The sequence below is a fragment of the Tiliqua scincoides genome, chromosome 7 (genome assembly GCF_035046505.1).
Source record: "Tiliqua scincoides isolate rTilSci1 chromosome 7, rTilSci1.hap2, whole genome shotgun sequence".
NCBI lineage: Eukaryota > Metazoa > Chordata > Lepidosauria > Squamata > Scincidae > Tiliqua > Tiliqua scincoides.
In genome coordinates this window covers 49502247-49646425 of record NC_089827.1, presented here as the reverse complement: position 1 = coordinate 49646425, position 144179 = coordinate 49502247, and the positions used below count along the sequence as shown (strand labels likewise).

Sequence of the window (144179 nt, the reverse complement as noted above, 5' to 3'; positions counted from 1 at the left end):
CACACATAGTTTAGCTTGCTTTCTTCAGCCAGGTCTCATTTTGTTCACCACCCAGAGGCACAAAGTGGTTTGTGTTGCAAGAACCAGAAATGGAGATATAATAAAATGCAAACAATTCACACAGAAAAATAATTGCAAACAGCAGTAAAAAGCCAAACCCCCAATAACTGATGGGTAATAATTAGACCACCCATCAACCAGTCAAATGGGACTTTAGCAAGCACAAAAGATCTGCCAATCTGAATATTTTATAAAATAGCCAGGTCTTCACACAGTGCCTAAAGGTGGGACCGTATGTGCTTCCAGTGGAAAGGAGTTCCAAAGTGTTGGGGCCATTAACAAAAAGGCCTTGTTTCTGCTAAATTACCTTCATTTAACAAGGTATCAATGCCTGGAGCAGGTGTTCAGTAGTATGTTACCAGTCTTTTGATTCTTCTGCATTCTAAAATTTTCTACTGTATCTAATTAACTTCCAAAGCAATCTCTTCATCTTTCTCATGGTATACAATATTGTCGTCCCCACCTTGCTTTGAGAAACTATTGCAATCCAATGATGTATTTTTATACCAGGAGGAGTGGATCCATTGCCAATGGAATGTCAAAATGGTCAGGCAATGGGGAGCATATTATTTCCATGAAAGGCTATTAAATATTTCTGCAGAAAGGAAACTTTCCCAGGGATGACCCTGATTCAGTTTCAGGGCTGGGCTTTTTGTTAACATTTCTGCTTTGGTAAAGAAAATAAGGAATTCTGCCTGAGCTGTTTTGACTGGGTCGTGACCTAAGAAGGAGTGTGGGTCAAATAGCCTTTTGGGAAGAAGGAGCTAAGCCGTTTCGCATATATAGAAACCTTCCTGCATCTTGCCTTGAGATTTGTGGAACAATCATATATGATCTTCATTAGAATGCCAGGTTCAACATTTTGGTAAATACCAACATTTAAAACGTTGTTTTAAAACGTCTTTAAAACAAGTATCAGGGGTTTCCATACAATAAAAAAGAGAACTGGATGTCCTGAAACTGACCACATGGTTGAAACTTAAAAGTGCAAGTTTACTGGAAATGGCTGTAACTTTCTAGTAGAGCTGCAGTGCTTTTGTATAATGGTAAATTTCCAACATTTTTCAAGATCCATTTGGAAATGATTAAGCTCATATTACTTCTCTCTGAGCTATTATTTAAGAAAGTGCTTTGAGGCTGAAACATTTCCAGGCATTTTCAGAACCTTCCCTGGGAAAACAAAATGGCTTCTTTTGCAATGCAGACGTGGTCTTGTTCCATTCTATATGCAGTTAGTTTGGATTCAGCAAAGGAGGATGTTAAAAAAGAGTATTCCATGTGCTGGCAGAAGGCTGTAATCCTGCATTTGAAAGAGCCTTATGTATCTTCTCAAAGTGGTAAATCAGTCTCCCTTTCAGGCTAGAATAATAGAATCAAAAAGAGTCAGAGTTCAAAGTGGCCTTAGAGGTCATCTAGTCCAACTCCCTGCTCAGTGCCGGTAACATACCTGACAAATGGTCATCCAGACTGCCTGAAAACCTCCAGTAAGGGAGATCCCACACCTGCCTGAGGCAAATTGTTCCAGTGCTGAACAGCTCTTATTCCTTGTGTATAGCCTAAATCTATTTCCCTGTAGTTTTTAACATGCTTTACACAACGTGTAAGTATTCTGTGGAACTCCTTGCCATAGGATGTGGTGATCGCATATGGCTAGATGACTTTAAAAGGGCATTGGACAAAGCTGTGGAGGGCAAATATATTCATGTCTACCGGTCATGACGGCTATCTGCTACTTTTAGTAGCATGCCTCTTGAGCAAGGGTGTCCAAACCCCGGCCCTGGGGCCACTTGCAGCCCTTGAGGCCTCTCAATGCAGCCCTCTGGGAGCTCCCAGTCTCCAATGAGCCTCTAGCCCTCCAGAGATGTGTTGGAGCCTGCACTGGACCGATGCAACTGCTCTCAACCTGAGGCCGACTGTTTGACCTCTTGCATGAGCTGTGGGATTAGAGCTCCCTCCAATGCTTGCTGTTTCACGTCTGTGATGCAGTAGCAGCAGCAAAGGAAAGGCCAGCCTTGCTTTGTGCAAAGCCTTTTATAGGCCTTGAGCTATTGCAAGACCATTCATTCATTCATATAAGTTCATCTTTATTATATTCATTTATGTAAACTTATGTAAATTTATTCAAATTTGAAATGCAAATTAATTCTTTTTTTCCCAGCCCCCAACACAGAGAAATGATGTGACCCTCCTGCCAAAAACTTTGGACACCCCTGCTCTTGAGTATCGCAAAAGAACAATGGGGCAAAAGAAGTATGCCTTTTTCTCCTGCTTGTGAGCTTCCTAGAAGCCACTGTGAGAAACAAGTCCCAAACTAGATGATAACCCAGAAGAGCTTTCTTCTTCTTTTCTCAGAGTTAAACATATGAAGCACTTTTAACCATTCCTCATAGGACTTGGTTTCAGACCCTTCCCCATTTTAGTTGCCTTCCAGTGAACCCACTCCAGCTTATCAACGTTCTCTCTTAAAACATGGTGCCCAAAACTGGACACAGTATTCCAAGCGAAGTCTAACTAGCACAATATAGAACAGAATGATTACTTCTCATGATCTTGACTCAACGCCTCTTCTAATGCCGCCCCGCAATACATTTGCCTTTTTCTACAGCCACATCACATTGCTGGCTCATTTTCAGCTTGTGGTTCAGTAAGAGCCCAATCCTGTCCTCCACCATCAAATGCCCTGCAGCCATGCTGCCAGAGTGTGCGCTGCATGCTATGGTGGGGGGGGGGGGTCAGAAGGCCAGAAATAGTTAAGGAAAACACTTTTGTACTTACCTCCTGGTCGGCTGCCTGATCACCAAAGGGTCTCCTTGGACCCACACCAGCTGCTTTGCTGGCATATTCTGAGGAGAGGAAGAGAGTGGGACAAGTTAGAAAACTGGGGATAGGATCCGGCATGCACATTTGCACGCTCCAGCCTGCTCCCTGCCCCCTGCCCTCCCCAAACCACCTCCGAACCACCCCCACCACCACCACCTTACGTGGGCCAGTACAATGTCCAGGCAAGCATGGTGCACAATAGCAGCAAGATGTTTGTGCCATTTCAGGGACATTTACAACAATGAATTGATAGATCCACTGTCATAAATGGCCCAGAGGATGGGGGGGGGGATCTAGATTTTTTTGACACATGCCAAGCTGGGTTTTCCCCATCATGTATTTATGCCTCTGATTTTTTGTTCCTACGTTTTGCATTTACATCAATTGTATTTTCTTCTCTGAGGAATAACTTTTTGTTTTTAAATGTTCAGTTGGATGGATTATTAAGCAACTGCTGTATTCATAAATGTCCCCGTGGCACTATGACTAAAGCAAAGAACTCAAAGCTTGATCTTCCCTTTGTCTTGGGGATGAAATCGGGCTAAGCTTTTAAACACTCACCAGTTGCCACTGATAATGCCACCCAGAATGGTTTTAATCTCCTGGTATTTTTTCCCTGCATACAGAGGCTACTACAGTAGGCCAATCTCTTCAGTATCTCTGTGTCATTGCACTGTGCTATGTAACAAAAACTGTGACTCTTGCTGCATCCTCTTTTTTAAAAAAGGAAAAACTTCATATTAACCATTTTTAAAGTTATACATTTGCACGTTCTTCACAAATTCACAGCTTTTTATTTTATTCACAGCCACCTTGGATGCTCTTTGGGGAGAAAGGCATAGTGTAAATCTAATAAATAAATGAAATAAATTTTATTTGATCTTGCTAACAGATGATATGAACATAAATGTTTCTCATCATCTGTAAACAATAATGCCTATATAAAACACTGCTGAATTCTCATATTGTATCATAATAATTAGCTGTCCACCTTAAGTTCCTTACTGAAAATTTGTGATTATCTGTATGCTGTTTTAAAGACAAAAATCTATAAAAATCTAGTCATGGTGGGGAAAAGGCCCCTCGCTGATACAAAATATAACTGTAAGGACAACAGGGATCTAATAGTACAACTAATGAACTAAATTCACACTGCCCAATCCAAATACAATCATGAGAACACTAAAAGTTCTCTATGGTGTCCAATTTCATATTTGTTTTGTCTATGGTTGGATTTTTACCAGTTTTAATGGAACTTGCATTACGGCTCTGATCCAATACATATGACCATAATCCTTTGGCTGCTTTTCTTTGCTGATGTATATGTGATTTTATGTGTGGCTGACTTGCATGAATTCAAATTTGAGAGCTCCTTGCCCCCTGCAAAAAAGACAGGGAGAAACTACAGTTTAAATAGTGTAGGCAACTCTGCCAGCAACTTCATCTATTGTGATTATGCCCCAGAGCAAGCCTAAAATGGGAGAATGAAGCTGCTGTTCCCTCCATTCCCACATCTCTTGTAATGTGCTTTTAACACATGGTAGCCCTTGTCCCCAAACTGTAGCCCATATATGAAAGCCTGCACTGCTAAAGTATAGCAACACACAATGTAAAAGCTGCTTGGCTTTAATAAAGAATCCTTTTTACTAGTCTGACTAAAGCTGCTTGAGCTTCAAAGGATGTAGCTCAAGAGATAGCAGGTATCCGTTTTGGGCAGCTACTGGAGGGATGGGCCTCACATCCTTGGCAGAGATACACACGCCTTGGCAAAAACATTCACTCACTGATTTAGAGCAAAAGCACATATATGCAATATAGGGAAAAAGTAACCTGTAACCCACATATAAGGGGACATAATAATTATATAATAATCATAGAAGAAGGCCATAGGGAACCAAAACAGCTTGATTTTAGTAAAACTGTTAAAAGAAGTTTAAAGTTTGCTTCGCAGAGGGCCCCACAGTGCTTTACTAACACATAGAAAAGGAATGCAGGGGAGATAAGATAGGCTGCGCGAAACAGGCCACCCTAATGAGGGATGAGTAAGTTCTGCCAAGAAATTATCTTAGGAAGTCATATGAAGTCATGTCGGCCTTCACACCTGTCTTTAAATATTTGTGTTATACTGCTCTCTTTTAATGATGTTACCTGTCAAACAATCTGTATAATTGGCCTGATTTATGTGAATGAAGTCAACCACTGGAAAATGATATTATAGTGCACCCTGCCGGCTTCTAGAAACTTTTGTACTTTTCTAGGTTTTAAGGTGAAACCCCACCTGTATGTAAATCAGAGCCAATCAATTGTTTTGCCCACTTATTGCCCACCTATTTCCCATCTTTTATGTAAACGGTACCTTATCTGTATCCTATTAGGAGTTAGCCCCATCTCTGATGTCAAATTTCAGCCAATGGGAAGTCTAGGTTTTGAGACAAAAGGGCCAAAAATTGTATACAAAGTTGGAATCCATATTAGAAATTGCTCTCATGCTTTGGACACTAGTCCCGTGAGATGTCCATTGCTTGCAATGAAATAAAAAGCCTGCAAACCTTCACTCTTGAGTACCGAATTATTCTTGAGTTGCCTTATCAACCTTGCAACACTTTTAGATCTTCTAGAGACAATATGTTTTAACTAAATGCAATTTTGGCTTTACACTCAAACCTAGAAACATAAATCTCACATAAGATGCCAGCTGATTGTATTTGAACAGGGCCTAGGAGAGGGGGGTTAAGGGGGTAATTTGTACCCAGGCCCAGGGTCAGAAAGGGAGCCCAGCTGCCAAAGGAGGGGGCCCAGAAAGTTCCTGGAACCTGACATTTTCCTATCTCACCTGAACTCACTGCCAGGGCATAATCTGGGAGCGTCAGATCTGGGAGGAAACTGGCCTGCGACAGTAGCTCTTTGGTTTGTGGACCCCATAACCATGAAGGAGTGTATAGAAGCTCAGGGACCTAGCTGTGGGGCTACAGCTGCTGCAGAAGTTCATTTTAATCCATTCTAGTGTGAGCAGAAACACAATGATGTTAATTTTCTGCAATCAATTTTCTATATTTCAAAAATTTCAGAGAGAGTTAGGAGTGTGTTTGGTTTTCTATATTACTTTATTTAGCTGCCAAAGCCGCATGGTTGGGTAGACCTGGGCTCTCCATCAAGAAGCCTAGTAGACTTGAGCTCCAAAAACTATTGTAGCTGTCAGCACCCTCCCCTGCCCTATTTTGCACCCTGTTCTGCCTGCCCCCATTGCCCCCCTTCCCCTTTGGGAAGGGGCCCAGAAGAAACTGTACCCCCTGCTAAAATTCCTCTCATAGGCCCAGTATTTGAAACTACCTTCCAAGCCTTCTTTGAGTGGTATTTGGTCTGTCCCTTGGCATCTATTTTGTCCCCTTGCTACTTTTTACAGGAGGCACTGCAAATGTTCAAAGAGCAGAACAGGATCCCACGAGGGACAATTCATATGGCAAGGAATGCATAAAACAAGAGTGACAGGATCGGAAGGGCTCCGGTGCAGGTGTATCCTCAAAGAAAAGAGTTCTTAGAAATCTGGTCACATACTGCAACAATCTAAATGTAAGTGGCACAAGTAAACAAGCTATTACAAGCTACATAATTGTTATTGCTTAAAGCCTGAATAGGTTGTTGTTGGCATCCTTCAGTCTCGAAAGACTATGGTGTCATGCTCTGAATGGTGGTTCTGGAACAGTGTCCTCTCCAGAGCGCGAAGCCTGGGTAAAGTAGATAAGGAGGATAGGCTGTTACCCATGCAGCAAATCCCCCCTCTCCACATCGCTGAAATGGTCCAATGGAAAGGCAGAGGCCAATACGGTTGGTTCCAGCGGCGTCGCAGGAGTTGCCAGAACATGACTGTGTTCAGCCATGAACTGCCTCAGGGACTCCGGCTCCGGATTTTGCCTCGAGGTTGACTCCTGAAGCCTTTTCTGTAACTAGATGTAGCCACAAGGCACTGGAGGTTTGGGATCAGAGTTTTCCTTCTCTCAGATGAGCTGCCTTCCCAGGCTAACCGAGTCCCATCTACCTGGTGGCTGTTTAGTCGCCTCTTACGACAAATACAGCCAAACTGAGGGCCTATTCTTATCCCCAGCCCCCAGGGGTAAATGGTGAATTCACCTGAATGGGTGAAGTCACCATATTGAAAGGATCCTTCCTCCTCTCACTTTTCCTGTCACAAACCTCTTCCCCCATCTGATCTTCTCACAGCTAAGCTTATTCTGATTCTTGTAGTCAGGTTAGGAGAAAAGCAGCTGGAGGGAGGAGTTTCGGTGGAGGAAGTGAGGGACTGACGAAACATTCAGCATAAGCATTCAGCACTTTGTTCCAGACTAGAAATTACCTTCCTCCACCAGTTTACAGTTAACTTGGGAAGCACATTTGAAGACACAGGTCATTTTGCCACCACATCACATCTAGTCCCACCTTAGTTACACTTATTACAAATTACCATGAAAGGCACTTTCTATTATTACCACTGTACAGAAAAGTTCATCTATCAGTTCTTGAATGTTCTGAAAGGCCTGAGCTCAGACAGAGGAACTGATATGCAGTCTGAGCTCAGGCCTTCTGGATAACATGATCAAAACTTATCAAGGGAGCACAATGTTCAAGCATGACATTTCTCTGTGCTTTAGTTGAGCAAAGTCATATTTGTTGAACAAGGTGATATGGATTCTCACTACCCCAAGTCTGTGTTGAAACATCTGCTCTTAAAAAAAGAAGAAGAAGAAATTACCTGAAATGCTTCTCAATTTCTTGATCCCATTACAAAGCCACACCATAGTGTCATTGCCACTAAGTGACAAGTATCATCACATGACATTGCTACAAAACATGTGCTGAATTTAAGTCTGTTTAGAACAGCATTTCTCAAACTTTGGGTTAGGACCCTCTTAGTGGATTGTAACCCAATTTCTGGTGGGTCCCACAGAATATCTAATTTAAACATATGTGATAGAAAGATCAAATAACTAATTGCCTCAAGACCTGAGGCTATTCAAAAATCAGATAGCTGCTAACTGCCCTGCAAAGAGCTGAGCTCCCGCAGTGGGTAAGATAACTTCTAACTGCGTGCAAACAGATTAGCTCCTGTAGTTTGCAAGCTTGTGTAAATATAGGGAAAGAAATGTTTGAGTGTCTTTTTCTGGTGTGTTTTTTTTTTCTAAGTCCATCAATGACAGGCAGTGGCAGCAGGTGAATGTTGGGTCACACAACAGAGACTACAATCCTATCCACACTTTCCTGGGAGTAAGCCCCATTGACTCTAATGGGACTTACTTCTGAGTAGACAAGCATAGGCTGGGGCTCTAAGTCCCTCATGTTTTGAGGCTATTCATTAGGGCTGCCTCATTATGAGAAATGGATTGATTTTTTGCAAATAAATAAATACTTTCTAGATTATCTTTTTTTAAAGCCTCATAAAGCTGGATGGGTTCCGATAAAGTGTCATTCTAAAAAATGGGTCCCAGTGATAAAATGTTTCAGTACTATTGCACTACAAAAATCCCTTCTACCCTTTATCTCTTTTCATCAGGGCTGTTGGTTCATTAATCACCTGCCTTCTAACAGACTAATCAATTCATCAAGTATTTTTACAACCACTACCTATCATCAGAACCTCAATATAAATGCTTTTCTACAATGTTGATGGTAATGTGAGAAGACTTACTATTTGAGAAACATTTGTTTCCTTTCATTGCTGAGCTTAAGTTCTTTAAAAGTCACTTCAAGATAGTTTTAAAATACACCCTTAATTCACTGCTCCATCAATTTTCTCATCTTCCATTTAAAACTCTGATGGATAGGATGCAATCAATGTTAAGTTCTTTGAAGTTCCATCAGTTTTGATGGCCAAAAGTTATGCATGTACTTAATAGTAACTCTTCCACTGAAATCAATAGAACATCATGTCAGGATTATTTGACCCAATAAGCCAGGAAAATTTGCTGTCTGAATAGGGCAAGGCCTTAATGTCTGGGCCTGTGTTTGAAGCCCATGTAAAAATGTATGAACCTGAATGTAACTCACCGTGACCAATCATGTATATGGAAATGTGCTGAGTCATGACGACTCTGCAAGCTCAATGTAAGTCAATGTAAACGTGGAACAGGTGCATCCTGGGAGGCTGATGCAATCAGTCTCCTGTGGATGAGGCAATGGGATGAGGTCATCCTCAACCTGATTGGTGGTCAGAATTATAAAAGGAAGGCAGGCACAACCCTTGTGGGTCTTTGTATCGAGCTGGAAGGAACGAGAATCTGTGTTGGAGAGTGGGAGAACTTTGCTGTACTTGTACATATGCTAGCTGTTTTGCTGCTGGAGAGACAGCTTATCTGTACATTTTGCAAATACAGCTTGGTGGTGGATATCTGCCTTGTCTGTGTTATTTCTTCCTGGGAATTTCTTGAAGCACTGTTGGTGCCAGCAGTTTGCACTGGCAGTGCTAGTCTGTCTGTTTGCACTTGTCTGTGCTATTTCTTCCTGGGAATTTCTTGGAGCACTATTGGTGCCAGCAGTTTGCACATATGTACCTGTACATATGCTAGCTGTTTTGCTGCTGGAGAGACAGCTTATCTGTACATTTTGCAAATACAGCTTGGTGGTGGATATCTGCCTTGTCTGTGCTATTTCTTCCTGGGAATTTCTTGAAGCACTGTTGGTGCCAGCAGTTTGCACTACTTTTTCTTCTACGGGTTGTGCATGCAACATAGCCCCAACACATCAAAGTGCTGAGTTAAGCCTGAATTGTCCCCCCACATATTTGGTTGATTGATCTACCAGCTGAATGGATCTAAGGTGGCAAACTATTTTTCCACTACCTCTTTAACACAACAGCTATCACAGGAGAAGGAGAAGGAGGCCATGAGATGCAAGAGATCAGTCAGGTCCATTAAGAGGTTCTACTCCTCATCCTCCAGCTGTTGTTGCATTCTTATTAGTGAGTAAATTGTGTCTCCTTAGGAGCTGATGTTTCCTTTTGTTGGCTGTTGGAACCATTGGCTTTGTCTTAATTAAGAACAGCTGCAAACATTTCTATTGAAATTCACTGTGAACCTGACCAAGCAGTACTTGCAGACAGATGTACAGCAAGAAGTTGGCAGGTTGTTTGGAGCCGTTTGGGCCAGCTGAATTAAAGGAAGTTGTCAGTCATGCCATTGGAAATTCCCATGAAAATCAATTACACACCAAAGTGATGAACAACTTTTTTTTTTTGCAAGATTTGCTTAGCAATTACTGAGCTTTCTCTCGAGGTGACTTTGGACAGATGGCCTAAGCAACTAAAGACATGCCGCAATCTACCCAGGGTCAGTTACTAATGGCTGTTGTGCAATGATGAAATATTACTGAAAATCCATCTCCAAACTAAGCAAACCTGTATTGACTCTCTTGCAATCTTTCTCAGGAGCTGCAGACTAAAAGTCAAAAGTTAACAAACATCAACTGTAGCAAACCATGCTGCCAGTTGACAGGCTGACTCAGCTGACATTTCTCATTTCAGTTCAGTCCCACATGATGATGGCATGCACACAACCTGGCTTCCCAGTGTGTTCTCTTACAGCACAGTCCAAATAAGCCACTCGGAGTTAAATGGAACTTAAAGTTAAATGGATACATGCCCCCCTCCGGTAAGTATGTATAAGACTGAAGCCTTAAGGCAGAGTTTCTCAAACAGGGCAGTTGCGATGCCCCAGGCTGAGAAGCTCTGCCTCTGTCCCCTTAAGGGGTGAGGAAAGGGAAAGGCAGCAGAATGACCCCAGGATTGTGCAGCTGCCAGGGCTGATTTTCACTTACCTGAGCCAGCTCCTGTTTCTTGGGGGTGTGAGGAGCTCTGAAGAAGCCTCTACAGGGCCCCCACGTATCTAAAAAAGAAAAGAAAAATCAGAACCTACTTCCTGTTATCAGATCAAAAACAGGAAGTGGGGTCCAACTTTTTACTTTTTTTAGAGGCTTCATGAGCTGGCTCAGATAAGTGAAAATGACCTCTAATCAGCCCTGGCAGCGGCAGGATCCTGCGGATCATGCTGCAGCCTTTGCCCTGCCCCTGCACACACTTACCTCAGGTCTCAAACTCCTGAAGATTTTGAGAACCAAGGCCTTAAGTTGTGCATACTGTCCAATCTACCCTAGAGGTAGATTTAGTAGTGCATATAGAAGGGTTGTTTGGATACCCCCTTCACATACAATTCAGAGAAATAACCAGGAGGCAAGGCAAGGGGCCAGAGAGTGTGTTTGTTCTGATAGTGAATGTTCATAATCATGTGGAGCCAGTTCAGAATAAGAACTACAATTATTGTCCAAACCAGGCTCAGGGCAGCTTAGCATCCATTCCCCATACCATGTTTCAAATCTGACCTACACATGCAGTAGAATGAGGTGGGGATGGGAAGGTAGAATGGACTCTTCTACTTCAGAGCACAGGTATAGAATCATATTTTGGAATCCTCCCTTGCCTTGAAAAACAAACCCTCCCTGTAAAGTAGAAGACTAGGTGGCAAGGTGGAGGCTGGGCTAAGAACCTTTCAGAATTTCACTTCATAGCACTGTAAACTGTCTCTTTTTACTCAGTACAGCTGAATATCCCTTTCCTTCCACATCTTACCCTTATATAACATAGGGCCCAATCTTAACTAAATTCTCCCACCGCCAATACATACACACCAAAGGAACACATGCTATGTCCCATAGAGCAGGCAGTCGCAGAGGTCTCCAGAAGGTAAGATAACTCTATTGCACTTTTTCATAAATATTTATTTGCCGAAAACAGAGGCCAGGGAAAGGTAAGTTGTTGTTGGTTGTTTTTTTAACCCAGACATGATACGTGTGAGAAATGACCAGCAAGCAAAGTAGAACTGGCCACCAAGAAGAAGCAGGTGATAAAACTGGGGTGCTGTCAGCTAACAGAACATGGTTTGGAATCAGCGATGCTGACATTCAATTGACTGTAAGGTTAAACTAAAGCAGTGGGAGCAAGGGACTGGGCCACTTGGGCGGGGGGAGGAAGTATGGGCTGCAGAAGAAAGGCCCAGCAGAAACATCTGCAGGCAGCACCAGTGATGAGGGGCAGGAAAGCAGAAGATACACACATCCACCCAGGTGCTCTCCTGCCAAAGGGTTTGCACTGAAAGCCAGTATCATTTGTGTGGGATTTATTTCTCTCCCCATCCCTCCATTCCTCTAGATCAAAAGGACAACAGCAGCAGCAAAGCAATCTTCTCTTTTTGAGCAGAGCACTTTCAGCCAAGGCAAGGATACTGGAGCATCTGTTCTAAGAAGCCACTTTAAAAATAATCTTATGATAGCGTAGGGAAAACATCTGGTCAGCATGCAATGGACCACCAGTAACACAGCCGTGAAAGAAGGGAAAGCAGAAGGGAGATGGGAGAAAGGCTGAAGTTGGAGATGAGTGCAGGAACTGGAACTAGACAGAGGGCAAGTGCCCCACTGAGTGGCATGACCTATATGTAAAGGGACTGCTTATTTGATGTCTTTTTCTTTTTTTCTTCAGCAAGGGCCAGACAAGTTTTCACCCACTGAGCTATGTACATTAGCAGGTAGTATCTGACATGTGTGACTTAGAAAAATGCCAAATGAGAAGCGCTCTGTGTGTGTGTGTGTGTGTGTGTGTGCGTGTGTGTGTGTGTGTGTGTGTGTGTGTGTGTAAAACTATGTGGCAACTCCCCACCCCCTTTCAAGATGGATTCTGATCCTTCCTCTGACAACATCTGTGGTTAGTGACAAGGACAGGAAAACCCCAATGAAATTCCCTCTCTGCCAGTGGCACATTCAAGAAAGTGTGTCAGGAACCACTTATTCTACGCACATCCAGAACTGATGTGAAAGTAAAAGAAAATCCTTATCTCATCTAATTTCAAAAAGTCTTACAGCCCAATACTCTTAGGGCTGTACACCACCAGAATAAGTATTCCAGCAGCGTAAGGCCCCATATGGCTGTCAAAAAGTGTGACACACAATTCAGCAGAGACTGACCACCACAAGTGGTCAGGTCCACATGTCAGTGGTCAGGGGATACCCACTGACTCTGGTACATCAGCACAGAGGGTGGGAGGGATGCAGGGAAGGAGCTAAATGGGGAGGAGATGAGGCAGGAAGGAGGGCAAATACAGGCCAAGAAAGAGGTGGTATCCAGTGACAGTGTCACTGCTGATATCCTATCTCCCTTCCCAGCTTCAGTTCACCAACCTGAGTCCACTTGAAGTTACCTTGAAGAGGCCTCCAGGGCCTAAAATTCCTCCACAGCAGACAGCTTACACCAGTTTATTTTACAAGCACACACATATAGCAGCACAGGCCCCAGTATATCCCTACCATTATCACGGGCACAGTCTTTCCTCACAGTAGCCCTACTCCATGCCATGTGTAACTGGTTCCTGATCAGTACTAATATGTTTTTCACTCTATAACTGAATAACAAGCATAGGCCCATATTCCCAAGCACCATTTTCACAATTCACACCTGTGCTTATTTATTATTTATTTATTAGGATTTTTTATGCTGATTTTCCAAAAAGCACAGGCGGAAACAAATAATTTTGAAACCAACAATGCAATATTTCTGTAGTAGCAACAATAAAACAGTCACAGAAATCAGCCAAGAGCCCAATGGAAAAGGTGTGCCTTTAACCCCTTCTGTTTTTCTTCACCTCTTCATGAAAGAAGGTCCTTTAGATGTGGGACTGTTGACGTGAAAGCCAGATATCTGGCCAACAATGTCCATACTTCCTGCAAAGATCACTCAGACAGTCAAGACTGCTGTCTAGACCTTGACTGTTGAGTGGGGCCATATGGGGACAGCATTCCCTAGACAGAGCAGCAGCAGCAGCAGGCACTGACAAGAGAGAAACATCTGCTTTGGAATAATTGGCAACATCTGGCACCAAACAGAGCCTCTATCTGCAGGGGTAGTCTACTCTCCTGCATCACCACATGTTGTATTCTCATCACTGGCATCGCTAGGGGGGTACAGGCCGCACCAGGTGACACGCTGGGGGGGTGACGTGCCCTGGGGAGGACACGCTAACATCATGGGGTTAGGAGCTACCGCATCGTGCCATACACCGTTGGATGCAGAATGGTTGGTGGAGTGCAGTGCATAAAACAGAATTGAAATCGCTCCTTTCATTCAAAAGTTATGGCCAAAAAAAGGAAGGAAAAATGCATGGAGCCCTATGGAAAGTGAAAGTGAGCTGTATCGTGTGTTTACTTGTGAGTAGGCATACTTGCCATAGTCCGTTGGAAAGGGCAGGCTGAGAGGAATCCAACGACACCAGAATGGTCCTGATCCAATGAATGCAGCCCCCCAAAAACACCCAAGAAGCTCCCCCTCCCAGCTGCGAGTCTGAACCCAAAATGAAGCCAGGTGGCTGCATTTACTCGTGAGTAGGCATACTTGCCTTAGTCAAGGCTGGCTGAGAGGTTCCAAGGACATCAGAATGGTCCTCATCCAATGAGTGCAGCTCCCCAAAACACCCGAGAAGGAGATTCCTCCCTCCCAGCTGCCTCCTTCCCAGTCTATGGAGCCTTATGGAAAGCAAAGCAGCCTCACAGATGTGTTTACTCACAAGTAGGCAGACGTGCCTTGGCTGGTGGTTAGGTCAGGCAAAGGGGAATGTGAGGACACCAGAAGGGTCCTGATCCGATGGAGCTGCTCCAGAAGGCAGCCTTCCCCCTAAAACAGAACAAAAAAGAGGCTAGAATGGTAAGGGGAAAGTTTTCTATTTTGCACTTGTGAAGCCAGGTGGGTCTTTATTCTGATGTACCTGAAATAGAAGAACTTTAAACTGGGCACTGGGAGGGCTAAAGAGCTCACTGTTTCTTTTTGGGGGGTTGTTATTGCAGGCAGAGTACAGAGTAAGCTCCATTGACCACTATGGGACTTACTTCTGAGTCGACATGCATAGGATTGGGCTCACAGACTGCAATCCTACCCACACTTTCCTGAGAGTAAGCCCCATTGACCACAATAGGACTTACTTCAGAGTAGATTCACTTGATGGAATAGGACTGGCTCTCCCTTATTTTATTATTTTATTTTAATTTAATTATTTATAATTATTTATTTTAATTTGCTTGATGATGTCACTTCTGGCCATGGGGACAGAAGTGGCCATTATAGTCAATGGGGCTTACTCCCAGGAAAGTGTGGATGGGATAGCACCCGAAGAGCCCAATCCTATACATGCCTGCTCAGAAATAAGCCCCATTATAGTCAATGGGCTTACTCCCAGGTAAGTGTGGATAGGAATGTGGCCCAGTGTTCCTCTAAAAGCCCCAAAGTGCAGGGAGGGTCGCTCTGGGGAATTGCAGGCAAACTGGCAAGGAAAAGGGACTTTCAGGAACCCTTTTCAGTCAGCCAGTCCTTAGGTTGGGGGCCTCAGCAGACTCGCTCGCTGTGTACCTGCTTGCCCGCTTCTGGTTCCCTCTTCTCAGTCACTCTGCAGCTCCCACCTCCTGGCTCCTCCGGGCTTCTCTGGTTGGGCAATCAGCACTCAGGCAGGCAACAACTGCCTTCGTGCCCAACCCTATGCATGTCTAATCAGAAGTAAGCCCCATAGTAGCCAATGGGGCTTACTCCCAGGAAAGTGATGATCAGGTTGCAGCCAGAGTCGTGCTCTGTAGCAGGAGCAAACTCCAAGCGGACTCTTCAGCTGCTTCGTGGGATGCAAAGCAGCCGTGACCAGCCCTTTTCCTGGCTGCTCCCTTGCTTGTTCTCCCTGCCAAAGCAGCTGCTTCTCCCACATGTGGGCATGCAGCTGCTGCCTGCCTCCTCTGATCCCATGGCACACCTGAGGCAGCCTCGCGGCACACCAGTGTACCACATCACAGCGGTTGAAAACCGCTGCCCTAAGGCATCATAACACACATTTTGAGAATCCCTGAATAGGCCATTAACTACTCTATGAGCAAGAGAAGAATTTTATTTTCATTGATTTTATGCAAACCACTCTGGGAGCCTTGTAAGTAAAAGAAAATTGTAACTATGTTTAGAATTTGGAAAAATAAAACACTAAGAAGGAAAGACAGGATAATCCTATACATCGCAGAACTTGTGTGTACAGAAGGCACTTACGCTGGCTGAAAAACTGAAAGATCCATTCGAGTCCCTTTTTGTAACCAACAAGCAATAAAACCTTCATTATCCTGGGGTCAACATAACCACCACTTTCTGTCAAGCCGTTACGACCATGTTGCAGCGACATCAGTGCACATAAAATGCACACATTGACTAGCACAGACTGAAACGCTTTTAAGACTTGCCAAAAGAAAGAGGGTTATCAGAACATATGTAGGGTGCACACTCTTATTGACCTATTCATTTAATACATTTAATACATAGGATCCAACCAACAATGTCTGTAATACATATGACAGAGAAACCATCCAGGAAGTATAGCTGCATACATAGCAGTTTCTAAATATAATGCTAACAGCATTATCCTAACCTGCTCTGGTGCAGCGGAACCACAGGGCCTATGCTGTAAACAGCACAGCTTAGGAGCATGCTGGAGGCTTCTTTGGGGTAAAAGGATATTTTTCCCCTTACCCAAGTAAGGGGTAAGGGGTTACCCCAGTTTTTCCCCAACCTGCCCAATGGGGCTTCTCTGATCTGTGCCAGCTATGTAGCTGGCTCAAGTCTGAGAAACCCCATGTAAGGCTTCTGGCCCAGGAGGGAGGGTATCATACAGTGGAGGCCTCCTCGGCTGATCTCACCCCCCTCCTGGCCCTTTCCCACCCTCTCTTGCTCAGAAACGCCCCTCCTCGCACTTTTTGGTGCTTTCATGTTGGCTAGGATTGAACTAGTGGCACTAGTTGGCTAGTGATAACCGTAAAGGACTGCAGTATGCTGTAATCTTAGGGCAATATGCAAATTCATATGCTTAATTCTAACAATGCAGCCTGCATAACATGGGAAGAAGTTTTTTTTCATTTGATTGTTTTATAATTTTGCATTTTCTCAAGCAACTTTAGCCAGCAACCTACTCTGTTCTGGTTATCACAGTGAGTTTCTTTTCTTATGGATACATTGTCTCAGTTGGAGATGAATCATGTACATTTTCAATGGACGTTTGTTCCAGGAAAAAATTAAATTACAGCTAGCTGGGCCATGTTAGCTCAATGTATTAATTAATTATGGGGTGAATGCAAAATGTTGTACGTGTTATCTGATGCTGCTGATCCCAGGGGCAGGGAAATGGAATGGGGGCAGATTCATCTAAGGATTATGACCTTTCTCAGCCTCCCAATCCTACTGATCTCACACTGTCCTGCTGTAAGATAGAATAAAGGGGACAATGTATTCCCCAAAATAATATGTACAGGGTCCATGTTATAATGCATGTTTAACTATATGTTGCACTGATCTTTGTGTAATGTCTGCTATTAGACTAGAGTGCTTCCAATTTCTACAGTGGAAGTGATCCATTCATACTTTTGGTGCACTATTCATTTCAAAGTTAATGTTTAAACTGTCATCTGGAGAACCCAGTGATACAGATTTCACAGCCTTTGGTGCTGTAGTTCCAGGAGTGGAATCTTTTCCACCTTAAATATAGCATCTGTTGGAAGAATGTGGGCTCAGGAAGAGGCCAAGCTGCATGCAATAAACAACAGCCCTGTAGTTACACTGCTGATAAATTCTTATGGGAACCCTCAAAAATGAAGGACATGGGCATTCATGTCAGTAGACCAACTGTGAACCTATGGGAAGTGTCTAAAAAGTAAAAGTGTACGTTTTCAAAAAAGTGAAAATTGAAACACCATTAGAAAGTGTACATTTTTCAAAAAAGGCCTACATGCCACCCGGCGGGTGTATAATATACTGATCACCTATCTTTTCTACTTCAGAGTAAAGTGGATATGGGGTGGCAACAGGAAAACCAACTTTCAGGAACATACCTTGAAAGTGGCAGATAGTTTGGGAAATTTTGGACCACATAAGACTAAACGCAACTTCTCCCCAGTTCCACAAACTGCATCCCACAGGGGAGTTTTGAGCCACAAAGGTCTTCACAAGGTACAGGAACAATGTACAGATATGCTGAGCCTTGATATATCCCCATTCCAGGTCTCTGTCCCATATTGCTCACCACCCAACCCCGGTGCCAACTTACCTGTGCTGGGGCTTCCATAGAGGCCACTGTCACCTGACTGCCACTGCTTGCCATCTAGAGCAGTGGCCAGGTTGTTCTCTATGTCATGTCACATTTTGTAATGGCAGTAAAGTGTGCTGTGGCACTGGAAATAAGATCTGGCCATGAAGCAGGCCCATAGGATTGGGCTGTGAATTTTGTGGGATGTGGTGAGCTACACAGAGTATATGACATGTGTGAGGAAAGGAAGGTTGCTGGCAAGGTTTGCCAAAATGTAAAACGGTTGTGTTGGGTCAGCTGCAGTACCAGGCAGTGGTCAGGTGGAACAGGGAAATTGTGGGCTGGGATTGGGTTCTTTTGAGATGGCATGGCCACAGGTCAAATGTTAGATATATTTAAGCAGTTATATGATGGGAGACAGTTTCACACATTTATTACATACCTTGTGATTTTTTCCCCCTTTGCAACTTCTTTGTGAACAATAAAAAAGATCCATATTAAGGTTAAATAGCTTCCCCCTCCCCCCAAAAGAGGGAAAATTGAGAACAGGCAGTGTGTTACTCAGGGGAAAGATGGGGGAAGACCACAAGGCCCAAGGAATGATTGGAAGGATAGTTCAAGAAGGTGAATGGCTCTATTGCTTTTCATAATCCCTGACAAAGTATATTCACGTAAGCATGTTCTCATGATAGGGACTATGCTCTTTGGATGGTTCCTAATTACATGAATGAGGCTATGCATATCCAGTGTATTGTAACTGGAAATCTTTTTTGCACTCCGTTGGAAAACATGACTAGTTAGTTCTTTCTCTGCGAAATGCTTATATGTGCTTAGCTACTATCAGAAGTGTATGCAGCCTTGAAGGCAACACTCATCAAAATGATGCCCAACAAACCATCAGTGTTGGGCAATAGCACCATGCGTACCCAGGGCAGGGCTTTGTCCTAGGGGCTCCACCATCTGGTACCAGTACTGAACATTGCTTTACTAGGGCCAGAGATGTGATAACAAAAGATCCATGACTAGAAACTTCTTGATCAAAGCAGCCATGAGAAGTCGAGCTGGATTGGGACTTTGGCACTGAAGAAAGGGGGCACCCCTGCCACTTTCCCTGATTTGATTTCCTCTTCAAATCTGCTCTTTGTCTGCGTAGGGAATATACATGTGGAGAAGAAAACAAGGAAGGGCACCAGCACAAAAATAATGAAAGAGAAAGATTGAAACGCCATCAAAGAATGGCCCTACTACGCATTTCCAGCCTAAGTCAGGAACAACTGATTTAATCCATTCAAGGGTTAATGGATTCAACAGATACCAGTATGGTTATCCTTTGAATGTATTAAAAAAGTTTCCCTAACAAAGAGTTGTAATATAAGGCTTCAAACACATTGGGCTAATACATTTGTTTTCTATGCAACTTTGAGGAAAACATACAAAGAGTGTACAGGTGCCTATATGATTTCTCCCATGTGTGTGAGTGAGGGGGGTGGAGAGGGATGGGTGGGAGGTGATTTAAATTGGAAAGACTATACAGGGAGGAAAATTAGCTGACATCCCCCCCCCCCACTATGACCCTGATCCAAAGAGAAGGGGGCTGTGGCTGCTTTGATCTTTAAAAAAAAAAAAAAACCATGGGAAAGTCTGCTCACATATCTCTCATGTTGCGTCTAGTTCAGTCTTCGAGGGCCTGTATTTTTTCACTCAACAGTATCTCCAGGTAAGTGGGTATTTTTTTTTTTTAACTCCTAGGAATTTGCATTGGACTGCACAAATTACTGGATGCTTCCACTCCCTGGGGGCTGTGACAATAATATTCCATGCAATAAGAATCGTATTGACGCAATCCTATGGGCCTGTCACAAAGCTAAAGTTCCTTTCTACTGTGATAACTGTAGTAGCAATGTGGCAAAAGGTGTGCTGCTGTGTGGAGCAGCACCTGCCAGTGGATCACCTAGAACCTGCCAAGGTAAGTACAATGGTGAGGGGTGTTCTGTGGGTGGGGAGGGGGTATTCCTGGGCAGACTGGGGGGAAGGTGGAAGGTGTGTTGGGGTGGGAGGGGTTGTATCCTGGCTCACACAATGTGCACCAGGATGCAATCCACTCTGGAGCCTCCCGACATGCCTCCTTTCTCCAAACCTGGGTCAGCTATAAACTGCCGCTGGTCCAAGGTGATCCATAGGCAATCAGGAGCCTTATTGAGGGGTAAGGGAAAATATTTTCCTTTACCTCTCCCAAGCATCCCAATTAGCCCATCCCCATAGCATACAGTGCTGGTTTTTTTTTGGGTGTGCCTGCATGCAATAGAAGGGAGGAGGAGGATAGGATTGGGCTGTAAGACAGTTTATGTAATCATTTTTAAGAGAGGTTTTATGGGGATTCTGGTCTTCCTATATCCTACCCCAAATTTACTGCATGGGTTTTAGCATATTTACTTTCCCAAAACGCCAGAGATTAGTATCAAATTAATCAATATATCAAAGTGACTCTTTTAAAGTTTCAATTACGGCATGCTTCCCAGGGCATTTTACAGAGAGATAAAATTAGCAGGCTGAATAATTACAAATGATGCATGTTAAATTAGCCTTCAGTGTCATTGCAACAAAAGAGAGAACTAGGTCAGAGTCATAAATTACCAATGCAAGTAATTCCAGAGTAGTCAAAGGATAATTTCACATGTCATGAAGCTGGCAATGGATTAGCCAAACATGGAAGACAATTCACCGATTTGGTAACATGTACACCAGGACATCTGCATAGGCCTGATCCATACAATGGGGAGGGGCATACTATCTCTTTCCCACCTTTTGGAGACTCTTTTCTGGAGCTGTTAAGCAAAGAGAAGCAACAGAATACTCCTGAATAAGCAGTCTAGTCCAGGCTGCTTATTCATGAGCAGATCTGTGACTGGGAAGGCTTCCATTTTGGTTGAAACTGATCCCTCCCCAGCGCACAGATCTACTGCAGCCCTTGCAAATCTGCCAACTGGGGGGTGGATCTCTGTTTAAATAGCAGACACTTCTTCACAGCTGCTTAAAACCAAGCTTTCTCCAGATGAGAGATTTGCAAAGGCAGTAAGAGGCCAGTGGGGGGGGGGGGGAGACACTCTGTTTCGAGTCAAAGGGCTGAGTCTTCCCAGATAGGAGACCTGGTGTTCCAGGCTGTATCTGTTCAGATGTTGGGCAGAACATCATGGACAACATTTGTTCCTTTGTAAAGAGGAAGAACCTATTTCCTTCACGTGCGATGCATAAGTAAAGTATCCACAAGTTGTTCAAGGTCTGAAGCAAAGAGCACTGGATATTTATTTATACATTTATTTAAAAGCACTCTTACCCTGCCTGTTCAGACAGAAGAGGAAAGCTCAGGATGGCTTACATTATCCACCTAAAAAGCAATCAATTAAAATAAGAAAACAGCAAAATTTAAATTAAAAAAGAGACAGAAGCAAAGCAGCAACTCAGCAAATTAAGATCAACCTTAGCCAGGGCTGACCCAGCCCTGAAGTGGCCACTTTGAGCAGTGGGCTGCTGGGGTGAGGTGCTCCACACCCTACACCTGCCACCACCCACCCAGTCAATTCACTCTGCACTCACAGAGAGTGAGTTAATGACAGGATAAGAAGCAATGGAGACGAGTGAAGCAAAAGCAAGGCCTCTCTTTCTCTAGGGCAGTGGTTCTCACACATTTAGCACCGGGACCCACTTTTTAGAATGAGAATCTGTCAGGATCCACCAGAAGTGATGTCATGACCGGAAGTGACATCAAGCAGGAAAATTTTTAACAATCCTAGGCTGCAATTCCACCCACACTTACTCAAGAGTAAGTCCCACTGACTATCATTGTTAAAAGAATATACATACGAGTAGTAGCTTGTTAAAAGTACAGGTCTATAACATTTCCTCAAATGCAGTCACATACCATGGTAGCAAAAAGTCTAATGTATTAAAAATAAAATATTGAAATGAATGGGGACCCACCTGAAATTGGTTCACGACCCACCTAATGGGTCCTGACCCACAGTTTGAGAAGCACTGCTCTAGGGAATCTGATATGATGGTACACATCTGCTGCCTCGTAGAAATGCTTCTTATTTGCCTCCACCTATGTTCCACCACTATGTTCCACGTTTTCCAGACTCACAAAGAGAGTCTGGTCAAACAAGAAGCTGACGGAACATTCCAAGATCCAGGTCTACAGAGCTTGCGTCCTGAGTACACTTCTGTACTGCAGCGAGTCATGGACTCTTCGCTCACAACAGGAGAGGAAACTGAATGCTTTCCACATGCGCTGCCTCTGATGCATGCTCGGCATCACCTGGCAGGACAAAGTTCCAAACAACACAGTCCTGGAACGAGCTAGAATCCCTAGCATGTATGCACTGCTGAAACAGAGACGCCTGCGTTGGCTCATTCATGTTGTGAGAATGGATGATGGCCGGATCCCAAAGGATCTCCTATATGGAGAACTCGTGCAAGGAAAGCGCCCTACAGGTAGACCACAGCTGTGATACAAGGACATCTGCAAGAGGGATCTGAAGGCCTTAGGAGTGGACCTCAACAGGTGGGAAACCCTGGCCTCTCAGCGGCCCGCTTGGAGGCAGGCTGTGCAGCATGGCCTTTCCCAGTTTGAAGAGACACTTGGCCAACAGTCTGAGGCAAAGATGGAAGGCCCATAGCCAGGGAGACAGACCAGGGACAGACTGCACTTGCTCCCGGTGTGGAAGGGATTGTCACTCCCGAATTGGCCTTTTCAGCCACACTAGATGCTGTTCCAGAACCACCATTCAAAGCGAGACCATAGTCTTTCGAGACTGAAGGTTGCCAACAACAAATGTTCCACCTCTCTGTTTGTAAATAATGCAAATACAATATTAAAGACATATCTTAGGTCTCCAGTGATCTCTCATCCAAATGAATAAAATCACACCCAGAACCACTGAACCTGAACTTTCTCACTGCTCAGAGAAGTGCAGGGTGCCACAGGAACATAAGAACAGTCTCGCTGGATCAGGCCTAAGACCCATCTAGTACAGCTTCCTGTATCTCAAAGTGGTCCACCAGATGCCTCAGTGAGCACACAAGACAACAAGAGACCTGTGTCCTGGTACCCTCCCTTGCATCTGGCATTCTGAGGTAGCCTACTTCTAAAATCAGGAGGTTGCCCATGTCCATCACGGTTTGTAATCTGAGTCAGTGGCACAGCTAATGATTGCGTAGCCTGGTGTTGAGCTCAAAATGATGTCCCAGAAGTGACATCACAACTGGAAATGATGTCACACCTATTGGGGAAAACCTACCTCCTCCCCCCCAGCAGCTCGCCACCCACTTGCTCTGCCTCTTCTCCCCAGCCAGTGGCATAGCTAAGGCATTATCTGCTTCCTGGGGTCAAAGAAGATTTTGTAGCCCCCCCCCCCACCTATGACAAAATCTAAGTTGTGTTTTCATTTTCTGGTTAATTGGCCATAACGTTTGATGGAATACAGATATTCCAATGCAGTTTGTTTCATTGCATTCTGCCTTAAATTACCTTTCCAATGACATATAACTTGTTGGTATTATTCATACATACCAAGGTTTTCACAGTTTTGGCCACTAATGTCAAGTTCAGCTTGTTATCCCCCTAAAGCTTGTTGCCCGGTGCAACTGCGACCCCCTCAGCTACGCCACTGACCTGGGTATGTGTGATAGGTATGTGCCAACCTCTCTAATCCTGTATCTCAGGACTCATGTTGCAGACTACATATGTAACTATGTAACTATCACACAGAATTATATGCACATCTCATATCCTGCTTCTTGGAAAATAGAAATGCTTCTGGTGCTGGCATGTACATAGCATGTACAGCAACCCTTCGATGCAGATCTCCACAAAGGTACAACAAGCATGGTTATTCAGTCTCCCTGCCCCATCTGCACACTATCAGTCTTTTTTAAAAGTTACCTTTTAAACATTCAAGTTTCCTCCCAGTGCACTAATTGGGCAGGGGGAAGTGGTGTCACTGTCTGAGAGTATGCTAGGAAAATTGTCTCAAGCTATTCTAAGCAAAGCCTCATTCATTTTCCTTTCACAATGTTATTTAATTATACCCATTTTATAGGTTGCCATCCTACAGAGTCATTAATTTGCACAATGCAAACACACTGAAATTGTATTAAGCACAGATGAGTAGTACTATAAAACATTCAATAAAATCTGCAAGAAGAATCTAAATCAGAAATACAGGGCGATTGACATTTGTTACAATGTGTCTCTTGCGTGAAAACATCTTCCAGCTAATGGCATTGCTAAAGATTTTTCAGAAATCTTCATTTTGGCATTTGGTACAAGATACATGACGGGGCCATTGTGGTTACAGTTATTGCATCTGTGATTTCCTCAATTCGAAATTCACAAAAGCTAATCTTATAACAGCCAGTGAAAACTGAAAACCTGAAGCAACACACAGTATATGTTATGGACTTACCCAAATGCTTTGGGATTGAGCTATGCATGATCTACTAGTTATGGGTCCCCTTTTCCCCTCTATCCTCCAGCCCCTGCCTCCTGGAACCACCTACCCTCCTCCTCCTAGGTCTACTGCTGTCCTGCTTCTGAATGCCAGCTACTGGATTGGCCCCAAGGTCTTTCAGGGCAATGTGGAAGTGGTGCAAAAAAAGTACAGGTCTATAACATTTTCCCCAAATGCAGTCACATACCATGGTAGCATCAAGTCTAATATATTAAAAATAATATATTGAAATGAATGGGACCCACCTGAAATTGGTTCACGACCTGCCTAAAGGGTCCTGACCCACAGTTTGAGAAACTCTGCTCTAGGGAATCTGATATGATGGCACACATCTGATGGCACACATCTGCTGTGGTCATTTGTGTGGCACACAAATGCACACAGACACAAAACTGAGTCGCAGGCACAAAAAGCATGAGTTTTTGTGACTCAAGTATATGTGTGTCATGACTTATTTCCAAGTCACTGTCACAAGTTGCAAGTCACATCTGAGTCAGTGACATCCATTATTCGAGTTGACACAAGTTGTGGAAAACGCACATTTTCAGGACTCAACTTGAGTTGAATTATCACAAGAAATGGTCAACAGGGGTGCCAGTTTTTGTGATGCTCACCATGTTTTTCCCAGGATGCCATGGTACAACACAGTGTCCTGGTTATTTGGGGAAAATATGGGCACTGCAGAAGCCCATATTGCTACCAAGAGGAATATTCCTACCTCTTCCTACCAAGAGGAAGGACCTCCTTTGCAACTGATGCCTGAGGCCACACCACAATAACTTACAACCCAACCCTATGTAACTCCCTCTGTGGTAATGCAGTCACACCAATGGGCACGCGATGTACCTTGTGGCAGCATTTTGGGCCCTGACGGCTTCCTTGGAGTACGGGAAAATTTGTTCCGTTGCCCAAGGGTATAAACATGCTAATCCACTGGGTCTACTCAGACCTGCACCAGCAATTGGCGCATGTCCACATGAACCGAGGTTGGGAAGGGAAACAGGATATCGACAGCACTAGTGCCACTGATACCACCCCCTTCCCGATCTCAATTCACCCTCTATCCTGCCCCATCTTCACCCCATTCTTCTCACTCTCCACCCTGTTCTATCTCCCTCCTCTCCTCCCTTTCAACTGCTAAGCTGACTTACCAGCACTGGCAGGCATCCATCCTATAGCTGCTGGTGCACAGACCTGACTGCTTGTGGGAAAGGTCAGTCCATGCTGAACAGTGTGTCACATTTTGCAACAGCCTTAAAGGGCCTTATGACACTGGGACATTCATTCTGGTAACGTAAGCCCCTTCTAGATTTGGGCCATTCATAAAGAAAAAGAACTATTCCCCTGGAAAAGCCCTTGACCCACCTTCCCTGACACTGTTAAACCCCTCCTCCAATTGCCTTCCAATATTGTCCCACATCTGAATATTGGCCAAAACTTCTATTTTGACTGGGGGCTGCTTGGCCAGAATACAGTCAATTTCTGTGTTGTGACATTATATATTTATTGTTGTGATAATGCTGTTAGGTAATGACCCTGCATTTCATCTACTGCACAACTGTCACCACACTGGAACCTGCAAACAGTTGCAAGAATCATGAGGCCAAGCAGCAGGAGAAACTGTTCTATGGGAAATATACAAATGATGTACACTTTAATTGATTTAATCAGCAGGCTCATCAACTACAGATTTAAGGGCAGATTACCATCTACTCCAACAAAAGGCATTTAGTAGTTGATCCCAGTGAAGTGGCACTGACAAACAGCTTGCTTATATCTCCATTAATGGGACGTTTATGAGTTCATTTGGGGTTTTTGTCCTTCATTCACTTACCACTGCAACTTCTCACAATGCTTATGTAAAGAGTTTTTGACTGCATGAATAATCATTTTGCTTATTTTAACAACTCAATTGTGTTTTAAATGACCTATAGTATAGCAGCATTGAGCTGCAATCATGTTAGGTCAACAAGCCTTTCCATCAGCTCAGATGGGAACCTAGCCATTGTTTTCCATTTGTGTGTTAAGCGAAGTCGATGATTGATTGTCCACAGCTTCAGGGAAAATATGCCATACTAGGATCTAAAATGCTAGGATTTAAAATGCTAGGATTACAGCACATCTCTGTCTTATATCAGCACTTGGCAAAAATAAGTACGGCCTATAATGGTACTCTACATTTTAAAACATGTTTTTGTTCACAGGCTGACTTTATAGAGAAGTTTTGTTTTTTTTCCTCCAGGTGGCTACCCATTTTTGTGGGTCCCCAGCAGATTCTTCTTCCAAGGTCCCAACATCAGGATTGAAAACACAGCGAGTGCGAAATCTTAAACCCGCCAACTGCCCTGCCACAGCTCCACTCTGTTTCATATTCACATACAACGTGGTCAGAAAACCCGCACTACATGCTTTCAGTCACATCTAATGTGGTCCTACAGTTGTAAACACACATCTAGAAACTTGCAAGGGGAAAGTCAGCTTAGTGTGGAATTTCCAGCAGAAAGACAGTCAGTTAGAAAGGGTTAAGCACCCTTTACAAGAACCAACCTTAGATCAAATGACCAGCATTCCATCAAAAGACCAAGGGGCCTTTGGTACCCACTCTATTTGCTCCACTTTTGAATGCCTTCTTTTTGATTGCATTTGCTATCACTTTCACAACTCCAATACATAATCTTGCATGTGTAACTCATCCCTGTCATGTCAAGATAACAGATAGATTTGCATGCTTTTGTTCTTCAGTCATTGTCGTGTCCGACTCTTCGTGACCCCATGGACTGCAGCACACCAGGCCTCCCTGTCTACCACTAACTTCCAGAGTTTTTCCAACTCTGTCATTGTCTCCATGACACTATCTAACCATCTCATCCTCTTCCGTACCTTTCTCCTTTTGCCTTCAATTTTTCCCAGGATCAGGGTCTTTTCTAAAGAGATGATCAAAGTATTAAGCTTCAGCTTCAGCATCTGTCCTTCCAATTAACAATCAGGATTGATTTCCTGTAGGATTGACTGATTTGATCTTCTTGCAGTCCAGGGGACTCTCAAAAGTCTTCTCCAACACCATAATTCAAAAGTGTCTATTCTTTGGCATTCAGCCCTCCTTATGGTCCAGCTCTCACAGCCATACATTACAACTGGGAAAACCATAGCTTTGACTATACGGACCTTTGTTGACACAGTGATGTCTTGACTTTTCATTAAGTTGTCTAGGTTTACCATAGCTTTCCTCCCAAGAAGCAAGGGTCTTTTAATTCATGACTGCAATCTCTGTCTGCAGTGATCTTGGAGCCCAAGATAAAATATGTCATGGCTTCCATTTCTTCCCCTTCTATTTGCCATGAGGTGATGGGACCTGATGCCATGATCTTAGTTTTTTTAATGTTAAGTTTCAAGTCACATTTTGCACTTTCCTCTTTCATGCATGGTCAAATTGGGATTTATTCGTGTTATATATAAACAAATATACTCCTTCTAATCTTGTAGAAGTTTTTAAATATTGGGAATAACTCAAATGCCCAGCACTTCCCAGTCCCAGTGTCCCAGGCATTCACCTCAGTTCTCTGACCTTAAATTCAGCCCTCTCCACAACTCCTCTATGCAAAATCTAAGCCCTGCATGCTGCCTGTCACTTAAAATGTTGGGCCATTGCTTTATACATTTGTATATAAATGTTGTATATAAATATTCTAAATAAATAAAGTGTGGTTTGCCTCCTCACCTGTTCCCTCCACTACCCTTGTGGGGAGATGTGGGCACTCCAAGTGAAAAGGCAGGACATGTACCTCCTCATGGAAGATATGCAGGCCTTCAAACTCAGACAGTCTAAACCAGGAGTGTCAAACTCATTTCATACAGAGGGTCAGCATTCCCTCTGACCTAAATGGTTGGCAACCTTCAGTCTCGAAAGACTATGGTATAAGCCTACAGCACCTGGTATTCCCAAGTGGTCTCCCATCCAAGTACTAACCAGGCCTGACCCTTCTTAGCTTCCGAGATCAGACAAGATCAGGCATGTGCAGGGTAACAGTTGCTGACCTGCATTCTCAGTATGTACTGAGGCCAGAAGTTACATCATTAAGCAGGCAATGGCCAGAAATAAGCACTACGTTCTCACATAGGAACTCTTTAGCTGCAAATGATAGAAAATATGCAAATCTTGCTTGTACAGTATTTTCAAGTTATGCCACCCTTTCAGCAGAGCTGATTCTGCCAAGGTGTCACTGCCAAGGTGTCACAGAGGTGCTCTGCAAAGTGATGCCTCAGCAGAAGTAGGGCATTACATGCTGAAAGGATGGCCTGAGTGATAACTGGGCTCTCCCAGCACCTCAGCAGCATTCCTTTCTCATCTCTCTTGGTCTGTCTCTTCAACTGTACCATTCCTCACCATCTGAGGCTTCCTTCTGTCTCTCCCTCCCAGTTCCTTGGCAGAAGTGATGCCGCTGATGGGTGGTGCCACATGATAATTGGGCTCTCCCAGTGCCACGCATTCAGCAGCCACACTTCTGCTGATGTGTCCCTTCACAGCTGCAGCTAGGACAGCCCAGTTATCACAGGGCTGGATAAAGAGCTTCCATGCATCAGGTATAGCATGGAATCTATGTTTGGCACCCCATGTCTACTCTAAACCAACATGGGAACAAGAAACTTCCTTTCCTCCCCAATGTACAGAAAGTCTAAGCCTGCTCAAATAGGTCCAAGAAGGAAAATGGAGAGAGTGAAGAGGGTAAAGGGCAAAAAGTTGGAGAACCCGAAATACAATTACTAACAGAAAGAAATATGCATCATCGAATAGTGACGTTTTCTTTTGGAGGAAAAAAACCAAATTTGGGAGATTTCTGGACATTAGATTCTATCGTACATGTATTGATTTTTCCCTAAAAGGAGTATATGGTCAGTGCTACCTTTTCCTTCTTGTGGAACCCTTTTAGATCTTTTAGATCACATTTAGATCTGTGAATTTTATATAAATAGTACTTGTATAACATCACAAAAGAGGAGAAATAAAATGAAACCAGTATGAGCAAAAACAGAACAGTTCCAGCTTGTTTGTGGTTCAGTACATTTATGAGTTTCAAAAACTGGCATTAGACTGCTAGATTTGAGGCATTTTCCACAACAATATAATTTTTTAAGCAGGAACTGATACCTTGAACAAAATGAGTCCATAAAAACAAATGCTAGGGGTTTACATTTTAACCCCCCCCCTTTAATAGTTTCATCTTGCTGGAAATATTTTCAGTTTAACAGCCTGATTTTCAGATGGAAAAGTCAAAACATTAGTGAAGCACAAAGGTTAGGATCCAAAGAACTACACTTTTAAAGTTGCCCATAGCACTGAAGATCGTGGACCTCATAATTGTCACAACAGGTCACTCCTTGTCAGAAAATATGAATCAAGAAGTCCCTGAGTTGATTTTTGCTTCTGCCATGAACTTACTAGATGGCCTTAGGCATGTTGTAGCCTCAGCAATCTCCTCCCCATCTACCATTTGTAGATAATAAAACTTGCTTAGATCACAATATCAGGAATATAATGTATCTGAAGCATTTTCAATATTCAAAAGCACTACACAAATGCAAAATATTAATAACACATATATAAAGTGATACAAGCTGCAATCCTATACACCAGAGGTTACCAAATGATACCCCAGCCAGGGAAACCCTGTCTCTGCCCCCTTATAAGGGGCAAGGTGATTGCAATGGTGGTGAAGCGATTTCACCTATCACACCGCTGCTGGGGACAAAAGCGTTTTTTTTCCCCTTACCCTGGCACTGCAGGCCCTCTAGAGGGTGTGGGGAACCTGCAGACCCCTCTGCAGGCCTCCCCCCAAGCCTCAGAACAGCTAAAAAAAGCAATCATGACCCCACTTCCAGCTTTGCAATTGAAAACCAGAAGTGGGTTGCCACAGCTTTTACAAAAATCTGTTCTGAGGCTTGGGGAGCCCTGCAGAGGAGTTCGCGGGAGCTCCCTGCACCTTCCAGAGAATAGGTACTGCCAGGGGTAAGTAAAAAGCCCCTTTTGTCCTTGGTATCAGCATGATCGTGGCGATCACTTTGCCAACGTCGTCCCTCCCCCACAGGCAATTACAGCGGCCCAAACTCTCCCAGAAAGTTTGGGAACCATTGCTATACACACTTTCCTGGAAGTAAGCTCCACTAAACACAATGGGACTTACTTCTGAGTAGACATGCATAGGATTGTACTGTCATGTTGTAATCTATGGCCATATCCTCATGCGTAACCTGTGTAGTACCTGCCCAAAGTCTAACCCATTTTCCTCACCTGTATCTGTAATAAATAAATAAAATACTTAATTGTTTTTTAAAACAAAGATTGTACTGTCAGGGAAGGAAACATTGCTTCTAGAATAAGGTAAGAGGTTTGGAGTCCGTTCAGGGCTGGTCCAACCAGGAGGCCAACTGAAGCAATTGCCTTAGGCAACAGATTGGTAAGGAGCGCACATCTCTGCCTACTTGCCTCCACTACTCCTTCTCCTTCCATTCCCTGGATTGGAAAAGAAAGAGAGGGACACAGAGGAAGTGGAAGGGAGGAGAGGGCTGAGCTAGAACGCTGGAGAGTGACAGGAGCAGAAGCTGGCACATCATTGGGTAAGCAGGGCAGAATTTGGCAAGCTGCCTCAGGCATCAGGAGGACTTGGACCATCTCCGAGTCCATTTGTGGTATATTGGAATTTTAGGACGCCAACGGATATTCTAACTCAGGATATTTAAGATTTGTTTTTAAATATGTTAATTCAATATAGATAACTGTATTCTTTTCCATCTTAATTATATTATTATGTCTATTTCTTTTCACTTTAATCTCTAGATATATTTTTGTCACATATCAGAACTGAGTTTACCCCAATCTGCCTTGCAAGCATTTGGGTGGTAGAGTTGACTTCCCTGGTGGAATGATCACAACATCTCCAGATGTGGCCACTGGGAAGCAGTTCTCACAGTGCACTACTAATGCTAGTCTGGATTAAACTCTCAATCAGAATAGGCCAAGCAATTGCCCAGCAGAGTTGACCAGGTTGAAATAATCCCAGATTTGTGGGCGTAATTTTTTTTTTTACCAAATCCAACCATTTTAACCAAACTAAAATACCAAACAGCGTATTTTCACATAACACTGCTGCACAATTTTCAGACAATAGTTAGTTTAACAACATATATAAATATCATCCAAATTCCAGAGCAGAGGAGAAGAGATGGGCAGCCCAATCCTGAGATACTGCCACAGCGCCAAAAATGGCTGCCGCAGTATCAAGGAGTCCCATGTCGGGCCGCGAGGTCCAATATACGGCTCAGGATCCAGTAGAACTGAACTCTGCCAGACCGACCCCCTCCCGCACACTGTCACACCTTCTCCCTGCCCTCCACCCACCCTCCCCCACCTCCCCCTTCCCCAGAACACCTTCCCCTCCTCTCCACTCACCTCTCTGCCTCCCGGTGGTTCAGCTGAGCTGCCGGGTGGCAGACTGTGGGCTTGCACTAGACTAGCTCTGATGCTGGGCCCACAGTAATGGTCACAGATGTGCCTTATGGCATGTTTGCAACAGTGCACACTGGCGGTAAGCCAGTACACAGGGCTCTGGATCAGGCCCTGAATGTTCTTTCATGACATATGTGCATGACAAGAAACAATGTTCTTGCAAGGTTCCCAATGTAACAGGGCTCATAAACCTCCCCCTTTGAGTAATGGTGTATATAAGCCCCTTCCTGATTTAGGGATCAAGTAGAAGATCTTTGTCCTACATAATAGTGAGGCAGAGTCAACATGAAAGTACCCAGCTGAATATCAACCCTGCTAGCTATTGTATCTAAGGCTGAGGAGCTGATTTCTGGTTGTGTTATTTCAAAAGCTTATATGGATGGGGCCTTGGTATCCCTGGGGGATCTGTTCTTGGACCCTTCATAGATAACGAAATTTACAGATAAGCAAATCCATGTCTTTGGCCCCTTGTGCTCCAGTCCCCTCCGAAGGGCTTTCTGAAGCCCATAGAGGCAGCGCACGTTCGCACACTGCCTCTGCAGGCTTCAGAATGGCCTGTGGAGGTGAAGAAAAGCCTCCAGGGGTTTTCCTGGGCCTTGCAATGCCTTATATGACATAAAAACATGGGAAACCAGAAGTGGTGTTTTTCGCTTCCATGGGCCATTCTGAAACCTGCAGAGGCTGTAGGCAGACGCACACTGCCTCTGCAGGCCTCAGAAAGCTCTCTGGAGGGAACTGAAGCACAGCTTTCGGAGGGATCAGGTGGAGCCAAATCTTGCCCAGAGTGGGTCCAGGGGGCCTGCATCGGGCCAGATCTGCAGATGTAAAATCTGTAGATAAAGAGGCTCCACTTGCATAGTTCTCAAAAGATCCATAGGGCCGGCCTGGCTGCTGAAGCAACCCAAACAGTCTCTGAGGGTGGTAATGTTTTTAAAGGGCTCACAGCTCAATGGCAGAGCACATGCTTTACATTCAGAATGTTATGGGTTCAATCCCCAGCATCTCCTGTTAAAAAGATCTTAGGTAGCCAGGCTTGGATAGAAAGTTGGCCACTTCCCAAGTTCCTCAGGGAGATGCCAGTCACAGTAGATAGTAATGAGGAGACAGCTAAATGGCCGGGTCCAGTAAAAGATAGTTTCTAACAGTCATACAGTTACCAGTGAAAAGGTGTGCCACATAAGAGATGTGTCCCACAAACCATTACAATGTCCCAAAGGGTGACAAATAACAATTCTCAGAGTGCACACTGCTGTAATGCATGATCTGAGAGTTGTAGTAGCACAGCATCCTCTGTAATGCTGTAAGCATCTTGGAGATGCCCTGTAGGATTGTACAGTGCAGGCAACTGAGGCAGCAAACAGTCTTAAACTGGCCCTGTCCATAATGTTAAAATTTCCAGTGTCAACAAGCCAAAACCATCATTTGGTCAATTTCTGCTTCACAAAGGCCTGCTTGCTTCCCCCCCTCCCCGTTTACCATACATTAATTAGGCTAATAATCAATTCAATGTATTCCGATAAATACAGGAGGCTTAGTGGAGAATTTCAGCATTGCCACCCCAAAACTGGTGGCTGAGCCTTTAAAATATTTAGAGGACAAGCTCACACTCCTGATTCGGCTTCCAGTTTCCAGTGGTATTGGAAAAGAAGCCAGGATAAATCCTGTTGTCACAAAAGCACAAATTCTAGTATACATTCAACCACACTGAAAAATGTTTAAACAACATTAAGGGTATAACTGAAGCCCACAAAAGCTGAGAAATTTATAGCTGGGGTTGAAAAATCTGTCCTTAATTCACCCTCATTATGTGAAACAATATCATTTAGGATTATAAGACGTACTTCCAGACCTGCTCCGATAGTCAAGCTGAGAGGGGAGGATTTGAAACTGGGTGGCACTCAACAAGTACGTTTGCTTGCACAACTCCCCCCCCCCCCCAAGAAATAATCACGACATGACGCAGAATAGGTTGTGTAAGAACAGCTCTGGTGCATAAGGACAAAGGCCCATGTAGTCCAACATCCAGATACACACAGTGACCAACCATCAGCCTCTAGGAATCCCAAAAGTAGGAGAAAAAGACATACTTCTCTTCCACCATTGCTCCCCAGCAACTGGGTTTCAGAGGCATGCTGCTAACAAAAATGAATTTGTTAAGTCACCACTGAAGCCGCTGAAGCGAGTTGCCATCACTGCATCTTGTGGCAATGAGTTCCACAGATGAATTAGGTGTTGTGTGGCAAAGTGACTCCTTTAATTCATCCTAAGTCTCCTGCCAATCAGTTTCATTGGATGACCTCTGCTTGTGCAAATTTCTCAGAGAATTGTACTTGTTATTAGTCACCATGTCTGATTCCTTCTGCTTAATTATAAGGTCTATTTCCAGTGGTGGAGTTCATGATGGGCACAGTTCACTCAGTTGTTATCATTATCTTGGGGTCTCAGTATTTGACTTTGACTTTTGCTAGCTTAACAGAAAATTTAAAAAAAGTGGGGGTACAGTACCCACCAAGCAAAGAAAAATGAAGGAAACCTCCAACTGGGTGCAATACGATAAAGTTTATGAACAAGATATTTTAATTGGCCCATGTGTGTTGTGCCCTTTTCACAAAAAGAGAAAGTGGCCTTGAGGAATGCATATTAAAACAGCATAATAATAAAGGTATGCATATCACACTTGCTTTGAGTCCCGTCCCCCCCTTTTCTTAGCTTAACAGAAACAACTGAAATATTTAGGGTGCAATTTGCTAAGGGCCCAATCGTTGCCAATTTGCCACTACTGATGCAACTGCAAGGCAGTCCCAAAGTAAGGGAACAAGTGTTCTGGTATCTTGAGGAGGCCTCCATGACTGCCTCCTTACTGCAGGATGCAGCACATACCCTGTTGGCACAACTGCATCACTGCTGGAAAATTGGATAGGATTCGGCCCTTCGAAAATTAAAATTCAGGTTTTTTAAATTGTATCAATAGTAAAATTGTATTAGAATATTTTGTACACAGAGAGACAGAGAGAGAAGCAATGGGCAGCCCAACCCTAACGCTGCTTCTGCTGTATCCCACAGGGGAGTTTTGGCATCTTGAGGCCTCTTCAGGATAAGGGAAGATTTGTTCCCGTGCCCCAAGGCAAGCCCCAGCAGCTGCCATGGGTCAATTCAGACCTGCACCTGCTCTATAGCACTTGACCCGTGAAGGTAGATCAGGCCAGGAATGGGGTTAGGATTCTGAGGGTGCCACTGAACCCACTCCCTTTCCAGGTTGAATCCTCCTCCTTCTGCCCACCCCCGCCCCATTTCACCTGTCTCCATCTCCCTCCTGACCCCTGCACTGCCTTACTTGCTCCGGCGAGCATCTAGCATTCATCTTCATGCAGACTGAGCCACTCACTGCTTGCAGTGGCAGCCAGACTGCACGCACCCTGGTGCTGTTGCATTTAGAACAGCCATAAGCTGTTAATAACAGTGGAACACATGTTCCAGCAGTGTAAATGACCAATAGGATTGGGCCGTAAATATACTACAGTAGGCTCTGCAGTGCTTCTGTTTTGTTTTTTTCTTCCTTGTATGTTTGTTTGATTTGCCTCTTGACCTGCATCCTTAATGCTGAATAATCATTGAGCAATAACTAATATTAATTAAAATTATTAATGTGATACCAAGCAATTTTGAATGAGAATTGTCATATACAGTATATGGTCTGGGGCAGTGGTTCTCAAACATTTAACACCTACTTTTTAGAATGAGAATCTGTCAGGACCCCCACCCCCAGAAGTGATGTTATGACCAGAAGTGACATAATCAAGCAGGAAAATTTTTAACAATCCTAGGCAGCAATCTAACCCACACTTACCCAGGAGTAAGTCCCATTTACTATCATTATTAAAAGCATATACATAGTAGCCTATTAAAAGTACAGGTCTGTAACATTTCCCCAAATGCAGTCACATACCGTGTATATTAAAATGAATGGGGACCCACCTGAAATTGGCTTGCAATCCACCTAGTGAGTCCCAACCCACAGTTTGAGAAACACTGGTCTAAGGTCAATGCATGCTATGATTCCTAAATGTTTCACAGCAGGGGGCTCATCTCCTTGAGTTAAAATTCAACCCCTGTCTAGTTTAAGCATTGTCTTATCTGCTAAGTACCCCTGCAGGTCTGTTACAGAAGAACTTCTTGTGTCTTGTAGATAATTCTGGAGCGTACTGAAAGGTGCATTCTCAGCTCACACAAGCACTAATCTCACTGTATCCCTGCATGAACTGAATGCACCCTGACACAGGGGGTGCGCAGAAAAATCCTGAGACATTTTACTTGTGTTACAGAAACTTTTTTGGCAACATGGCATGTACAGGGAACATGTTTAGGTTAGGGTTATTTATTACTGTCTTTTTATTCCACTTTTCCCTCCATAGGAGGACCCAAAGCAGCTTACAAAATATTTAAAAAAAAACAGAATACAAAAAGTCATAAAATCACAATTAAAACAATTATAAAATACCCTAAAAAATTCACAAAACATCCTAAAAACAATTACAATAAAACACCAAAGCAGGACAACAAGAGACACCTTATAAGAAAGGTCAGAACCTGTAAAATCCTGATGATTTTGTTAAAAGGCCGGGAATTCAGATGGCTTGTCCGAAAAGAAAGATCAGTGCCCTCTGTCCCCAGTCTCTATACATTCAGCAGAAGGTCAGATTGGAAGCTATACCCATAACATAGCATGTGCGTAGGACCCATTCAGACTTTGCACTGTCTCAATCTGAAAGGTAACTTTACAGTACAATCATCTCTATCTCAACTCAGAAGTAAGTCCCATTGCGTTCAATGGGGCTTGCTCCCAGGAAAGTGTGTATAGGATTGCAGCCTTTGTTCAGCAAAGCCAATGGCCTAGCTGGATGGGTAGAGCCATTCCTATACCTGAAAATCTGTCACTACAAAATCTGTCATCACACAATCACATCTATCGTTACACATCTGTCTTTATTCAGAAGGATCACAAAATGTTAAGAGAGATTGCTTCTGAGAAACATGAGGATCAGAGGTGATACCCCCCCCCCCGCACATCCATTCTATGATCCCCCAAATATGCTATGCTACCCCAAATATTTTATCTGGTTTAATATGTTCTGCTAATCAATGCAGCAGAACGAACAGAGACTGGCTCTCTACGAGGAATGAGCCTTCAAGCTTACTTGAAACCACGACGTTACACTTGGTTGTCTTGCAAAACCATAAATTGGCATTCACAGTACCAAAATGATCCACTTAAAGGTTCTCAACACTCTTCAGAAACGTACACTGGCTTTTGAGCACGCAATAAAACCTAAAACAAGGTGAGAATTTTGAATAAGGCTAAGGTTTCTCTACAAGTATTCAGTGGTGGTTATAAAATACAGGGAGGGTTGCCAACTTCATGCTTTCTAATACGAAACCATTACACAAGGATTACCAGAAAATAAGAATTGCTCAGGATAAAATGTATTTGACTTATTTAGATCCAGGAAAAAAAGAAATACACATTTACTGCACTTCTAAATTAGCCTATTTTTAAAAAATTGGAATTAAATCCATTTTAACAATTTGTATACGTTTTTGTTAAGATAGTCATGACCAAGACAACCTGAAGCTCTTTTTAAAGAGAGTGAGAAGAATGGGAGATGGGAGGGAACACAGTACTGGGAAAAGTGGAGGGGTAGGGCTAAGGAGTACATTGGCATCTGACTTGCTTATTACCCTGCACATCCCTGATCTTGTCTGATCTTGGAAGCTAAGCAGGGTCAGGCCTGGTTAGTACTTGGATGGGAGACCACCTGGGAATACCAGGTGCTGTAGGCTTATACCATAGTCTTTCGAGACTGAAGGTTGCCAACCATGTACTCCCATCCTCCCTACAGTTGTGGTCACTGTCCACAGTTACAATCACATCCAAGTAGGAATTATCTCTGTCTCAGTTCCACCTACTTGCACAGAGACCCCACTGGACCAGCGCTTCCCAGCACCATGCTGACAAGGCAGAGGCCAACACCTCCCAGCCCATCTGACACAAGGGTCACAGCTCCGTGCTGGCCATTTCAACTGGGTAGCACCCCAGCATGCTTTGCACCTTGGCAGCCACTGCCCGGACTGCTTAAGCAATTCTTGTTTCTATTCTAAAATGGCTGCTAATCATGTTCTCATGACACAAAGTGCAATGGCAAAAACAGTCGGCAATAGTCCGGCTATGTTTATGGGTTCTTATGTGCATGCATCTCTCTTCCTTGGATCCCAGCCCAAAGTATTAGTTCATTACTTACTCATAAGGCGTTTCTCAATGCATTTGGGGTTGTCCGTTTGCTTAAACTCCAGGTTTCTCAGGACAAGTGTAGGTTATTTCTCATGTTCTGCATAGCATCAAATATAATGTCAATAGTGAATAATAAAAACTTGGCCAAATTCTGCAGTCATACAAACAAAATTCCCATAGAAACCAGAGGGAGTTTTACTCAATTAACAACATTTGGAATTTGGGCCAATAAAAATAATAATCAGGTCCTACTATAACAAAACGTGTTCATCTGCAGCACTGAACGTTCTGCTGCTCCCACACAACCCAAAAATGAGATTTATGTTTGTGATACCTTGCTTGGCTGTAGCATCTTTCATCCATGGATCTGAAAGCAACATAACAGACCCATGCCATGTTGTATGGCTGAGTGTACTGGCCATACGTTTTCTACAAGGAAGCTCCCCCTTGGTTCAAATATCACCTTAGCTCTGAACTTACTAAGTGGTCTTAGGCAAAAACCAGGAGTCTCCAAACCCCAGACCGGGGACCAGATGTGACCTACAGTGAGCCTCTGGTCCCAAGAACCTCTGGCCTACTTGACCAAACATGACCACAGTTGGGCTCCAGTCATGTCTAGAGGGTGTTCGGAGGGTCGGGGAGACTCACGAGCCTTCCCGTCTCTCAGAATGCCTTCTAAGTGCATAAAAACATAACTTCCTTGTTTTCACGAAAAACCAGAAGTAACTTTTTTGCCTTCTGAAGGGCTTAGATGGGGTTGGGGGGGGGGCTCCCTGGCCCTCAGAACACACTCTGGATGTTTCCTATGATGTGCTGGTTCTGAGGTATTTACTCCTGTATATTTAAGTAAGCTGCTTGGGAAGTAGGGCAATGGGAGTCCATTTGAGTTTGTGCTTTATTTCTGTGGTGGAGCTTGGAGAAATCCTGGAAATTTGAGCCCATTCTTTCATTTATTCATCCATCTAAGTTCCATCTCTAATGTATTTATTTAAATTTTATATTTAAAAAAAATTTTTTTTCACCAACCCTCAACAGATAGTTGATGCAGCCCTCTGTCCGAAAAGTTTGAAGACTCCTGAGCAAGACTGTACAGCACTTGTTCAGATAAACAATCCAGGGGTACTGATTGAACAGGGAGAGAAGTGGGATACAGGTGGCATACCTTGTCCCCAAACTACAGGCATTCAACAGGAGGACTTACAGACCACTGGTGGAGCACATGCTTTGCACATAGAATGTCCCACGTTCGATTTCTGGCATCTCCAATTAAGGCTGGGAACTGCACCTCTCTGTAGATAATTCTGAGCTAGTTGCACCACGATTAAATAAGGCATCTTCATTGATGCTTCAATCCTTTGCACACTTACCTAACTGTAGGTTCCATTGAACTCAATGAAATTTAATGATGGGTAGGATTGCACTATTATCTTCTATAAACCTGAATTAGGATAGCCTGCAACATTTAGATTTCAGCACTTAAATGGTCAAGGGTTCATTATGTCTTTGATCAATTGGTGATAAGGGGAAGACAATAGCTACTCACTTCAAAGCAGTACCCTTGAGCACAAGATACAGACAACACCAGATAATCCAGGGACAAATAGTTCCTAATCTGAGCCCTACTTAGATATTAGATATCATATGAGTTCAAAGCTTGTGTGTAGCTCTGTGTGTGTATATGAAACCCATGGTTTTGTTGTTTTTTTTTCCTATTGTGAGAGGATTTGTGAACTTTAGTGAAACTCACTGAGAACAGATTGCAGGGGTTTTTTTTGGGGGGGGGGGGGCTGGCAAGTGCCCTCCATGAGCTCTTGCCTACTTGGGTGGAAACCAAGATCTGTTTTGCCATCACCACATGAAGGATTTTGCAAAGTGCAGGCCAGTAGCACTTCTGAAGACCTTAGTCCCTCCACAGCTGCCCAACTATGTTAATCCCCGATGCTGGCATTGTAAACCAATTCATCCCCAGAACATGTGCTGTCAGCAAAATAATTTCCCTGCTGCAATCAATGGTAACCAATTTCAGTGGGGAAAGTGTTCAAACTTAGTCATACTGTTGCATTTTAGACTAACCAACTCTTGGAACTTTGCTTTGTACACTTTGGCCATAGCATGATATTGAGTCTCCGCTTGTCTTCAGGAACCCTGGATGAAAGATGCCACAGATGGCAAGGTAGCATCATGTCTCAAAAGTTCAACCTCTACAAAAATCATACTAAGCTATTGCTAATGAAAACCTGATCCACATGGAATGTCGCCAATAATACTCATAGGTCCATGGGGCTAGTCTAAACCACTGGAGGTATGAACTAGAGGTATTTTAGTAAACAAAAGTGAATTGGTCAAATCATCTCACCTGCTTTTCATTAATGTTTGGAGAATGAAGTTTTACTGCAGCCTGCTCTGCTTGTCAGAGCAGAATGCAAGGAGCCAGAAACTCCTGAGTTCTAATCCTGGCCCTTGTGCCAATTCCTTCTGTGGCTTTGGGCAAGAAATAATTGTTCGGCAGTAAAATGCTTGCCTTAGCAGGAGAAATAATCTTGTGTAGATTATCTAACATTGGTTTTCCATCCAGCTGGTTTCTTTGATTCCAGCTACGGAGATGCTCAAACCTACTTACCCACTACTTTTCACTATACAGATAGAAAGGAAGATGTTGCAGGAGACCCAAGTCTACTAGGGGAGGGAAAAATAGCAATCATGTGTTGCATGCACCCTACATAGAAGACTGAGATCTCACAGAAGTGTCCAGGATTAACTTTGCAGGTATAGCTCTGCCTGTTTTCATGACAAACACCACCACATCAGATGACACACATCTAACATTAAATCGGCGATGCTATGAACAAGATACTTGTGAAACAGCCTTGGCTGTAGATTTGTCAGCCTTCCACAGTATCCTTCCATAAAGTCTTCTGGCAAACACAATAGGAATACCAAGGTATATCTTTATGTTCAGAAGAGTAAGCATTAGTGGGACCCTATGTGCACATAAACATCTTGTCCTTCCTCCCAGGAGTTTAGGGTGTCTGGGATTTTTAAACCTCAAAACAACTCTGTGAGTTAGTTTAAGCTGAAAGAGGAATGGCTGATCCAAGGTCACTCAGTGAGTTTCATGGCTGAGGGATTTGAACCCAGGTCTTAGTCCTACACTCAAACCAACATGCTCTATTGGTTCTTCTATGTACTAGATGTCATTCAAGCACTCAAGCCAGCCCAAAGGAGAAGGGGTGGAAACAGAAAATAGTTGTTTCAGAGTGTTGAAGGTGGATCATTGCTCACAGTGTTGACAGCAGGATCTTTGCCCACAGTGTACATGCTTAGACCATTATTATATCTTTTGTCTGAGCATCAAAAACCTGCTTGACCAGTGACAACAGTGATCAAACCTTCTTAACTCAAACAAAGTTCCAGCTATAACCCAAAACACCACCAAGTTCAGACAAATGACCAATACTCAAGTACCTGTACTGAGGTTTATAATGTTACAGAGTTGGGTTAATTGTAATAACAACATATGTCAACCTCTTGGTCAGACCTTTTAAGGAAAACACTTCTGAATCTTGAGAACAGAGCTTCCAATAGAAATATGCTGCACATGCAAGAAGCATCACCCATCTTATTGCGCATTGAACACATTCTTGTTCTTCATTCAACATTCTGAGAATGCTTCTCCTGATCACAACCTTTCAGTTTTGCCTCAAACGTTTGTTTCAGTGTGGCAAAATTTTTCAGGTGGCTAAATTTGGTGCTGAAGCCAAGGCCAGTACAAGGGTGCACAAACACTCCCTCTACAGCAGTATTTTGCACTCCTGATAGAGAAGATTCTTTAGCAGATACTTTTTTTCTGCTTGGAAACAGAAACATTTGATCATTTATGTTCCTCAACCTGACTTCAATCTGGTTTTGCCCCCTATAAAAATGTCCCCAGGTTATTCTTTTAAAATCCAGTGCAGATGATCCCAACTGTCCTTATTAGTTTTTTCCTTTGTTACAGTGCTCTGTTGGAAAAGTCACCTATTAAAGAGGTTGTTATCAGAGGGGAAATATCAGAGATAGGAAAGTCCAGCGCGGTATGACTCAAGTTGGGTCTAGAGCCACCACTCCCCTGCGACTCGACTCAAAAATGAGTCATAATGGGGGTACTTTCCAAGTCACCGAGTCACCCTTCCACAACTCTAAAGGACTCAAGTCATCCCCTTTAAAAACCCAGCCATGGAAAAAACAGGACTGCTGCCGAGAGGTATGTGTTGGCGTTCTCCTTTAATACTCTCCTTACTCTCTCACTTATGCTGGATCCCAACCCCCCTTCCTGGGGAGTTCAGAGCAGCTTCAAGCTGCTCCATTCTCCTTGGACTTGTGCCACATTGGGAGGATGTGCCACTTTGGGAAGTGGCACATGTCCAAAGAGACCCATAGGAGCAAAGACGCCTTACCCAGAGGTAAGGGGAAAAGTTTCCCATTTCCTCTGGCTGAGCCGCTTTGGGCCACTATCCTGCGCTGGATTCAGCGCAAACCTCTTGGTCTGCCTGTTCTAGTGCAGGGTAGGATTGCGCCCTAAGTCATAAACCTTAATCCAAAAAACTTTCCTCCCCACCCCCTCCATTTAAAGTTTGAGAATTCATTGTACCATTCCCAGTGTAATGTAAACATGTTACAAACTGTCAGGGGGACTACAGGAGGTTTAGCATTCATTCAGATCCCTCTGGGAGTCTGAGGACAGGGTTTTACTGAGGTCAGGCACAAGGCAAACTATGGAATAGGGGCCTCTTCTGTGTCTGGTCCAATTGCTTTCCTGATTACTGTAGATAAACTACAATGCCTGGTTTTGGGATCCAGTGTGTTAAAATTCAAAAAAAAAGTTTGTCTAGCTATTCAGAATGTAGTCACAACACACACACACACACACACACACACACACACACACACACACAAAACACCACTCCCCACAGTTAAGACCTAAACAACAATTTTTGAAAAAAGATTTCCTTCAGCTTTGTTTCAATTCCCTATTGAGGATAAACAAACATGATTTCCAACAGTCAAAGTGTTTAAACTGAGTTCAACTAGGTCTTCTAGAGCCAAGGTCTCCCCCCACCCCTGAAGAGGGAATTTGGCTGCTTGCCCCAGCCACCATCCCCCCTCCAACTCCTCTCTCTTACAGTATGATAGGGAATTATTCAATTCATGACAGCTGGCTCAACCCTGTTTTCCTGACAATTCTTGCAATTTAGAGAAGGAGGGATAGCACTTTACCCACACATTTTTTAGTTATCTTCCACCATATTACACCAGATTTACTGAGAACTGTGAAAACAGTCACTTGTCAATCAATTACAATTGATCCATCCGTCCATTTGATTCTCCTATGCCAAGATGAGATTGTGAAGGAAAAAGTCATATTTCCAAACATTATTGTATATACACAATGCTAAACCTGAAATCAGTTTTTGTTTTCAATCACAGAAATAATCTCTGATGCTGATTCTTTTTGCATCTCATATGCTGGCTGAGCCCAACAAAGATCTAGCTATCACCATCTTCCAGGCCCCTGTAACCTCAAGGATCAACTATTGCAATAATAAAATAATAATAAAACTTTATTTATACCCCGCCCTTCTCCCCAAAGGGACCCAGGGCGGCTCACAACATATTAAAAAACAGATTAAAAACATAATTTAACCACAAATAAAAACATATTAAAAACACATTAACATATACCCATAAAACCATAGTCAGATAAAAAGTCAGATAAAAGGAGCAAAACGTAGCAAATCAGAGGAATCAGGCCTGTAAAAATACTAAAAGATACAGAAAGATGTTTAAAAAGGCCATGCACTCAGAAGGCTTCTTTAAACAAAAATGTCTTCAGGCCTCGCCGAAAAGTCTCAAGGGAGGGAGCCATTCTCAAGTCAAGGGGAAGGGAGTTCCATAATGTTGGTGCCACTACTGAGAAGGCCCTATTTCTTGCCGCCACCCCACATACCTCCTTAGGTGGCGGCACTTGTAAAAAGGCCTTCTCTGATTACCTAAGAGGACGAGCCGGATTGTACGGAAGTAGGCAATCTCTGAGATACCCTGGCCCAGAGCAGTATAGGGCTTTAAAGATCAAAACCAGCACCTTGAATTGGGCCCGGAAACGAATGGGCAGCCAATGCAGCCCCTGGAGAAGCGGGCTGACAGAGTCAAACCGCCTACCTCCGGTGACCACACGGGCCGCCGCATTCTGCACTAATTGCAGTTTCCGAACCGTCTTCAGGGGCAGCCCCACATAAAGCGTGTTACAATAATCTAACCTCGATGTCACCGTGGCATGGATCACCGTGGCCAGGTCTGCACGATCCAAGTACGGCTGCAGCTGGCGCATCAGCCGAAGCTGAGCAAAGGCCCCCCTAGCCACAGCTGCCACCTGGGAATCCAGGAGCAGCTGCGAATCCAGGTGGACCCCCAAGCTGCGGACCTGCTCCTTCAGAGGGAGTGCAACCCCATTCAGAGCAAGCCGATAGTCCAGTACCTGCATCGAGGATTTCCGAACCAGGAGAGCCTCTGTCTTATCCGGATTTAATTTCAGCTTATTAGCCCCCATCCAGATCCTCACTGCTTCCAGACAGCGCTCCAGGCCCTCAACCGCCACCCTGGAGTCTGGAGGAAAGGAGAGATAGAGCTGGGTGTCATCAGCATAGGCAGCAACTGTTGCCCTGCACATTCCTGATCTTGTCTGAACTTGGAAGCTAAGCAGGGTCAGGCCTGGTTAGTACTTGGATGGGAGACCACCTGGGAATACCAGGTGCTGTAGGCTTATACCATAGTCTTTCGAGACTGAAGGTTGCCAACCACCCAACCATCAGCATATTGATGACACCCCACTACAAACCCCCAGATGACCTCTCCCAGCAGTTTCATGTAGATATTAAATAGCATGGGGGACAGAATTGAGTCCTATGGCACCCCGCACCTCAAAGGCCAGGGTGTCGAACAGGCATCCCCCAGCACCACCATCTGGGACCGACCCTCCAAGTAGGAGCGGAACCACCGCAAAACAGTGCCTCCAACTCCCAACTCGGCCAATCGGCCCAGAAGGATACCATGGTCGATGGTATCGAACGCCGCCGAGAGGTCCAGCAGGACCAACAGGGACGCACTCCCCCTGTCCAGTCCCTGGCGTGGGTCATCCACCTAGGCGACCAAGGCAGTTTCCGTCCCAAAGCCCGGCCTGAAACCAGATTGAAAAGGATCCAGATAATCCGTTTCATTCAAGACCCTCTGGAGTTGGGCCACCACCACCCGCTCAATTACCTTGCCCAGAAACGGGATGTTGGAGACTGGCCGGTAGTTGTCCAACACCGTGGAATCCAGGGAGGGCTTCTTCAGGAGGGGGCGAACCACCGCCCATTTCAAAGCGAGTGGCAACGTCCCCTCCATCAAGGAAGAATTAACCACCCTCCCCGTCCACTCAGCCAGTACACCCCGGGCAGCTCTTATTAGCCAAGCTGGGCAAGGGTCAAACAGGCAGGCAGATGGCCTCACACTCCAAAAGAGTCTGTCTACATCCTCAGGCTGTACAAGCTGAAAAGAATCCCACAACACTGGACAAGCAGTTGCCAAGGGGACATCGTCAGACATTGTCAATGTGGCATCCAAGTTGCGACGAATACGATCAATTTTATCTGCAAAGTGTTGCACAAACCCGTCACAGCGGCTGACCGTGTATTCCTCCTGGTGCACTAGAGGGGCCTGATGAAGGAGGCCCCGCAGCACACGGAACAGCTCTGCTGGACGGTTGTCAGCAGACGCAATGGTAGCAGAGAAGAACGATCTCTTCGCTGCTACCACCGCCACGGAGTAGGCTCTATTGCAAGAGACCAGTTAATTTTTTTCTCCCGTTCTGATTGTAATTCAAGCCAGAGAAGAATTCATATAACTGAAGGTGAGAAGGATGAATCACTAGAGCTCACAGCCTGAGCCTAGAAACTTCAGTGACATCTCTACTGTACTTCCGATGACTGACACTTAAATATGGTCCGATGACTGACACTTAAATATGGGAACTCATTCCACTGAAAAGTATTGTGTTTGAAGTCCTATGTGCTGGTATGAAAGCCGTACCTGTGACAGTCCATTCAAACATGAAAATCATCACTTAAGAACATAAGAACAGCCCCACTGGATCAGGCCATAGGCCCATCTAGTCCAGCTTCCTGTATCTCATAGCGGCCCACCAAATGCCGCAGGGAGCACACCAGATAACAAGAGACCTCATTCTGGTGCCCTCCTTTGCGTCACTGAGTTATCATCTAGCATGTGTGAACATGTGTTGATGATAGGCTCTTGGATGTGTCAACTAACTCAACTGCAAAAGCATTGATTTTAATAAATATGATAGTAAATAAATGATAGTAAATAGTATAGTAATACTATAGTGTACTGTAGTATATAGTATAGTAATAGTGCAGTAATACATTGATGAGCACATATATGCTAACTTTTCTTGTGAGAACAACACATTCAAGAGGTCCTGAGCTGTGATGAAATGCAATAGTGTAAAGGCAATCCTACTCTGACTCCTACTCAGACTTTGGGACCACAGTGAGTATTGGCAGGGACAGGTAGGGGAGGTGCTGCCCCAATGGTACTACAGTGATTGCGGTGCCGCTGGGAACAAAGTTGTAGTTGTTTTTTTTTAACTTGCCTAGAGGGTCGTGCTGGCCTCCACAAGGGTCCAGGAGCCTCGCAACCCCCCTCTGTGGGCCTCCCCACTGCTCCAATGGCACCTGATCACTGCGGTGCCATTGGGGGACCCATTTCTGGGGCACCCATTTCTAGGGCACCCATTTCTCTGCTGGTTGGTCATGACCTCTGAGCGGCCTGCTTGGAGGCAGGCTGTGCAGCATGGCCTTTCCCAGTTTGAAGAGACACTTGGCCAACAGTCTGAGGCTAAGAGGCAAAGAAGGGCAGCCCATAGCCAGGGAGACAGACCAGGGACAGACTGCACTTGCTCCCGTTGTGGAAGGGATTGTCACTCCCGAATTGGCCTTTTCAGCCACACTAGACGATGTTCGAAAACCTCCTTTCAGCGCGATACCATAGTCTCTCGAGACTGAAGGTTGCCAACACACACAGGTCATGACCTACCAGGTTGGGAACCACTGGTGTAAGGGATATAGTCACCAACACCTATCTTGAATGGTCAAAACTGTTAATACTTGGTGCATTTCAATACATGAAGTTAAGTTGCAGTCCTAGTCAGGCTGATTGGGAATCTCACTGAACTCAGCAAGACTTCTTTCCAAATAAACATGTATAGGACCTGGTTGGTTTTTTGCCTAAATTGCTTTGTAATTCAGATGTAAAGTCTTCTTCAGCCAAAACATTTATTTAAATTAAAAGTGCTTGTTTTCTGTTTTCCACTGCAAACTAATACTCACTCATTCACATAGATTGCATGTTGCATGTCTCAACCTCAAAATGCCCTTTGTTAACCTCGTTTTGAGTTCATACACCTAACATACATTTCAGCACAGATTCTCCTGCATATCCTTTCCTTAAAAAAAAAAAGTTAGAAAGCTGTAAAAGGACATCAGTTTTAAAAAATATAAAACTGGAAAAGTATTTTGATCTGCCTTCTGTTTAATTAGCTTTATTGCGCTATTTCCCATCAATATGTGCACTGAAAGAAGAATAGACTCTGTAAAATGCAGTAAATATGTGCCTTGCTTAACAAAATAAACTCTATTATGTATTGTGGTAACAAAAAATAAATACCTTGAAAGCTACAGATTGGCTGGCATTTCTCAGAATTTGATACTTTAACTATACTCTTAGTTGAAATTCATCTTCTCAAAGTCCCATCTGCTGACTGCTAAACTTGTCATTCCCCATAACTGGAAGAATGGTGCTTTACAGCCAGCCTAGAGATGGCTTTAAGGATATGATGGTCCCCCATGTGCTTAATTTTCATTCCACTAAAGAGCAGTTATAAAGGGGGTGTATTCTGGATCAGGTTGGTGATGTGGAGAGAGCTTTAACTTTGTGCTCCCAACACAGTCCTGATCCAACTCTCTGTCTCCCACCTGCTATTTAGAAAAAAAAAAGTACCAAAAACAATCACACAAGAGCCAGTTACATCCTTAAAACGACATCTAGTTTGGTCTGTAGAGCCCAAATTTATGTAACAGTAGCCAATTCACTTCTTTAAAGCAAGTTTACTCTCCGTCCCTGTTTAAAGTGAGGAGTAAAGGGCCCAATTTTTAAAGCAAGAAAGGCAAAGGTGAGTAAACCCTGCAGTTTACTTCCCCATAGTCTGTTTGCAAGGAAGATTTTCTTTTCAGCCAAGCTACAATAATGGAAGAGATCAGCTTGAAGAAAGTGCATTCATAATAGAGATACTTGTAATTATTTTTGCCCATCACTGTCCCAGGACAAACCTTTGTGGAACTCTGCAGCACAATAAAAACATATTTGAATGTCTCCTGGACTAAGATATCACCTAACGTATAAACGTTTGCATCTATACAAACATTCATTTTCTGGAGGAAAACAAGATTATCCTGGAGTCAGTGCCACAAAAGCACTAATAGCCCAAAAGCCATTCTAGCCCCATTGTTATTCAAACCTCTTGGACAGTGGCATGTCTCCCAAATAGTATCCGCTTCCAGAATTCAACAAGTTCTTAACAGAGAGGTGATCCTTCTTGGGACTGAAGAATCCCAAGATAGGTAGGACTCCTTCAATGACAGACCCCCTTCATTGTTGACCTTTGAAGGGGTCCTACCAGTACACAACACATCTGTGCATACATTTATGCAGGACGGAATGGTAGATTTGGCCATTTGTGCAACTTATACAGGAATAAACCCAATAATAGGGCCCACAGTAATATGATGTTAGGATCTTGGCTACTGGACTGCACCTGGAAACATTATAGGATTAAGCAATGTGGATGCAGTTTGTTTACCAACACATGAACACAGGATCATTTCATTTATCCAGTGACCATTATATGGAGAATATAAATATAACACACAAATAAAGATGCCCGCACAGGTTCTTGCTTAAGCCATTTCTGCCCAACGTTGCATATACGCAATAGGGATCAAATGTGTACACCTGTGGGCTGAGCAAAAATGGGTTAAGTACATACTGCAGTTGTATCTGTGCCATTCTTTTCCCCAGTCTTTGTGACTACAATGAGTCATCAACATTAATATGGCCAGGCTAGAAAGTAGTTATATACAATGCTCTCTTGGTTGCCCAATGTTGGGCATGAGGAGGTCTAATGTAGATTACTGAGTAGCATGTTAGCAACCCTTCCATTTTCAAGCAGCTCTGAGAGTGCTGTGGTTGGAAAAAGTCACCATGCACATGTGTGCGATACTCATTATAGCAATGCTGGCCATTGGCCGGGCCTGCCATATGGCATCAATAAGGCAATCCTCCATACACTCTAAATATCTGCACGTCAGTTACTCCTGACCAAAACAATATTGTTATTCTCTGGCACAAATCCTTTCCAATTAGCTACCTTGGAGAGGTTGGCAAGATCTTTGTCATTTGGCTGACTGCAGTCATCTCAAAGGTATACAGGCTATTAGGAGAGCCAGGATAGGTTTGCTAAAATATTAGCAGTAATATTTCTAGCATTCGTAGCCATACTGTGTCAGTGCATGCTGTACATCTGTTCATTATCTGGTTGTTTCTACAGACATCAATCATTAGCATGGAGAAAAATCATCAGCTATACACAATGGTTCTCTTTATTAAATGCTGCGTTGTGACAAGGTCATCATCTTGATGGATACCTGAATGTGATTAAACTCACAGTTTAATCTGCGAGTCACTTTTCAGTTTTTGAACCAAAAAGTGCAGAAAAGACTTCAGGAAACACTTACTGATCAATCTTTTTTAAGCAATTCCCTCAGGAGGAGGGAACAACTTAAATCTTTGTGAGGCAGGGGGGTGGCAGTAGTGCAATCCCCAGGTTCATGCTGCTACTAGGGCTGAACAGAAGGGGTTACTAACATTCTGCAGCACCCTCTGGGGGGTGCAGGAGCCCCACAGAGCCCTCCGCAGGGCTTCCCATGCCTCTGTAAATGTAAAAAATGCAATCGGAAACCACTTCTGGTTTTCTATGGTGAAATTGGAAGTGGGTTCTGATCGCTTTTTAAATAGTTTTTACAGTTTACAGGCTTGGGGAGCCCTGTGGCGGGCTCTGTGGAGCTCCCCACAGCCCCCCCCCGGCCAGTGCTGCAGAAGGTAAGTAACCCCTCCCCCAATTAGCCCCCATAGCAGTGCAACCTGGGGATCGCATTGCTGCCATTCCCCTGCTCCTGCCCCTTAAGGGGCCAGAGCAGAGTGCTTCCCTGGCTGGTGGGTTGTGACCCACCAGTTTGGGAACCACTGTTCTTATATAAGAGACCCGAGTCCTGTGCTCAGCTTGGGCAGCAAGGCCAGCTTTAGACCAATTTGACCAACTTGGCCAAATTGGACCCCATTCTTAAGAGGGCCCTGCTCTGGGTCAGCAGATCGTGACATTTGATGGGTCTGAGAAATCACTTCCAGACAGCAAAAAGCCAACAGAAGAGATATTGCTGGGACTGAGCAACACTTGCAAAGCTTGCAAAGCAAATGTGTCCCGCTGGGTCCCAGAGCCAGGACTGGCATCAGTGTGATCTGACCAATTTGGCTGAATTGTGCCTGGAGGGGCCCCATGCTGGGGCAGTGAGCCAAGTGCTTGCAGCCAGCACCTTGCACTGTTTCTGACACTTTGGCATGGATTCTTCCATGCCATCGCAAGGAGAGTGCAGCATGCAGAGCATTGCTGTTGGACAGCCCTCCCACCCATTCCTTGGTCCAATTGGCTCAAAATCAGCCCTTGAAGCAGTTGGTGGTGAGGTCATCCCATCATTGCCACCTACTTCTGGGTGCCACACTTTGCACAGGGCACCATTGCCTTGGGCTCGCCACTGCGGCTCATTCTGGTGAGTAGGGAGGCCTGCGGGAGATGGGGTGCCACAAAAATGTTTCTCATTGGGCCCCACAGCTCCTAAGGCCAGCAGGGTCTTGGTCCTGGACTGTCTGGAGCCCAGACAATTTGGCAATAAGCTTTAGAGGTTAAGATCTTAACAGGCCAGATTGGGAGTCCTCGAGGGCCGCAAGTGGCCCCAGATCCGGGGTTTGGGCACCCCTGGTCTAGATGGTGGTCCAACACGCGGCCTCCGCAGCAGTGAGAGCTCGGCCTCCCCTGTGATCATACAACCCCTCAGAAATTGGGTGTAGTGCACATGCAATAACAGGGGAGGCTGAGGCTATTCTCCTTGTATGACAGGTGAGGCTCTGCCTCCCCTGACCAAAAGTCCCAGCTACCTACATTCTCAGTGTGCCCATTTTCATGTGAATTGACTCCAAACATTCCCATTAGGCTCTGTACAAAAGCTGCAGTTGATCTCAGCAACAATGGCTCAACATTTGAATCCAACAGTTTTAACTGTTACTTTGACACAATGTTCTCCTCTGCAATTTTGATGACACCATTTTATACAGATGCCCAGGTTGTTTCTTTTAGTTTTACCACTTCAGGCATTTTATGGAGACAAGCACTGCAAAAATTTACAAAAGAAATAAAATAACATGAAGGACAGTTGACTCAGCGAAGTGTTTTGCCTCAAACTATCATAGAGAACTGGAACTGCTTTTTTTTGTTGAAAAGCAGTATTTAAATATTCTTAATAAAATAATATTAATTTAATGATTAATCAGTATTAATTTAAAGCAATTTCAAGGAAAGTAGCATTTACATTTCACTACAAGTATCCAGATTTTCATAGGATATTTTTTAAATGAAATCTCACTGGGCATAAATCTCTGTGTCAGGCTGATACTGATCATGTTTATCAGGTCTTCTCTGCTTTGTTTTAGATATATCGTGGTGATCGCCTCTTGCTTGAATTTCAAAATGTCTTTCTCTGAAACAATAGCTAGCAATAGCTGAAGAGTGCTCAGCAAAAATATTTTCCAGCAGCTTATTTCATTTGAACTCAGTACAAATGAGTTTATTGGGGTGGGGCACATTATAGACAATATGGATAGAGTACCCACAAAATGAGGAAAGAGGCAACAATAGCAGTTTTATTTGCGGCTATTCTCACCTTCCCTTACATGTGTGAGTAGAGCCACACATACTGAAGGGAGACAGAGTGGAAATGGAAAAGGTGCAAAAGAGAGCAATCAAAATGATTACTGGGCTGGGAACCTCCCTTATGAGGAAAGGCTACAGTGTTTGGGGCTCTTCAGTCTAGAAAAAAGGCACCTGAGGGAGGACATGATTGAGACATACAAAATTATGCAGGGGATGAATAGAATGGATAGATAGATGCTCTTTTCCTTCTTACACAACACTAGAACCACGGGATGTCTGCTAAAATTGAGAGAGTTAGGACAGACCAAAGAAAATATTTCTTTACTCAGCATGTAGTTAGTCTGTGGAACTCCTTGCCCCAGGATGTGGTGATGGCATCTGGCCTTGACGCCTTTAATAGGGGATTAGACAAATTTCTGGAGGAAAAGTCCATCACGGGTTACAAGCCATGACATGTAATGTGCAACCTCCTGATTTTAGAAGGCTACATCAGAATACCAGATGCCAGGGAGGGCACCAGGATGCAGGTCTCTTGTTGTCTTGTGCGCTCCATGAGGCATTTGGTGGGCCACTGTGAGATACAGGAAGCTGGACTAGATGCGCCTATGGCCTGATCCAGCGAGGCTCTACTTATGTTCTTATGTTATTTGCATTTATTGAGGAGGAATTCAAGATGGGTACTAGCCTTAGGCTGAGGAAAGTATTCAAGTAACTAGAGGGGTGGAATTTTGAGTTCAGTCAGGCAGATTCATAAGATTTAAAAGGAAATCCCATCCCATGGCATACATACAATGTATATGTTTAAAATGCCAGTGTTCTAAGTTCTCATGCTTTATAGCCCTATAATGCTTCGGACTGCAGTAACAGAAGGCATGCATGCTCCTACATCAACCTGTTAGTGCACCTCCTCCAGATTCCTCTGCCATCTGAAGTGAGGCAGGTAAGTAGTGACTGGAGAAGGTCTTCTTGGCTGTGAAATTCTCTCCCCAGGGAGGTTCACCTGCAGTGGCCTTTTCAGGTGCTAGGCAAAGACTTCTTTTTACTCTGTCAGGCTTTTGAAGTTGTTTTCATGGCTGTTTTCAACATTATTTTGATTAAAATTGTGGTATTTTGTGATTTGTTTTTAAAGTTCTGTTTTGTAAAAATTACTCTGGAAATGTCATGGAAGTATCCTTATGTTATAATAAATATGTGCACAACATATAGTTTAACTCAGATTGGCAGGTAGAAATTACTTCAGCAGAAGCAGCCTGTCAACTAGCCAAAACAAAGTCTCTTTGAATCTAAATTCCTGCACATGACATAGGAAATGGCCTCAGGACCCTGGTCCATCTAGTTCAGCTTTGTTGACATTGACTAGGGCTGTCCAAGATTTCAGACAGGAATGTTTCTCTGCCATACCTGGAGATGATGATAGATTGAACCCAGGACCTTAAGGATACAAAGCAGATGCTCTTCCACAGAGCTACAGCTCCTCCAAATCAGCCTCTTTTTTGTATGTCAGGCAGTTTCTAAGCCAAGTCTGAAGAGTCGTCTTAGGGCACGGAGCGCCTTTCCAAAAGGAGGAAGGGGGGGGACACATGACCAAGAGTGTCATGACCACTTAGAAAACTTTCTTCAAGGAGGAGAATTCTTCTGTTGGCAACATTCTATCAGGAACATCTGGTTCAGTGTTATCACAGTCTCTTCTGTTTATTTTACAAACATCCATCCGTGGCAACATTTCTGGATTGTAGTAAATCTGAGGAGCATGCGAATGAGGAGCAAAGAAAAAGTGTCCTGGGGACACTGAATTATTAAAGTAAAAATCAGAACTCGCTAGCCTGTCAAAGGGGGAATTTACATGCCAGCCAACTGTAAGGCTTCAGACAAGAACCAGTGTCTGTGGCCTAGGGGTATTTTCTACCTCCAGAATATTGGATCAAGTAACGTTATACCCTGTGAACGAAAGTCACTGCCCGCGCAGGGTAAAGAGGATGGAAGAAGGGGGATAAAAGGAGAAAAATCCCCCTTTAGTGGGAGGTGGTTTGAAAGAAATTGGGGCTTGGGTGAGTAGTAAAGATATTTTGTCATGATGAGGTATTAATTCATTTATATTAAGTCCCCTATCCCCCCAAGCTGCTAAACACACAAAGCAAGGTACAATAAAATCTCTCTCTCTCTCTCTCTCTCTCTCTCTCTCTCTCTCTCTCACACACACACACACACACACACACACACACACACACACACACACAACAGCAACATTCACCACAGAAGATGGAAACAGTTCTAAAACAGAATATACATTACTTCTTCATCTCAATCCTGAATGACAACAGAATATAGGCATTCGGTAGGCCTCTTTGGGCCATCAAATTCTACAAGCAGGTGCCATAGCCTAGAAGTCCTTCTCCTTGATCATAACCTGCCTCACCCTGAAGGCAGAGACACTTGGAAGATGGCCTCCAAAAATGACCTCAGTGCTCTGGTAGGAACATGTGAAAGCAGGCATTCCTTTAGGTACTGATGGAAGTGTAGGGCACTGCTAGTAACTGAGTGTGGAAGAGATTTATTATAACATCTGGAAACCCAATAACTTGAATCCAGTACAGCCTTCCACTTGCACAAGGTAGTTCTCATGTGGGGGGAGGCCCCTGATTTTGCTGGTTTCCTCCCTTCCACTGCAGGTTCCATTCTGGAAAAGTTCCCCATTCCATGAGCAGAAATCACCTTCTATTACTTGGGTTCCGAATCCATACATTTTGAGCTAGTTATAGCTTTTCAACAAGAGTAATAATGGAAAAGTGTGTGCTGACATTGCAGTATCAGGCTAGCTCAGTATTTCTCAAACTGTAGGTCAGGACCAGCTTCCCAAAACAGGAACCAGTTCCAGGTGGGTCATGTAGCATCTAGCTCAGCTGCCACTGAAAATTCAGAGCTGAAAATACAGGGAACAGAACTGCTGGGCAGGGCAGGCTTCCAGTGGGAGAGTGTCATGGTGCTTTGCCCTGAATAGGTGGGAAGATGGGATGCTAGAAAGGGGGGAGGGCTGTGTGATTGGAGAAGTCTGCATTCTGCTTTGACTTCTGAGCTGGAATGTTTGAATTCTGAGCTATGCAAAAATAGCAGCATGAGCGTGCTATGTAATGGGAACGGCTGATTGTGGATTAGATTTGATGCCTGAATTGATGGTGTCACTTCCAGCCCATGACACCACTTCTAGGTTAATGACATCACTTCTGGTGAGTCACAACAGACTGTCATTCTAAAAAGTGGGTCCTGGTACTAACAAGTTTGAGGACCACTGGGCTAAGTAGCAACAGCAATGGAAATCATCCTCAACACGTGTATCGTAATTGCTCCATCAGGGCCCAATCCGATCCAATTTTCTAGTGCTGGTGCAGCCGTGCCAGTTGGTCTACACGGCATCCTGTGGTGGGGAGGCAGGCACAGAGGTCTCCTCAAGGTATGGGAACCACTTTGTTCCCTTACCTTGGGACTGCATTTCAGTTGCACTGGTGCTGGAAAGTTTGATAGGATTGGGCCCCCAGTCTACTATTCTTAAACTCCATCCCAAACAGACAGATTTACACCTGTCTGGAAGGTCTGAAAAATGGCTTCAAACTATATTGTCCATTTTTCATTATAACCTTGATAAAAAGCTGGACAGTATGTGACTTGAAATGTCATGGAATAAGCTGCACAGTGGATTTTAGGTTCAGGTAAGTTTAATGGTCTTATTTCACAACAAGCCTGCAAGTGTTTACTATTTGCTTTTCATATGAAGTAATGAGGATGAGAAACAATTATGTAACTCTGGCATTACAGCATGCTTACAGGTAAGCTGTTAACTTGAATTTGGAATTCTTGCATCCAACTGGATCATTTGCAAATTATCCTGCCTCCACCCCCCATGCCCCAGAGTTGTAGCCATTTTTTCCTGCAAATCTTTTGTAACATCAAGCTGGGATGGATCTGTCTTCAGTAAGTCTAATAAAAAAAGGGTTACTGTTGATTAGGCATTGAATGTCAAGTTTCCCTTGGATGAAATTGTGAAATGTAAGCAAGGGATAAATAAATGTGATTTTTTTCAGTTACTATAGGCCATTTAACTTTATGGTTTATCAAAAATCTGTTATTTAATGGAATGATTGGAGCTGTGTGTGGTTTCTACCACTGGCTTTAGCCAAATTTCATAGTTGCTACAAATTTACTGTAAGAGGTTATGGCTTGACAATGGAAGACCACATGAGGCTACCAGCCTTGCCAAGCTATGCTGAATTATAGTGGTTTTGTAGCGTTGGGCTGTTTGCCACAGGGAACCAAAGGTCCATAGCAAGAAAAAATGCTTTGCTAGGCAGTCCTTTTTCTTCTTCAAATACAGAGTTCTAACTAGAGTTGCTTGCTACAGTTCATTAAGAGGGAGCGGAATTAATATGGACCAAAGTCGAAGTAACGTAAAACAAACATGATCACCTTCTCTCTGTCACAAGGGGTAGTGATATCCAACCATTAGTTTAGATGCTTTTAGAAAAGAATTAAACAAGTCACAGAGGACAGGCCAATTAAGGGCTACCAGTCATAATGGCTGCTTGCTTGTTCCATGTACAGAAGAAGTGTGCATCTGAATAACATTTATTAGTGAACGGTGGGGAAAGGTTGCTGGACCTATAACTTTGATCCAAAAAGACTTATTATGTCATGTCATGTTCAAACAAACCTACCAAAGTCTTAAGATTGGCATCAGAGGCCCTGATGCAGCATGGCCTGTTGACCCATGCACTGATGGGTAAAAAAGATAGGTGATGCCTAATTGTAGGACAACAACAATTAATTTCGCTGGGGAAATTCACCAGTCTCCATTCTCTTCTGATGTTTAGGCAGGCACTTAAGACCAATCTCCTTCAGCAGATTTTTGAATGTTGATAATTGTGACATTGGATTTTTTAAATGGATGAACTAATGCTTCTTTTGAATAGCTTGTTATGTCCACTTTATCCATGTTTTAATTTGGAAGATTTTGTTAATTTTCAAACATTCAAATATATTAACTCCTGAGGTTGGTACCTCTGAAAATGGGTGTCTTTAATTATGAAGGTTCTAATCAGTTTGCAAGCCCCTTTGAATATAAATAATGAAAAGATATATTATCTAATATATCAAATAAATTAAAAAGGAACTTATTTTTGGTCATAAGAACTGTCCTAGAACATCTGGAATATATGCAGTCCTGTTTATAAATGGTTACATATTAAACAATATCTTGTGCATTCTCATGGAGCTATAAACAGAATTAACATAGTCACATCATGAACTTCAGCTGGTTCTTATAACTCACAAATTCACCCAGAGGAGTTTTGTTCACCTCATCCTTATTTACAATTTCATCTTTGTATTGCAGTTTGGTTTGTTTGACCTTTGCTTGCATTTCTTCTTCCTGGATAAAGGACAACTCATGTGTTACTCATGAAAAGTAGACAGCAAAATGAGAGTGGCAAAATCTGACCCATCAACAGTGAGCCACCTCACAAACCAATTTGAGGGTATTCTATGTCATACTTCAAAAGTCATCACAGCCATTGGGTTTCAGATACTTCTGAAGAAGTCACATGTCACACCTCTTAGATCCATTCTACACATGGCTTAGAATTAGGTGGTAGACCAGGTCCAAACTTCATATCATGCTCGGTTTTTAGTTTTCATGTTTTACGAAACGCAATGGGAAGGGGTTGCAACTCAGTGATAAAGGACATGACTCCAAACAGAATGTCCAAGCCTCAGTCTCTGGCATCTCCAGGTATGGCTGGGAACAGACCTCCCCAACCAGAATACTGAAGAGTCACTGCCAATCAGTGGAGACAATATTGAGCCAGATGGGTCCATAGTTCAACTCAGTATACAGCAGATTCCAGTGTTCAACCATTAAGGTCACCATCTAAAATGCAAAGCCCGTTGTGGGAAGCATGCAAACCTTTCACCCTCTGGTTGTCTCTCTGCAAACAATCCCTTTGGCTCTTCCCCCCCCCCCCCATGTGATTGTACGAGAGGAAAAGCAGCTTGAAGAGTGATTTTTTAGTGAAGACATTTTTGGACTGGAAAAAAGGTCATCACTATACCACCATAGGTTTTTCACTCTTTGGTTTTAATAGAGCTAAGGGTCATATTTTTTAATGTCATCACATGTTTAAAAAAAAAAAAATCCCTGCAAGTAAAAAAGTAGACCAGGCAAAAAAAATGTTTAGGACAGGGTGGCCAGCCTTTCAACTTTAGGGCTTCTGAACCTTTAACAATTGTGAAGAAGAGGGAATTTCAGCAGGTGCAACTTATCACACAGATGGAATTCCCTCTACTACACAATTATTAAAGGTAGAGGAGTCCTAAAGTTGAAAGGTTTAGCACAATCCTTGTCCTAAATCCTAGCACAGTCCTTACGTTTTAAGGATTTAGCACAATCCTTTTCCTGATGTTCAACTTTACAAAATGTATTTTCTTTTTATGTGTGGTGTGAGGGGGGCATTCAGAAACATGACATTTCCCTCATTCTCATGTTATCTTCAGGGAATTTGCTATAGCATGGCTCCTTCCTGCATTGCAGAAGCTGGAATTCACAGGGGGAAAGCCAGCGCTGGGGCCAGGTTACTGTGGCCCTGGGCCAAAGCCCAACCTACTCATCTCATGGCTGCCATTGTCACTGGCTACTAGAGCTTCAGAAGATGGCCAGGTGGGTCCTCTGAAGGATGTGGACCCTCAGACAGTGGTGCCCCAACTGGCCTACCTCTTAACACCACTTCTGAAAGGAGTCCATCTGGCAGCTCCTCCCCACACCAGCACTGCACCTAATTCCAAGAGGGATGTGTTTTTTCTGTGTTTTTTCCCCATTCTATCCACCTGACTCTTAAAAATGTTCAACCATATTTTTAGTGCATAGTCAGTTCCCTGATCACAACACTGTTTTGCAACAATGTGCTAATTGTAAGAACAATTGTGACCACCAGAGGGCTCACAATTTTTCTAATAACTCTGGTCATTATTTCATTATTTCTTTTGCCACACATTCGCAAACATGTAACTCAAGTAGACAAACATACATTTACACTTGTGGTAGATAAGAAGCAAACAGCCCGCCCCCCAGTATATTGTCAAAGATATAACAGCTAACAGTTATTAGTGGAACAGCAAATGCCATCATGATCATTGGGGGGGGGGGGGTAATGAAGTCAAATCAGAATAATTTCATTTCAGTTGTTTACTCAGAAAACATCTCCAAGAAAGCCAAAGGGGGGGGGGAGAATCCAAGAAAGCCACATAGGAGGAGGTTGAATGAAAAAAATGTGAGCAGGCATTAGTATAAATTCTGATGTGCTCTGAACACTGACCACAGCAACGTTAAAAGAGCTGGATCAGACCAAAGTCCATCAAGTACAACATCCGTTCCCTGCACTGGCTAACCAGTTGCCTCCAGGAAGCCCCCAAGTAGGACACGAAGGCAGTAGCCCTCTCTATGCGGTTCCCACCCACCCCCCAGCAGTTGGTATCCAGTGGTATCTCTGAACATGGTGGTTCCACTTAGGTGACATTGAAAATAGCCATTGATAAAAATAGCATCAATGAATTTGTCTGCCCCCTCCCTTTTGAAGTCCACTGGTCAATTTTACACCTCATGGTACTATAGTAAATTCCATAAGTTAATTATACACTGTACAGAGAAGTGTAAGAGAGAAGGTAGAAACTGAAGAAGACACTGAAACCCTCAGATATTAAAAAATAGTCTCTCTTACAACTGCTTTTTACAATCATGCAACAACATGCTTCCAGTGAGATGCCCATGAGAGTAAATGACCAGGTCACAATCAGAGATGTTGCCTCTCTACTTAGCAGCACCACAGGCACAAGGAGAGATGCAGTTGTGGCTTCTGCTCCACACTTTCCTTTTTGCCAGCTTCCCCTCCCACCTGCCAGAACAAGCAAGTGAACAAGTCTCATTTGGCCTATGACAAGTGTCCATAGAAGGAGAGGAGCAGGAAACACAGATCTCACCAAAGATCCCTTTGCACCTTTAAATCCACAGCTGAATTGGAAGATGAGGCAGCCAGAGCTTCTTGATCTATCTCTCCAGGTTTGTTCCTCAGCAGGCTGGGAAGGGAAGAGACCAAAGGACCTGGGTGAATGAAGATGAACTGTTTTCACCCCTATTCAGCACCATGTTGTAAAATATAGGCAGGATCTGCATGTTGTCATCTGGCAGCTAGGGAAGCTGTGGCAGTGGCCTTCCTTTCATGGATATGGTGCTGTTAAGACAGGCAGGGCCTTGCAGTTTGGCCAGCCAGCACTGGTCCCTCTCTCAATAAGGAAGTACTTGGGTGCCTTTTATACTTTGCTGCTTCATTTGTAATGTCCACCTCCTTCATTCCTTCCACAGCTCTTTGGGTTGCTCTCCTCTCCCTGGCATTAGCTATGTCTCCTACTAACCATAAAATATTTGGTAATATTTCAAGGGGTGTTTAGGTATCTCTTCAGTTGACAAAATTTATCCACCTGGCTTAAGTTATGACAAGAAATAAGATTTATCTGTAGGAAGCAGACAGGAGACTGCTTGAACTCCATTCTTCTGTGCTGAGTAATCTTTTCTCTCCCCCCTCCCCCCACCATATTGACAATGGTTTCTAGGAAAAGAGCAGACCTTCAAACATTAGTAAATAAATCTCTTATCAAATCTCACACATGATCCTTTCCCTCTATGATAAGATAAAAATGGGATAAATTTGCCAAGTCCAGAGGCTGCCACTGGTGGAAATGTGGAAGGTTTAAACTGGCTTCAGCACAAGTCAATGCATAGAGTCCTTTCTCAATGTGAATTCCCACCCCCCTGGGAAAAAGAAGCAGGGCTTCTTCTGTCCCTGTAGAAGTAAAGACTTAAGTCAGGTTGCTGGTTTGTGGGGAAAACCACTCTGTTGTTCCCAAATTCTGAGTCCCCAAATTTTGAGTTGTGACCCACCAGTGGGTCTCAACCCAGTTTTTGGTGGGTCACAAAACTAACAAATTGATAGCTGAGAAGGAAAAGGTATTGAGCCGCATGGAAACTGAAATGGAACAGCACGCACACATTTACTTGTGAGCAGATGACCATGCCTCAGCCATTGCCAAGGGCAGGCCATTTCCAAGGGAAAGGCAACACCACCAGAATGGTCCCGATCCAACGAACGCTGGCCCCAACGAACTCTCAAGAATGAAGTCCCTCCCTCCAAGCTGATAAGGAAAATGTACTGAGCTTTACGGAAACCAAAGCTGAGCCATATGTGTGTGTTTACTCATGTGTAGGCAAACATTCTTCAGCACCAATCAAATACCAGGTAAAGGGGAATGCAAAGCCACCAGAATTCCTGGAATTCCTGTTGTAAGAAAATGGTCCCAGTCCATCAGTCCCAATCTAATGGGACCCAATCTAATCAGTCCCAACAAACACTCCAGAACAGCTTTTTTCAACCTTTTTCAGGTCACACTGACAGGGTGCTAAAATTGTCAAGGCACACCATGCTGCTGGTTGGGAGCTAACATAGCCCTACTAATAAATGACCCTCTCCCCAAATTCCCATGGCACACCTGCAGACCATTCATGGCATTAGATACACCAATGTGTCTAATGAATTGGCACTGCTTCAGAAAATTGCAATGCAATGCAATTGTAACACCAACATACCTGAAATTCCTGATAACATTATTTTAGGCTCCATACTCAGAGGAAATCCCAAGGCCTACCAAAATGTAGATAAATGTATGATCAGGCCTGCCTACCTATAGCCTGCTCTTATGCCTTTCACAGCAGATTACTGTGGAGAAATGAGCAGCTTTTTTCCATGTGGCAAATAAACATGGTTAACTGCCAATGCACATCTTTGACTATTGTTAAACATACAGGAACACCAAATGTTAAAAAAAAACTGTTCGCCTTACTAATCTGGTACTGTAGCACATATGATGCAATTCAAATTTGACAGGTTTTCCTGCTGGTGATGCCATACTTTTAATTGCTTCATGACAGGCAGAAATTCAACAAATGCAGCTGTTTGTGCTGTGAGAGGGGGATGCATTGCATGTTAAATGTGTGTGGCACACAGTTGTATAAAAATGGAGGAAAGGTGCCAACTTAGAGCCCAATCCTGAGCTGCCTGGGGCAGCGGCGAGGTAAAAGCCTCTGTGTCAGGCGGCGAGCCCAACACGGAGGCTTTGGATCTGGGGGAGCAAAGCTCCGCTGGTCTTGTCTCTCTCCCTCCTCACTCCCTCCCCCATCATGCCTTCTCCCCACCTTCCCCCACACCCCCTCTTACCTCTCCACTGCTCGGCGGTCTGTGCAACTGCCCACTGGCGGAGGCCAGGCTCCTGCCCAGCTCTAACCTGGCATCAGCCAGCGCTGGGCTAGCACCAGCACTCACCTGGCATTAGGGCTCTGGCAGTAAGCTGGCGCATGGAGCTCAGGATTGGGCTCTTAATCTCACTTAGCTGATGGTGCTTTTTCTGGCAAAATGATAACATGTTGGGGAAATGTCACCTCACCTGCTTAATTCCTGCATGTCAGGCTGCTGTTAAAGGCATGAGAGCAACAAAAAGTTGGGAATCCTTGTGGCTTCAGGATGAAGCTGGAGCTTAGTGATACAGAGCACCTGCTTTGTATGTAGAAAGTCCAGTCCCTGGCATTGCCAGGTCTGGCAGAGAAAATTTCCTCTCTGAAACCTGAAGAGCCGTTGTTAGCATAGGTAGGAGTTCTCTGTAGAACAAACGTTTGGAGTGGGAAAGACTCCTATACCTTTTAAGTGCGGTGCAGAAGGGAAAACTCTGCCCATGGGAGTCTCTTCCTTAACTGTAGTACTACAATGGGAAATGTAGAACAAAGTACTAGAGATTTGCTAAAGTATGGACTTGGCAACCATGCCAGCAGGACCAGATGGATTCTGCTCTGTCTGTTGTTGACTTTTTCTTTTAGACTCTGAATCATCATTAAAGAAGAATGTGAAGGCACTGAGGGAAAGACTGGTGCAATGGATTCTTGAAGGCAAGGTTGTCTGTCATATGGCAAAGTAAACATAGATATGATTTTCTCCAGTAGGCCTCTTTGGAATAGAATAAGAAAAGGCAAGCTCATGAGGTAGATGGAACCAGTGAAAGAAAGATACAAAATGCTTAATGACAAGTATTTGCACAGGGCTACCTCCAGGTTTGAGGGAGTCTTCAACAAGTGCCCTCTGATAGGTACCTTCCTGCATGTATGGACCTCTGCAAGGTTCTGAAGGGCCTTACTTTGTCACCAGTCTTTCAGTTTATTTTACCATGGGGCAGACAATGTTACTAGCAAGAGAACAGCTGGCAGCTACCGTGTAGGGAATGAAAAATATGACAAGCCTTTGTTGACTGCTATTTTCCCCATAATGCTCTAGAATGACATAATGTCTGAGGTATTGTGGGAGAAACAAAATGGCACCTCCAGAGCCCCAATGGGGTATCCAAGGGCAAGTGTCATGTGGTAGGCCCTGTAGCCTTGACAGCACTTCAAGGTTACTGGGCCTGTGTTGGGGTAGCGTTGACAACTGACTAGAAACAAAAATCAAAGACTGTCCCTTTGATGGAGATTCAATATGCAGAAATGCATAAAAATGCAGAAGCTTGAAAATGGTACAAGCCACAGACACCTAGGACCTCCTCCTTCACATGTGTTGATAATCCTGGGTTTAGGATAGATGGGATTCCTACAGCAAGAAGCAATATATGCATGCTTGCAGAATGTATTTACCATATTAGTTCTCACATAAGTAGCAACTTAGAAGGAACTGGCACTGTCTCACAGCTTTCAAACTTGTGATCATCCAGTGAAACTGATGGGTAATAAGTACAAGACAAGCAAAAGGAAAAAAATTCTTCCTAAAACCCATACAGTGATGGCTAGATATCATCAACAGCTTCCAGTACTCCAGATCAGTTATTGGGAGGAACTGGGAAATTTCCCCCACCTATCAATAGGATTTATCAATATGAATCATAGAGAACCATTATGCTTTAAACACTGGTACACAAAAATTGTAAAAGTAAATAATCAATTATTAGAATTCAGTACAGTGTACCACAAAATGTCCATTACGACAGCTATCTTTCAGGAGGATAGGATCATTGTGTGCCAAATAGCGAGAGCCAGGTGGAGTATTGATTTGGGAGGTGGACTTAGACCTGGAAGATCTTCCTGGGTGACCATGGGCCAGTCACTTTCTCTCAGCCTCATCTACCTCACAGGGTTGTTGGGAGGACAAAAGGAGGGGAGCAGCTGTGTAGACCGCCCTGAGCAATTTGGAGGAAGGGCGGTATAAAAATGTGGAAAATAAATAAATAAATAAATATAAATAAATAAATAAATAAATAATACTTGACAATTGTATCTAAGAATGGAAATGACTGCTTACTGACTACTAGAGAGAGACATAAAGGTATAGCTGCTATCACCATCATGTTCTGCTTGCGAGCATCCCCAGAGCATCAGGTTGGCCACCATTGAAGCTGGTATACTAGTATAGTGAACCTTTACAATGCAATTCTATGCATGCTTACACAAAGTTAATCCTATTAATCTCAATGAGACTAACGGTGCAATCCTAAACCATTTTCCAGCGCCGACATAAAGGCAATGCAGCTCCTAGGTAAGGAAACAAACATTCCCTTACTTTGAGGAAGACTCCATGAGTGCCCCCCAACTGCAGGATGCAGCACACATCCCATTGGCACAGCTATGCCAGTGCTGGAAAGTGGGTTAGGATTTGGACCTAAGAGCCCAATCCTATTCAATTTTCCAGTGCCAGTGCTGCTGTGCCAATGGGGTATGCACTGCTTCCTGTGTTGGGGAGGCAGTCACAGAGGCCTCCTCAAGGTATGGGAACATTTGTTCTCTTATCTTGCGGCTGCATCAGTGCTGGAAAATTGGATAGGATTGGGCCCTTACTGTCTTGCATGAGTGCATAGGATTTCAGCCTCTGTCTAATCCAGCAAGATAATTCCTTTGTTCATAAAAGAGTAACATGAGTAAGCAATACAAGTAAGAGACAGCCCAATCCTAAGCGTGTCTACTCAGAAGTACGTCCCATTGAGTTCACTGGTGCTGACTCCCAGGATAGCATGCATAGGATTGCAACCTGACTCATATTATAGAAGGACCTTAAAAAGTTACGGTAGGTTAAGTTCCTGCATCAACCATAGATTCACTGTATAGCTTTTGGCAAACCACTCTTTCAGCCTCAGTTGTCCATCTGTAAAATGCAAGCAATAGTGACTTTTTCCACAACATTTGGCTTAAGACTAGTAATAAATAGAAAAATGCAAGGCATTCAGCTTTAAAAGAAACCAGGTCATTTGAGGTCATTTGCAAGCATAGTTTCATCTACCAGGTCCCAAAACAAAAAGGATGGTTCCAATTGTGTCTATAGAACATTGCATCTGTATGTCCTTGATTATTAAGACTGGAAAGTCAAATGCACATTATAAATAAACAGCTGTCTTGGAGCATGTTGCAAGCCACTAACAGAGATGATGGATTTGAATGACATCATAACCTAAGAGAACACGCTGAGGGCCAGCTGGTGTTATATCTAATACTGTATACACATATTGGAGAGGAGAGAAATAAAGATGCAAAAGGCACGTATTTTCTGTGAGAAGCCATGTGACATAGTGGCAACATGAATTTTTGCTCTCTAGATTGCCAGTTTTTTTACCAGCTGTTGCTCCTGTGCTTTCAACAGCAGCTTGATCTTCAGATATTAGCAGGTTATAATGCTTATGGCCATGACATGAGACTCTTCACCTACTGATCCCACAAAGGTACAGGAGCTAACCAGTTTTCTGTAGTCATTGGACAACCCTGTCTTCTATCCATGCTGGTTTATTCATTTTGAATGGATTAAAGCAGTTGTTCTCAAACCTTTCAGCACTTTTTAGAATGACAATGGGACCCACAGGAAGTGATGTCATTAACCTGGAAGTGATGTCATGACCAGAAGTGACATCATCAAGCAAGAACATTTTTAACACCCCCATATGTTCAAATCAAACCAATCAAGTAAGTAAAGTAAAAATTTATAATAAGTATAAGTTTAAAAATTGATTTAAAATAAGAAGATCCCTCCTAACCTTCCCAAGCAGTTGCTGATCTGTTTTTAAAAAAATTCCCCAAACATCCCAAAAGCTGGAATCCTATCTAAACTTACCTGGGAGTAAGCCCCATTGACTATCATTGTTAAAAGCATAGGCATAGTACAGATCTATAACCTTTCCCCAAATGCAGTCACATATCATAGTAGTATCAAGTCTATATATTAAAAATAAAATGCACACTGAAATGAATGGAGACCCACCTGAAATTGGCTTGCGACCCACCCAGTGGGTCCCGACCCCCAGTTTTAGAATTTATTATTAACAGTATTTATATACCGCTTTTCAACTAAAAGTTCACAAAGCGGTTTACAGAGAAAAATCAAATAACTAAATGGCTCCCTGTCCCAAAAGGGCTCCCAATCTAAAAAGATGCAAATGAATATCAGCAGACAGCCACTAGAACAGACACTGCTGGGGTGAGGTGGGCCAGTTACTCTCCCCCTGCTAAAAAAAGGAGCACCTACTTGAAAAAGTGCCTCTTACCCAATTAGCAGGGGTTAGAAACAAGAGACTAAAGTATCACAAAGCCTGTCAAAAGTATAGTTGTTACCTTCTCATAGAAGATTGTAGAAAATTATAGCATATGCTAAATAACATTGCAGAGTGATTGCATTTATCTGAGTAAAAGTTAAGAGTCCCTCACAAGCAGTGTATATGAATCAGACTGCAAAATTGTGATTTCAGGGTTAATGTCAGCAGGAGCTGGTCATGATGATGGCTCAAGGTGCAGACATGCCCTGGCTTCTTAGCTCTCACAGAGCAAAGATGTACAAGCTGATATGGAAATGTGCAGCCTCCTGGCTAAAATGTGAATATCCTATGTTTCGTTTTCTCTTGCAGCTTCAGCTTCTTTGACTTCTTAAACCATTTTTCCCTCCCCATCACTAATGTACATTCTTTGAAGGAAGGAGGGGAAAAAATGCTTCAGTGCTCCAGTTTCAAAATGCAAAGGTATGATGTTATTTGTCACCATGCCCAAAAAATTCCTTACTCTGTAACTTTGCCAGAAGAGGGAGAGAGAGAGAGAGAGAAAGAAGGCAAATGTTCCCCCAGCTGTTTCCTGTCTACAGTGTCTGTGTAATGTAGATAAATGTGAGGATTTTCTCTAAATCCCTCTTCTGTTTGCTAAATCTCACTGTCACTGCTAAAATCAGAGCAGATAGAGCCTGCGCAATGGAATAAAGTCCTCAATATTGAAATGTGACATTGATTTCAACATCTCACCTCTCTCTGGATTTCTTTTCCTTTTTTTTTTCCTCATTATTACTGCTAACCAATTCATTTCCAGAGTGTGCACTTAAGAAGCAATGGAAAAAATCAACAGTCTTTCAACACAATTATTTAAGTGCTGCTTTTGTGATTTCTTGAAGGTAAATCTTTCTTCCTATTTGATTTCTTTTTAAAAAAATAATTTTTAATTGTGTATGATCTGATTCTGGCTAGGAGACTGTTATGCACTACTCAGTGACATTTCTGTTCTGGGAATTCTTTCTCAAACTGCTCAAGAGACAGTTTGAGCAGGGCTGAGGAATGACGGCATATGATGGTTGGTCTGTATACAGCTAAGTGACTCTAAAGGTAACTCTCTTGCAGGTACTTAAGGATTCAACTTGTGTTGGGGAAACTTTAAGGCAGAATTTTGCAATGTCATATCTGAAATTTCCACTTACATCATGTTCTTTAACTGCTGCTGCTGAATATGGAAGAAGTAGTTTGGGGGGTTCTCTGCAGGTGCAGATGTTGCCATTGTGCTAGCCATTAGACATCAGGTAGCTGGTTCATTGCTCTAAGATTACTGTGTGTGCAGAGTTAACACTGAAGACTGAATTGCACAGCTCCCATTGCAGCTGTTTGCTGGCACTGTTTTGCATTTACTTTTTTAATGCTTTCCTGTTAAAGTCAAAGTGAAGTTTGTTTTTCCTTTCCTAAAATAGAAACCATGTACAACTTTGTTGGCCATGCATTTGCATGTACATTTCAGTAATTGTGCATTAAGGGAAGTGCAGAAAGCCTCCTGCCCACCTTTTCATAAAGCCTCTTTTGCCCTTTGTGGGGAAGGCTTTATGAAACCTTTATGTGGATGTGGATGTTTATACTATATTACTATTCATTGCTCCTGAGGAACATAAACTCTTTTTAGGTAAAATTGGCTTCAGTAGATCCACTGACCTCTGTTTTCTGTCAGCTGGCCTTCACTCAAGTTTCCATTCTCAGCAAAATTATATCCTTCAGGAACTTAAGTTTTGTTTTGTTTTTCTCCATTTGCAGGCAGCTTTATGCAGTTGACAGTCTCCAGTGCAAGAGATGCCACTGAGTTTAAAAAATTGCTTTGCATAAGTGGAATTCATCCTTTTATTTTAAGACAGAATGGGGGAGGGTTGTAACTCAATTTACAGTAGAAGAACACAGAGTGCCATCCAAATCTTGCTAAAATCAATAGCCAGTGAAGGATCAGGATGACAACCCCAAAACTATGGGCACCCACTGTTCTGTTTATTTGAGAGAGAGAAAGGGAAATAAACTAACCAGTACACTTAAAATAAACCCATCAGTCTACAGTACAGTTCCCACCTTCTATCATTTCGCTATGGTCCATTGAAGTAAATTAAGTTTTCCCAGTTTATAATAGGAGGAAATTTCCCCATGGTTGATGTGCAGCATGATAACAAACTTGTAGCTCAAAAGTCTGTCCTACTGAGTTCTAAGAGACACAGAGCCCAATGCTAGACATGTCTACTCAGAAGTAAGTCCCATTATAGTCAATGTGGCTTACTCCCAGGAAAGTGTGGATTCCTGCCTTTCTAGTGTACTGTACCTCAGACTGCTGCTTTAACCCTGTAGTGCTGAGGGGAAAGTACCTTGAGAGATACCAAGTAGACTTTTCTCACAAGAGCCATTCTCCTGGATTGTGCCACTTGCATTGACTCTGTAAGATCTTTGTCTTCCATATGAACTAGAAACCACTGGCATTTTGACATGGCTTCTGAGCATTAAGCAGAAAACCTTTCCCTACGGAAGTGCCCAAAGGGTTCTTGTCCAAATCTTTCTTTATGTTACTTTTGAATCCATTGCACCTAATGCATCAACATACATATTGATTACTAGCATTGTCGTATTTGGCAAGTTACACACGGGTTTTCATTAGCATAGGCTGAAAATTTTGATCTTGTGGTTCCACAGGCAGCCAGGCAATTTCTGGAGATCTAAAAATATATATAATATTAGTCGATGGTATTCCTGTTGTGGTAGTTGTGGCACGAGGCATATCCAATAAACAACAAGCATAATTGTTTTAGATGGTCGCAAATCAGTGTTCACCCAAATTTTAAATGAGCGTTTCAATGCGCTGCTTGATTTAAAGCTTGCTGAATGGGAGGAGTTGGGGGAGGGCAAGGAAGGTGTAAAAGCCGCAGAGCGAGCCATCTGTTGGCTTCCTTAGGTCCCACTGTTTTGGACTGCTGTTCTCTGAATGCAGTAGATGCTGGATGTTCTCCTGAAGTAGAGATCCCATGGAAACTCCAGCTGTGAAAAACAATTGGTCATTCATTATAGGGGTGTTTGACCAGTCTTGCACTGCACAGAGTTGGATTCAGAGTCCAAATGAAATCAGATGCTTCAATAAACTCCACCCACATGCCAGGGCATGCTTTTAAAGGCCTCCGTTTTCCCTGAAATTTGGACACTGAATAAATTGGACACACCTCGACCTGTTGAAAAAAAAAATCCAGCAGCAAATTGTTAGATCATTGTAAGTATTTTCTTATGAATCCCATCATCCCATCTGAAGAGAAAAGAACTGTAAAGTTTCAAGTGTTTTCAGTCAGGTTCCAGAATAATCTTTAAGGGACTGTTATATCTCTTACAGATGAGCTTCATAGGCCCATTTGGCTTAAGAAACAATATGAATCCATTGCTCTTCCCCCCACCTTTGTAAGTTCATGATTTGTTTTATAATTTGGGGGGAAATGTTGGAAGTGCTCAGAGATTGCATTGTGTCACTCTCTTGGCTCACACCAAAGGAGTCGGGAAAAACATGGAGATTTTGCTTCTTGTCCTATGAACTGAAGCATAGATTTTTCTACAGTGGAGCTCTGCTGGAAATCCTCCCAAAATATATTGTTAAATGAGGTTTATGCTTGAAGTTAAGAAAAATGTGATTCAAGAACACAAGTTAAATACACTGTGTTCAATGATACCCCATGTTATCCCATTGATAATGGAGGATTTCTTTGAATTCCTTCCTGGGAAACAAAAACATAAATAGCAGATGATTTATCCCTATACTACAGCAACTAAGATAAATTATTTGTGTGACAAGTGTGATGTTGGTACTGTTCAGGGTTTGCCTTAAGATTAAATGCCCAGTACTATGCTGCATTTTGGAGAGCCCTTCTGTCTCCTACAGATGTTCTGCTCATGAATTCAGGTTTTCACTGATTTTCAACATGAGAAAAGTTGGGGAAAGGTGCCTGTTGTGAATAAGAATGTCCTTAATTGCCTCACCTTACCCTTTTAAGCTTGTGCTGGAGGATTTCATTGTGTCAATGTCATTTTGATGAATGAAGGCAATGATTCAATTTTCCATATTGTTTGGTACTAGCACCCATCATTATGACAGATAGTGATGTATGGAGGAAGAGCTCACATATAGTACTTCTGAGGGTGCAGCGCTCTGTGCACTAAAAGCACATTAAACCCCTGTGTTGGACCCGTCTGTGACCTCTTGTCACAAAGAAGGAACCATAGCTCAGCATTATGGCCCTTGCTTTGCATGCAGAAGGCCTCATGGATCAATCCTGGTGTCTCCAGATAGAAAGACCCCTATCTGAAATCCTGTAATGTACTGCTAGTCAGAGTAGACAATATTGAGTCAGATGCAGCAGAAGATGGCAGCTTTGTATGCTCCTAAGAGTAGATTTTGAACTTATAGCCATCGCTTCCCCAAATGCAGCTTTCCCCCATCAAGGAGGCCATCAGAAGCAATTCATTTACGCACTCAGGGGCACCATTGCAGAAGGGGCTCAATCTTTGGTTTCCCAGCACTGGTGGTACATAGTCACTAAGCATCAAGTCTGCATTTATTTGTATAGCCTGATATGTGTTTTTGGTTCTTGGTCACACAAGAATGTGACAGAAAGCAGGGAAAGGGCAAACACATTTTTGTGTGTGATTCTTCACACACAAAAATGGAATTAAATCTAGCCAGTGTTTGAGGTGTCCTGGCTTGTTGGATTCAACAGCAATTGAGAAGACGTGTGTTTGCCCTTGTTGTGGTTAGATGATACTTGTGTTTACAATAAAGAAATAATTTCCATCTGGTTCTTCAAACATTCTGTGAACAATGTGATTAAATTGTCGCCGTTGTCCAGGAAAGATCAGTATGCCGCAGCTGCTTTGTGCTGCTTCAGTAACACAAAGCAGCTGCAAATCCTAATTAAAAGTGCATTTATTTTACACTGGGGTTTTGGAGCTGCTTTGGTAGCTTGACCACACCCAATCCATTTGGCCTTGCCATTCACATTTGGACTATGCTAGCTGTTGACTTAAAACTCTCTGAAACTGACAAGAGTAATGGGTTTACCTAGCTGCTGCCAGGATTTATGGTATCAAACAGTGTTCAAGTGTTTTTGAGCAAAAGAGAGTAGTTTGACAGGTGCAGCTTTTTCTGTTATGATGCTTCAGTGGTTAGAAGAGTTCCACCAAAGTTCTCCTGCTTGTGCCACTGTCAGATGTACAGAAGCCTGGTTTGCAACCTTCAGTCTGTACAAGCCTACAGCACCCCGGTATTCCCAGGCAGTCTCCCATCCAAGTACTAACCAGGCCTGACCCTGCTTAGCTTCCAAGATCAGACAAGATCAGGCATGTGCAGGGTAACAATCTGGCAATCCCACTTGTCCAGTGATGCACATGCATGTGTAAACTGGTCCTGAGTACCTGGGGTACTATAGTTGCAATTCTTCCTTTGGGGGACAGTTCACATTTTTCTGTGCCCATTCTATTTATTATTATTATTATTATTATTATTATTATTATTATTATTATTATTATTATTATTATTATTATTATTATTAACAGTATTTATATACCGCTTTTCAACTAAAAGTTCACAAAGTGGTTTACAGAGAAAAATCAAATAACTAAATGGCTCCCTGTCCCAAAAGGGCTCACAATCTAAAAAGTTGCAAAAGAATACCAGCAGACAGCCATTAGAACAGACACGGCTGGGGTGAGGTGGGCCAGTTACTCTCCCCCTGCTAAAAAAAGAGAAGCACCCACTTGAAAAAGTGCCTCTTACCCAATTCTACATCTGTATACAGGAATCTGGTCAGATAGTTCAAAACAAAGTATGGGCTTTGTATAGCATATTTGATGCACCACCACTGTATTGAAGCTAAGATTATATATGGTACAATGTGAACAGTATTGGATATAACTTTCAAAGGCTCCAACCCAAAGGTAAATTTTCACAGCTTATCTAATGGATCCTGTACCCACTTAGTGTAAACTGTAATCCTGCAACAGGTCCTTGGGAGTATGTCCCACTTACTTATATATGAACAGGCTTCAAGGTTTCTCTGATTTACCATCCCAGTTGCTTCTCCACCTCTTCCACTGATATTGGAAGATCAGGCAGATTGAGCCCCCACACAACTACTTCTCCTATGACAAGCACATCCAACTTGGGCGTGCAAGTTCTTTGAGAAAACATTCTGCATGCGAAGCTTAACTTCTTAGAAATTATCTACTTAGAAAGAAAAGCAATGCCAAATGGTTAGCTGGAGGAACACACAACTTCCTCTTGATTCAAAGTAGCCTGTTAATGTTTCACTTAAAACTGTAAAGGGTCTTTTAGTCCCTTAAGGATTAACAAATTTATTCTGTCATGAGCTTCCCTGCACTAAGGTCCACTTCATCAATACATGAAATTTCTATGCAAACCTGATGTGTGTAATACAAGATAAGCACAGTGAATATCCACATCTTTTAATTTTATACATTATATTTATAATGTATATTAAAAAAATTTCTATATCACTTTTTGTTTACGCCCCAAAGTAGTTGACCAAAATCAAAAATACAATAAAACCACCTGAAAAGCACAGTTCACAGAAACTCTCATCAGATCTCAAAGGCCCAGTGGAACAGATATGTCTTAGGGGACAATCCTAAGCAGGTCTACTCAGAAGTAAGTCCTATTTTTTGTTCAATGGGGCTTACTCTCAGGAAGGTGTGGTTAGGATTGCAGCCTTAATCAGACGTCAAAAAATGAGTGAAGTTTCTTCTGATTGTTTGAATCCCTCTCTTCTATTTAAGCCTTTTCACATGGTCAGACCCTGTATAGAATGAGCAGATGTGGTGGGAGTGAAATCGTGCCTGCCGCTCCACTCCCAAGTTGCAGGCATTCATTGGCACACTCTGCACAAAGCCTTTGTGTTAACTGTTATGCCGGGGCACTCTGCTTTTTGTAGGGTTCTCGACTGTGCACATAAGAGCATGCATCACAGGTCCTTCCCCACCAAGCATTCATTCCATATGAGATTTGATCCTGTGAAAAGGGATTCTGCTCTTTCATACATACTGGTAACTGTGAATCGTGTACTGCCAGCAAGCTTCATTTAAACATAGCATAAACTAGTCACACCCTTCAGAGATTGTATGCGGTAACTTCCTGGCTGTAAACTGATACCATTAGTGGTGCACTCTGAATCAAGGATATCAACTGGAAGTCCTTCTCCCAACCTCACATCCATTGGCTTGCCAGCAAACCCAGCATCCCACCCACCCTCCACACACACATTGGGCCTCATTTTACATAACATTTTCAGGTATATGCTAAAATGTGAAATGTGAATTTAGTCAAATCGGTATTTGCAAAAGTATGTGTCATACAGCTACTCTGATCAGTAACGCATTCTCCACTGTTCTTGCCACTAGAAGAAAATTCATTATAGTTCAGCTTCCAGGGTGATATTCACTTCTAGCCTGAATGAAAACCAGGAGGAAGAGACTCCCTGTATTTCCTGAATCACATTTTATAAAGGGACAAGAACACTGGCATGATGATGTTCTCAGGCTCCTATTTTTAGCCCCATCAATTAATCTATGCCTAAAAATCGAAACCTTAGTTTGAATGGTGAAAATGCTTGTTAATTCAACAGCACGGATACGAAGGGTACCAGTATGTAAATAGACAGGTCAACTGCCCTGAGAAGAGACAAGCCAGTCAGGTGGAGAACCACCATTGCCACCTCCACCTGCCGGTACCTCTTTATGCCTGGACTGTGCCCTTGTCCCTCACAATGGCCATAGAAATACCAACTGCCCCGTGAAGAGGATGAGAAGACATGTAGAAAAAATCTTGTAAGATGTTCTGAGCCCATGAGATAGAGTAGGATATAAATTAAAATAATGATAATGGTAATAATAATAACTGTTGCTGTTGTGAACCATCCTGGTAGCCCCTGTTGGGGCACAGTGGCAGGATAAAAATGCCTTAAATAAATGAAGAGATTCTCCGTGGACTATTATGGCCAACAACCATCTCCACATGTGCTGTTGCTGGGACTGCAGCCTCAAATCTAGTCAATTATTGCAGGAGAGGATCAGATCATGCAACTTGGGATGTGCTCCTCTACCTTTTGAACTTTTATCCACATAAGTGTATGTTGTGGTAATGGAACCAGTGTTCTTTATTCCTAGGAAGTGTACTAAACACACAACTTTCCTGGTCCTGGGACATAGTCTAAGGGTACATGATACAGCTATGTTGTTGAAGCTAAGCAGGTCTAGATTTGATCAGTGCTTCAATGGGTGACCACCTAGGAACCTATGTCAACTACTTTGAGTTCCAGGACGGAATAGAAGCAGAATATAGACAAATTCCTCCTCAGAGGTCCCTTGAAAGGTCACTGCTGTTTTGCCTGTGAAATTCACTTCAAAGTTTGTTTTGGCAAAGTTTGACAGCAACTTGGGATGTATGGAACTCCTGTAAGATAACTCTTCTCAAATCTGTTGGCTTTCCTTGAAATCCTTCACTCTTTCCCTGAGGAAATTTGTCTCAAAGTTCATGTTAATCAAAACATTGGTGGCAATGCCATTCCTTCATCTCCCCCAAAGAAAATGGCAGGAGGTCTGCTTTGAAATGAAGCAGCAAGTAAGGAAGGGGTGGGAGAGGCACAATGTAGGCCCAGGGGAGGGGGTGCAGAATGGATCCTTGTATCAAGCAGACCCTCTTTAGGATTTTAGTGGGAATCTCTGATGCATCTCTTTTGCTTTTTTGGCAGGTGAAGATGCACACTGTGTCCTATGTTCATCTCTTCTACTTTGGCCTGTGTTTGCTTACGTTAACCAGTTCTTCTGTTGCTGCTGGCCATGAGACACTTTGTGGTGCTGAACTGGTTGATGCACTTCAGTTTGTATGCGGAGAAAGAGGCTTTTATTTCAGTAAGTTGAACATCTACTTATGATTGCTCTCATTCAAAGTCCTAACACTTCTTCCCACCAATTTTTTAAGGAGCAGCTGCTGCTATTGGAGACATGTGTATACCAATAGTTCAATCAAACTGCAGAAATACAGTTACTTTCTTCAAATCTGAGAGGAGTTCAAGGATTGAGTAAAACGCATTACAGTATTTGGTCTGAGTTCTGCATTCCCTTGCCAAAAAAAAAAAAAAAAACTTTAATGAGTTTTCCTTTTCGAAGATGTTATAACTTTTAACAATTTCTCAACAACTTCTTTCATCCTCTTGCTGAACTTGCTATTGTCAAAGTTCTAACTTCATGGAAAGGTACACCATGTGTCATCAGGTAGTTCCTTAGTACTCAGCACTACAGCACTTCTAAACAAATTAAGAAGTGGGTGGCATAACCTTTTAAAAAACATTTTGCTATAACAGCTCATCTGAATAGTTATGTGAATTATAAGTAGGAAGGAGGTCTATACTGGGTAAGATGGTGGAATGCCTCATCAAAGATAGAATCTCAAAACACATAGACAGGCCTTGCTGAGGGAAAATCGGCATGGCTGCTGTAAGGGTAAGTCTTGCCTCACAAATCTTTTAGAATTCTTTGAAAAGGTCAACAGGCACGTGGATGCGGGAGAACCCATGGACATTATATATCTGGACTTTCGAAAGTGTTCGACACGGTCCCTCACCAAAGGCTACTGAAAAAACTTAACAGTCAGGGAATTAGAGGGCAGGTCCTCTCCTGGACTGAGACCTGGTTGAAGACCAGGAAACAGCAAGTGGGTGTCAATGGGCAATTTTCACAATGGAGAGAGGTGAAAAGTGGTGTGCCCCAAGGATCTGTCCTGGGACTGGTGCTTTTCAACCTCTTCATAAATGACCTGGAGACAGGGGTGAGCAGTGAGGTGGCAAAGTAGGCTAATGGTTTCTGAGCTGTCTGTGACAGTTCAGGAGAGAGATCTTGGGGTGGTGGTGGACAGGCCGATGAAAGTGTCGACCCAATATGTGGCAGCAGTAAAGAAGGCCAATTCTATGCTTGGGATCATTAGAAAAGTTATTGAGAACAAAATGGCTAATATTATGCCATTGTACAAATTGATGGTAAGGCCACACCTGGAGTATTGTGTCCAGTTCTGGTCACCACATCTCAAAAAGGACATAGTGGAAATGGAAAAGGTGCAAAAGAGAGCAACTAAGATGATTGCTGGGCTGGGGCACCTTCCTTATGAGGAAAGGCTACAGCATTTGGGTGTCTTCAGCCTAGAAAAAAGACGCCTGAGGGGGACATGATTGAGACATACAAAATTATGCAGGGGATGGACAGAGTGAATAGAGAGATGCTCTTTACACTCTCACATAACACCAGAACCAGGGGACATCCACTAAAATTGAGTGTTGGGAGTGTTAGGACAGACAAAAGAAAATATTTCTTTACTCAGCATGTGGTCAGTCTGTGGAACTCCTTGCCACGGGATGTGGTGATGGCATCTGGCTTGGATGCCTTTAAAAGGGGATTGGACAAGTTTCTGGAGGAAAAATCCATTATGGATTACAAGCCATGTTGTGTATGTGCAACCTCCTGATTTTAGAAATTGGCTATGTCAGAATGCCAATGCAAGGGAGGGCATCAGGATGCAGGTCTCTTGTTATCTGGTTTGCTCCCTGGTGCATTTGGTGGGCCGCTGTGAGATACAGGAAGCTGGACTAGATGGGCCTGTGGCCTGATCCAGTGGGGCCGTTCTTATGTTCTTATGAAGTGTGGGAGGCACACAGATGTAAAACAATTGCTCTGGGAAGAGTGTGCTGCATTTATCAATCCCTTCTATTAGCTTAAAGAAACTCTGGTAGCTAGCCTGAGGAATTGTCTACATCAAATCCTGGAAAGCTGCACTTTCTGCCAGCGAGTACTAATGGTGCTGGATTAGCCAGACTGAATTATCTGACAGTTTTAGGCAGCTTTCCAAATCTTGTCCTGAACTGCCCAATCCTTTCCTCCAACTCTGATGCTGGAACTCATGTTCCAGCAGTGCAACTTGATTGTCCAGTTCTAATTAAGGGTTATGTTGTAGAGCAGACTTCAGCAGAACATATATTTGTATGAATTCCAGAAACGTTATCTGTCCCTCTTTAAACTGAATGATTTGAAAGATTCACATTTGCTTCTTTCCCAGAATTAACACTCAGACTTAAAAGTTTTTTTCTTGACAAACAGTGATGTCCCACCCACAGTTCAAAGTGCTACAACCCTCTCTCTCTCTCTCTCTCTCTCTCTCTCTCTCTCTCTCTCTCCTCCCCCACAGTATTCTGCCACTGCCTTCTGCTACATGGTTTTGCTGCTGTATGACTCCCTCCTCTTTGGTACCCAGCTTATTGTGTCAGAGAGGTTTTGCTCACCCCCCCCCCCCAAACCTCTGACTGGGTAAAGTAGGCAAATTCCTAAAAGGAAGATTTTCCCAGCCTTGCTGGGTCACAATACCCTGAGGTGCTGATTCATAAAAGAGTCACAATGACTCTTAGATCACCAAGAGAAGGAGGTCACCCAGCATTCTTCCTTTTCAAAGGATGCTCAAGAGGAAAATCATTGTACTATGTTAGAGGGCTCTTCTGTGTTTTGACAATAATGTTTTTTCTCTTGCCAGTTCTCTCCTGAGGTCTACCTCTGCAGATTTGATGAAAACAATCATGTTCATGATAACAGTGAATGCAATAACTGAACTGAACTGAAAAGCTATATGCTTGTTCCTCGGGAGTAGAGTTAAATCAATTTTATGTTTGTGTACAAGGATGGTTACATCCAGTGGCTACATCTAATGGCTGACACCATGATTGACTCAAAAGGAGGAAGCTCTGGGCCAGGGGTTTACTTTAGTTGTGCTCTGAGGGGTGAAGGACAGTTTGTTGGAAATCTACGTAAATATACAGTATAGGCAGTAGTGGTGGTCTCATCTTAGTTTGTGTATTTCTGGCCACTGCCCCACTCGGGGCACATCTCCAGGGGTGCTGCCCCCCACCTGGAGGTGCCACCCCCCCTGTGCTACCTGAAGGTACCTGCCTTTCCCCCTTCGGGTGTTCTGAAGTCTAGGGAGTCTGCATGTGGCCTCTCCAGTCCTCTGAAGGCCTTATAAGGCTTCTGGAGGTCAAATATTGACACTTCCACTTTTTGGCCCTCAGTACACTTCTGGGTGATGAACTTTGGGGGGTGGCCCTCAGATCAGAGCGCTGATATAGGTGCACCAACTGATTGCCACCCACGGGAGCGGCCAGAGGAAATGGATGGCGGCACCCCAAGCCTGGCACTTGGGGCATTTGCCCTCTTACCCTCCCCAGGTACACCACTGCAGTTCAAAAAAAGTACCCAGCTTGCTCTCCAGCCTAACTACATGGCCATTTGCTCTTTACAACCCACCTTTCACCCTGCCTGTCTTTGTGTCTCCTCCTCTGCCCACTGCTAATATACACCTCTTTGAAGTAAGAACTGGTTTGTACTATATAGCTCTGTATAAATTACTAACCTAAGTCATCTTCTTAGTTGTTTTTTTTAAACAGCTAGGACATTTCTGTACTAAAAGTCTAGTCTTATAATGGTGTATCATGGCTTCTCTGAAGGAATTCTGGGACTTCTAATTTGGTGGTGGTAATTTTCTGTTGGAAATCCCTAGCATTTCTAGCTGAACAACAATTTTCAGGGTTCCCTGAGAAGAGGGAACACGGTATCTATTAAGGAAATTCATGTCTGCAGTTTTGATAAGCAATTGAAATACATATGCTGAAGCTATATTCATTAGTAGCCATGATATTCAAGTCTTTGATCAATGTTTAAGCATAAAGCACCTGGGAATTCTGAGTCAATACAGTGCTTGTGATAGGTTCTGGATTGACAGTCTAGCAGACTGAAGTCCTCTGTTTATTCACAGAGCAAGTACAGCATGGGCAGTGGCAATGCAAGCTTCCCCACAGCACTCCACCAATGGGCCTCAACCCTGACCTGAAGGGATCATCTCTAGGGGTGAGAGGGCAGTTCATTCTACATGCTGATTCTGTCCTTGGAATTCTCTGCCAAGAATGCCAACAAGGGTACTAATTAATTAGTGCTTATTGTGTTGGTGGTTTTTTGCTATGTGAATACGTGTCCATTGGCTACTGGACTGAATCCTGCAGTTAGCTGGGGGTGTATCACCTTGCGGCTGCCAGCTATAAAGTTAATGTTCTGTGTAAGGTCAGGTCTAGTAGTTATTGCTTGAGTGGGAGATCTCCAAGAAAAACAAGCTGCTCAGGAAATGCTTATTCAGTTGACCTTACTTTGCCATCTGAGTCAGTCCATGCTCAGGGTTAGAGAAAGGCCATCATTTGGCTGACAAAGAGACATCCTAGCCCCTGAAGAAAACACAGAATTGTGGTTTTTCAAGTATGCAAGAAGGGCTACCTCTAAGAAAGCAGAATTTTATCTCTTCCGTCCCCCATTCCACATAGTTGTAAATAGGATATGGCACCCCCCCTTCAAATTATTCTCTTTTATCCTTGACTTTTTTCAGCCAATTATAGAACACTTATGGAAATACCATTGACAGTGTGGACAGTGTGTTTTTACAATCATTAAAAAATAATCTCCCCAAAACAATTCTTTACAGAATCTTAGTATATTGTAGCAAATACAGTATACTGCATATCAAAATAAGAGAGCTGGTATTTCACCAACTTATTAAGTACATTAGGATATGCCTACTTAAATTATTGGGGGGGATGCCCTTAACTGAATCCATAAGTACCATAGTCTGACTCTTTCTAGTTTTAGCCAAAACATCACCTTCTGCTGCCTTCTCAAAACAATAGCCAAGGAGGCTGACACCAAAGGTAGGGATCTGGAACCCCAATCCTGTGCTCAGTGGCACGGCACGGCATCCTCTCCGCCAGGCTCCCACCTGTGCTAGCCCAGCACCGGGTGGTGCTGGGCTAGTGCAGGGCGGTCACCCAGCCTCCGCGGCTCCTGAGCTGCTGCACGGTAAACGGGGGCAGGGATGGGGCGGGGAGGAGGCATTCTGGGGAGGGGGAGACCGGTAGGGGGGGCGGAGAGAGGGCGGGGGAGACGTGACACGGAGAGGGAGTGAGGCAGGTCCACGGAGCTCTGCAGGATCCAAGGTGCTCGTGGAGGGTTCGGCACCCTACACAAGCGCCTTTACTTTACCGCCAACCTTTTGGTCAGCGTTAAAGTGAGTAGCCCCATTTCGGGACTGCTTACTTTATCCGTGGGAAGGGGATGCAAGTCCGCTTCTCCTTAGGCGCCTCTCTTGGTAGCCTGGGGCATGCAAGATCTGGTGGCAGCCGTTCCTGGTGCCGCCAAGCCTGGGCGCCCCGGGCAGCTCAGGACTGGGCTGCCCATTTCCAGTCCTGTAATTTGAACACTGGGATTTGGCTCAATAATATTGCTACTAAAACCTGATTGCACTAGAAACCACCCAGGATTTTAACACTTGGTTCCCTTTGTGAGGTATTGGTTATATCTGGTTTCCAAACCAAAATCTATCCCAAGTTCTAGGGCTAAGGTAGGATAGAAATAAAAAATACATATCTTCTATTTGTAGGTTCTTATAATCAGACTTCATTTAATTCTACCCTTGAGTCTGTGCCATGTTCAGTTCTTATCATCAAATAGTGAACTCTTGAAGGGTATGAAAAAGTCCATAAAATGTCCCCCTCTGTTTTTTGCTGTGTTCACAATTTTTATGACCATTTTTCTTTTGATCTGCTACTGCTTTACTGACTCTTTTTTTTTTGTCTTGAAAGAACATTACCCACACTCTTCTGAGGTGAGCCATTTCACATGCTAATACATGTTGGTACTTTTTAGAAATAAAAATAGAAAAAAAACAACCCTTTGCTATATGCATGACCATCTCATTTTTAAAACAATTGCAGAATTGAGATTGCATTCCTACACTTACATTGAACTAAGTAGCACATAACTTCTGAGTAGAATTGCAGTGCTTTTTGCTTTTTTCTTTTTAAAGATAGTGAGATCTTCTGTGCGGAGGAATATAAAGTTCTGGAGTTGTGTTTTGTTTTTTTTAAATCCCCTGGCAAGAATTTTCAGGCCCTTCATCTGCCCACTGAATCATCATCACTGAACTGACACACACTTGTTTTGAAGGATGTGCACACTCTACACCAGGAGTCTCCAAACCACAGCCCGGGGGCCAGATGTGGCCCACAGCCAGCCTCTTTCCGGCCCGCGGCCAACCTCTTGTCCCCTGAAAGCCTCTGGCCCGCTCAACTGAATATGACCAGCTCTGGTCTGGTTGTGTGTGGAGGGTGTTCTGAGGGCCAGAGAGCCCATTCATTCACTTATTCACTCATCTAAGTCCCATCTCTAATTTATTCATTTAAATTTTATATTTAAATTTTTTTCTGGCCCTCCACACCACGCCAGATATTTGACGTGCCAAATTTGACGTGCCTCTAGCCAAAAATTTTGGAGACCCCTGCTCTGCACAAAAACTCAACTCCACTCCAAGCCCACCCTTGTTCAGCTCTGCTAAGATCTCATTTCTCACCCAGTTACCATGCAAGCAGCTTTAAACTAGTAGACCAAGACAAGAAATATTGTCTAATCATTGGGCAATGATAGAGACTGACCAGCCGACAGGCTTTGCTACCCATTTTTTTGTGTGATACTGGTTGTTTTTTGTTGTTTTTGCTACCGTATCTATAGGTTGACAATAATGTTTCTTGATTGACAAACATGTTGTAGGGTTAAAGAATACAATAATAAAAAAAGCAAAGGAGTTTTTGCTTGCATAAAGTGTTTTCTCTTATGATAGGAGGCAGTGGCGTCACCCAGTGCGGGAGGCCAGTGCGTCACCCCCATGACGGACCTTCTCCCATGCACTGGCCAGGGCAATGCTCCAGGCGGTGGGCATGGTGGCATATTATCACCCCATCTCTGCTTGTTTCTTGTCTATAACTTTTGATAGAATAGAGATATTTCATTGCAGTTTGTTTAATTGCACTCTCCATGCAATTCTGCATCAAATGATATAAAATGATGGTACTAAAAAAAACCAAAATTTTAAAAATTTTGGCCTGTGTGTGTCACCTAGTGTGGCCCACAGCCCCTGCACCCTCCTAAGTGACACCACTGGTGGTGGTGGGGGGGGAGTTTACATCTTTCAGTGTAAGTATGTAGTAGTGTCTCTCTCTCTCTTTTTATAGTGAATATTCGTGCAACCCTGTAAATAGATTGAAGTGGGGACACTACAAAATGGGCTAGGTTTAGGAGTGTGGGGAAATCATTATGAAAATGTGTCACCATGACATGTCAAGATCCTAATGGGGGGGGAGAGAGAGAGAGAGAGAGAGGCAACAAAAGAAGGATAGGCCAAAGCTGCACATGGCAGCTTTAGGGATGGGTCAGCAGGTACAAATCCAAAGACATAATGAGCCCATCATAGCCACTGTTGAGTCCCCAAGTGCTCCATCTCTACTGTGCATTTGCTCTTGGTTCTCTTTCACTGTTGTCTCCCAGTGGCATCTACTGGTGAGCACATCATCCTGTACATTGGTCAGTAACCACATCTAAAAATGTAGACCTGTGAAGTTGTTCTCTACTGAGTCAGACCAGTGAGTTCATCCCCATGTACTGAATTTCAGACTGCTTAGGGATTATCAGCAGTGCCTTAGGCCCAAATCCTAACCCACTTTCCAGCACCGGCATAGCTGTGCCAATGGAATGTGTGCTTCGTCCTGCAGGTGGGTGGCACTCATGGAGCCCTCCTCAAAGTAAGGGAATGTTTGTTTACTCACCTTGGAGCTGCATTGCCCTTATACCGGTGCTAGAAAGTGGGTTAGGATTGCACCCTTAGTTGCTGAATGCAGTGCTTGAGCAAGCTCATAAGGAGGTGATCATTAAGATATCCTGAATCCAGACCTCTAAATGTTAAGACCAGCCCTTTCTATTGGGTCCATAAACAATTTGGTTGGCTCTGAAAATGAAACATCATATATTTCAGAGGGGAAACTGAGTCCATGTTGAGTTAAGCCCATGATTAGAGTTAATGTGCTTGCTTTTTATAATAGCAGCTGCAGGGATCAAGATTGTGGTAAAGAGAGAAGAGGCCTTAACCTTTTGCCTCACCACTGCCCCTACCCAGATCATCCCCTCCCCTATTGCAGCCAATAAGACCTTTTCTCTCAAAGAAATAGCTGCCCCGGGGGGGGGGGGGGCTGATCCAGATTGGGACTGTGGCAAAGAAAAGGTTTAAAGTCCCCTTCCTCTCCACACTGCAATCCTAATTCTCTCCTCAGTTGCTATTTTAAATTATAACAAGCACATCAGGCTCAATCATGGGTTTAACATAAGATGTAGTTTGGCTCTGAGAGGCCTAGTGCCACCTGGTGAGAGTGGCTCCTGGTCCACAACTTAGCCTCTGTGCCACACTATCTGTCTGTTGATTTATAAAGTGTGCATTAAAGAAGTGTGCATTAAAACTCTCTCTCTCTCTCTCTCTCTCTCACACACACACACACACACACACACACACACACACACACAGAGAGAGAGAGAGAGAGAGAGAGAGAGAGAGAGAGAGAGAGAGAGAGAGAGAGGTTTTCTCTCTCCCTTAGAAAACTTATCCACAGATATCACAGACTGGAAAACCAGAGAGAGAAATGAAAAACACAGAAGGAAGACCTGGCTAAGAGCAGCTAGGTGATAAAGAACAAATCAGATTTTACTGAACAATGCAATCTAGATCTAGTTGCCAAAGAGCATCAAAAAAATTTCCAGGTTGTCTCTTTCTTTGTATAGCATTCTATTATTTGGTGCTCAAATTCAAAAAGAGTCCAAATTCCATGGCATCTTGAAACTATGGCTTTCCAAGCTCACAATAAGATGCTTGGCAACCAATATAAATCTTTGTGTCCAAGATTGATGGTCCTTAGGGCCCAAACAGCTGGAAAATCGCCTGAAATGTGTTTTTCAGAAGGAACCACAGGTATTCATGGAGGAGAGGTCTATCATTGGCTACTAGTCATGATGGCTATGCATTGCCTCCAGTTCAGTGGCAGCCTGCCTCTGAATTCCATTTGAAGGAGGGTGATGGTGGGAGAATGGTATGCCTTTCTCTCCTGCTTGTGGGTTTCCCAGAGGCAGCTGGTGGTCCATTGAGGAAAAAGGGATGCTGGATTAAAGGGGCCTTTGGCCTGATGCAGCAGGACTTTCCTTATGTTCTTAGATAAACATATTTTATTATTACTCTCCATATAAGTAATAATAATTAATTATTAAGCTAAGCACCAAGTGGAGCTTCCGGTACCAAATGGTAGAAGAGGTGTTGTTCAGTAGATCTCTTTATGAGGACAAATGATAATAGCTGATTCTGTGCTCCTAGTTTCTTGCTTGTGATCAAGAGAAATAGGGCATCTCAGCCAGTTTCCTAGCCCATCACTGCAGCAGCCAACCTCATGGATGGGTGCCTCTGCTTGGACTCAAATTTTGTTACTCAAGGGTGACAAAGATGATATCTTGTCACTTAATTTCAAGAGAAAAAGAGTATCTTTTTTCTTAAATCTACAATGGAAGGAGTTCATTCATATCATTACTGGTAATTAAATAATTAATGGTGTCTTTCCATAGGATGCCACAATTTAAAAATGGCCCTCCACTCCCAGGCAATCCTGTTGACCAATCTGAGGAAAACTTGTGGAATGAGAAGTAATCTATTTCTGCTTGTAAAAAATTGAGAAATGGCCCTCTGGAAAATGGGGCAGAGTGAAATTAAGGGATACTTGATTCATTCATTCAACAAACCTAACATAAATCTAAAAGTTATCACAGAAATTTTAACCTTCACAAAATGAAATGCATTTTTTCCAGTTACACAAGTTGTCTGTGCTCTTAAAGCAAACCTTCTGAACATCACTAGCATTAAAAACGAAAACCACAAACTGGAGTTAACTTGGCATGGTGTAAGAAGAATGATCTAACACATGCTTCTTTGAGCAGAAGAAGGAATTTCATAAAAGAACTGGGCAGATTTGAGTTTTTCTGATATTCAGCACTGCCTGTGACCATCATTAGAGAACTATCCATGATGTCATTTGACTGTTGGCTTTCTGGTCACCAAGACAATAAAAGCTAAATGTGCATCACTGAGGATGCTGATCCAACCTGCCCCCCTCAAAAAATGAAATAAATTAAATACAGGCACGTCCACATTTTGACATCTACTCAAACCCATGGAAATTGGCAGCTATAAAAATTTTCTTCTGTAGCAATACTCAGCCTAATATATTTCTATACTTGCCATCCTTGCAGGTTCTGATTGTGTTGATCCCTACAGACCAGTTTCCTCTCTCCCCACCCCCCACACACAATGTCAGTAGATTTCAGTAGCAGTATTGGAGACATCTGTTTCTCATTGTCTTGTAGGGGCCTTGTTTACATGGAAACATTCAGACACACAGATGTCTTCATGTGTACCTTGAAGTCATGGTTCATATCCAGTAAAAGTTCTCTGCATGTATGGTGCTTAGAGAAACAAATGGCTTTGCTTTTGACTGTACAAAGTTTCAGATGCCAAGGAACAGTGGTTATCCTAGCTCAGTAGTGTAGCTAACATGGTGCAAGGGGTAGCAATTGCACTGGGTAACAAGCTTTAGGGGGACAACAACCTGAGCTTCCCACTAGTGGCCAAAATTGTGAAAACCTTGGTATTTTTGAATAATACCATCATGTTATATACCATTTGATACTAAATTTAATGCAGAATGGAATGAAACAAACCACCAAAATATCATTATTCTTTCAAATGTTATAGCCAAATAACGAGAAAATAAAAACACAACTGCATTATGTAACAAAAGCTGGATTTTCTTAACTCAAAACTGACCAATAAGACTGATTGTTCTGAAAGACAATTAGGTGTTATTATGATATAGCAGGGAACCAATAAGGTATTAATGAGTTAACTCTGATTTCTATGGATCATAATATAGTTACCCCTGCTAACTGGATTAAGAGGCACTTTTTCAAATGGTAATCCTCTTATATTTAGCAAAGGAGAATGTGTCCACCTTCACCCCAGCACAGTGGGGTGACCAATAAGGATTTTATTTATTTACTTAATTAAATTTGATTTCATTGTGGAGGGGACTACAAAATCTTTTTTGGCCCTTGGTAGCTGATGCCTTTGCTACTCCACTGGTTAGGAAGTGGCAGAGCAAGTGGATGCTGCTGGGGGGAGAAGGCGGATTTTCCCCCATTTCCACTATTTTAAAAGACTGGGTGTGACGTCACTTCCGGGGCATCATTTTGAGTTCAGCACCAGACTGCACAGTCATTAACTATGCCATTCTAGCTTAGGACTTGAATATTTTCAGAACTGCCTTTTCCATCTGTATCTGCCTGATGGAACTGCAATTAAGCACTTCTAACTGAAAGCATGGAGAATAGCTGTTGAGTTCTACAGAGTCTTAAATGCTCTGTGAATCTTAAGAATCATCATCTGTAAATGACTTTGATGGTTTTCGTTGTTGAAAATTGGTGTATAAATATTCTTAACAGTAGGAGTAATAATAAATGTAATAGTTCAGGTAAACAGCAGATTCCACCTGCTGCCCAAATATCTGCTCCTCCACAGATCAGCCCCATTCACATAGTCACATTATCTTGACCACCAGCAGGCACAAACAAGATGTTCAAAACAACAGTGTACAATGCAGACAATTCCAGTTTATTTGAGCACATAAGGCAAACCTTTGCCATCTCTCCTGGGTCATGAACCAAATTGACTTACAGCTCAATCCCATGGGCTGGAGCTGCCTGCAGAATATGTATTCTGCTGGCAGCAACTGCTGAAAAAGCACTGTGAAGTGCTTTCTGGCAGCATGCTGAGTAGCACACTGCAGAGATGCCAGCCTGCCCTTGCCATCAGTTCTCCCAATGTCATCAGTTCTCCCAATGCCTGCTGTCATTGTCAACATTTTATGGTGGAGGAGGGTGGAACAGGGTTGAGAGGGGCGGAATGGGGTGGGGAGGCTGCGGGAGGGGGTGAATCCAGCAGCATTGGCACAGACCAGATCCTTTCCCCCTTTCCTGCAGCCTCCCTGCCCCCTTTCTCTCCTCGGACTTGCACTAGTGAAATTGCTAGCACAGGTCCAAGGAGACCCATTGCAGAGTGGGAGGCTTACACAGGAATAAGGCGATTTAAATTCCCTTTCCCTGCTGAAGCCTCCTGTCCATCCGTCCATCCCCCTGCTGAATACAGCATGCCCATTTTCAGTGTGGCTGTACCAGTGGGGTTAAGGATAGGATTGGGCAGTGAAGGGAAAAAAAACCCCTTCTGAACCTCAAATATGGTAGCATATTATACTTTATCTTCTGAATGATGTACAAATATCTCCAGGCAGCAGCAAGATGTAGTAAATTCAGCTAAATCATACCACTAATGTTGCAGATGTGACTGGCCACTAGTATAACATGGGACAGGCATAAATTGTAAAGCATTCTGCTGCTCAAAGTGCTCTGTAAATGAAAGTACTTTTAAAATAAGATACATTGAATTTACAAATATTGAATGTGCACATATGGACATTGGATCTGCACTCTTGAAATGGAGGGTGTAAACCTAGATTCTCATATCCCATTTTTCCCCAGGAAAAGTTGACATTTGCAATTACTAAGTGACGGGATTCCAGAGAAAAGGTGTTTTCTGAAGGGGTTCAATTAGCAATGAATTCCACAGCTATTCTTTGAATAAGTTGTTCAAATGTAGTCCACCAATGTGGTGACCTTGGAGAGTCCCTCTTCAGTGGTCACCTTCTGATAAGCCACTTCTACTAGAGTCCCACCATTTGGCCATAGCAAAAAGCAACACTCATAGAGGAAAAACTGAATTCAGCCTTATGTTTCCATCTAAAAAGGATTTTGTTTTTAATTGGGTAAAGTTACTACTGCTGCTATAATGGAGATGACTAGCTGATGGTTTGAATTGTGGCTGCAGCCAAAGGCAAATTTTCAGGGAGATAAATCTGCCCTGCTGCTGCCTTTGATGCAGAGTATAAATTAGAGTTTTAAAAGCTGAAATCCCATTTGCCCTTTATTTTTTGTGAAGGCACAGCAACATCTTTGATGATATTTTATCAATGTGTTAGGTCAAACTGGAAAAAATCTGAGTTACTGAATACTGGAATCCTTAACTGCAGCTCATTGTGGGTGTTGTCAATGCATTGTTTAGTGTCATGTTGGCAAACGTTACTTAAAGAAGCACTTGGCAAGCTCAGCACCAGTTCTTGGCATAACTGCCCCTCTCACTTTTTCACAGAACGTTAAATACCAAGAAATCCTTGACTTACTTGATTTCTGGTATATTCCGTTATATAACCAGCCAAAACCTTTGCACATGATCTTCTCTATTTGTCCTGCTGTTATTAATGGCTTTGCAATATTTGAGCAGGGGTAGCAAGAGTCATTCAGACAAATCATACAGTCAACCAAGACCACACAGTCTCTTAATTAAAACCTTTTGCTCAAATGTTGAAGCACATAAGCATATAAAACCTTTATAATAGCTGTATCCAGAGCCTGGTTACATGGGGTTTCCAAAGGGTATAAAATGTTTATGATGGAGTGGACTGCACCCAGTCTTGAGCCTTTTCACATGTTCTAAACTGTGCATGACACATTTAAATGTTTCAAAGTGCACACTGAAAAACATAAAGTGTGAATGTGATAATGTTTGCAAACACATGTATCATACAGGGACACTTGCCAGAAAGCCAGACTTGTCTGAGGCTCCATAGTGAATATATGCTCACTGACAAGCATGGATTGGTTGCCATGTAAAGAGCAAAACAGCCAGTGAGGCAACTTCTTTTAGCAAAGATTTCCCCAGATGAAGACAAAGAAGAGCCACAAGGGACTGTGAGTCGTTTAGTCTCAGGCCCCAAGAATACTTCCTTGCCAACCTCCACAGGTACTGAGGGCTCCTTCCCCAAAATTCCCTCTGCTCCAGGGACTCTTACCACTGCACCATTTCCAGCAACAGCAGGAGATATGAACATCACCACAATGGAAACCATGATAAAAGAGTGCTAAGAACTGGTAGTCTCTAGAGAGGCCAGGTCTAGAAAGTGAGTGCAGCTGTGTTTCAGCCTTCAGACCAATGCTGGGGCCAAAAGCAATCTGCCTTGGACCATGTTAGTTGACCTGAACTCTACCTCCAGCAGCCACAAGGTGCTGTCCCAGGTTCTGATGCTGGTCTAGCCCTGCGCACTGCTCCTCCCTCCTGCCTGCCTGCCAAGCTTAATCATCCATCTATGGCTGGGACTGCAGGTGCTTCTCTGTTGGCTGCAGTAAAGAATCAAACTCAGACTTTCTGCATCCAGTTGTCACGTTAATGTGGGGGATCGCAATTTGTGGCCCCTAAAATGTACTTATGTCTTTCGATGTGTGTCACATTCTCTCTTATTTGCCTTTCTTCTATGATTTGGCACTATTATGATCCTAGCTGAGGAATTCCATTTATTATCACTAATATTTTTATAGGTGTTCTTCTTTGAAAAAGTTTATTGTTACAGATTTTACTGAATCACTGTGAAAAGCAGTGATTAAAAAGACAAACAGAATAAAAGTGAAGCAAAAGGATATCTGCTACACAAATGCAAACAATGTGTTTCAAATAAAAATTCTATCCAATAATATAGAATTTGATATTAACATGTTTTGGGTGTAATATTAAAATGTTAATATCAAATGTTTGGATAGAATAATCAATGTTAATCAAAACTGTACAGCAATATTGACAATCAAATGCCTTTAAATCATACTAGTGATAATAAATAGAATTCCTCACTTACATTGCAGTTGTGTGGACAATGTGTGGAGTACTGAATTTTGACAACTGTTTGACCTCAAAATAAGAGCTATGAAAGTCTCATCCTCACCAGTCTGTCATCTTCATAAAGAGTGGTCGTGCAAATATTAACTAATTTAGATTTTCAATATCCTTTGCTTTTGTCTCTTAGCTGGGCAGGTCATTCAGGGTTGGCCCACTAACTGGGTGGGTGAAGCAGCTGCCTGAAATAGTAGGCTAGCAGAAAATGGTGGATTGAGGGGCAAGTAAGCCATGTGCATCCCACCTGCTCTCCCAGGCCAGCTGCTGCCTCACCCACAGCCCAATCCTACCTAAACCCACGTGCAGCGATGCAGCACCTCTGGTGTCGTCTCCACTGTATTCCATGCGGGAGTTTTGGTTGCTGGAGATCTCCTCAGGGTTAAGGAGGCATTTGTAAACACGGTAAGCTCCAGGAGCCACTGTGGGTCAGTTTAGGACCTGCCTCAGCTCTATAGATGGCACAAGTCCATGTTGACCTGTGCAGGCGAATCAGGCCCAGAAAGGGGTTTGGATTTGACAGGCTGCAGTCAAACCCATCCCCTTCCTGGGCCCGATCTGTCCACCCTCCACATCATCAGGTCCCCATTCTGCCCATTGTAGCCTGATTCTACTTTCTTCCCACCCACCTTCCACCCTGTTCCACCCACTGCACTGGGCTTATCTGCTTTGGCAGGCCTCTGTTGGCATGCATTGGAAGGCTCCTTCCTTCCCACCAGTGCACTGGCTCCTTGTGCTGCTGCAAAGCGTTTTATATGTGCTTTTCTGCAGCCTGTATCAGGGCGCAATCCTAACCCCTTATGTCAGTGCTTTCCAGCACTGGCATAGCGGTGCCAATGGGACGTGTGCTGCATCCTGTAATTGGGTGTCACTCATGGAGGTCTCCTCAAAGTAAGGGAATGTTTGTTCCCTTGCCTCAGAGCTGCATTGCCCTTATGTCAGTGCTGGAAAGCACTGACATAGGGGTTAGGATTGCGCCCTCAGTGGAACGTACATTCTGCCAGTTCTAGCCTTCAATAGGATTGGGCTGCCAGCTAGCTTCCCTACTTTCCTCAGCACAGCCTCAGATTTGCCATCAATCCATTCTATTCACTCTCCAGGCAAAGCTTGCAGAGATTCTGGAGAGTTAGCAGCAGAGAAAGTATGTTGATGACAGGTGAGTGGGGTCAGGTGGCGGAGACTGTCTGCAAGGAAACATTTTAAGTGATCTCCTGTCCTCCATATCCTTCTTCTGCCATTCATTTTCCAGGCTCTATAAAAGCCATTTTCAGTTTAGCACAATGTACTGTAGGAGAAGGAGGAGGTGGCAGAGGTAGAGGGTGTACAGGGCATATGCTAGCATGCACTGAAAAAAGTGGCAGCAAGGTGATGCGTGTCATCTCAGGAATGGGGGGAGCACTGGATTCAGAAGGCCTCCTCTCTAGAAAATGACTTCTCTGCTCTTCCATTGTATATAGCCCTTTCCTCATTCTGGTTCCCAACAGACATACAAGCAATTCACACTTAGCAGGGCAGCCTGACTGGTGGCATCACAAGGCTAGGGTGATGGGGGGCAGGTCACCCTGGGCATGAGGCTTGGCAGGGGATGACATGACACTGCCCAAGCCTCCCTTTGATGATCTTCAGGGCCACTTTGGGCCTAGCCACCATGCACTCTCACCTTTGATCAGGGGTGTCCAAAGTTTTTGGCAGGAGGGCCACATCAGTTCTCTGTGTTGAGGGCCGGGGTAAAAAAAATTAATTTACATTTAATAAATTTGCATAAGTTTACATAAATGAATATATTAAAGATGAACTTATATGAATGAATGAATGTCTTGCAATAGCTCAAGGCCTTGCACAAAGCAAGGCTGGCCTTTCTTTTGCTGTCACTGCTGCATCACAGATGTGAAAGAGCAAGCAGTGGAGGGAGCTCTCATCCCACAGCTCACAAGAGAGGTCAAACAGTCGCCCTCATGCTGAGAGCAGTTGCGTTGGGCCAGTGCAGACTTCAACAAATCTCCGGAGGGCCAGAGGCTCATTGGAGACGGGGGGTTCCCCGAGGGCCGCATTGAGAGGCCTCGAGGGCCGCAAGTGGCCCCCGGGCCAGGGTTTGAGCACCTGCCTTTGATAATGTTTTTCCTGCTAGCTGGCAAGAGTCCATGGTACCTGGGTGTGAAATGGCCCTAAGATCATTGAAAGGAGGTGGGCTTTTTGCATCTAAACTAATGAGAGAGCCTGTAATGTTGGAGTGATGTAATTGCATCATTACATCACCCCAGACTTCCAGAATGTTGCCAAAGGTAAGCGCCGCCACTGCCCCAGGTGTGCTCCAAGGCAGGAATGCCTCTGAGACTGACCCTACAGTTGCCTTCATTTCATAGAAGCTTCACCCTAACTTGGAGATACATTTCCCATCCTTCCATTCCATCCCTCCTGAACTGGTTTCACATGTTATCTTGAGGAATATTCTCACACACATCATGACAAGGAGAATGTACTGTTACCCATTAAATATAAAGATAATTATAATAATAATAATAATCCTTTTTGCATAAAACCACCTGAGACAGCTGTGTGGCCTACTTCACCAGTCCCTGAAGGTTAATGGAAAGCTAACTGTTACATCTATTTTATTTCAGTATAGCACATTCAAAATTATTAAGATCTCAAAAGCCCTTTAAATTGAGTTATAGCATCTTGTATCTCTTGAATTGCTGCATTACGATTCAACAGGCCATCCACGGATGAGCTTGATTCCCCCCTCCTTTGCATATTTTGAGTTTTATGTTTCTTTCCATTAATGTTTCCAACCTTTCTCAAACATATTTAGTTTGGCAAAAGGATTAATGGTGACTCATGGAAAAGATTTGAGAATGAGCTACTGAAAATGTATCTAATTTCTCTTCATGTAATTTAGGAGCAGGCAATGGATAAATGGGTAAAGTCACAAAGTTAACAAGTGGATTTTTTTCCCCCTTAGGTCTCTAACCCTATTTATATTAGGGAGCCCACAATAACTTTCAAGTAAATCTAGGCCAATATTTACTTTTCTCCAAGATTGCATATATCTGTATCTGCCTACAGGATCTTTCAAAAATATACAATGATATTTAATGGCAAGTACTGCATATATTATAGAATATGTTGCAGCTCCCCAAACCACCTCCAAAACACTGTAACCTCCTAGGGTTTGGGCAGATAGATGTCTTCCCCTAAGCCCATGTTCTTCTACTTTCTTTCCTGCAAAACTCTTCAACATTCAGTGGCTCTTGGGGAACTGCAACTGATCAGTTGTAATTTGTGCTTGATATAAAGCATTGTTTCATTATTTATTTATTTATTATTATGTATTTTTGCCATCATGTTGTTTTTGACTGAATTTTGTTTATATCCACCTGTCCTTCCCAAGGACCTGGGATAGGTAGCTATTTTTTGTCTTCATGTTGTTGCATTACATGTATGCTGCTTGAGCTCTCCTCTTTTCCTCAATGACTGGTGTCAACTCCTCAGAGTGGCTTCAAACCAGTCTGCCGCCTTGTTGGTCTTCTTGCCGAATATGGACAAGGCGGTGTTGTAAACGGTATTCTTGAAATGTTCCCATCTGTTGGATGCATTTGCGTCGGCCGGGCCTGGAAGAGATTCCTCAAGCGCTTGTGCAAATTCCTCCACTTTTCTCTGATCCCGGGTCTTGCTGGTATCAATGCGAGGTCTTCCTTCCTTTTTCGTGTGATACAGTCGCTTTGTTTGCAGTTTCACTCTGCTGCACACCAGGGAGTGGTCAGTGTCGCAGGCAGCACCATGATAACTGCGTGTGATCTTGATGCTGGGAAGGCTGGAGCGTCTGGTGAGGATCAGGTCGAGCTGGTGCCAGTGCTTTGATCTTGGATGTCTCCAAGAGACTCTATGTTGGGGCTTTGTGTTGAAGAACATGTTGCTGACACAGAGACCGTGATGACAGCAAAACTCTAGCAGGCGTTGGCCATTTTCGTTCATCCTCCCAGTGCCAAACTGACCTAAGCAAGTGGGCCATGAACTGTTATCAGCACCAACTCTAGCATTGAAATCGCCGAGGATGAACAATGGCTCTTTTACAGGGATTTTCTTGACAGTGGTGGCCAGGTCATCATAGAATTTGTCTTTGGCTTCTGCTGGAGACGACAGAGTCGGTGCATAAGCACTGATGAGAGTGACAGGTCCTGCTGATGACTGGAGCTGCAGGGACAAAATTCTTTCACTTCCCACAGTAGGTGGGATGATGGATTTCAGCAGGGTATTTCTGACCGCAAAGCCAACGCCATGTTCCCTGGTTTCGTTTGGTGGTTTTCCCTGCCAGAAAAATGAGAAATTTCTCTCCTTGACAGATCTGGAATCTGGCAGCCTAGTCTCTTGAAGGGCGACGATGTCCATCTGCAGTCTGCTCAGCTCCATGTCGATGACAGCTGTTTTGCGTGTGTCGTCTATTTCTTGCAGGTCATCAGAGAAGCCAGGTGTCATTGTCCTAACGTTCCAGGTGCCCAGCTTTAGGGCAGTAGTTTTCTGTTTTCTGTTGCATGGTGCAGAGTTGTCGATCCGCTTGTCGGTTTTCACCCTAAACCCCACGCACCCCATGAGGTTAACGGACCGTGGCGAGGCAACACCTTACTGGCTGGGGACTGCCCAGCTTAAGGCGGGCGGTAGCTGCCCAATGAGATGCAATGATCTCTCCCACCGTCGGAAGCAGCCCCTGGCGTCATGCTTTACGCCAATCGAGCAAAGATTTATAACCGGTAAACTGCTGCTTCCCGTGTTGTGCCGACGCCGTATGGCGAAGTTGGAGTGTCCTCTCCAGTGCGCGAAGCCTGGGTAAAGAAGGTATGGAGGATAGGCTGTTACCCATGCAGCAAATCCCCCCTCTCCACGTCGCTGGAATGGTCCAATGGAAAGGCAGAAGCCAATACGGTTGGTTCCAGCGGCGTCGCAGGAGTTGCCAGAACGTGACTGTGTTCAGCCATGAACTGCCTAAGGGACTCCGGCTCCTGATTTTGCCTCGAGGTTGACTCCTGAAGCCTTTTCCACAACTGGATGTAGCCACAAGGCAGTGGAGGTTTGAGGTCAGAGTTTCCTTCTCTTAGATGAGCTGCCTTCCTAGGCTGACGAGTCCCATCTTTGTTCCTTGTAGAAGAACAAAGGTGACAGGGGTGACTGCAACAACTACCGCGGCATCTCTCTCCTTAGCGTTGTAGGAAAGCTGTTTGCCCGAGTTGTACTAAAGAGGCTCCAGGTACTTGCAGAGAGCGTCTATCCAGAATCGCAGTGTGGATTCCGAGCCAACAGGTCCACCACTGATATGGTATTCTCCCTTAGACAACTGCAGGAGAAATGCAGGGAACAACGTCAGCCACTCTTTATAGCCTTCATAGATCTCACAAAGGCTTTCGACCTGGTCAGCAGAGACGGCCTCTTCAAGATTCTCCCCAAGATTGGATGTCCACCCAGGCTCCTCAGCATCATCAGATCTTTCCACAAGGACATGAAGGGCACTGTTGTCTTCGATGGCTCCACATCAGACCCTTTTGACATCCGAAGCGGAGTGAAGCAGGGCTGTGTTCTTGCACCAACCTTGTTTGGGATTTTCTTCGCTGTCCTGCTGAAGCAGGCCTTTGGAACTGCAACAGAAGGCATCTATCTCCGGACCAGATCAGACGGAAAGCTCTTCAACCTCTCCAGACTGAGAGCAAAATCCAAAGTCCAGCTGAAATGTCTGCGTGACTTCCTCTTTGCCGACGATGCAGCTGTCACTACCCACTCTGCCAAAGATCTCCAGCAGCTCATGGATCGTTTTAGCAAGGCCTGCCAAGATTTTGGACTGACAATCAGCCTGAAGAAAACACAGGTCATGGTTCAGGATGTGGACTCACCTCCCTGCATTACAATCTCTGAGCATGAACTGGAGGTTGTCCATGACTTTGTGTACCTTGGCTCAACGATCTCCGACACTCATTCTCTCGATACCGAGCTAAACAAGCGCATCGGTAAAGCAGCTACCACGTTTTCCAGACTCACAAAGAGAGTCTGGTCCAACAAGAAGCTGACGGAACATACCAAGATCCAGGTCTACAGAGCTTGCGTCCTGAGTACACTTCTGTACTGCAGCGAGTCATGGACTCTTCGCTCACAACAGGAGAGGAAACTGAACGCTTTCCACATGCGCTGCCTCCGACGCATCCTCGGCATCACCTGGCAGGACAAAGTTCCAAACAACACAGTCCTGGAACGTGCTGGAATCCCTAGCATGTATTCACTGCTGAAACAGAGATGCCTGCGTTGGCTTGGTCATGTCGTGAGAATGGATGATGGCCGGATCCCAAAGGATCTCCTCTATGGAGAACTCGTGCAAGGAAAGCGCCCTACAGGTAGACCACAGCTGCGATACAAGGACATCTGCAAGAAGGATCTGAAGGCCTTAGGGATGGACCTCAACAAGTGGGAAACCCTGGCCTCTGAGCGGCCCGCTTGGAGGCAGGCTGTGCAGCATGGCCTTTCCCAGTTTGAAGAGACACTTTGCCAACAGTCTGAGGCTAAGAGGCAAAGAAGGAAGGCCCATAGCCAGGGAGACAGACCAGGGACAGACTGCACTTGCTCCCGGTGCGGAAGGGATTGTCACTCCCGGATTGGCCTTTTCAGCCACACTAGACGCTGTGCCAGAACCACCTTTCAGAGTGCGATACCATAGTCTTTCGAGACTGAAGGTTGCCAATACAAAGTGTTGCATTACAAATATTGCTGGAGTATATTATCGTGCGCCACGTAACGACAGGGATCGGGACCGCAATCCCCGTCATCAAGCAGTGCTGACACAATCTGAACCCTCCGCAGGGAAGGGGATGGTCTGTTCCCCTCCAGAGGGTTGTCTGAGCCTCCCAGAGGCAGCACACATCCGAGCGCTGCCTCTGCAAGGCTCAAGCAGAGGGAAATCGCATCTCTTGCGTAACTACCAGTTTCACGGAGGAAGCTGGAAATCGCACAAGAGACACAATTTCCTTCAGTCTGAGCCTTGCAGAGGCAGCGCTCAGACGTGCACTGCCTCTGGGAGGCTCAGAGAACCCTCCGGAAGCGAGGGGTTGGGCGTGTGCACTCCTGACAACCATGTGACTACACATGGTCATCACATATGCATTAGCCAGGACATCACTAAGGGGTGCACATCTGTATGGGCTGTTCCTAGTAAGGCAGCCTTTTGTAATTGGCTGATGGTACTTGTGCTCATCCAATGGTGTTCAAGTGCTTTTCCAGCTGTTTTGAGATAGCACCCAAGGCCCCTATGACTCTTTGTATTACTCTTGCTTTCTTGTGCCACAGTCTTTCAATTTCTATTTGCGTATATTGGGTGATTTTTTTCCAGTTCTTTATTTTCTACTCTAGTGGCACCAGGTCAATGTCTACTATCCAGACATATCCTTTCTTATCCTTCTTATCAATGATGGTTATGCCTGGTGTGTTGTGTGGCAGCTGTCTGTCGGTTTGTATTCTAAAATCCCAGAGCACTTTTACTTCTTTGTTCTCTATTACTTTTTCAGTTTCATGGCTCTACCAGTTGAGGTAGTTTTGAAGGTAGTTTTATACTTTTTACACATGTTTTTGTTATTTATTATTATTATTATTATGTACATACCACCTTTCTCACTTACTTCCACAATGAGTGAGAGTCTTACAGACGCAAGGCAGTTCACAAAGGCAGGCTATCACCAAAACCATTTTTTACAAATGGAGTTTTTGCAGTTATTGTCCTTTGAGAAATTCATAGAACCCTTCATTGTCAGATGTATTATTTCACAATGTGGTCATCATTCTTTTTGCTGTGTATGCCCTCTGAGCTTCCAGCAGGAGCATGATTAACATTTATACATTGTATCCTACAAGTGGATTTACCAAGGAATGCGTAGTTCCCTTGGGTCTCCAATCCATAGTGGGAATCAGAATCATCGTATTCAGCATTGTCTTTCTAATATAAGCAGAACACTTTAAACTTCAGCATACTGCATAATGTATAAATTAGTCTTATTCTTTCTTATTGACATTGTATACAGAGTGGAAGCATCCATCATAGCAATGCTATAGGAGCAGACAATGTTGCTGTGTGGGAATGCCGACTTGACAACAATTGTATCTGCTTATGGGGAATTCTAACTGAAGACATGATGCTTAAAATCTAAGAGCTAAGCTACATGTGACACCAAGAGAGCTATGATTGGTCTTGCCATGCTTGTTTTTTAGGGAAGTGCAAACTCAGAAACTGTGAATTTGATTACTAAGCCAGCACTAAGGGAGGAAGAAAACCTGAATATTTCCCCTGCAGGTTGGTTTTACAATTAAAATCCCACCAATAGTTTTCCTGTTCTCAGGGGTGGGAAATGTGGATACCCAGAGGGAAAGAATTTTATTTGAAAGACAAGAAATTTGAAGAATTAATTTGAAGAATTAAGCCTCTAAAATGAGTTATAAGGGTTAATTAATGCTCCCTCAGTACATACTGTGACAATCAAGACGACCCTCTCTTGAGGGCCGTGTAATCGGTTTATTGTCCTTAGGGTAATCAAGTGGCCATAAACCCATATAACCACCTGACACCCCTCAGGTCTTTCCAACTCCAGTTACCAATTGCTCGTTAACCGTAGAGCTTCCAATCCTGGTAGCCAGGCCAAATTTGGGGAACCCTCCCCTGAACTGTGCTCCAGCCTGAGCCCCCCTTGGACTTGGCTTGAACCTTGGAGCAGGTTCCTAGTGCTAGGTCTCCAGGTTCACCCAGTCATACTGGATTAACTCCCACAACCAGTCCCCTTTACTTCACCAGTCCCAATTATCCAGTCAGTTGTAATAGATAGGATTTATTGACTATAGATTTAAAGAATAGTTATACAGACAGCACTGCATCAGTCAAAGGTCTTAGAATTTAGGATAGAGCATACTAATACAGTACAACACTCAGCACTAATAAAACAATAAAGAGATAACTCCTAACTCTATCACTCACCAAAGTCTTTAGATTTCCAAAGTCCAGTCTAACCCATCCTTGCTGCAGTCAAGGCAGGTCCCTCTTGTCAGAATGGTCAAAGCTCAGGCCCCCTTAGCCAGAGGCAAAGCTAGAACAAAGGAAAGCCCTTTCCCTTCACCTTTATAGGTTTCCTGACCCACCCACCAATCAGAACTCGGTTCCAGCCGAACATTCTAAGGGTGGACATGCCACAAGCCTTCTTACTCATGGTGGAATCCCCCCTTCCAACCTGAGAAGTTCACAGCTGTACCCTGTTGTTAATCAACTTGGCCTTGGAGCCCACTTGGTAGTCTGATACGGTATCTGAGGGCCCTGTGAAGCGGCCTCCTCCACAGTTCTCTCAGGCCTGGCATGCACTAATTAGAAGTTGGTTACAGCTGGGGCCTTGTACTCGGGCCTAACAACATGGCTACAAGCAGAAACTTTCCTTGTTCCGATGTTACCTGGTCATCGATATTCACTTTTCTGTCACACGTACTGCTACTGTGTTCAAATTCACCACTCCCCCTTGATCTTGTATTTCCCTTTTAAAAATGTTGGGAGGTCAATCTCCCGGGCAGTGGCATATCTAAGGTAGGGTAGGTAGGACATGTGCCTTGGGTACCACCCACTGCAGGGACAAAAGAAGAGGGGCAGGCAGGTCTAGAACCTACACCATCAACTCCACAAAGCTGCTCTCTAACCACCCAGAGGCAAAAAGCACCACATCCAGTGTTTAACACCTTGCATCACTGCAAACAGGCATGCCTGGCCAGGAGGCTGTAGCACATGGGCCTATCAGAGGGAGTACTGTATGAGCCAATTATTGGGTTGGCATGTGACACAGGGTGCCCAATGCAATGGCCAACCCATTTAGCCACACCCACACATAGCCACCCTGGCTGATCATGGGGTATCAGTAAGCTGCTCTCCCTGTCTCTTGTGACTATCTGTTGTATACTGTTCAGCCCCCTGTGACAATCGTGCCATCCTGAAAAAAACAAAAGGGATTCAGATGAGTATTTGGCCAGCAGTAGTAATGGTTGTCCCTGTATTAACAGAAAGGGAGCAGGCACTTTCTGCTTTTAGCTATTGCAAAAGGAAGGGATGGTTAGGCAACACAGCAAAGATACATTTGATAATTTTGAAGGATTAGAATTGGAGGCAGGGGATAGAGACATGAGACAGAGATCATGCAGTATCAGTGTGAGGTGGCATTAGATTCCCTCCTCTTCTCCCTTTTGTCTCCCTTTTTGGGATGGTGAGGTAGAGGTTCAAGTTGGGTTGCTCATGTTTGGGGCAGAACACTTGCAATAAGACTTCTGAGAAGACCAGCTTTAGCAAATCATCTTGCCGCATGTTGTGAAGGACAAGAGATTGTGCAAAGTGCTCCTTCTAAACACCAAGTGCTCTTTGCCCATGGTTCCCATCATCAAAGTTCCCTTTTGAGAGGCCAGAGAGACAAAGCCCTGTGCCACACATCTTATCTGAGCTGTGGCCTCCCTTGCAGCACCTAATATAATGGAGTTGGTGTGCTGTGATTAGCTATGCCACATAGTCTGAATCCTATGCTCCATTGTAGCATGCAGGACAGAGGGGGATAGCAAAAAGTGTGATTTTTTTTTTTTAGGTTTTTCCCTTCCCCATTGTTCCCTATGAGTTTACTCCTACCTCCACCAGCTCTTTTGTTGCCATAGTGTAGTGGTTCCCAAACTTTTAGACTGGTGGCTCCCTTGACCTACTGGGCCATTGGCTGCAGTTCCCCATTATGGCTATAATCCTATACATTGTATAGGGTTGCAGGTTTTTTGAAAGGATTCTGTGGCTCTGCTGGCTGATTTCCATGGCTCCATGGTGAGCCACAGCTCAAAGCATGGGAACCACTCGTGCTTTTCCACTGTCAGTGATGTGTCCATCACTTAAAGGGGGTTAGGACAGGGTATCTTCCCCATGTCCCTCTTACCTGAAACTCAAGTCTCTGCCCCCTTTTGTTCTCACCACCAGCAGGTTTCCGTTGGTGTCTGAATTATGTTTTGCCAAGTTCCCCTTCCAGGCTTGTTCTAGAGAACTTATGCCAAGCTAATTAGTCCCTCTGGCTCAAACAAGGCTAGCTCTAGCAGCATTCAACCACTGTACTCCAGCACCAATGGAAAGATAACCAGTAGGTAGCTTGCCTGTGGGGCTGCAGGGTCCCTCCTTCCAGTCCTCAACACAGCAGTACTTCTAGGTACAGCAGCACCCCCTCAGCTCTCCACCACTCAGTGGCCTCCATTCAGCTAGTTTGCCAGGCAGATAGTTAATTAGTCAGCCAGTTAATTAGTCAGTAGCCTAGTCCATGCATCAGTCCGCCAGTTTGTAGTCCATCCATCAGTCAGTCAGTCTACCAGTTCATTAGTCCACCTGCCAGTCCATTGGTTAATCAGTCAGTTTAGTTCTTTGCCTCCTTCTATTACCCACCAACTCTCACTGTTCCAGGTGCTACTTTTACCCTTGAAGACCTTGTTGCCTCTAGTAGCTGCAGCTGTGCCACACACCCACTGCTAAAGCCTAGATTTTAACCCCATGCTTCCCAGACCTGTCAGAGCAAGGGGCCACTGTTGACACCAAATAATCTCCTAGAGGGATCTTGCTCATTACCATTACACTAGGTCACTGTGGCATTTTTCCAGAGTTATGCTGGCATCTGTGGTGCTTCAATCAGCAGGCAAACTTCTGTGCTGGCAGGGCTATCTTTGTGCCAGCATACATAAACATATGCTAACGTATCACGGGGATAGGATTGGGCTGTTAGTATTATGTAAAATATTTATAGAGTGAATCTTTGATTTAACAGACCTCAATTCAACAGACTTTGGAAATAACGAGCAAGTTCCGAGGTCCCAGAGGTCCATTAAACCCTGTTTTACAGAGCTCCCTCAGCAATGCCAAAGAAGCTCTGTAAAGTAGCGAAGAGTTGAGAAGTGCTGACGGCTGGCTTCCAAGGTTGGTGCTGAAGCTGCTACTCTCCATCTTGCAATGGAGCAGGGTGCTCAAGGCATGAAGGCATTTCCATTCCCAAGACTGCTCTAGGAGCACATAGTTTGTCAGGAAGTGAGTTCAGTTTTCTGAGGAGCTCTCCATTCCTAGAGCTGCCTCAAGAATGGAGAAAACGTCTCCATTCCTAGAACACCCTGCTTGACTGCAAAATGGAGAGGGGCAGCTCCAACAGCAGCCTTGGACAGTAGGTACGCCTTGTAGGGCATACAGTAGGCTGTTCCTGGGTGGGGGGCAGGCGGGCGGGCCGGCAGCAGAATTCGGGGCTGGGATCCGGCAGTTATGTTTGAAGCAGTTCTGCTTTTAAGAATGCCTCTTAAGTATGCAGTTAGTTGACTGTCTCCTTTGACTTTAAGGAGCAGAGGAGTATATATCTCTTAACCATGTACATGCTAAAGGCAAAAAAAAGTCAATCGCTATCCCTTTGTTGACTTCTGCTTAAAGATAATGTATTGTCGGTGCTGGTGCCAAACCAAGAGTACAAAGTTCCTCTGCTGACCTCCGTTTCCATTTTTTCTTTTCCTTTGAGGTAATATACAACTCCTTCAAGGATAACCCCAGTGCCTGACCTTCTCTGAACTGGAAATTGGAAACGCTTATTGCTGTGGTTGCAATTTCCAAACCAGTGGTGTGGCCCAAAAACTGTACTTAGTGAGATCTTGCCAATGTTTAATAGTTATGCTTCTTGAGAATGACAGAAAGATTAAAAGAGAAAAGGAGACAGAGAAATTTGTATCTGTTAGGAGTGGATAAAATACGCCGTTCATGTGCTTTACATTACTTTGTAATTCATATCCCATGTTTAGACTTACGTCTTCTCAAACAAACTTGTTATGGCTCATTCATCTTTAGAGGAACAGTCTCAAGCATTGCCTTAATGAACCTTAATGAACCTCTCATACTCTTTTTAGCCCATTTCTCTGGTCATGGGAGCAGCCCTGACCCCTTCCTTGGAGTTCTGCCCCCAGGTGGCCTAGCAAAAGGGGGGAACAGTTGTTTTCCCAGTCTTGCGTTACACCCTAAGGGCCGACAGAGCACTACGGAAAGCTGTATCAAAGGGTAGTTTAGGGGTTTGGGATAGCATTGTCCCACTTAGCTTGGAGAAAACACCTCTATACATTAAATTCCCACATATGTACTGGTTCCATTCCAGACAAATGTCCGGGAACAATCTGTCCCTTCATATGTCAGACAAACTAACAGGAAAAGGGAAGAGAAAGGAACAGATGTACTCATAGCAGGTGTTACAATACATATCACAGGATCAAAGAAGCATAAGGCCTGTAACAGGATATTGTTCTGTCCGCCTTTAGTACCATCACACTTGATGCTTGGAACACTTGAAATGCATTATTTAAATATTTTGTAATGTTAAGAGAATGGGGCACCTCTGGGCCCAATCAAGACATACAAAAACTAAACTGAAAGAGGGAGCACACCTCTCTTAGTAAAAGCTTTGACCTTCTTAGAGGGGTTTAATGTCTATTACCTATGACAACTGGTTTATTACATTTGTAACTTGCATTTCTTTCCTGATGGAACTCAAGGCACCATACCTGGGCTAACTAGGCACTGACCAGACCAAGACCTGATTAGCTTCAGCAAGGTTGCTGGCATCATAAACCCTGAGACCATGCCCTAGAATCTCTATGTATGCTGGAATACCAGCTACATTCCCTCAACGAGCCTTATACCCATGGTAATATGCCGTGAATGGCAGCAGAGTTGGATGCTGTCTTCCATTGTGGTTATGAGGAAAGTTATCAAAAGTTCTTCATTTCCAATGTGAGTGAGATTTTAACCTATATCTGCAAGAGATAGCATAACTGTACACTATCAAGGGCAGAGTCAACTCCTGAGGAAGCATAGCATTATAAGGCTGGAATTCGATACACACTTACATTAGAGTAAGTCCCGTTGAACTTAGCAGGGCTTACTTATGAACAGTCATGCTTAGGATTGCACAGTCTGCCCAGTTTTCCACTCACATTGGCAGAGACTCATTAGCTTTTCACTGCAGAGACTCATTAGCTTTTCATTAGCTCCCACCAGTGCAAAAGTGCATTTTTTTAAAATTCTACTGTACAAGCTCAACCTATACAAGGCATTTAGGAGTTATTCTATCATACCCAGTGGGCAGGTCAGAGATAGAATTACTCCATTACAGTGCAATCCTATGCATGTTTATTAAGTAGTAAGCCCCACTTAGTTCACTGGAGCTTACTCCTAGGCAAGCATATACAGGTTGTGCCTTGTTATCCACTGGGGTTCCATTCCTGAACCTAGAGTGGATTTTTAAAAAAATCAGTGGATACCAAATCAGTGGATACTGAGGTCCCACCTGTATAGGATTTCAGCCTTACTCTTTGTAAATACAGTTTTGGAATATTATTATTATAACTAACTGCTTCAATATTTTGGTAGCTATGATAGTGGCACTTTATATTGTATGATATGGTATCGTTAATTTTTGTGCAGTACCATGAACTCACTTGTATTTCCATATTCTCACTAAAATCTTGATGAACAGACACAAGTAGGGCTAGTCAGTTTTACACAACTGACTCAAATTCAAGTCTTCCCAAAGCACATCTGTGATTCGAAACAGATGAACCTTAAATATGTCAGATCCAAATTTTAAAATAAATCCAACTTGATGGCACTATTAATACTCAAGTAATAGGTAACAGATTTTGATTTCAAATCATTTTTTAATTATGACACAATCACTGGCCACCCAGTTTTAATAAAAGCTGAAGGCACAATACCAAAAATGCAACTATACTTGCTCAGAATAGATGTCATAAAGAGGTTATAGAGGAAGAAATAAAGATCCTTCCATACACTTTATGCAAGCTTATAATACAACAGTGTTTAGAGATAAAGGTTTGTCAGTCTCTGTTAACACATTCTGAACTTCGTGTTAAGACCTTGGTCAAAGATGGAAACTATGAAAAATTCTATAAATGTAGAACCCACAAGAGCCGAGTGGGTTCTGGGTCATGGCCAAGGGGGAACAGGATGTACTATTAAAAGATTCAAGTACTGTATCTTAAGAGAGTAATAATCAGAGAATACACAAGTTTGATAGCTAGACAGTTTCCACACAGTGTACTGTATGCAAGAACTATAGGACCATAATCAAGATGCAAAACCATTTGGTTGTTCTGGATGTGCCAAGAAACTGGAAGGTCCATAATTCAATAATGATGCAGCTCAGCTTTGTCCTATTAAAGCTTTCCTAGAATAATGTGGAACTTGAACACATGCAACACATTCTCCAAACATTAGTATTTAGCTTGTAACAGCATGGGTTACTTAAGACTGGTTGTTCTCCTTAACTGGTTGTTTTTGAAATGAATTGTGAATTTGTGTAATAAGTTGTCTTACTGTCACAAGGCATGCAGCTCCAGGAGGAGGAGATGACTCCACAATCAGGGATAAAGTAACTAGATGTGGAAGCCATCTTTTGCTAGAAATCTTAAAAACAGACTAAAACAATCTGGCTTAGAGCCAGTCTTGAGTGTGTTTCACTCACACAATATGATGATCGAGTTCAGATGGGTTCACTTGTCTATTTTCCCAGTGCAACAAGATGATTTCCCTGCTCCCCTGTTCTTTGATGTTTAGAATTCTTTTGTTGGCCCACAGCTGAGACATGTGTGGTACCCTTCAGATGGCCAAATTTTTTGTGGTTCTCTTTGTAGAGGGTGTGAACTCAACTTCTTGAGATTCACTGCTCTTCAGCTTATATCCATACTGCTGCTTAAAGTACACAACTTTATTGCTAACAGCCCCAAGATAAGCCACTGACTCACTGAGCTTTGGGATATATCAATCAGATTTTAATTAAATGCCTTTTAAAAATCCATTATGAACAAAATAATGACTGGCCTACAGATCTGACTTCCTGTGACATACAAGAAACTAAGACGCTTAGAATGAAATCTTCTTACATCTGGCATAAATGTGAAGCAGCAAATGCAAATTTTTTGTAATGTAATATCTTCTAAACTGAATGATAAAAATGTCTTATTAAGGGGTGTTGCCAACGTGAGAAACCGCATACTGTGTTCACAACTTAAATAAACATTAGGCATTGGTACAGCATGGTTGTAGTACATAGGTAGCTGTTTAGAACTCAAAGAATAAAGTTGGATGAAGACGTAGAATGTTGGAGTAACAGGATCATTCCTACAAGTGATTTGCTTGCTTGTGTGCTTGAAAACACAGGAGATGATCAGGCAGTTTGAAAAACAAGCAAGCCTTCCGTTTCTGGGGAATGAAAATGTATGGACAATTCCTAGGAGGCCAGGAACACTTGGGGGCCTATGCTGGGAGCTACTGTCAAGAAAAGAGGTGCCCTTGTGATGGTTTATAAGCCCAAAGGGCACACATATATTTCACGAACATGGTAACTAGATACATGTGCCAAATTGTTTCATTTCAGAATGTATACTGTAGATTTCTGCAGTGTAACTCTGCAAAAAAAAAAAAAGGTTTATAAAGAAATAGTCATATGCCTTATGTTTTTAAGGCAGCACACACACTTTTGGAAGTTATCTCAACTGTAAAATGCATCTTTTGAAATTGTTCTGGGGGATTAAAACATATAAAATTATATTCATTTCTGGTTCCGTGTCCAAGCAATCCCCATAGACAAAGGCTGAAAAATGAACTGCAGTAGACAAGAGACTATTAGAAAGAAAAATGTGTGAGTTGGAGACCAAATACTGCATTACAGAAGTAACTAACATTTCCATTCAAAGTATATGTTTGATACTAGCTTTTCTGATAAATATTCTATCTTTAGAGCTTCCTCTGCCTCAGATAGGGGTGGGTATTGAAGCACTATATGTGTATTGTCTACAGATAACATAGTATAAGCCAGTGTTTCTCAAACTGTCGGTTGGGACCTAATAGGTGGGTAATGAACCAATTTCAGGTGGGTCCCCATACATTTCAATTTTATATATTTAATATATTAGACTTGATGCTACCATGATATGTGTACTGGGTGTTAATCAAGAATATCATATATGAAACTTATCCCAGCTCACCTTTGAGTTCTGTAATAGAATTCAACCAAGGAAGCAGACTGCTGTTCCACTTCCATGAAGTCAGTGAAAAAGCTACGTATTTGGTGACCCAAGTTCACCACAATTTTTGGAAAAACAACAAGAAAGGTTTGGAAGGCCCATGCCTGAGCACAAAAAGAAATATATTTGAATGCTTTTAAAGATATAAAATTCCTAGAACTGTTGGAAAGGCTCTTGCGTGTGAACTCTCTCATCCAAGTTGCATTGCTCAATAGCATGACTCCAGTCAAGAGGCTGACATCAGACTATTGTGTAACTTATGACCGTAGCAATGTGAGCTCTACAAACACATTCTGTAATTTTAAATCTCACCAGCATGTTTATATATAGTTCAAGGTGGTTTTCCGATTAATGAACTCACTCCTTTGCAGGGTTATGCCCCCTCACCCCATGGCATTTGCAGGATGCTATGCTAGAACATTAGCACTCAAGTTGGAAACTCCTGTTTATTCACAGAAAATGGAGACTATAAAGTAAGTCATCTGGGACAATACAGTCTCTGGACTGGGCTGGGCAGGGCTGCCAAGAAGCCTGTATCTTTGTATTCGGGAATAATTACATAGGTGCAGTGGCATGGAATGAAATGAAACCGGCAGAGAAGCCATTTTCTCAGTATCGGTACCGTGGCACATTCTAAAGGCCAATGTCATTCATTGAGTCATAAAAATGTATTAACAGGCATGACTTAGATGCAAGCTGAGCAATACTCAAATAGGTAGTTCCCTCTGGAATACTACTGACAGTTAAAACATTAAGCTGTGCCAGAGACATTTCAACTCCATGGTCTTCATTAGTGGCTTGGACAGTATGTTGTATAGATTATTCCAGAATTCAATGATGCAAGACAAAAACACTCCCTTCCATACTCTTAAAAAAATATAAAACAAATCTATAAACCTTTTTTCTTAAGTAACACCTTATGACATGAATCCCTTCTGCAAATTCATGAATGTATTACTGACCTTGCTGGATTATTTATGTCAAGCATAGTATAAACCCCTGAAGTAACATATTGGGAAGGCACTAAAATGGTCAAGGCACACCACCAGATTTTTGACAATTGACAAGACACACCATACTGCTGGGTGGGGGTTCACATCCTCCAATGGCCCTACTAATAAATAATCCTCTCCCAAATTCCTGCAGCACACCTGGAGACCATTCCTGGTACACCAATGTTGCCATGGCACTGTGGTTGAAAATGACTGGCCTACAGGTTACAGACCTATCTCTGCAATTGTACATTAAAATCAATCTAAATTAATCAGTGGAGCTACACCTAAATTGAGTCACGAATCCAGCAGTCAGCGTAAAAAAATTCAAATCTTACTGCTCAGTCCTATCATTAGATTTATGGCAGCAGAACAATGCCCCGCTGCCCTAAATTGGCTGGCAACTAGGCACAGAGCACACTGGTGGCAGCCATTTTTGAGCCACCACAGCAAAGTGTTTGTAGCATTGGTGGCCTACTGCTGCAGTTGGTATCCTGCTCTGGTGCAGATAAGCTGACACAGTGGGGAGTTTATGGATGGGGAGGGCTTGTAACAGGGCTTGTCAGGGAAAGAAGTAGGTGGATCTGGCAGTAGTCATGTATGCCAGATCTTATACCCTCTTTCTAAAACCATCCTGCCTGTTTTCCCTCTTCGGACATATGCTACCAAAATGACTGGCATATGTCCAAGGAGACCGGTCGGTGTTTGGGCAGCCTACTAGGAAGTAAGTGATAAATATTTTTGCTTTCCCCCTGCAGGCCGTCTGATCACCCCTGCCCCATCATAGCATGCAGTGCAGCCTCCATTGGCACTGCTGCATGCTATAACATGGCAGGAGATAGGATCAGGGCCTTAGATAGTGTTCTCCCAACTCATCTAGAAAATCGCCCCCTTCTAACAGGTATAGATATAGAGACATCCACCTCCATCTCATGGGGGATTCATTCCAGCCCCCCACCCACAGAGATGGAAACTGCATATATGGGGGAACCCTACCTCTGCAGTCCCTCATCCCCCCCCACACACACCTCTGGGCCCGTTAACATTATTTGTTTACTGCTAAGAAAATGTTTCTTCCTTTTATAGGTTGCTGTAAGCATGTAAACTGATAGCGTGAAGTGGAGGCAAGCTGCAGGCAGCCTGTATGCTTAAAAAAAAACTAGATTTAACACTAACAGGAAGCAGGAAGTTAGCATTTCCTATCTCATAATTTTCATACACAAATTCTGGAATCCATTTCAATTCACATTATTAGCTGAATCCACACTCCTTGGATCAAAGAAAATTTTCATCAATCACCAGTAAACATGTCAATTTTCCTTGTGACTTGATGTGTTTATAACAAAGTATTACCTCCTGGATCCAGAAGTATATAGAATAAAAATGAAGATCTAAGTAGACGATACCAGAAAAATAATCAAGAACTAAAACAATCTAATAAAAATCTTCACTGTCATAGACAAAATGCACTCAGCACATTCTAAAGACAAAAAATTGATCCTTAAAAATATCAATAAATGCAACTTAGACGCAGCTTGTACATTGTCCAAGTGGATAGTTCTCTCTGGAGTACTATTTCCAGAGTTAAAATTTAAATATGTGCCAGACACATTTTGACTCTATGGGGTTGATCAGTGGCTTGGACAGTTGTTATGCAGACTACTCCAGAAGTCAATGATGTGGGACAGAAACCCTTTCTTTGCAAGAAGTCTGCAGAGGGGTTCATGTAAAAGGATGTTATTAAAGCAGAAGGTTTATGGATTTGTGTTATTTTATATCTTTTGAGTTGGTTTTATTTTATAACCTATTTGAGTTCCAAGTACAAGGTGCAATGGGGAGCTGTAAGCAACAAAATGCAAAGAGGGAAAGGGCCTAATATTTTTCACTCCTAATGCAAATAAAATGACATTTCTGACTTCAAAACAAGGGCGTTTCCTGAAGAAATGTAAATCTGGCATCCTGCACAAGTCAAATTTGGCTGAGGAAACCAAACAGGTGGTCATGAGCATTTGGCCCAGGAACAGGGCTTAATGACTAAGCAGGAGGTGAGATAGATCAGAATTATCACACAAAGGTGTTTGCTAGTGGTGGTAAGGAAGAAGGGGCCTATGGGGAACTAGAGAGTGCATGAGAGTTTTTGCAGGAAAGTACAGGATGTACTCCAAACATGTCTCAATATGATGTGGGGAGCTCACTTGCTTCTCCTGTGTTAGGAACAAAAGCTCACCAGTGCCATATCGCTGCTACTAAATCTTCGGCCAGTACAGTGTCTGACATGAAAGCCTACAATCTGAACTCATAAATTAAAAACTTCTGCAAATATTAAATGTCTCTGTAATTATTGCCAGCTTCAGCACTCAAACGATAGCAATATGTTTGTACTTCTGAATGCTCCATTTTTACTACATATCAGTTTGGATGATATTCTAGATCCTTGCCAGATGTGACTGAGGAACACAGCAGCTCAGAGTCTGCTTATCCTTAGATCACCCCTTTCTCCCTCTCTCTCTCTCCTTCTGCCTCCTTTTTCCCCTCCCATAGTGGAGAGAGAAAAGATTTGCCTACTGATTTTTCATGATAAATATTAATTGTTAAAGCTCTTATTACATTAAAATCGGTATTAGATTTTTAAATGCTGGTGCTAAGAACATAAAACCTTTCCTAAGTCCTGATTATCAGCACAAAAGACTTACTCCAGTGACGTCACCTTGGAAAGAAGGAAAGGATAATCTCCCCCCCCCCCCCTCTCATTGCTGCTTTATCGAGGAAGAACAAGTAATTCTGATGAATACACCTCTCGGCACATACATATGTTTAATTAGGATTGATTTGGAATGCTACAAATTGCACAGATGGAACAAGTTACAAATTGTATAAGCAGTGTCTTCTGTTTTCATAATGCATAAGTGTCCTGTCATCCACTGTACAGCAACAGTTTCCAAGCACTTTTAAATATTTAACCAGCCTCTGTTGATGTTTTCCCTAAGCACCAACTGTCAGCTTTGCAACTTTCTTCAGCATGGAGCTGACACAAAAAGAGACATAAATCTAAGACTCCAATGGCTATATAGATCACCCATAGCACATTGTTGCTAGCAGGGAGAACCACCAGAGTTGGGCTTTGGGTAAAATCCAAGGGTCTCAAGATCGGAATGTTTGAACATGCTTACAAAAGAGAATCCAGGGATTAAGGCCACAATCCTATGAACACTTTCCTGGGAGCAAACCCCATTGAGCATAATGGGACCTACTTCTGAATAGACCTGTTTAGGATTGGGCTGTGAGGCTGCTGGAAGGAAACTGGAGTAAACATGGCATGGCTGCTACCTTGTAGCAACTCTGTGTCTCCTTTTATCTCCCCCCCAAACACCTAGCAAAGTAAAATTAATGATGTGATCTCATCACGTTATGCGTTTCTCCACTTCTGCCCCATTTCATTTGTGGCTGAAGGAAACCACAGCATAAGCAGTAAGCAAGCAATCAAGTTCAAGCACCCAACTAGCCACTTCAAAAATATAAGTATGTGGTTTATCACGCCAGTATAGTCTGTTACCAAAAGGGCTGTTTTGTTTAGGGGAATTAATATACTACCCTTTTTGGAAACTTCAGGATCATAGGCTAGATAACAAGACAGTGTAATGCAAAGAAATTCCTTTTTAGCTTGAAAAGAGGCTGGGAGAAAGATAACTTTCAATAGGATTATATTTTTATTGCAAAAACACACAGGTAAACATAATGCACATGGAAAATGGTAAGTATATGTTCCTTGGTTTTAGTATTTGAATCCAGTGTACCTAGCTTTATGGTGGTTGCATGTGAAAAGTATTTGGTGCAACCGAGGAAATTAGGAAAGGATAGGTTGTAAGGAAGGATTTTAGGGGTCCCTGATCTGCCAACCCAGTTGCTGACTAAAGATGGGGAGAGAAAAAGGGAGAAAAAAAGGGGGGGAGAAGGGAAAAGGTTCCAGATGCAGATACAGTTACCTGTCCTGAAAAGCAGTTGGGTGGAGAGTCCTATGGAGGACCCTCTGCCTTGGAAGGGCAGCCTGAGAGAGAGAGCTAGCATGTGCTAGCCTTCTCTTAAAAGGGTTTTTGCTGACCTGGATGCTGACCTGAATGACCCGGATGTGGCCTAGAGCTGATCTGGATGCGCTTGCTCACTACACACAGTGGGGCACATGGAGCATGCAAAGATCAGGAAGTCAGCTACCAGCCAAGGCTAACCTCCTGGGGGGGGAGGCAGTTTGCATAGGGTACTTAAGAGTGATTAAGCTACAACAAATGAGACATATAAGCAACGATTTACAGTGATACTCTTCCAGACTCCTTGACTGGGGGATGGGGATGTGGTCACCATGAGCTTGACTTGACTTGATTGTCCTGTGTGTTGAGGTTTAATGGGTTTGCATAACAGTGATTGGATCAGGAGACACTTTTGCATTGCTAGAGTCTTTGTTGCTAAAGTCTTTGCTGCTGTGTGCATGGAGAGGTAGAGGTTGTGTAAACTTGTGACTTTTACCAGGGTTTTGGCAATTGGACCTGTGAGACGTTTGGCTTATAACCAGATATAAAATCACAACTTAAAAGGAAAAAGGGGATTTTCACGTAACAAGTCAAGGTGTAGATGGATTCCAGATTGTTTGGATACCAAATATAAATTTCGTTTGCTCCTTATTAGCATCATTTAGTCAACCTTTAATTGCTGGAAGTTCTTAAGGAAATGGGAAGGTGGTGGAAAAGCCTTCCAAAGATTGTGATTTATTTTTAATGGCCTGCTGTCTTGACTGCTAGAGGGATAAACAACAATACACAGAATGCAGCAGCCAACAGCTCCATAGTGCTCATTGCCAGAAAGTTATTAACAAAAGTTAAGGGAGTCAGTGAGGTGAAGCAAAAGCTGACATATGAGGAAAGTAATAGTGATGGATTTTATTTTTTTTAATGTTTTGCCTGTTTTGGCCAAAAGTGCCAAATATGTAATGTGAGGAAAGTGACAAATTATGTTGCTCTCAGAATCAATTTTCATGAACTTATTCAAGAAAAATAAATGTATTAGCCACAATTTCAAACCTGGCATATGTCCATGGGCGATGGGACTCTCATTTAGATGCACAGCTTTCCTTTAGGTGGCATTAGGAAGCCCAGGTTGCAAATTCTGAGCTGCTTCACTGGAGCATGATCATGAGGTTCAAAGGGGATTTTTTAAAGATTTTTATTTGCTTGCTTGCATATAAATATATAACAAAAATCTTTTATACACACATATACATACATACAGTATACATACAGTGAGTATGCTGGAGGGGTCTATAGTATACAAGTAGAGCAACCCATGCCTTGATTCCTAGTTAATTGGATGAAGCATCAAGTAAATCTTTGATAACGTGCACAATGACCATGTATACATTGAGAAGTTTGGAGTGTGTCCACTATGTGTAACTTGGTTAGAACATAAAAGAGTTCTGTCATTAAAATATGTGCAGGTGCCAGACCTTGCTGTTTTCAGGAAATCTACCCTTTATTTCAAATTTCAGCAAAACCTTCAGTCTGCACTAGTACTCTAAAATGTATCGCAGCCTGTCTCTGAAGGTTCTCATTCTATTATCTTCAAACACATAAAAGGGAGGAAGCTTTAAGTTGACCAATACAAGAGGTCTCTTAAGGTACTTTTCCACTGAGAATAAAAAAAGTCAATGATGGCAAGAGGCTGACAAAATGATGGCATGTCTTTTTCAACTCTATAGGACCATTCTGACCTCCATCTGGGGATGGCCCATAGATAAAGCAAACAATCTATGCCTCATGTTGAGTAGTGGTTGTAGGAAGTGGCAAAATGACTCAAGCTGCTTTTAATCCCAAGACTGCTGCCGCAGCTTCCCTTCAGTGCACCATGGATGGAGTTGCTCTGATTTACTTGATTTAGTGAGGAGGAAAAGCATCAGGAGGCAGCAACCCACTTCCCTACTCTCTTACCTTAGTTCTTCCTTCAACTGACCTTTTAAATGAAACAGTAAGTGTGAGGTGTGCTGGGGGTGATACCAGGATGTTCTGCACTTCCTGTTTTATTTAATGAGGGTACGTGAGGAATGTGGTAGGGAGGCGGACCACTGCCTTCTGTGTGCTTTTTTCAGCAGTGGTGCAGCTACCACAACCAAGGGCACATCCCCACTACAAGGTAAGGACAAGGCAACAGTGGGTGGCAGTGGCTCTGGCTGGCCCTGACTCCAACACTACTGTATTTAAATAAAACTCTTAAGGATAAAGATTACAGATATGACAGACCCACTGTTGCCCTGCCACATTCATTTCTCACACACACGCACACCCCACTGTTTGCTATGACCGAATAGGCCTTATGGGTTTTTGAAGCATTATTATGAACAGCCAGAAAAACCAGCAAATTGATATGAGTGGGATGAGCGTAAACACTAAGCAAAGCTATGCCTCTTACAGACCACTCCTCAGGGATGGGAACTCGAATCAGGTGACTCAGACTTGAGTTTCAAAAATGTGTGTTTTTCACTGACTCGTTGACGTATGAGTCGCACACGTGGAAGAATTGGAAAAACACTCAAGTCAAGGGGCTCCTGACTCAGCACGTGGAAGAATTGGAATAACACTCAAGTCAAGGGGCTCCTTGTCCCCACGCATGCTGACTCAAGTCTGCCTGTGCCTGAGTGTGCTTGCTTACTGTTTTCACAGCATGACAGACCTCGTAGGCCAATATTCAGAGCAGGCGAGCTGCAGGGAGTTCCAGCCATGAGGCAGGGAAGGGTTAATGATCTTGCAATGAATGGGGGGAAGCAGAAGTGGTGTTTTTGCTCATCTGCGATAGGAAGGAGGGAACAGATAATCATTGGATGCAGGAGGAGAAGCCCAAGGGGATTCTTGCCTTACGATTGGCTGCTGAACCCCAGGGAGGGAGAGAAAGGAGACAGGGAAGTTGGGGGTGAAGGAGGCAGTTTGTAGCAATCACGCTTTCCTCCACATGGCTGTTACTTGGTGGGAGGAACCCTCATTGAATGGCCAGTGCAATTGGGACTACTTCTGAGTAGAGCTGCAAAGCTCATCCTGGTAAACCTCGCAGCTGCTGCGCATGACCTACCTCCCTCTTGCTGCTTCTGTCCCCACTCTCTCGCAGTCCTTCCCACCCATCCTGCCCTTTTTACAGACAGGATGGGGCAGCAGGGGAGTGAACTCCCACAGAGAGAGAGAGAGAGAGAGAGAGAGAACCCGGCAGCAGCCACATTTTTTCCACAGCAAGCTTTTTAAAGGGGGGCAATTTGACTTAAGTAGAGTCATGAAGGGGCGACTCAGCGACTTGGAAAGTGCCTGTGTTATGACTCTTTTTTGAGTCAAGTTGCGGAGGCAGTGACTATAGACATAACTCGTCAAGCCTCGCTGGATTTTCCCATCCCTGCCATTTCCCTCAAAACCTGTCCTGTCTCCAGTCTGGATTACCAGTCTGGCAAAAAGGAATGAAGGAAAAAAGAAAAAGGACTGTCCCCAGTCTGACAAAAAGGAAACCTGGTTTATGCGGAATACTGTCAGGCCTCACAATCACTGTCTCTCACAGGAAGTTCAGATGTGCAACACTTCTGTTCATCAAGTCCTTCAACTTTAAGGGATGGACAACAATGACTCCAAACAGTCAAGAACAACAAGGGCAGTGAACTCTTCTCTAAACAGTGCAGTGAAAAACTTTCATAGATTAATGTGAGCACAGTCAGAGTGTTGCCAGGGCTGATTACACAATAATCCTATCTTTATACATGCATGAACTTTATTCCCTTTTTTCATTCCACTAATGCTGTAAAGCAATAGCTTCCCATTTGTGCAGCGTTTATCTTGTAAGGAAACTGGGTGAAGTATATCTTATTAATATCAGCTTCATATATGGTGTGAAACAAATAATACAATGGAAGTTTATTCAACTGTTCTACTCTAGACCCCATTTTTAGAACATGGCTCCTAATTTTTTTTTTTAATCTTTGTGCTCATACATAGAGGCCCAATTCAAATATTCAGTAGCCTTTTGCAGTCACGGGCAAAAACCAAACCTGCAGGCAATTTGGTCAGAATACATGAAGGTGCCATAAATCTATGCCCTCATTTGGGAGGGCCACACATATGGCTAAGGTAGTGGTTCTCAAACTCTCTGGGAAAATTTGAGAGCCAGTAAGTCCTTGCAGGGCTGGGGAGAGGAGGCAGCAGGGGCGGGGGGAAGGCAGTGGTGAGATCCCCAGGATCGCGCCGCTCAGGGGGCTGCAGGGGCTTGGGTGCACTTACCCAAGCCTCCTTCAGCCTCCCCGCAGTGCAGGGAGCCCGGTGCGACTTCTGGCAGGGCTCCCCGCAGCAGGGAAAGTGGATGCGGAGCGATCACGCCTCGCGCCCGCTAAAGCGGAAGTGGAGCGCGATCGCTCCGCATCCACTTTCCCTGCTGCGAGGAGCCCTGCCAGATGTCGCACCGGGCTCCCCGTACCCCAGGGAGGCTGCAGGAGGCTTGGGTAAGTGCATCCAAGCCCCTGCAGCCCCCTGAGCAGCATGATCCTGGGGATCGCGCCACTGCCTTCCCCCAGCCTCTAGGCTACCCCCGCCCCTTAAGGGGGCAGAGACCAGGGCCCTCTGGCTGGGGCATCACAATGCCCCAGTTTGAATAGTACTGGGCTAAGGTGATCTGAACAATCACAGCTGGCTTGTTTTCCAAGTCTCCATAATTGCACCAGTCGCAGCAGCCATATGTATTACTTCCCCACAGACATGGTGGTTCATACAGCCAGCACCTCCTCATAATCCCAGCCAGGTTGCAAGCCCACAGCAGCTCCATGCTCTTCCACAGGCTATTATGTGGGACCACTAAACATCTAAACATGGGGGGAAAATCTCTACCTGTTCTCTGCCTCCCAACATGGTCAAATGAAAATACATACAATTGCATTACTTCTCACACACAAAAACAGTTTATAAGGTAGTTTATCCAACAGTAAGTGGAGAAAGCATGTACTTTGCAATATTTGAATGGTGATAGAAGGGGCCTTTTGCCACACACACACAGTTTCAAAAGTTACTGTCTTTCCACTATGGGGGAGGGGCCTCAGGTCAGTGATAGAATATGTGCTTTGTGCAGAAGGTTCCAGCTTCAGTTCCTGGCATCTCCAGATAGGGCTATGGAAACATCCCTATAAAGTCCGCTCTCAGCAGGGGTTCCATTCCTGGAACCTCCATGGATGCCAAAAACCATGGATAATCAAATCCGCAAAAAAAATTTTAAAAGCCCTTTTAAATCACAGTTTTAAAACCTCTTCCCTTTACAGAGTGGCAGGCAGGTGGTCTCCAGCTATTAGAATGGGTATTTTTGGGGTCACGCCAAGGCACCCTCCCTTGGCCCTAGTGCACTGAAGAACGCAACATAGAAGTGATTAAACACTTCTGTGTTGCATTCTAGGGTGGCCAATGGAGAGAGTAGCAACTTTTATGCAACGTGCAAATAGATATTATAATTGCCAAAGACTGCCTGACCTCCTGAAGCCCTGCAATGGTAAAAAACATACTTTTAAAAATAATTTCAATGGCCCCTTTTTTTTAGGTGTAGTGAGGCCCTCCACCTGTGGGTTTGGAACCTGCGGTGAGTCAAATCCATGAGTTCCAAACCCACTGATAAAGAGGGTCAACCTGCACAAACCTCAGCCAGTCAACATTGACAATACTGGGCTAGATGGACCAATGGTCTGGCTCAATTTCTGTTAGCAGACTCACAGCGCAATCCTAAATTGCGCAGGAATAGGGAGGTGGGCAGGACTGCCCATATCCAGTACGAGCTTGGGACTGAAAGCGGCTCAGCCCAGGGCAAGGGGAATTGCTTTCCCTTACCCTGGGAAGAGCCGCTGCAACCCCAATGGGTCTACTCAGTTCTGTGTCACCTAAAGAAGTGGCACAGATCCAAGCAGCCCGGAGTTGCCCCAGACTGCCTGGGAATGGGATCAGGATCCAGCATAAGTTCCTGGCCCTGGTCCCCCCACCCCCCGCTCTCCCGCCACCCACCCATGGGCCAGCCACCTTCCTTCCAACCCCCATGCCAGCTGAGCTGGTGCAGACCTACCTTCCTCCGTTGGCACAGAGGCTTGATGCAGCCTCCATGGGCTGGTACACATCCTTGCGCCGGCCTAGCTGACACTCGAGGCGGCACAAAAGTGTTTTACAGCACATTTGCAACCCTCACAGGCTGGCACAAGGGACTTACGCCAGCCCAGTACAATCTTAGGATTGCACTCTTAATGAAATCAATCAGTCCTACACACATCAAAGCTGAGCATGGTTAAGAATGGTACTGCCACAAGGAAAGAACTTCAGTCATTGTTATACAAATAGAACAAGACAGAATAAAAAAACTAATGAGAGATCTAGTCAAAATAGGAGATAGCAACTCATGTGTCTTTAGGTTACAGCTCCTCTTACAGGTGGGTATTAACATATATATCCACAGAGACTGTACTAGGTGGCTTTGCTCACATGCTGTCATTCTTCCAACAGTTTCATATTTTCTTATGAAAAGGTATACTTACCAGGCAATCTGGTAAGATGAATACTCCAGTCCACTGCCATACAATTCATCTGTATTGGTTCACTGCAATATGTATATGTAGGATTAGGATACAAGCCCATAGAATCATCCTCATATCATTGGCCAGGGATTTTTCCCCCTGTGGAGAAACACAACATAGATTCACTAAATAAATTCTAAAACAAACTTTGTACATTTTTCAATACTGTGCTGTTTGAAGAAATCATAGGAGTTAGATTGGGCATAGAAAATTTTGTATGAAAACTTTATACTCTTTTCTGGATCAAACATTAGCATGATCCAGCCTTTTTGTAATTTATGATGTTTGTTTAATCCAGAGATTGAATCCAATGAAACAAAAGGAAAGAACAGTTGCCAATTAAAAAAAAAAAATGAAGTATCACTGAGAAACATCTTTAAATGTTTTTAGGACTCATGTCAAACTCTCAGAAAACTTGGAGTGGAAATAGTGCAAGAAAGGAATTACTATGATTACTCTAAAAACTGAACCATACGGTGAAACTGAACTTACTGAACACTGAAAAACTAACAAAGAAGGATTTTGAAAAGTCTTGGGAGTTTCTCACTGTGAAAGGAAAGATTGGGGTAGGTGGGTGGGTTAACCTCTTTTTTTTCTTTTTTATGAAAGGTTCATTCCATTTTCTGAGTAAGTGGGAACAAAAAGTGACTGGGATCCAAAGAACCGTCTTCTGCCCACCCAATGGGACTTTGAGCTTATATTTGTTGAAGACACACATGCCCCATAGCAAACTATTTTTGAAACAGGGCATCTTTGAAAAGCAGATTGTTATATGGCAGCCAAGTCTCATGCATGAGAGGAGGAAAGGAAGGAGAGGAGAGGAAAAAAGCAAGGATCCTATTAAGGATGCCCATAACCTTGGATATACAAGAAGTAGGTGCATGAGGACAGAGATGATCAAACCACTAAACATTTGAGTTCAGTTAAGGTTCATATATATTTTAACTATGTTCTGTGTTCTGGTTGAGATGCTAACGTTAAAAAAATGGTTCAATAGCAGATCAGACACTAAACGGGTTTTAAGACAAACTTCCTGCAGAATAGTATCAGACTGTCCTTACTTGCCGGGGGTAAAACTGAATCTGAACCCAAACTCCAAAACCACTCATTTTGAAGTGGCTGTCACTTTTTGTGTGTATGGATTCTGTTTCAGATTCCGTTTGTGTGTGTATGTGTGCAAGAGCATAAGCTATGTACTCTCCTTCCATTCAACCCAACCATCTCCCTGTCATGACAGTAAGATTTCTTTCTTTGCAAAATCCAAACTTTTCCCAGCTTTGAGTCAGGTTGCTAATATGAAACATTTCAACCCTCATGGCTTACAGCCCAAAACATCAGGAGATTAAAGAAGCCAAAACAAGGGTTTCTTTTTCTTTGTATTTTGGGTTCTGAGACATAGTGCAACATGCTGTAGCCTGAATTAAACTATATATTTTTTTCCTCTCTTTGGGAAGTCGTGACTGGATGAAACCAACTTTTGTGCAAAAGCATCTTGTGTTGTTTTAAGTGTTTGGACATAGTAAGCCACCCTACTTCAGGAAGTGGGTTAGAGAGGCTTAAGATCTGGTATAACATTCAAGAGCATGAGCTGTGAGCCAAGAAGTCCCTGGTTCAAATTTCACCATAGCCATGAACTCACTCAGTATTCTTAGACAAGCCACACTTTCTCCCTCAGCCTTAGCTCCCTGCTCTGCAATATGAGAAGGCGTTTGGGCCTCTTCAGCCTAGAAAAGAGACGCCTGAGGGGGGGACATGATTGAGACATATAAAATTATGCATGGGAAGGATAAAGTGGATAGAGAGACACTCTTTACACTCTCACATAACACCAGAACCAGGGCACATCCACTAAAATTGAGTGTTGGGAGTGTTAGGACAGACAAAAGAAAATATTTCTTTACTCAGCATGTGGTTGGTCTGCGGAACTCCTTGCCACAAGATGTGGTGACGGCATCTGGCCTGGACACCTTTAAAAGGGGATTGGACAAGTTTCTGGAGGAAAAATCCATTACGGGTTACAAGCCTTGATGTGTATGTGCAACCTCCTGATTTTAGAAATGGGCTATGTCAGATGCAAGGGAGGGCCCCAGGATGCAGGTCTCTTGTTATCTGGTGTGCTCCCTGGGGCATTTGGTGGGCTGTTGTGAGATACAGGAAGCTGGACTAGATGGGTCTATGGCCTGACCCAGTGGGGCTGTTCTTATGAGAACAATAACACTGACCTATCTTCTAGGGTTGTTTGTAAAGATTATAGCGACAAATTATGTGAAACCTTTTGAATGATCATCATTAACTATTAGCTTTTGTTATGCTTTTTCCAGCTTTCACTCAAGTAACAGAGCCATAACAACAGTGATTCTGTAGCACTGGTTCCCAGTGGTGTCACTAGGATTTACATCACCCGGTATAGTAGGCCAGCGCATCACCCGCATGATGGACCTCCTCTCATGCAGTCGGCGGGGTAGTGCACTGGACAGTGGGCATGATGGTGCACCATTGCCCCAACCCCATTGGTTTCTTAGTTATTTTGATAGAATAGAGGTATTTTCAACACGGTGTTTTATTGCATTCTGCATGAAATTATATATCCAATGATATAAAACATGATGGTATCATTCAAAAATACCAAGATTTTAAAAACTGTGGTGTCATCCCCTTGTGGTGTCATCCCACACCCAGTGTGGCCTGCACCCCTCTAGCGATGCCACTGCTGCTTTCCCAAATCATACTTATATTCTTAAACACACATTTGGCATGGGCAGAGGAGACATAGTACTAGCCTTTACAGGGGAAGTAAGATTCCTCAGGCAGTGGCTGTCTTTTCTTCTAGGCCTTTCCACAGCCAAATGGTCCTTGGTAGTTGTATTGACAACCTATGTGGATTGAGGGTGTTGCTGTTGTTCCTGTGAGGCCTCCCTGTGGGGGGGGGAGGGCCCACCTGGCCTTTCTGAGGGAGACCCCCTTGCGGGGGCATTTGCCAGTCAGGAGCAGGGGCTGCCGTCAGCAGATCCTCCTACCTGCTCTTCTAACTCCCAACTGCCTTGTCATCCCTGGCCTCCAGGTTTATGTAAGGCAGACCCCTCCCCTTTGGCCCCTCCCTTTCCTTCACAGAGATGGTACAAAAAGGGCGTGTCTGTAGGACTGCCCTCCCGTGGGATTACCACAACTCCTCCCCTTCCTCTCTCTGTTTCACTCCCACCTCCTCTCACCTGGAGCTGCCAGGGTTGGTCCTGAGATGGCTGGGAAGGCTGCTGCCTCTGCTCTAGTCTCTGCCTTTGGGGGGGTGGGCTGGCCCTGCCCACCTGGGTCCTGTAGCTCTGCAGACAAAGTTGGGAGGTCCAGCTGTGGGCTCCCGATGTCATAGCCAGGAGCTCTGCCCTGCAAGGCAGGCCCCAGCTGGCTGGGTGAGGGAGTGCTCCCCTTCTCCCCCAAGGTGGGGGAGGGGTGGCTGCCCAGCAGCCGAATGGCCTGTGTCTTGTCTCCCCCCTCCCTCCTCCATGGCAGAGGGAGAAGCGGGGGGTTCGGCACGCAGTGTTCCTCTGCTGCACTTTGCTGCCCACAGGAGTGCCCAGGCAGTGTATGGGGAGGTGGCCCCATGTTCCACTGGCTTCCTCCTTGATCCCCTGGCCCAGAAGTCTTCTCCCTGGGTAAGCTGGGGACCTGTGGGAGGAGGGGGAACCCCGACAGTTCCTTTTATCCTCCTGTCTTACCATCTGCCTGATGCAGAGTTCTGTCAGATTAGAAAGCCTGCTGTTTAATATTCTGTTTCCTTTTTGGTTGGTCCTAATAAAGGTATTGCCCTGCTCAGAATTAAAAGTATATTTAAGAGAGTGACCTTGTTTGGCCTTTGTTCACCTGAAGTGAATGGGTCAATGATTGCTCATATGTCACTCCATGTGAGTATCATTGCTATAGGACAGAGGTGTAAAACATAAGGCCCGTGTGACGGATGTGGTCCCTGGAAGCTTTTTATCCGGCTTCCATTATAATTGGGCTCTCCCAGAGAGCTTCTGCTGAGGCTCTGGGAAGGAGATAGAGAAGGAGGCCTCAGAGGGCAGGGAACACTATGAGAGAAGGGGCAGATCAAGAGGGATAAGAGAGGGAGACACTGCTGAGGTGCTGGGAGACTGTGATAGGAATTATCACATGGACCAGCCTTTCAGTAGCATCACTTCAGAGGCCACCTCTCAGCTGCTGAGCTGCAAAGTGACACTGCAGCAAAAGCGACACTGCTGAAAGGACAGCTCAAGTGATAATTAGGCTCTCCCAGTATGCTGATTGGGTTTGTGAAAGGCTCTGGTGGTGAAGGTATGTAGAGTGTGATAGTAAATGAATAGAAAAGCATGGAGAGGGGTGCAGACTGGCCCCCATCTGGTGCACGAAATACCTGAGTCCTGCCACATGAAAACCCTTGGCACACATTGTTTTTTGCTGTTAGCATTTTTGGTTCAGGAATAAACAATCATCTACCAGCTTCTAATTATCTTATCACAGTCCTTGATAAATCTGGCATGTCTCTCAAAATGCCTTGTGTCCAGCACAGCATTTTTCTTGCCAGAGTATCCTTTTTATTCTGGCAGTGTTTAGAAAACCATTCCCAGCCATGGAATCTGACCTAGGCTTGTAAACTCTGACATGTTGACAACACTCTTGCCCTCCGGAGCATTGTAGCAGTCTCAAGTAATACATAATATCAGTTACCACTCTTTTGCTAGCTCTTGTCTCTGAAGAATCCTAGTACCATAAAATTTCTGCCTCGCTTCCTAGATCACTACTGCCTATAAGTCCTTCACACAGCCCGGCTGGCTTCAGAAATTACTGTGTGGAGTTCATGGGCCATATCATGTGCTTTGACTTAACAGCTTCTCGACAGCAACTTTTTAAAAAGGGCATAGTGCAGTGCAGCTACGTGTGAGAACAAACAGTTTCCAAAGTACAGAGTTTATACTAAGTGTAAGAGTGAGTTGCATTTTTTTTAGCATTAAGCAATTTTTAAAATTGCCATTGGAAGCAGATTTCTTAAAAAGGTGACCCATGGAGTTGGTACATGTTAATATTTATAATAATAATGACCTTCCTTCAGCCCTTAGGAACATCCTTTCCTCGTTTGGGTCGCAACCCCTAGTTTGGGAATCACTGTGCTCTAATTAGTACTCAAGGAGCTGCATTTTGTACCAGATGAAGTTCCCTATAGGCCTTCATGGGCAGTTCCACATAGAGCACATTGCAGTAATCTGTACACAAGATATCTAAGGCAGTGGTTCTCAAACCTTTAGCACCAGGACCCACTTTTTAGAATGAGAATCTGACAGGACCCACCAGAAGTGATGTCATGACTGGAAGTGGCATCATCAAGCAGGAACATTTTTCACAATCCCAGGCTGTAATCCTACCCACACTTACCCAGGAGTAAGCCCCATTTACTATCATTGTTAAAAGCATATACAGAGTAGCCTGTTAAACGTATAGATCTGTAACATTTCCCCAATACAGTCACATACCATGGTAGCATCAAATCTAATGTAGTAAAAATAAAATACTGAAATGAATGAGGACCCACCTGAAATTGGCTCGTGACCCATCTAGTGGGTCCTGACCCATAGTTTGAGAAACAGTGATCTAAGGCATGGACAACCATGGCAAGGTCTTCTGGGCTAGAAATACCAGCTTGAGCAGGTCAAACACACTCCAATCACAGCTGACACCTGTGAATCCAAGATGCAGTCAGGTCCAAGAGCACTCCAAGCTTCAGGGGAATGCAACCCTATCAAGTACAGGTTGGCATGCTGTCAGCACCCCGTAGGTCTTCTTACCAGAAGAACCTCTGTCTTTCCAGTTTTAATTTCTGCTTTTTCGCTCATATTCTGGCCTTCACAGACTCCAAGCACCAATTCAGAATGACCAACTGAGAACAGGAAGGATAGATAAAGGCAGGTGTTATCTGCATATTGGTGACACCAGGCCCAAAATCCCCTGATAACCTCTGCCTGCATTTTCATGTAGGCATCAAACTGTATGTGTGTGTGTGGGGGGGGGGGACAGAACCCTACAGGACACCTTAAAAGAAATGACACAATGTCGAACAAAAGTCCCCCCCAGCACTACCTTCTGAGTCCAACCCTCCAGGAAGGACTGGAAGCACTGCAATGCTCTACTCCCCACATCCGTTCCTGACAGGCAACCTAGAAGGATACCATGCTAAATGGTAAAAAACAAAACACAGTGACATCCAGCAAAACCAGTTTGTAATTTGTCCCAACACAGGTCATCTACTAGGACAGGGGTCTCCAAACCTTTCAACCAGAGACCCACATCAAGTATCTGGCATGATGTTGAGGGCTGGAAAAAAAATAAATTTTAAATATACAGTTTACATAAATACATTAGGGATGAAACTTAGATGAATGAATAAGTGAGTGAATGGGCTCTAATTTCCAGGATTTCTCCAATCACCAATACATGCCACAGAAATAAAGCATACACTTAAATGGACTCCCATTTTCTGTACCCCACAAGCAGCTTACTTGAACAGGAGTAACCTCAGAACCTCAGAACCAGCACATCACAGAAAACACTCAGAGCATTTTCTGAGCGCCAGGGAGGAAGTGATATTTTTAGGCCTTTAAAAGGCATTCTGATGATCAACACCCCTCCTCCCCCCCCCCAGCCTTCAGATCTCTCTCCGGGCATGACCAGAGGACAGCTCCAGTCATGTTCAGTTGAGTGGGCCAGAGAATCTCGGGACCAGAAGCTGGCTGTGGGCTGCATCTGGCCCCCGGGCCAGGGTTTGGGGATCCCTGTACTAGGGCAATGAAAGCTGTTTTTGTCCCAAAGCTGGAAAAGGCCCAGGTAATCCAAGAAGCTCTGGAGCTAGCTCACTACTAATCAAACTTAATGCTACGATAATAAGTGATATTAAAATTTAATACTAATACTTAAAACTAATGTTACTTCATAAAAGGGGCCAAAGCAATAAGAATCATACCGAAGGTCAACCAAGTCCAGCATTCTGTTCCCCATAGTGGCCAAGATGCATGCAGGAGACTCACAAACAAGGCAATAGGCCTTCTCCATTGTTCGCTCCAAGTAAATGATGTTCAGTAGCATACCACCTCTGATCACAGGCATTCTATTTAGTTATCATGGCTAATAGTCACCAATGGACCTTTCCATTATTTGTCCAATCCCCTTTTAAAGCCATCTAAACTAGAGGCCATCATATCTTGTAACGGTAAATTTTATAAATAAATCATATGTTGGGATGCTTTTCCTTTGTCTGCTCTGAATCTCCTGCTAATCGATGTCATGGGATGGCATCAAATTTAAGAATTATGGGAGAAAAAGGTCTTTCCAACACACTAGTGATTATCATATGTCACTAGTACACAGGGTTTGGGGATGACTGGGTTAGGGCCTAATCCTATTCAACTTTTCAGCACCAAGGCAGCCACAATGCAGCCCCAAGATAAGGGAACAAACATTCCCTTACCTTGAGGTGGCCTCCATGGCTTCCCTCCTATGGCAGGATGCAGTGCATGCCCTGTTGGCACAGCTGCATCAGAGCTGGAAAGTTGGATAGAATTGGGTCCTTAGTGGCTATATGTTTCAAAGGCAACAAAACATATTAACTAGATATTCGTTTGTTCTCAGTGGTGATGAGATTGATGAGATTAATTGTTCTTAATTAAACATATTTAGGATGTGGCTACAGAGATTCTGAGCATCTCAGGATTTTTTGTGCATCATTAGAGATGAATTGTTGGAATCTGAATTTCTGCTTTTAGTGCCTTGGATTTAATATGTAAATCTGAATAGCAGGAAATGTAGTCTACAGAAGGAAATGATTAGGAGGTAAAGAATTCAATACTATATGTTACAAACTTCTTAAAGCACTGTCAAGTCAGCATTCTACAACACACACACACGCACGCACACGCGCACACACACACACACACAGAGGCATCTCTGGATAAAGCACTGTCTGTTGCATCAATGGAATCCAAAAGTTAGTGTGATTAATGAAAAATAATGTATAGCTATCCCCAGAACTCTGCTGTACATGCCAGTACAAGGGGGGGGGGGGCACATGGATTTGATACTGCTACAAGGATTTGATGTGCTTGAGCACAATCCCAACATTCATTGGAGTTTCTGCTGTAATCAAGCAGGACACAAGAGTGTCCAGGTTTAGTACGAATTTTGTGCGCCTGCTCCAGTGAAAATGCAAATTCTCAGGTAGATGCTGATTCTCCATTGTAAGTACTGGCCTTAAAGCCAGATTAGTCATTTTTCCTAAATAGCAGAGGCAACAGTTATGTGCCAGAATGAAGAACTTCTTTACCCCTGCTAACTGGGGAAGGAGGCACTTTTTCAGGTGGTGCTCCTCTTATATTTAGCAGAGAAAGAAGAACTATCCTTCTTCACCCCGGCATAGTGTCTTGGCTAGTGGCTGTTTGCTGGTGTTTCTTCCATTTATTTTTAGATTGGGAGCCTTTTTGGGACAGGGTGCCATTTAGTTAGTTTGGGACAGGGTGCCATACATGACACTCTTTGTAGATCACTTTGTGAACATTTATATACTGCTTTTCAACAAGATTATAATTAAAACATTAAATACAACAAAAAAAATATTGTTATTTGTCCAGCCACAGACTTACCTGGGTGGCTGGAAAAGACTCACAGCAAAGTCAGAAGCTAGAAAGTTTGCAGACCTGAGGTCAAGGTGAGCAGGCTCTTCTCTGGGCTTGCCTCAGCTTCCACCAACACACCCGGGGGGGGGGATACCTGGGAGAGCAGGAAGGGGGGGTAACCAGCTACAAAAGAGCCTGCCTGTGTGTGATGAAGAACTTTTGGGGGAAGGAGCCGAGGAAGAAAGGAGGTCTGGCTTGCTGGGCTGTAGCCACAACCTCCCTGGGAGGTCCTTGAATTCCCATGGGGACAAAGGAGGCAGGGTGCCTCAACCCCCTTCCCACCCCAGCTATGAGGCAGCAACAAGGGTTCTACCTGCTCCACAGTGCTACCACCCCCACAAGCTCTTAGTCCTTAAGGGGGCATACTCCCTCCAAGGTGTGGACCTCTTGCTGTGGTACCTTGGGGCAGTAGCGATGCACTCTTACACTGTTATTACAAGGTAACTTGCCAAGGGAAGAGTAGCTGCTTAACCTTCTGCCCACTGCTGTCTTTCTTCTCTAAACAACCCCTGCCATCCCCATTTGTCCTGTGAGGTTCTAAATTCTTATGCAGAGAGACAAATAAGGATATAGTGGAAATGGAAAAGGTGCAGATGAGAGCAATCAAAATGATTACTGGGCTGGGGCACCTCCATTACAAGGAAAGGCTACAGCATTTGAGACTCTTCAGTCTAGAAAGGAGGCGCCTGAGGGGGGACATAGTTGAAACACACAAAATTATGCAAGGGGTGGATAGAGAGATGCTCTTTTCTCTCTCACATAACACCAGAACCAGGGGACATCCACTAAAACTGAATGTTGGGAGAGTTAGGACGGACAAAAGAAAATATTTCTTTACCCAGTATGTAATTAGTTTTTGGAACTCCTTGCCACAGGAAGTAGTAATGGCATCTTGCCAAGATGCCTTTAAGAGGGGATTGGACAAATTTCTGGAGGAAATGTCCATCATGGGTTACAAGCCATGATAGGTATGTGCAAGCTCCTGGTTTTAGAGGTAGGCTACCTCAGAGTGCCAGATGCAGGGTTGGGACCTGGATGCAGGTTATATCTTGTTGGCTTGAAGGTACCCTGAAGCATTTGGTGGGCCACAGTGAGATACAGGAAGCTGGACTAGATGGTCCTTTGGCATGATCCAGCAGGGCTCTTCTTATGTTAAATACATATTTGGAATTCTGCAGGGGGTCAACCCAGCTTGGGGTTTTTTGGAACAAGGAAGAAGTAGGAAGGGAGACAATCACTTTTTCACTCCAAATCCCCCTCTTCAAAGCCCTCTTGAGACCTTAGGAAAAATAGCTGTTATGCTGTCATTCGTCCTCATATGCATACAGTTTCATTTATACAGTTACTCCAAAGAGATCAATTTCTAATCCTTTTCCACGTGTATCTACAAAACTCAATATTAATTAAATGAAATGATCTAGCAGGTTTGCACGTTCCATGGCTCTCAGAAGCTAATTATCAACCACCCCTTGTCAGGGCCTAGGAGAGGGGGGTAAAGGGGGTAATTTATACCCAGGCCCAGGGTCAAAAAGGGGGCCCAGGAGCCAAAGGAGGGGGCCCAGAAATTTCCTAGGGTCTTACCTTTTCCTACCTATTCAGACTTTGTATTCACACAGGATGCTGGGGACACTACCATGAGCGTGTGGGCTACAGCTACTGGGAAGCCCTATATGCTGGTCTGAGGAATGCATACATGACACTCCTTAACACAGTGTCAAATCTGGGGCAAACTGGCCTGCTACAGTAGCTCTTTGGCTTGTGGATCTGCTTAGCATGAAGGAGTATAGAGGAGACCAGGGACACAGCTGTGGGACTACAGCTGCTGCAGAAGCAAGTTTTGGTATGCACAGGACACTTTCCATTCTAGAGTGAGTCTAAATATGATGATGGTAATGTTCTGCATGGTTTTCTATATTTAAAAGATTTGAGAGAGGCTTAGGAGAGTGTTTGGTTTTCTGCATTACTGTACCTAGTTGCCAATGCTACATGGGTGGGTAGACTTGGGCTCCAAAGACTTTTCCAGATGTCTTCACCCTCCCACCATCCTGTTTTGCCCCTCCCTGCCCCCATTCTGCTCTCCTGTCACCACCCCTCCCCACTCTGTTTCACCCCTTCCCCTTTGCAAAGGGGCCCAAAAGAAACTTTGTACCCCCTGATAAAATTCCTCTCAGAGGCCCTGCCCCTTGTCACGGTTTACTATAAAGGAAGATGTCATCCCAGATTCTCTTCCTAGAGTTGTCCCTTCTTTTCCACACTACTAAATGGTAGGGATGGTCGTTGTGACATTATCAAAGGGCAGATGTGACTGTATCTTGACATCGAGATGGCACAACCAGGACCTGGGATCGACTGCTGCTGCCTACTCAATGCAAAAATAAAAAAGTCCTTTACCGTGCTCCTCACATGGTCTCTGCAAATGTGTTTGTTCTCTCCCTTTGTTCTGTGTTTGAAAAACCATGCAAGGAGCACAGAGAGTAGGCAGATACTCCACTTTCCACTTGCTTTTAGTGGGCAGAAAGCAGTCAATGCACCTTGCAACTCTGGCATCTCTGGCAGTATGGTTTTTGGGTGAACCTGCCACCCTCTTGCCCCTCCCAAGCAGTCACCCTCTCGACTCACAGATAGGCCACTCCTGCTTGACATGGATTGCCACTGAAACCTAACCCACCATCTATGTTTCTGCTGTCCCCCACCACCCATGAAAGATTCAGGAACATTTACCGATGTCATTGCCACATCCTATGAATCTCTATCCCCATTACACTATACATCTTTGGCGGCTGCTGCTGACAATGGACAGGAAATACAGAAGATATGATGCACTTACAGGCACCTAAACTTCCTAAACAAATGCATACATGTACCTAAACACATACATGTACCTAAACTTCCTGCTCACTGGATCAGATGCTCCAAGTCAGGCTGAAAAGCCTGACATGGAGCTCCTCCAGTCTGCACTGCAAAATAGCCAGCACAGACTGGAGGAGACCCATTGAGGGAACCGTGACCTTACCCAGGGGAAGGGGATGAATGTCCCCTTCCCTCGGGGAGACTCCAGTGGCTGCACAGGATGCAGCAGTAATCATTTTGGTGCCGCTGATCCTCTGGGTGCAGGGCAACTCAGGACTGGGCTGTAAGTGCAGTAAAGCATCAATGAAGGTATAGGATTCTTACATCTTTTAGTCAGCAGTTCCAAAGGCTGAGTAAACATAAGGATCCTATTAATAGCAGCCAGACACAAAGTGAAACTGGGTCATAATGAAAGGAATGTATGGCATGAGGGAACAAAGTGCAACGTCATAGCAGCACAGCAGAATACCTACTGAAGTATTCATCAAACTAGTCATTACAGTAATGGTCATACGAATTACATATTAATTACTTACTAATTTCTAATTACAGTAATCCATATACTGTGACATGTTGGCATCTACATGTACATGTCTTGTCCCAGTGAGGATACAACAATGTTTTAAGATTAAACCACACAAGTTAACTTATTATTATTATTATTATTTTGCATGTCACAGCTGCCTATTCTTTAGCATGATGCAGACTCTCCACATGAAGGTACAATTTGTGCAGTTCTTTCCTGTTGCAAAGCAAGAAGGGAGATATGAATCAACATATGAAGCTGCCCTATACTGAGTCAGACCATTGATCCATTTTGTTGTCTACACTCTGACTGACATCTGTTGTCCAAGGTTTTAGGCAGGAGGTTTCCCAGAGAGGCCAAGGATTGAAGCTGGGACCATCTGCTTTCAAACATGCGCCCTGACACTGAACAATGGCCATATTTCCACAAAGCAAGTATTGGCATCCATATCAAGTGCCTGACTCATTTGTTACATGAGGGCTGTGGAGGAGGTGCCTGAACCCAGTTTTTCACCACAGTAATCAGACTGCTTCCCAATAAGCAGTAAATTATTTTTTTTTTACCTGATGAAGAGTATGGGAGGGCAGTAGAGTTCCCAGATGGGAAACAGAGATAAGTTTTGCAGGGCACCTCAACATGCTGTGTGAGCCGCCCCTCCCCCTCACTGTCAAAGCCATTCCAGGCTGCAAGAGCATGTGGAAGCTCCATGCACAATAAGACTTCAGCAAAGTGTTAGTATATAAGGACCACTTCAGTCAATAGAACAAACCATAGCACTTTCTCTATGTTTCTCCCTCTGTGGGGTAACCTACTTAAACATATTAGTAAGTTATTGCAGATTGTGTGAGCTACTTTTTCAATGACTGATTTTTGTCACCTTCAGGTAAACCGGCAGGGTATGGAGGCAGCAGACGTCCACTTCCCACCAAAGGAATAGTGGATGAATGCTGTTTCCAGAGCTGTGACTTGAGAAGGCTGGAAATGTACTGCGCTCCGAGCAAACCACCAAAATCAGCACGGTCCGTACGTGCTCAGCGCCACACTGATATGCCTAAAGCACAAAAGGTAGGCAGAATACCATCAAATCTGATCTGCGAATTTGTGGCACTTAGGGTGACCAGATGTCAGAACTGCAAAAGAGGACAAGGTACCCCAAAATGTAAGACATCCAAGAAAAATGTAGGACATAACAAAATAAAAGCTAAAGACACCCTTATATTGCTTTCATGGGGTTAATTCAAACACTATATTGCTTATTATTAAATCTAAAACTATATTACATATCATTTTTTGCATATAATTTGTTAATTACAAGAAGGCTATGTGCTGCCTGCAGGGGCTACTCATAGGGGAAAAGGAGGACATTTAAGTTTTTCCAGGATTGAGGCTAGAAAGTTCAAAAAAAACCGGAAGTACCCAAGAACTGATGACACGCTGATATACTGACCTTCAGTGGCAGAGAGGAGTTGCTGTCAAGTGGAGCGTGGGAGGTGAAGGGCCAGAGAGAGGCCATACTGGAAAGGCATCCAGCTGGAACGAGGAGTAAAGACTAAAACTATTCAATTGTAAAAATCCCTACAGCCGGTTTAGAACAGCCTGCCTATGTAAACCACCTTGGATTCAAGTCTGAGGTAAAATCTGACGAGCAAAGAAAGGCGGTATATAAATACCTGTATAAATAAATAAATAAAAGAGGACATGTCCTGAAAAAGGGACATCTGGTCACCCTGGTTGCACTTGTTTGCATCGTTGCAAAAATAATTCAAACGTTACTCATGTGTAAGTCATAGGTATACGGGATGCTGCCTTACACCAAATCAGACCATTGGTCTGTGAAGCCTGTGACATTGGGTTTCAGGGTTTCAGACAGGTCTTTCTCTGCCCTACCTAGATATGCCAGATACTGAGCCTGGCACCTTGCACATGCAAAGCATGTGCCCTTCCACTGAGTCATGTCCCTTTCCCCCAGTGTCATTGACATGCCTGAGAACATCAGGCAAACGTGATACACAAGCTATTTTCCAAGGAAGCTTTCTGCCGTTATTGATCAATGGGTTCCCCAGATGACTCAGAAAACCATTGGCTTGCCAGAACATTCATAGCACTGGTTGCCACAGTAAAATTGTGGCCTTTCCTCAAAAACAGTGGGGTTTGACAGAAATTTTTAAAGTGAATTTTGAAGTGACTTTCAGAGTTTGTCCCCAGAAAAAACATTTAAGAATTTTCAAATATATTTCCATAAGCTAAATTAAATTTCTCAGACAGTTTCTTCATATCCTTACAAACAGTCTTTTGGTTCAGCCCTAATATTAATTTGAGAGCCAGTTTGGTGTAACGAGTGGTGTGATAGGCTTGGTCCTGGCCGATTTCAGATCAAGTCCTGCATCATTTATGGACTCCATAGATGACTGTCCTTTGGAGAAAATGCTTGTCCTTTGAGAGCTCCCAGTTTGAAAATGGGACTAGTAATAGTCCACTCTGATGCTGAATAAGACCAGGATTAGAACAAGCTATCAAAGCTTTCTATAAGTACATTTCCCCCCCTTTCATTTTCAGGAAGTGCATTTGAAGAACACAAGTCGAGGAAACACAGGAAACCGCAACTACAGAATGTAAGAAAATACAACCCATAAGAGTGAAGAATGAATGTGCCATCTGCAGGATACTTTGCTGTAAATAAATTATCAAACATTGGACAAACTGTTAGAGTTCAATAAGCTTGATGAAATCTCCGCTAATGGGCATTCTCCCAATGAACAATGCAAGTAAACATTCCAATAGAAACTCAGTGCTTACATGTTTCTGAGACTGGTAGATTGCTGTTCTAATTGTCTGCCTGCTATAAAATGTCCCCCAAACACAACACAACACACACAGTAAAAAAGTCCTGTGCCCTCAAAAGCCAACCAATGTATAGGCCTTTGATGGATCCAATTGCACTAAATTAACTTATGAATCCAAGCTGTTGAAGTCCATCACCAGCCTTGTCTAAGTGGTTTATTTGTTTTTATTTTTTTTAATATTTGCACTTCCATACAAGCAGACGGTTTGTCTCACAATGTCTGATTACATTTGTTTGTTTGCCCCGTTCATATTTGCACAGTTGGCATTCCCAGTAGCAGCAAAGTAACACATTAATTTCATCCATGGCATTTGGACAGTATATGGGTTATATAAATCCACCTTAGACCGAGCTTTAGATGTGCATGTCCAGGAAGTACGATTGACTTACGTGGAAAATGCTGCTATACATATTACACCTCTTATAAGTGCATAAAGCTGCTCTTAGCCATTGAAGTGAATGGAGCAGCCTGCACACACAGTAGTCCCATGAGTGCATGGGAACCCCACGTCTGCAATAATTGCTGGATCAGGATAACATATGTTAATACAATGCTTCTTCCCCCCCCCCATAACATATAAAGATACAAACAGATTCAACATGAACAATAGAATTATTCTTTGTTTAGAATCAGCTGGGAGCACACATTGGCTCTCTTTTAAATCCTCAATGATTCTTTCAGAGAATGAGTTACTCTTCAACACTATAAATAACATCTTTTTTTCACCATATAGTGCAGTATGTAGACATTTAGTATATCAATAATACACATATATCGACAATATGTAAAACTGTTTCATAGTACAATGGTGCTATTTTGTAGCTTGTTATATGAAGGGGTCTGGCCAAATCTGTAAGAGGTAAAAGCAAAACAAAGCAAAATATGGAGCCAGGTGGGAACTAAGCGAAAATGAAAGAGAAAAAATTTCATAACACATGCTTTTAAAAAAATCAAATTACAAATTGAAATATGTAATAGTAATGCTAAAATTCCCCCAAATGGAAGTATTTGTCTGATTCCATAAAGCCACTAAAATGGCAACATACACAAGGGTGGTTTGAAAACTGTAGAGAAGTTGACGTCTTGTTTTTAGATAGCAGTAGTTCTGGCATCAGCTCTCAATGACCAAGAGAAGGTACAGACGGTGGCTTGTACCTGAACAGTGATCCACAGCTGAAATGGGCCACAAGAGGTTGCAGAAACTAATAGAATTGTGATGGCAACTATTTTTAATGAATGATTTAGGCTGCATCCTGGTCAGAGTTATGCTACAAAGCTGTCTTGTTCCCTTCCTTGAAATGTAAACAGTCTACGGTCTCTTTCACACACAGACATATATAGATATACCACAGATATAGAAAAATAACATATAAAGGAAAATTGTTCGAACTTAGAATCCTCTCTGACACACTAGTTTTCTGCATGCAAGGTTTTTATTAATGCAGGGAGCACAGAAACATGGGATTCCCACCCCCCCGCTCAGTCCACAGTTATACAGTTCAGTACAAACTGCTCCAAATGATTTTGCGGATGAGGGCAAGAGATGGGGTGGGGAATCACAAAGGTCCCCACCCACCACCCCTCAAAATCAAGCACTGTTGGGCTCTATAGTGCTCTGTCACATCTTATGACTATTAGGGTACAATCCTAACCAACTTTCCAGCACTGACCTAGCCACAATGCAGTCCCAAGGTAACAAACATGCCCTTACCTTGAGGAGGCTCCCTTGACTGCTTCCCCACTGCAGGATGCAGTGCACACCACATTGGTGTCAGTGCTGGAAAGCTGGTTAGGATTGTACCCTAATAGTCATAAGATGTGACAGAGCACTATAGAGCCCAATAGTGCTCGAGTTCAGTAAAGGTCACTGCAAACCACAGGTCATTTGAATCAGTATGGTCAAAGTGTCCCTAACCAACAAGCATACTGATCCCATGAAACCTTCCTGTGGGTCCCCTCACATTAGACCGTCCTAAAAAGCACTTGCATGCAAATATCTCTCAGTGGTTGGCATCCACAGTTTCCCCTCGCTCTTAAACAAGGACTTTTCTAAGGAAGACTGTTCTAGAGAAAGGGAGTCTGGGGATGCAACTCACTGACTTCACTAGTTTTACATCAGTAAGGGCACAATCCTAACCATGTCTACTCAGAAGTAAGTCCAATGGGGCTTACTCTCAGGAAAGTGTAGTTAGGATTGCAACCTAAATCTATGGCTGCAGTCCTCTTCAAATTTGCAAGGAAAGTAGTAGGACTTACTTAGTAGGACATACTTCCAAGACAACTTGCACAGAATCACTCTGCATGAGCTGGACCTTAAGGGGTAATGGACACAGAGGTCTTATATTGGTCATCTGCATGGCCAGAATATGTGGTGTATCACCAAATTAAGGTCCTTGCTCATCTGCCCAGAAATATACTTTATTTGTACCTAGTAGCTATTTGTACATGTCTTTGGATGATGGCTGAAGCCTATGAATGTACATAGATATGAAGACTTCTGCTGTATTCATGGCTCCTCTATTTTTAAGAGCCAGAGCTTTTCAAATGACAGTCAGAAAACAATTACATGGTTAATTTTGCTTTACCTTTTACTGATTTGGTCAACAATGCCAAGGTGGTGCTATTGTTTTGTTTAATAAAGTACTTGACTAAAAAAATATAAAAGAAAGTATATGCATATTTTTAAGATAAGAAAATGACAAATATACATAGATTTTGCTTATTAAAATAGAAACATGTCTAGCCATAACCTTTCAACTTTTTGTCATTTACAAAAAAGGAGAAACATTTGTGAAATTGAGAGTGTTCATGTTTTAAATCCAGAAGACAATGAAATTCTCAAAATGATTACCAATGCTAGGAGCTGCTTTGAATATCAGGAGCTGAAGGGTGAGACCCACCAAGTACTGCTATGGCTTAAGTTCCATTGGCTTCAATGGGTTCAATGCTGGGCTACCACACAGACCCCATTGGGATGACTGGAACACTGCAACAGTGCTTAGTGGATTACACCATTAACACCATTACCCAGCAAACCCTTGTGCATGTGCATGTTCCAGCCAGTGCTCAATGGAAGCTCTCATGACGTTCAATATCAGGGAACAACCCTGCACTTGTGACAGGATGTGTATGTGGAATTTTGGAGCATGGCACTAAACTCCAGCACTAAGCTATTAAATGCTTCTCACACCAAAATGATTTATACTTGGTGTTGCAGCAGAATTACATAGCTATTGCACCAAATTTACAACAAAATAAACTGTTGCCTTGATGAAAACCTAGGAGAAAGAGTTTGACATAGTTCAGATTGGCATTTGGAAATCTAATCATTGCCACTGTACAGTTCCACATTCCATTTTCAAAAACATTTTCACACATCACAATGGAAGCACCCTTGAGCCTTACTTGTGCCATTCGTGCACATGTGTGAATGTGGTCAATGAGAGATGAAGCCTAGAGAAACATCATTTTTAGAAATGAGCGTACCTTAGAGCCAGGGTTAATTTTATATCTCCATGAGTGATAGAGGAAAAGGAATAGAAGAAAAATTGTAACCCTGATTTAAATTTTACATGTAAAAATGCACCAATGCAATTAGCCATGAAACAGCATGTTAAACACCCTAATCCAATTCTAGTCATGTTTTAAAAGTATATTTGGGGTCAAAGTATATATTACAACCAAGGCTTGTTGTGGGGAGGGGGTTGTAGATAGTACACTGGCAGAGCTGCTGCAGCGGCAAAAACAGCTGCCACAGTATCCAGCACACCTCGGGCAGCCACTGCCGCCTCCTCGAGAGAGGGGGACAATCGTCCTCTTCCCCTGAGTAAAGGAAGTAGCCCTGCAATGGGACTACTCAATTTTATGGCGACTCTGGAGCTGTGGCCTGACACGGAGCTCAAGATTTGGTGGAGCTGGGCTCCACCAGTCCAGCCCTCTTCCCACCCCGCTCCCTCCCCTGGAACGCCTCCTCCCCACCTCGCCCCATGCCCCCATCTCCCTCTCTGCTGCCTAATGATTCAGGCAACTGCCAAGCAGCAGAGCACCAGCTTTCTACCAGTGCTAGCCCAGCGCTGAGAGCTTGCAAACTCTTTACAGCACGTTTGCAACAGTGCACACTGGCACTGAGCTGGCATGCCCTGATTAGGATTGGGCTGTCAGTGTATTGAAAAAGGTGCAATCTGCAAAACATGGCCATGCATGACTAGTTGCACATGGACATGGATGGCCATGTGCATTTCAATGAATTGAAAAGCAGTGCAGCTCAGAGAGATGGCATCCACACTCAGGTACATATTTTATGCCTGCAATTCCTAGTCCAGGATTTAATATGCATAAATCTGTTTATGTGCATGTATCTCCTTGGCTAGACTGGAGAAAATATTTTTGGCTGCAGTCCTGTAACTGATTATTCCCAGCGAGGCCCACCAACATCAGCAAGACGATTCCAGAGAGATACATTTGTGTAAGAGTATACCTGTTGAAATTTATATTTCTTGCTCTAAATGAAAAGGAAAAAAAAAGTGCAGTTTTCACGTGGGAGGGAAGCTATACATTCCCTAAAACTGAACAGCTCCAGTTTTTGAGAAAGAGTTGAAATGTATGGCTAACATTATGTGAAGCTGAAATTGTGCATGTGTGCTGTGTGTGAGTCCGTATGTGTGATTTTTTTTAATCTTTATATGGTTTTCACAAACTTCATAATGTGCAAAAATGACACTTTTGGGTTTTGTTTTTTTTAATGAAAGTTACACCCAGTTAGATTCTTTGATTTTTAGAGACTAGATAGAAAAAGAAGTGTTCTGATGAAAGTATAATCAGCTCTTATTTAATGTGTTTTAAAGGTACTTTTAGTCTGGAAATGAATTGTAATAATTTATTAAATACACAATATATACCACTAATTCCTCTTTTAAAAATACCACTCCAGTTCAATCAAGAATTCCACACCTTTTAAAGTTCATCCAAACAGACTTTCTGGCTTCAAATGGCCACTCTGGTTGAAATGCCTGTGCATTTGGTGATTATTTTGAAAAGGGGGATTAGGAATTTTTTGGAGCAATTTTTTTTTGTCCTATTTAATAAGTCACAAATCTTCACTGGTAATTCTTCTCACAAACCATGTACTTCAGATGCTAAAATGTCATTTGGTAAATAATCAAATTCATGTTTTGAAAGAGAACCAAAATCAAACTTATACTCATGTATCCTACAATAGACATTTTTGCTTATCACAATACTGCAATATTCTACAGAACTATTGTTGCTCAAACGCAATATCTTATATACATTTTTTTCACTTGTACATGAAGGAGGTTATAAGAATATCTCAAACTTGACTTCATATAAAACAGTATAGAGATACCGCTCTGACAAAGACAAAACAAGGTGATGCTTTCACTTCCCTAGGAAGCTTGAGTACAGTGTGGCTCTGTTCTAGCTAAAAGTAATTGTGACTATATGTCCACTCTTTCAATGCAACTAACAGCACAATCCTGTACATGTTTACTCAGAAGTAAGTCCCACTATAGTCAGTGAGACTTACTCCCAAACAAGTGTGCATAGGATCATAGCCTTAGGCATGACCAACTTTAGCTGGATCAAGAACAATAGTTCTTTTGTTGTTGTTTTTCAGAGAGTTGAAGGCAGAATGATATCTAAACCATAGATCAATGAATCTTTGTCCAATAGGACTATGTTTTGCTTCTTTGTCCCACTGTGGTAAGGATCAGCAATTGGATGCCTCTGAGCCCAGACTACCCCTAAATGGTGTTGTATTGGTCCATTGTCCCTCATTCCCTTCTCAAAGTGACCCGCCAGGAAAATGAGTTGCTGACCAGACGCTATGGTTTGCTTTGTCATTTTCTTCCAGCCAATAAAGAAGGGAAGAGTTCAAGTATGCCTCTCCTTAAACATAAAATAAAAATGTATAAATAGACCTTCATTCAAGGATTATATAGCACAAGCATGTCCGGAACATGCATAGCTGCTTTGTTTGGACAGAGGCCATACTGAGACAGAAGAAATGAACATGCTTGCTTTTTGGGCAATGATCATTCTATCAGGCCATCTTCAAATCTCTGGAAAAAAAACTATCAACTGTGCTCAGTTTCATACTGGTTGCATTAAGGGTGCATATTTTTGGTTTTTCTCTTCAATAACCTGACATACTTAATGTGCAACATAACCTCAAATCCTCTGCCTCTCTCATGTGAGCTCTTGAACTATTTTCAGCATGGTAAACCAATCTTGCCATGCATGTAGATAATTTTGTGAGAATGCATCAACGTAGTCTTACATCTGCAAACTCAACGCAACCAACATTTCCAAATGTGCGTTCCTTTCATTGTTATTTGGTTATTTTGGCTGGCCTACTACCATGAATACCAATTGGATTGTGCCTTCAAGTTCTTTCTCTGTCTACTCATGCCATTTTGAAAAGTCAACCCTACACTGCATTAACACAGCTGCAATGACTCCTTGGTGGTTGTAGACAGCAAGGTAATCTGCTTCGTGCTGTCTGTGCAATCCATGACAATAAAGAACTATCACACCACAAAGATTCAGGCCCAATTCATACAGGCTGCATAAGTGGCCATCATTACCTGTGTGATCGGGGCAGGCCTTTTTCTCTCCGTCTATTTGGGTGTGCTCTGTGCAATACTCTTATTGCAACAAACTACCAACAAACTCTTTTTCTTGCACATTATCACCCATCTTCCTGTAGCACTGTCATTACTTCCTGAGTGGACTCCCAATCCTGGATAACAACACAGGTTCAGATATTACACATCTGGCCATGTAATTTTTAAAAAAAGTAGATTTGGATTCCCATCCTAGGGCCAAATCTGATCCAATTTTCCAGTGCTGGTGCAGTTGTGTCCATGGGGTGTATACTGCATCCTGTGGTTGGGAGGCAGTCACAGAGGCTTCTGCAAGGTATGGGTACATTTATTCCTTTACCTTGGGGCTGTGTTGCAGCTGCACTGATGCTGGAAAGTTGGATAGGATTGGGCCCCTAGTCACTTATCAACATCAGGCTTGAAGATCACAATTCTACTTTCAGAATAAGGTCTACTCATGTCAATGGAGTTTCTAAATATTGGTTTGGCTGCCAACAATTTGAATGCCTGGTGTACAGTCTTACCTGGTGTGTGGATTGTACTGGAACACACAAGCAAAGCAATCTTGAAGAGGGAAAAGCATTAAAAATAAAAATAAAGTTATTTAAAAAGTCATTCTATGTACAGGTGAAATGTTGGTTGATGCATTCCTAAGTCAACATAATTCCTTCCTTTTGACTGCTCCTGAATAACATCTCACTTTGCTTTGCTCATCAAACCTGCTCCCTTTTCTAATGCCCACAAAATAGGATACTTCAGCTGCTAAGTACTTTCTCCTTAAAAAAAAAAAATGCTAATTTGCATGCAGACTTTAGCAACAAATGCTTGGCATAAATCCAGGAATTTTTTTCCATTAGGCAAGGAAAATAATTGCTATAAAGATGCATTCAGGTTGAATAAAGCCCCCCCCCCTCCCCGGCAAAACAGCTGAAGGATGTATATAAGACCATCATGCCTAAACCTAGCTCCTGGACAAGTATATCTGCTAACCTATGTCTACCACATTCAAATTTTACATTTTTTGCTCTAGTCCTTTAAAAAAAAACTATAATGTGTGAAGAGGCCCTCAGCCTAATCCATAACACAGCTTAGCCACAGTATTTGCCATTATACTGAATTATCCACACTGAGCAACTTTTGCCCCATTGATGTCAAACTCAAGATCTTTGGTTCCCTATGCTGATGTCATTAAGGAATGACAACATGGTCACTCCAAACAAATTATTCACTGCTAAATCCCTCAGTACATAATCCAGACCATTGAACAATATGGCTATAGCATATGCCATATTGACATATAACAATATGGCAGAGATCAGTGCTCCAATTTCAAGTGCATTATGTATATGTCACTGAGCTCATGGTCTGGAGCCTCACACATGCAGAGGTTGACCTGACTGTCTTATATGAATGCAGATGCTTGGTGGGAATCTATACTACATGCAAAGAATATTTCCCTAATTCATGGAAGAAATGGGGCTGTCTGTAGCAGAGATTCAGCCCACACAAACATAAACAAGGGGGTGGCGCTCACCTAACATCAGCAGAAAAATAGCATTCTTTGAACTTGCAGAGTTCTGTTTGCCATAACTGACTGCGGGAGTCCTATCTACATTAGCCCTGTAAGTTACATTACAGTTACTAAGTTACATTAGTCCAACATAGGACTGCAGCCTATGTTGCATTTTTAAATCCTGCCTGCTGATGAGATTTTTTTTTTAACTTGCAAAGGAGAAAATGCAATGTTCCATTGCCCTTAATTTATGAACAGCACTTTGCTATTGCAGAATGACACATAGGTGGTGGCAAAGGGGCAGCATACAGCCAATATGCCGCTTAGGCCCAAATCCTAACCAACTTTCCAGCACTGGCATAGCTGTGCCAATGGGGCATATTCTGCACCCTGCAGTTGGGTGGCACTCATGGAGGCCTCCTCAAAGTAAGGGAATGTTTGTTCCCTTACTTCAGAGCTGCATTACCCTTATGTCAATGCTGGAAAGTGGGTTAGGACTGTGCCCTTAGAAGGTTTCTGTGTTAGCAGCACGGGTTGCGTGCTGGGGGGAGGACTGCATATAGGTGATTTTGAGCGCCTTAATGATTTTTTGCTACTATCTTGTAATTGGTTCATTAGCTTAATGCCTGTTGTAAGCAGACTACCAAAATTGTGTTGTAATTTAGGTTTATTTCCACTTACAGCCCAATCCCCAAAGCGATCCGCCGGCACAAGCCCCATTGAGGACCACAGCCTTAAGCAAGGGACTTGCCTGCATCAAAACTTAGACATGGGCAAACGTCCTTACACTATGCAGTAAATGAGAACAACTTTTACACTGAAGTATGACAGAGTGACTCTGATGAATTTCTTACCAATTCCAAATGATGAACAAACAATTGAGACCCAAGGAGAGTTATGCAACATCTGAAGCAATTGGCTGGCATATTTCTGTGGTTTTTTTTTCCATCTATGGTTGCCAGCCAAACATAGGATTCCTTAATGATAAAGGACATATGTTGCTTTTATATATATCATAGAATGTGAGGGTGTATTTTACATACTTCTGGGAGCCTTTGGAATTATACACTTTTTTTAACCAATTTGTCATCAGATGCAGATAAAAAACAAAAACTGAAAGCACATTTCTAGTATCTCCTGCCTCTGGCCAACACTTTTGTGAACATGTCCAACCAAATCTAGTTAGAATCTAACAAGGCAAAGGACTGACTGATTCCTAGAAGGGTAATCAACAAATCTAGGATGTTGTAGGAAACTAGCTGGCTTATAAATATTCTTCCTATTTACTTAACTGCCAAAGTGCTAAATGTTGGGATTAATATATATTCATTTCTATAATGTGGTTATTTCAGGGAAAAGATACAAGCTTGCCAACTTACTCCTTAGGTTAAGAATATGGTCTATATCAGGGTTAGTAAGATATCTACAAGCACTTATGTGGGCACTTGTATTTCTGAGAACTGTCCACTGA

General features: G+C 43.4%; 1 protein-coding gene and 3 pseudogenes across 1 annotated transcript; 3 read left to right on the top strand and 1 right to left on the bottom strand.

Moving 5' to 3' along the window:
• Positions 1-28426: 28426 nt before the first annotated feature.
• LOC136658160 (5S ribosomal RNA) lies at positions 28427-28543 on the bottom strand (annotated as a pseudogene).
• A 9185-nt stretch (positions 28544-37728) lies between these two features.
• Positions 37729-37847, top strand: LOC136658232 (5S ribosomal RNA; annotated as a pseudogene).
• A 7130-nt stretch (positions 37848-44977) lies between these two features.
• LOC136658118 (5S ribosomal RNA) lies at positions 44978-45094 on the top strand (annotated as a pseudogene).
• Positions 45095-67902: 22808 nt separating this feature from the next.
• Positions 67903-143431, top strand: IGF1 (insulin like growth factor 1). Its single transcript, XM_066633748.1, has 5 exons — positions 67903-67965; positions 75880-76039; positions 132613-132794; positions 134286-134341; positions 143392-143431. The coding sequence occupies exons 1-5, from the start codon at positions 67903-67905 to the stop codon at positions 143429-143431; spliced, it is 501 nt and encodes a 166-aa protein (XP_066489845.1).
• Positions 143432-144179: the final 748 nt, after the last annotated feature.

What these genes read in the sequence shown, in the direction of transcription:
- IGF1 (XM_066633748.1), top strand. Translation starts at nt 67,903, where the DNA reads ATGGAAAAAATCAACAGTCTTTCAACACAATTATTTAAGTGCTGCTTT. An exon ending in AGAAAGAGGCTTTTATTTCA is followed by an intron (nt 76,040 to 132,612) that starts GTAAGTTGAACA and finishes TGTCACCTTCAG; the next exon opens with GTAAACCGGCAGGGTATGGA. An exon ending in ATATGCCTAAAGCACAAAAG is followed by an intron (nt 132,795 to 134,285) that starts GTAGGCAGAATA and finishes TTTCATTTTCAG; the next exon opens with GAAGTGCATTTGAAGAACAC.